Source organism: Lutra lutra, chromosome 16, assembly GCF_902655055.1.
Source record: "Lutra lutra chromosome 16, mLutLut1.2, whole genome shotgun sequence".
Lineage (NCBI taxonomy): Eukaryota > Metazoa > Chordata > Mammalia > Carnivora > Mustelidae > Lutra > Lutra lutra.
Genome location: NC_062293.1, coordinates 17795239 through 17933868, shown reverse-complemented (window position 1 = coordinate 17933868; position 138630 = coordinate 17795239). Strand labels below are relative to the sequence as shown.

The following is a 138630-nucleotide window of genomic DNA, read 5'->3' as shown; positions in this document are numbered from 1 at the left end:
ACCACGACAGAGATAAACAGATGCTTTGCACACACACTGTCTTGACAGAATCCTTTCCACCTCCTAGATAAGTTCTAGAATGCTCTCTGCTGCAGACTGGAGGTTCACCCTTCCTCTCCCTATCGAGGGCCTCTTTCCTGCTGCTTATTTCAAGAACTGATACCAGCTTCCGCTTGGAAAAAATACATTCCATCTTCTTGACCCTAGACCAACAGAAATGAGTGTCTCGTGTCCCAGTGTCTTTTTTTTTTTTTTTTTCTGTCCGGTGTCTTTTGAATCTCCCTCTCTTATGGGCTTTATGTCCTTTAACCTGTTCATCGAGCTCTCACCTTGGGCCATGCAGAAGGACACAGTGGTGGACTGGACAGACAAGACACATTCTTATAGGAAGAAGACAGATGGTAAATGGTATTGTGGTAGAAGCTATGTGGGATGTTAACAGGGTCACACGGCAGTGTCCCTGGGAAGGGGAGATGGGATCTTTAGATAGGGTGGTTGGGGGGGGGGTGTGGCCCTCTGAAGAGGTGACATTGGCACCAAACCCTGAAGAGTCAGCCATGCACATAGCTAGAAGCAAGATCGGCAACGTAATTTGTAGGGCTCAGTGTAAAGCGTTCTTTACTCAAAAACTGTTAAGAAGTTCAAGACAAGAACTTAAAGCAGAGCATAAAGCAAAGACAGGGCCTTTCCAAGCAGAATGGGGGTGAGGGGCCCTGAGGTTGCTTACCCACAAAACCAAGTCCGTTGGAAAGACAGTCTTTCTAGAAAGAGGGCTCATCAAGCAAATGCAGCAGGAGCCACTGCCCATGCTGTCTCCTCCTCTGTCTTCATCCCCACCGTATTTATGGTAAGCCTCCTCTGTGAGGCCGGGGACGGCTACTGTTAGAGGCACTGCCATTCCTGAGTGAGCCACACAGGCAGAAGGCCCGCTCTTTTCATGAGTTCCCTTGAGGAGGGTTGGGTGAGGGGTGGGGGGCAGACAGGAGCCCATAAACCAACAAAGCGTTGCAGAGGGCGAGAGGCTAGAGAGGGACCCCACTTCAACTGTGGGAAGGTCAGTTTTTCAGGCCAGGTGGTTGCAGAAGGCTTCCGGCGCCAGGGACATGTTGTCTGTGATTCGCTCTTCCTTGTCCTCTCTGTTTAGACCCCTGGTGCTCCTGGGAGCCCCCCAACACCCCCTGAGCCTCATGACCCTGGTAGTGCCCTGCCCCTGACACCCCGGATAGAGAGCCACTCAGAGGAGGAAGATCCGAGCGGGGCTGGCAGTGGCCTGGGCTGGATCAGCAGGGGCTCCGGGACCCAGAGCCCCTGGGGCAGCTCGGTGGAAGCCGTGCTGGGCCGGAAGAAGCACCGCCGGAGGCCTTCCAAGCGCAAACGCCACTGGCGGCCCTACCTGGAGCTGAGCTGGGCCGAGAAGCAGCAGCGGGATGAGAGGCAGAGCCAGAGGGCCTCCCGGGTGCGCGAGGAGATGTTTGCCAAAGGCCAGCCCGTGGCGCCCTACAACACCACCCAGTTTCTGATGAACGACCGCGACCCTGAGGAGCCCGACCTCGAGGCGCCCCACGGGGCCTCCCACCCCGGCTCCAGCGGGGAGAGCGAGGCCGGGGAAGGCGACGGCCGGGGCCGCGCTCAGGGCGAGTTCCAGCAGAGGGACTTCTCTGAGGCCTACGAGCGCTACCACGCGGAGAGCCTGCAGGGCCGCAGCAAGGAGGAGCTGGTTCGAGACTACCTCGATCTGGAGAGGCGGCTGTCACAGGCCGAGGAGGAGAGCCGGAGGCTGCAGCAGCTGCAGGGGTACGCCGGGCGGCAGCCCTGCCGCCAGGTGGAGGAGCTGGCTGCCGAGGTCCAGAGGCTCCGGACAGAGAACCGGCGGCTGCGGCAGGAGAACACCAGGTGGAACCGAGAGGGCGGCGGCGGCCGCGGTGGGGAGCCAGGCACCTAGGGGGGGGGGAACCTCCCCCCAACCCCCGCCAGGATCAGGTCCCGTTTCAATACACGCTGGGGCAGCTGGGGCTCCGGGAGGCAGGTGACAGATGAAAACCACTTCCGGCCCCTCTGTGGCCCCTGAGAACAGCGAAAGTAGGTTCAGCCTTCCACCTGGTCATTTCTGTAATTTGGTCTTTGATGTCTTCTTATTTTTCACAAAGAAATTAAAGGATTTTCACGAGCCCAAATGGAAGTGGCTAGGATTGATTTCACTGGGGCTGCTCTGAGAATCAGAGTATACTGTGTCCCAGAGAGGTTTGGGCCTGTGGTCCCAATCCCTGCCTTTCCCCAAGCCTGGGAGGCCTCTGTACTGGGGAACCACCAAGACCTCCAGGATGCCTGAATTCTGCTCTGTGTGTCCGGGAACAATCAGGCTGCTCTGAAGGTATTACAGAGGATGAGGCAAGGGGAGGGGGCGCTCAGGAACCACCGGGTTGGGCCAGAACTTGACTTAAGGTGCCAGATTGCTGTGAGGAGCTGCGGGTGTCCCTGGAGGGGAGAGGGCTGGGACTTAGGAGGGCTTCGGTCAGGCTTTGTTCCCAGGCTCCCTGCATTCTCCCTGTCCTCCCCATAGCGTGGAGGGCCAAAGTGAATGGCTTGTGTCTCCTTTCCTTGGCAGCCCCCTGGCCCCATACCTCGAAGCCAATGGCTGGGCAGGATGTTAACCATCACTTTTGCCCCACTTACCTCCTGGAAGGGCACTTACAAGTATGCCCTCAAGGGACGTTTTTCTACTTTTTTTTTTTTTTTTAAGGTTTTATTGATTTGAGGGGCACCTGGTGGCTCAGTGGGTTAAGCCTCTGCCTTCAGCTCAGGTCATGGTCCCAGGGTCCTGGGATCAAGCCCCGAATCGGGCTCTCTGCTCAGCAGGGAGCCTGCTTCCTCCTCTCTCTCTGCCTGCTTCTCTGCCTACTTGTGATCTCTGTCAAATAAATAAATAAAATCTTTAAAAATATATATTTTATTGATTTGAGAGAGAGAATGCACATGCATGCATAAGTAGGGGGGCAGAGGGAGAGGACTAAGTACACTCCGCTCTGAATGGGGACCTGGATGCAGGGTTGGCTCCCACGACCCTGAGACCGTGACCTGAGCCAAAATCAAGAGTGGGACCCTTAGCCGGCTGAGCCACCCAGGCCCCCCAAGGGAGGTTTTTTCCTAATGGAAAAAAAGCCCTGGGCGGGCTGGGGTGAGGGCGTAAATCAATTCTTAGCAGAGCTGGTGGCCTGGCTTTCCCACTGCTCACTTGCACTCTGTGCCTCCTGCTTCTCTTAGCCTAGTCACCTGTGTGGTCCCTTCCCTCCCTCCCTCGTTCCCTGTGAGGTGAGCCCCTCACCTGTCTTCGATATCTACAGCTGAGTTAGCTGGGACAATGCAGGTCCCAGCCACTGGGCTCTGAATTGAGCTCATCCAGCACCACCACCACTCCCCTGCCCCCGAAGACCACCCTTCCCCAGACACCGGTGTCACTTCATCACTGTGCCTGCGTCCATATTGGTTGCCACGTTCAGGCTGGGGTGGTGAAGAGGGAAGTTAGCCAACTCACCCATGAGCCTGTGTCCCTCGGCCACACACCCCGTGCGCGGGGAGGGGCGGAAACCTGGCCAGCCCAACCTAGCTTCCATTCCAGGAAGGCTCATCTTGACAGACCACATTGGGCAAGAGAAGGGCTCGAGCCTCTGAGCTGCTGGGATGGAAATGTTGACGAACCCTGTGTGTTGTCTGGACAACTTTCATTTCTGCCCTGCCACACCCAGGCCTTGCCAGCGCCTTCAGCAAGGGAAGCCAGGGGAGAACTGATTCTAGGAAGGGACAGTTTTCAAGAAAAGAGCAGACTCTTCTGTCCCTGGTGGGGGTGGGGTGGGGTGGGGGTGGGGTTCTGCGGAAGATTTTAGCCCCCTTTGATCCCCAAGCAGCTCAGGAAAGACCAGAGGAATGGCTGTCCCCACTTTGCAGATGGGAAATCCAAGGCGCAGAGCAGGTGGGAGAGGCTTTCTGAATTCTAGCCTGCCATCCTCCTTGGAGTGCCAGCTGGGGATCCGAAGGCCGACACCCTCCCCCACCCCCCCCACCCCCGCCCCGCAAGGCACTGGCAGCCCCAGGCAGCCTCCCAGCTGCTGCATTCCTCAGCAAGGAGCCTGGGAGCCCAGAGGCAGAGGTTGGGCCTGGTTGGACAAGGTTGTTTACCCGGTGGTGTGCGGTGATTAGGAGGGGTGAGGAGATTGCTGAGGGGGCTGCAGGAGGGTAGGGGGAGGGGTGTGACGTGCTGGGGGTGTGTCCTGGAGGTGGCCTGGGCCAGCGCGTCCCTGAGTAGGCTAGAGCTGCTGGGCGGGGACAGGTGAGGAGATCCGCTCTTGTTGGCTCAGAAGCTGAGGAGCCTGGAGATGGGAAAGCTCCTGCTGGCCAGCCCCACCCCCGAGAGAGAGAAAGAGAGAGAGAGAGAGACAGTCTCTCTCTCTCTCTCTCAACCTGGGTTAATATTACCAAAGGCTGGGGCGCGAAAAGAAGAGTGTGAGCAAGGAAAGTGTCTTTACTGAGAGGGGTCGGTGAAGGAGACTCAGTGTCCCCTCCTCCCCGGATCTGGATCCCTGACCTCAGTGCCCAGGAGCCCCAAGGCTGAGCAGCACTGGGGTTGGGGGGTGGCTCTGCCACAGGTGGTGGCCAAGTGTGGGCCCCACCTCACCTTGCTTCTCTCACCTTTTCCCCTCTCTGGCTGCCTGGTCCTGAGGCCTGGGCTTCTTTCTACCCCACAGCAGTGACAGAAGCTCCAACTTTACAGCAACCCCCACCCCACCCCACCTCTGCCACAATAGACACACCTCCTCAGCTGGGGAAATTGCGGCTTAGACACATTCCCATTCCCTCTCCAGGCCTTTTAGAACAAATGTTCAGTGTCTGCCTCCCTCATGCCCATTTGCTTTCCAGGATCTCCTTGGTCACCTGGGCCAGGAGAGGGAAGCCCACAGAGGCAGATACATTCCACGGAGCGAAGCTTCCCACCACCGCTGCGTACCCTCGCCCACCTCCTCCTCTCTTCCCCATCAGGGACTCCTTCCAGCTCAGGTGGATACTCCTGTGTCCAGAGAGGGGGCAGGAGGCGTCTGCAGGAAGTGAAGAGGGGGGTCTGAGGTGAAGTGATCAGGATGAGGGAAGAGGGGGGCCAGTTCCCATCGCTCCTGCTGGGTATAAGCAAGGATGGCACTGGCCCTTTAAGTGGGGGTGCCAGCCGATGCCCTCCCCCAGCCAACCCAATTCGTGGGCACACTGAGCATGTGCAGGAGCTGTGCAAGCGCAGGGGAGGGAAGTGGGGGGAGAGATTCCGGAGGGAACTCCTCACCCCCTCACTTCCTGTAGCTGCCCCCACTATCCTTCCTGGGTCTGACAAAGGAGCCCATGGTGCTCACCCAATCCTTTCCCCCACCTCAGGCCCGGGTGGGTGCTGCCCCCTTGGGACTCTGGGCAGGTCCTCTGGGCCCTGGGAAGTCGGGCAGCCCCCCTGCCGCCCTGAGTGACACACACACTCAGCCCAGTGCCATCCCCACTTCTCTGGCGTGGGTGGCAGATAATCTTCCTGGTGCTTAATGTGTTTGATATCATTCCCTTGGCACCAGCGTTTTTAAAAGAACCATCTACCTGTGACGAAACTGCTCTGAAAATTAGAAACAGCCAAAAAGATGAGGTCCCTGCCCACACCCACCCTGGAGCTTGCAGTCCACACTCAGAGGAAGCAAATAGCTTGAGTGTTAGTGCCTGTCTGCCTCCCTCCCTGGTTCTTCCCTTTCCCCTACAGGCCGTTGGCTTCCCAAGTCCAAGGCTCTGCTGCTTCAACTGGCCGCATCGTCTAGACCACCTTCCCTCTTACTGTTCTCCCACCTCAAGCCACCCTGTTCCTGCAATGCCCCCCCCATACCTCAGCCCTTCTTCACCTCCCTGCCCCCCTTGGCACTTGTTCTCTTCCTCCTTTAATCTCTTAGCTCCAGATTCCCTTATTTCTTTTTATTTTATTTTTTCAAAGATCTTATTTATTTATTTGAGAGAGAGAGGGAGCACAGCAGGAGAGTGTGAGGGAGAAACAGACTCCCCGTTGAGCAGGGAGCCCGATGCTGGCCTCCATCCCAGGACCCGGGGATCATCACCTGAGCTGATGGCAGATGCTTAACCAACTGAGCCACCCAGGGGCCCCTGGGTATCTTTATTTGTAATCGAGGTAAAATTCACATAATAGAAAACTAACTGTTTTAAAGTGAACGATTCAGTGGCATTTAGTGCGTTCACAACGTGTGCACCTGCTGCCTCTGTCTAGTTCCGACTTTATCACCCTAAAAGGAAACCCCTGTCCCCCATGAAGCGGTTAGTTACTCCCTGTTCCCACCTTTCTCTAGCCTGGGCACCACCAATCTGCCTTATCTTTCTATGGATTTACTTATTCTGGATATGCTGTTGGTAAAGTCAAGAGGGAAAGACTGGTCTCCTGGGGCTTGGATTTGAAATGACCTGAGAGGACCTGAGGGCATGTTGTAGAGGGAGCACTGTACCGGGAGGCTCAGACCTGTGATCCATCCCAGTTCTGCTTTTAACTCAGGGGCCTCCTTTCCTTTGTTCAAGGGCATAGTGGGGATGGGTGGGTGGAATGCTTCAGGCCAGTCAAGGATCCTGGCCCTCCAGGGCCTCTCCATGGCCAGCGGGCTTGTGTCTGGGAGTAGCAGCCTGGCCTGAAAAACAGAATACCTCCTTGATCCTCTTGGCTCCTCCCTGCTGGGTCCAGGCAGGGCGGGTGGGTCTGGGGCACAGTGTGATTCATACTCGGGGGTTTGGGGTCAGATGCATTAGACGAGGCCTCTTTGGCTCAGAGAGGTTTAGAAGCTCACAGCCAGTCCTGCCTGACCGTGTTCGAGCCATTGACTGCTGTGTTCTCCTGTCTTCCTAAAAGATAAAGCAAGTTAAGGTTTAGCAAAGTGCCAATAGTGTGGGAATGCTCTCAGATGGAAGTGGCCGTAAATTACTACTTGCAGGGTATTGTGTAATCAAGAAGGGAATAGCTCCATTCCAAGATGGTTCTTGGGAGTTCCTCTGGCCAGCCCCTTCCCTTATCTTTTGGAGATCATTTCCATCTTGCCTTCTCTTCTGGCTTGCCTACCATGACAGCTTTTGTGGGGGGCCACGAGGGGGCCTGGACCTTGAGCCCTTGAGGGCAGGTGGGAGTGGGAAGCATGGCTTTCCTCTCCCCAAGATAAGATACCATTGCTGCCTTCACCTGGAACTCAGTTCACTCATGTCTCCACGGCTGACCCAAAACAGAAAGGCCTTTGTGGACCCAGGGAAGGGAGTGGACCGCACAGGCCTTGCCTGGCGGTGGGACAGGGCCAGCAGCTGGTTCCCAGTTGGCCGCAGTGTCCTGCCTGCCTGTGGGTGTGGACATTCCAGAGCCCACCTGCCCCAGAGATCCTCTCTGGACCCCATCCAAGATAGGCTGCCCAGATCAGCCCTCATGATGACTGGCATGGGTGCCCTGCCCTGCTTTGTCCTTACTGCAGGGGCTCTGAGAGGAAGGTTCGAGAAAGACTAAGTCGTGAGGGACACATTATGAGCCACGTGGGGGCATCTAGAGCCGGTTTCTGCCACAGCCTGTCATTCCAGAGGAAAGGAAGGGAAAGGGGTCTCCATGGGCCCATAATTCCCCTGGCTTTTACCCCTTCCGCCTTCCTCCCCCATCCCTTGGGCTCACCTTCTGTCCACACACACCCTATCAGCCGCTCAGACTCCTATACCACAACGTGAGGATCTGGTCACAGGTCCTCACCTTTGTGCCTGAAACCGAACCCTGTGGCTGCTGGTCTGGCCTGCTCCCTCTCTTCCCACTGGGTCTTCAGGCCCCACTGTCCTGCCTAGATGCCCCCCTTCCTTTGCTTCTCAATCCCAGCCTCAGTTGTTTCCCCTTGGGCCTTTGAAAAGGAAGATCCTTTTCCTCTGGGCCCCTAGCCCAACTGTCCTCTCTTGTAATTCCCATCAGCTGTATCTGTAGCCACAGGCATCTCCCGGGATGTCTCCTGGGACTCATCCCACTCGCAATCCCCCCTGAGCAACTCTAGCTTCCTGACCTCCCTGGGCAGCACTCCTCAGCTGCCTCTCCTCCCTCCTCCTCTAGGCTCCAGGTGCTGGGGGCCTTTCCCCTTCCCACACAAATGTCTACACAAGTGTGGTCCTAACACCCTCGAAAAATTTTTTTCACCACCATTTGAAATGCCACATTTATCATAAACTACTTTCACATGTCTGTTTGTGAGTTTTCCATTCTACTAGTTCTCCAACTTATTTTCTTTTTTTTAACAATTTAATTTATTTATTTGACAGACAGAGATCACAAGTAGGCAGAGAGGCAGGCAGAGAGAGAGGAAGGGAAGCAGACTCTCTGCTGAGCAGAGAGCCCGATGAGGGGCTCAATCCCAGGAGCCAAAGGCAGAGGCTTTAACCCACTGAGCCACCCAGGTGCCCCTCTAACTCATTTTCTTAAAAGATTTATCTATTTGTTAGCGAGAGAGAGCGAGAGAGCATGAGCATGCGTGCATGTGCGGGCCCTGGGAGGGGAGGGACAGCAGGAGAAGGAGAGAGAGAATCCCGAGTTGACTCCCTGCTAAGCTGGGAGCCCAGTTCAGGCTCCATGCAGGACCCTGAGATTACGAGACCTGATCCAAAATCAGGGGTCCGACTTTGGACCCAGTGAGCCACCCATGTGCCCCTCCATCTCATTTAGTGACAAACTAACCACACTTTAAAAAATTATTATGCGGGGCACTTGGGTGGCTCAGTGGGTTAAGCCTCTGCCTTCAGGGTCCTGGGATCAAGTCCCGCATCAGGCTCTCTGCTCAGTGGGGAGCCTGCTTCCTCCTCTCTCTCTCTGCCTGCCTCTGTGCCTACTTGTGATCTCTCTCATTCTGTCAAATAAATAAATAAAATCTTAAAAAAAAATTATTATGCTGTGGGATGCCTGGGTGGCTCAGTTGGTTAAGCATTTGCTCTCAGCTCAGCTCATGATCTCCGGCTGCAGGGATCGAGGCCATTGGGTTCCCTGCTCAGTGGGGAGTCTGCTGCTTTCTCTCCCTCTGCTCCTCCCCACAGCTCATTCTCTCTCTTAAATAAATAAATAAAATCTTAAAAAACTTATTATGCTGCATAATATACTTTGATAGCTCTATTCTGTCTCATTACACTTTTTTTTTTACTAAAGATCCCTGGATATCCTTAGTTTTTTTTTTTTTTTTTTTTTTTTAATAAAGTACATTTAAGAGCAGCTTGTCCAGGGCGCCTGGGTGGCTCAGAGGGTTAAAGCCTCTGCCTTCGGCTCGGGTCATGATTCCAGGATCCTGGGATCGAGCCCCACATTGGGATCTCTGCTCAGCAGGGAGCCTGCTTCCTCCTCTCTCTCTCTGCCTGCCTCTCTGCCTACTTGTGATCTCAATCTGTCAAATAAATAAATAAAATCTTAAAAAAAAAAAGGCAGCTTGTCCAGATCCCCTCACCAAAGCACATCATTTTTACCCCCCAAAGCGTGTCTCTTATCTATTTACCTATCATCTATCTATCTACAAAGATACAGATAGATAAGCAGATATCGACATAGATGTAGGTATCTTCAAGAGATTTCTAGACATCTCCTAATTCAACATCAATCTTGAGGCTGGGTTTCCTTTCTAAATCCGCAACTCTGTCTCTTGCATTCTGTAACTGTTTGTAAGGGTGTAGTTCAGTGGCATTAAGTACACTCACGTTGTTCCGCATCCATCACCACCATCCGTTTCCAGAACTTTTTTCTTTTCATCTGCCCAAACTGAGACTCTGTATCCACTCAACAATAACTCCCTATCCCACCCGCCCTCAGCCCCTGGCAACCACCATTCTTCTTTTCTAGAAGCCTTTTGAGATGATCGCTTCCCTGCTGCTTTCCATCCAGCTGGAGTACAGCTTCCCTCTCCTTGCCCAGCTCCTTTGTCCAACAAATTATTTCTCTTCAACTTCACTGCCCATCGGAATCACCTGGGAAAACATTTTAAAGCTCCGATGTCTGGGTGCTGCCCTCCCCGGGGAATTCTGATATAATTGGTCTGGTGATGCTGTCCAGGCATCAGGGTTTTTAAGGGGGATTCTCCTGTACAGCCAGGGCTGAGAACCACAGTTCTAAAGAACTCCAAACATTCTCTATGCCCCGCTGTCTGTGGCCATATATCCCATGTGTGGGGTACCTCTCACTTGCCCACATCCCCAGGAGGACTTCTAGGTGTCATGACCTCCAGTTTGCAGATGCCAGACAAGGAGGCGGGATGTTTGGGGAGCCCGGGAAGACATGGGGGTGGGCAGAGTTCAGATTAAAGAGGAAAGAGGTATGAGGGCGCCTGGGTAGCACAGTCTGTTAAATCTCCAGCTCTTGGTTTTGGCTCAGGTCGTGATCTCAGGGTCGTGATCTCAAGGTCAAGGTCATGAGATGAAGCCCTGCCTTGGCTCCATGCTCAGCATGAAGTCTGCTGGAGATTCTCTCTTCCTCTCTTTGTCCCACCCACATGTGCTTTCTCTCTGTCAAATAAATAACTACACCTTGGGGGGGCGGGGAGGGAAAGAGGAAGGATGTATTTCCATCAATCTCTCCCGAGACTCCTGGCCTCCATGGATGTGCCAGGGCTTATGAGGTAAGAGCAGAAAACATGCTGCAGGCCCCTCCAGCAGTCAGATTTTGAAATCTCGCCCGGCAAGGATCTGTTGCCTCACGGCGGAGGCCACAGCAAAGCCGCCCACGGCGTGTGTGCGTGATGATGACTTCTGCCCCATCTGGGCAGGGGGGCCTCCAGACTGGGAGTTTACCCAGGCCTCCTGCTACTGGTGTCCAGCTGTGAACAAGTGAGAGAGAGAGCGAGAGCGAGAGCGTGCGTGTGTGTGCGCGCGCGCGTGCGCGCGCGAGTTCACGCGACTGTGTGTGTGTGTGTGTATGTGTGTGTGTGTTTGCCAGGACTTTCAGAATCAAATGCTATCCTTGCTTCCATTTTTACTGGGAAACTAAACCCCATTTCTTCATGCTCACCCAGAGCAGAGGGAAGACGGAGGAGGCCCCTTGGAAGCTTGGGCCTGGAGGGTTTTCTAGAGCCCCTGGGCTACTCCAGGGTGGAAATGAAGAGCACAGACTCTTCCCCGGTTTTTTTTTTTTTTTTTTTAAAGATTTTATTTATTTATTTGACAGACAGAAATCACAAGTAGGCAGAGAGGCAGGCACAGAGAGAGGGGGAGGCAGGCTCTCTGCAGAGCAGAGAGCCCCATTCGGGGGCTCGATCCCAGGACCCTGGGATCATGACCTGAGCGGAAGGCAGCGGCTTTAACCCACTGAGCCACCCAGGAGCCCCCGGGTTTAAATCCTACTTTATTCTGCCCACAGCGGCTCCCCGCCCACACAGAGCAAGGACAGGCGCCTTCTCCATGGCCTGTCTGGGCACCCACACCCTCCTCTGCGGGTGAAGAGATGGCATGTCTCTCTGGACACACCAGGAGCTATAACGTCCCTCCGACAGATACTCACTGGGTGTTTGGTGTTCTAGGGCCTCCGGAACAAGGCACCATGAACTAGGTGGTTTGGAGCAATGGAAATGTGTTTTCACATGGCTCTGGAGTCTAGAAGTCTGGAACCAAGGCGTGGGGAGGGCTGGGCTCCCTCCAAAACCTGCAGGGCAAGAAGCGATCCTTGCCTCTCCTTAGCTTCTGGTGCTTTGCTGGCCTGGCCATCTGTAGTGTCCCTTGGCTTGTGGATGTATCTCTCCAATCTCTGTGTGTCTGTCTGTGTCCAAATGTCCCCTTTGTATGAGAATACCCTCGTGCTTGCTCTGGCAGCACATATAGTAAAATAGAAGGACACCCCAATTACCTCCTTTCAACCTGATTACCTATGTAGGTTGTATTCTAAGGTATTGGGGATCATGATTTCAACATAGCTTTTTTGTGGGCGGGTGGTGGGGGGACTTAAGTCAGTCCATAACTCCGGGTGTCCATGCGGGGCCCAGCACTGTGCCAGGCACTGGGGATGTCACAGGAAGCCTGATGGACATACTCACTGTCCTCATGGACCTTATCCTGTCTTGTGTTACCTATAGCTTCTTCCTTTTTAAAAGAATTTTTAATTAATTAATTAGTTAATTAATTATTTATTTTTAAAAAAGTAGGCTCCACACCAAATGTGGGGCTTGAACTCACAACCCAGAGATCAATAGTCCTGTTCAGGGGCACCTGGGTGGTTCAGTCAGTTGTGTCTACCTTCAGCTCAGGTCATGATCCCAGAGTCCTGGGATTGAGTCCTGCTTTGGGCAGGGAGCCTGCTTCTCCCTCTGCCTCTGCCTGCCACTCCCCCTGGTTGTGCTCTCTCTCTCTCGCTAGCTCTCTCATTGTGTCAAATAAATAAAATCTTTTTTTTTTGTTTATTTTTTGAACATTTTTTTTTAATTTGAGAGAGAGAGAGCACAAGTGGGGTGAGGGGCAGAGGGAGAAGCGGGCTCGCTGCTGAGCAGAGAGCCCGATGTGGGACTCAATCCCAGGACTCGAGGATCATGACCTGAGCTGAAGACAGATGCCCAACTGACTGAGCCACCCAGGTGCTGCAATAAATAAAATCCTTTAAAGGGGCACCTGGGTGGGTTAAAGCCTCTGCCTTTGGCTCAGGTCATGGTCCCAGGGTCCTGGGATCGAGCCCCGCATCAGGCTCCTTGCTCAGAGGGGAGCCTGCCTCCTCCTAGCTCTCTCTCTGCCTGCCTCTCTGCCTACTTGTGATCTGTCTGTCAAATTAAAAAAAAAAAATCCTTTAAAAAGAAGAAAAAAAGAGTGCTGTGCGTTATGCCAACTGAGTGAGCTGGGTGATCATTCCAGCTATAGCTCTTTATTTAATTCTAACTCTTCAAAAAAAATAATGTATGTATGTATGTATGTATTTATATTTATTTAAGAGAGGGAAAGAGCAGGGTGATGGGCAGAGGGAGAGGGAGAGAGAATGTCCCGCTGACTCCCAGCTGAGCGTGGAGCCCCACACGGGGCTGGCTGGATCCCATGACCCTGAGTTCATGACCAGAGCAGAAATCAAGTTGGACCCTTAACTGACTGAGTCACCCAGGTGCTCCTTAATTCTAACTCTTGCTCACAAATACCCTGAATACCCTGGAGTGTTCAAGCTGCTTTCTTTCACGAGTGTATTTGGGCGATATGATGAGATTCCCATTTCACGGATGGAGAGACCGAGTCTTGGAGGACAGAAGTGACATGTTCAGGGTCACGTGACTAACAAGTAATAACACAAGTTAACCATCATATTCAGCTCTTGCTAGATACCAGCCAGTGTGACCTCACACACTTCATCTCATCTGATTGCCACAGACATTTTTTGGGGTGAGGGAATTGAAGTGAGTTGCCCAGTGCCATGAGGCTAATAGAAGATTGCACTGGGATTTGAACCTAGATGGTCCAATGCCTGCTTCCATGCTCTCTGCCACCACCATATAGTTCTCTACAGTGAGACATGACCTTATACCTTTTTTGCTGCTCTCTGCTCTACGCCAGCAAGTCAAGCCTGATTACTCGTGTACCCTCCATGCCTAGCAGAGAGCCACTCTCTGCTCTTCCTTATCCAAGTTCTCTGAAGCTCCTTCTCTCTTCCTCTTCTTCCCTCCCATTCCTTCTCACTCCAGACAAAGTTGCTTTTTCAAATGTCTTATTTATTATACATAATATTTTATTTTTTAATTTTTTTTTATTTAATTTTTTTTTAATTTATTTACTTGACAGAGATCACAAGTAGGCAGAGAGGCAGGCAGAGAGAGAGGAGGAAGCAGGCTACCTGCCGAGCAGAGAGCCCGATGCGGGGCTCGATCCCAGGACCCTGGGATCATGACCTGAGCTGAAGGCAGAGGCTTTAACCCTCTGAGCCATCCAGGTGCCCCAATATTTTATTTTTTTAAAAAAAGATTTATGTTCATTTGACAGAGAGACACACACAGCATGAGAGGGAACACAAACAGGGGGAGTGGGAGAGGGAGAAGCAAGGTTCCTGTTGAGCAGGGAGCCTGATGCAGGGCTCAATCCTAGGACCCTGGGACCATGACCTGAGCCGAAGGCAGACGATTAATGACCGAGTCATCCAGGCGTCCCTATATACAATATTTTAGACATCAAACAAACACCCATGTACGCACCACCCAGTTTAAGAAATAGCAACATTACTATTACTGTTGAAGCCCTAGCATCTTATCACACCCCACTTGCATTCTGCCCCTTAGGGGGGATGCACCCAGGATCCTAGATTGGTGACAATCATTTCCATGCATCTGTAGAAACACAGAGTTGCTTTTGACTGACAGTAGGAATTTGTGAGCTTGATTCTTGACAAGAAAACATAGCAGGAGGTGGGGAATCAAGGTGAAGGTGTAGCTTGAACTGGATCTCTTTTGCAAATATATTATGCCAAAATACTTCAGACAGAAAGCCTATAGAATGAGAGAAGGAATCTCCCCGCTCAGGAAATGAAATATTAAAAATGATCCCCAGGGTTTTCCTCCCTGATGGAATCCTTCCCGATGAACCACCCACCTAAATTTGGGGCTTATCCTTTGGAGTGAAATTTGGGGGAGAAGCAGGGGGCTAGAGTCATCTGTGGGTGGGAAAGGACATCACTAGCAGAGAGAACAGTAGGGCGGAGACTCAAAGGAATGAGTTCAGGAAGCAGCTGTTGGACAACTTTGGGAGGAGAGGTAGGGAGCTTGGGAAGGTAGATAAACAGCCATCCCTGTCCTCCTTGGGGACTTCCCTTCTGAATTTCCCTCTGTCATTGCCCTAATCACCCGGAATCCTAATCATTTGTTAGCATGACTCTGAGATCCTGAGGGTAGGGACCCTATTAATCATCTTTGCCATCCTAGCATCTGACACAATGGCGGGCACAGATTAATTTTTAAAAATCAAATATTAAATTGATTACATGAGTGAATGAAGAGCTGTTCAGTTGATTTCAACCTGCCCTGCGGGGGTGGGGAGCTGCTGCTGGTGGCAAGAGGACAGTCAGAATGGGAAGTCTGACCGGGAGTGTTTTTGTAGAGAATTATCATTTTCCTACACCAAATGCAGGACCCCACTGTCTCCATCCATGCCAAGCAGAGGCCTTGCTTCTTAACGCAGATCAGTTAAGGGTGAAGATTCGCTGTGTAGACCGATGTTCGATGATGTGGACGACCGCATGGACGGGCTTCCAGCAGCTTCAGCCACACCGGTATCATTTGAAACCCTTTAAACTCTTAGCTCTGGTTGGAGGGAAGCAGATGATCAGCCTCCCACAGGATTGGACCTATTTCTTTTCCTTAAAAACAACCCTCCAAGCCTTCGAGTCCCCGCCCGTGTGTGTGCTCGCTATGCTGTTAAGTCTGCTTACTGGTACCGCGGCAGCCCATCGTTTCCATTCCTAGAAGCCCCTCTCGGGGCTGGGCATGCTTGGGTGGGTTTTGAGTGGTGAGAAGTGCAGTTCTCAGAGGCTGCATTCCACACAGGGCCTAACAAACAGATAGAATGCGTCTGCAATTAATGGCATCTCTTTGTGCGCAAAGAATTCACGAGCTGGGGGCTGGCTGTTTGCTCTCTCTTCCCAGCCGGATGTGTGCACCACCATCCTATCCTGTTTTAACCAAACTTGGCTTAGAAAGCCCCCTTTTCTGTCCCACGGAAGGGACGAGTGGGCTAATATGAAAAAGACGAAAGCATCAAGCTGTCATACAGATAAGTCTTAAAAGGTTTCGGATAAAGAGCAGGTTAGGAAAGGACTTGGGCAGTGTGATCCGTAGAAATTCAGTCGACAGGATTCTGAATTTGCAGAATGCGGATTAGTGAAGTGGTTTTGTGCCTTGCTTCTCTGTTTCCTGTAATTCAGTTTAGATATGCAGAGTGCTGAGTAGGGCTAGGGGCTCCTTTGTTGCAGCCCCTCCACAGGTGCCCCTCAACTTGTGGCAGGGTGGGGGAGGGATGTGGTGGGGCATGCCCTGGACTTAGGATTTGGCGTGGAAAGACTGGACATGAACCCTGGCTCTGAGGCTTTTACTGGCCCAGTGGTCCTCATTCACCAAACATTTATGGACTACCTAGCACTAGGCTGGCGCTGGAAAGACAAAAATGAATCAGACACAATTTCTTCCCTCTCCTGCCCCTCCCCCTTTTTATTTGACACTGAGGAGTATTTTTATGTTTTGTTATTATTTATTTATTTTTAGAGAGAGAGAAAGAGAGAGAGAGATGGGTGAGGAGGGGCAGAGAGAGAGAGAAAATCCAAAGCAGGTCCACGCTCTGCATGGAGCCCAACGTGGGGCTCAATGTCATGACCCTGAGATCATGACCTGAGCTGAAACCAAGATTCGAACGCTTAACTCACTCAGCCATCCAGACGCCCCGAGAAGTATTTTTTTTTTAAAGATTTTATTTATTTGACAGAGATCACAAGTAGGCAGAGAGGCAGGCAGAGAGAGAGGGAGAAACAGGCTCCCTGCTGAGCAGAGAGCCCAATGTGGGGCTCGATCCCAGGACCCTGAGATCATGACCTGAGCTGAAGGCAGAGACCCAACCCACTGAACCACCCAGGCGCCCCCCGAGAAGTATTTTTAACATGAAATATGTTGGGCATTCAGAAAAGTATAAAGTAATAAGAATAATAAAATGAAGAGATATGATAAGAACCACCTGGTTTAAGAAAACTAGAAAAACATGTGAAATCCCTCGTGCCTATCTCAGTCCCCTCTCTCCCACTAAAATGGTACCTCTGTTCTGCATTTGGTATTTATCATCTCCCCCTGTATGTCTACTATTTGTACTCCCTAGGGATGTATGTGTAAATAATATGTAGTGGTTAAGTAGTTTTGTTTGGTAAGTTCATTAAAATTTTTTTTTTTTTTTTTTTTTTAGTAATCTCTACACCCAGTGTGGGGCTCGAACTCACAACCTTGAAATCAAGAGTTGCATGCTCTACAGATTGATCCAGCCAGGAGCCCCTGGAGTGGTAGGCACTTTAAAAATTCCTGTAGGGGCACATAGCTGGCTCAGCTGGTGGAGTGTATGACTCTTGATCTTGGGGTCATGAATTTGAACTCCCCCCCCATGTTGGGTATAAAGTTTACCTAAAAACATTTATTTATTCTTTAAAAAAGATTTTACTTGTTTATTTGCAAGAGAGAGAGAGAGAATGAGAGAGAGCATGAGCAGTAGGGGGAAGGGGCAGAGGGAGAGGGAGAGGCAGAGCCATCACTGAGCAGGGATCCCAGCTCCGGCCTCGATCCCGGGACCCTAAGATCACGACCTGAGCTGAAGGAAGACGCTTAACCGACTGAGGCACCCGGACACCCCCTTAAAAATATTTTAAAAATAACTAAATAAAATTCCCATGAATCATACAACCCAAATACTTTAATCACTTGCTCTTCAGTCAAAAACACTTTAAGATTTATGTGATACAAGTCGCTCAATTTATTTGTCTTTTTTTTTTTTTAAAGATTTTATTTATTTATTTGACAGAGAGAAATCACAAGTAAGCAGAGAGGCAGCAGAGAGAGAGGAGGAAGCAGGCTCTCTGCCGAGCAGAGAGCCCGATGCGGGGCTTGAACCCAGGACCTGGGATCATGACCTGAGCCGAAGGCAGCGGCTTAACCCACTGAGCCACCCAGGCACCCCTTATTTGTCTTTTTTTACATTAGTGTAAAAATAGTATACTTTTATGGAAGCATAACATTTAATACAGGCAAGTGCATAAATCGTAAGTACAAAGTCGATACATCAGTGTAATCATACCCAATAAAGAAACAGAACATTCAGCTTTCAGAACTCCCTAAGCCTCATTTTTAATCACCAAAAGTACCCTGTATCCTGACTTCTAACATATATTAGTTGGTTGTTCGGCACTTTGTCTGAAAAGAAACATGCTATCTGTACCTCGCTTTTGCTTGGTTTCTTTCCCCCAGCATTATGTCTCTAAGATGTATCTGTGTTGTTATAGGTAGGAGTAGCTCATTATTTTTCATTGCTATAGAGTATTCCCTCACATGAGTGTACTAACGTGCCTTAATTCATTCTGCTGCTGCTATTGGACCTTTGGATTGTTTCCAGTTTGGGGTTCTTATGATTAGTGCTGCTATGAAGATTATTTCCCGTGTCTTTCTGTGTGTACATGCATACGTTCCTCTTGGCCCTGTATCTGGGAGCGAAACTGCCAGGTGGTACCGAATGCATTTATTCAGCTGGAAGGGGAACTGCTAAATTTCTCTACCAGTTGACTGTGAGAATTCCTTTGCTCCACATCCATGGTGGGGATGGGCTTATTTATTTATTTATAAAAGATTTATTTATTATTTGACAGGGAGAGAGAGAGTGCAGTGGGGGGCAGAGGGAGGAGGGGAGATAATTGCAAGCGGACTCCCTGCTGAGCACAGAGCCTGATGTGGGGCTCGATCCCATGACCCTGAGATCATGACCTGAGCTGAAATCAAGAGCCAGATGATCTGGGAGCCTGCTCAGCGGGGAGCCTGCTCCCCCCCCCAATTGTGATCTTTCTCTCTCTCTCTCTCTCTGTTAAATAAATAAATAAAATCTTTAAAGAAAAAAAAAAAAAAAAAAAGAGCCAGATGCTCAACCCACTGAGCTGTCCTGGCACCCCAGGGCTTCTCTCTCTCTCTCTCTTTTTTTTTTAAGATTTTATTTATTTATTTGACAGACAGAGATCACAAGTAGGCAGAGAGGCAGGCAGAGAGAGAGAGGGGAGAAGCAGGCTCCCCGCTGAGCAGAGAGCCAGCCGCAGGGCTTGATCCCAGGATGCTGGGATCATGACCTGAGCCGAAGGCAGAGGCTTTAACCCACTGAGCCACCCAGGTGCCCCAGGGCTTCTCTTTTTAAAGTTAAACTCTACTAGGCACTTTACATGGCCTCTTCTTATTTTCCCATCACATCCAACCCATGAGGAGGGTATGGCCGTTATCTCTGTTTTACAGATCAGAAAACTGATCCTGAAGGTCTTAAGAAACTTCCTCAAGGCTGCCCAGTGAGGGCTAGAGCAGGGCCCCCAGGCTTCGTGGTCTCTAGCTGCTGTGGTCTGAAGCCCTGTCTGGTAGAGGTGGGGGACCCACAAAAACACATCCCTGGGAGGTGGTGAGACACATGCTGGAAGTACATTGTTCGAGGTACCGTGGTGACCCCAAAGCTAAAGGAGGTCGGTCCCACTGGGTGAGTCAGAAGGAGCCACAGCAGAGCCCTGCATTGAACTGGATCCTTGGACAAGTCAGCGCAGCCGCACAGCGCCCACCTCCAGGGGTCCTAGTGAGGTTTACTCGCTGGCATCAGGGAAAGCTCCTGGGACTTTGTACAAAGCTGGTGTTCGGTGGAGGGTTGTTGAAGAACCAGTGAACATGGAGGACTGGGAGAGTTTCACAAGGTTATGGTCCTTCCTGGAACCACGGGGATGGACAAAACGACCGCTGTAGGCCCCCTTCATCCTGAATCTGGGAAAGACAGGAGAGAGTGGGAGTAAATGGCCGCACCACCATTGGAGGCAGGAAGGACTCCCACAACCCCACCTCCCCAGCCCAGCCCACTCTACTGTAGGAGGGGCTGTGTGAGAGCAAATCTTTCCTTCCTTCCTCTCCCCTCCTTCCTTCCTTCCTTCCTTCCTTCCTTCCTTCCATTCCTTCTTCCCTCTCCCTCTCCCTCTCCCCTCCCTTCCTTCCTTCGTCCTTCCTTCCTTCCTTCTTCCCTACCCCCCTTACTTGTTTTTCTTAAATTTATGTTAGTAATCTCTATGCCCCATGTGGGGCTCCTACTCAAGACCTGAGATCAAGTGAGCCAGCCAGGCGGTGGGAGAGCAACTCCTTTCTACCCAGGAAGAAAAAACACCACAGGGCCTCTCCCGGCCCTCCTCGGCACCCTGATACCCCCTCCCCAGCTCCATCCGATTCCCAGACCAGCAGAAGGAACTGGAGTCTAGGAGCAACAACTTCTTGCGAAAGGCCCTGGCGGGCTGGGGACGGGTTGAGGAGGGGTGTGTTTGTTTTGAAAGCCTGGTGCGGCTCGAGGAGGAGGGGAAGGGGAGGGAGAGGAGGGAAAAGAGAAGGAGGAGGGAGTGAACGGGGAGGGGTAGGAAGAAGAAAAGATGGGGCAGAGAAAAGAGAGGATTAATTTGCTACTCAGACTCTAGGGCCGAGGACTGAAGCCTCTTCCTGCTTATCCCCTCCCTTCCTCCACCAGGCGTCATCCTAGGGAGTAGTTTTGGGGCAACCACGGTGGGGGAAGGGGTACGGGGAAGCTGAGGGCTTGGGAGTGTGAATTTAGACCCCGGCAAGGATGAGCGAGCCGGTTTACAGACCCCGTGCGCCGAGATTTGGAAGACACTCGGTGGGCTGACCGCCTCCAGGTCCCGGCTGTGCCTCCGCCGGGGTCGGCCAGAGCTGGCTCAACAGCGGCACCTGCTGGCCGGGGCCCTCCCTGCGGGGCGGGGCTCCCCGTCCGCCCAGGGAGCCCCGCGGGTGAGTCACTCCGGCTCAGGTCCTCGGCGGCGTCAGCTGTCAGGTCAGAAAATGTCGGGGGCGAGGAATGTCCCCAGGCGGCGGCCTCGGCCCTTCCAGTCACCACCTGTGCCCCTGATTCTGCCCGATAGACTCAGCACCCCGACCGAGGGTCTGCCACGGGGCCGATCCAGGGACAGTGCTGGGGAAGAGCGGGATAAAAGTCCCTAACTTCAGAGCCTCCGGTTTGGGTAGAAGGGTTTTGTTTTGTTTTGTTTTTTAACTTTTTTTTTTTTTAACTTCTTATCTGGAAAAATTTCAAGCTTACAGGAGAGTTGCAAGAACTATACAAAAATCCTCCACATACCACTTACCCAGTCGCTAAAATATACCATATACCAAAATACCCGTATGCCAATTTTAACAGTTGTTAAAATTTTGTCCTATTTGCTTCAGCTCTCACTGTGTGTGTGTGTGTATTTTCCCCTCCCAAACTGAAAGTGGCCACCATTACTGTCCTTTGCTCGAAAATACTTCAGGGGCTTTTTCCTAAGAACGAGAGCATTCCCTTGCATAACCACAGTAGACTTTTCAGCTTTGCGGAAATTTAACCTTGATCCAATACTTGTAACTAATCGACCGTGCATATTCCAATGTTATCAATCGATGGAGTAAAGGTCCCTTAGAGCATTTCCCGTAGGATCCAGACTAGGATCACACATTACATTTCTTGAAGCCTCTTCAATTGGGAGAAATTCCTTATCTTTTTCCATCTTTCACAATTTTTCAGAGTAGAGCTCCCCCCACCCCTCCCCCGCTTTCTTTTAATTGAGTGCTCCTCAGTTTGGGTTTGTCTGGTCAGGCCCCACACTCTTGTTGGAAATACTGCGTAAGCGATATTATGTTCTTGGGGATGGGGATCTCCACCTTAAGAGGTTTTTGGAACTGCTGAATCCCAAATTTCTTTCTTTCATTTTTATTTAGTTATTTGACAGAGAGAGAGAGAGAGAAATCACAAGTAGGCAGAGAGGCAGGCACAGAGAGGGAGGAAGCAGGCTCCCCGCCCAGCAGAGAGCCCGATGATGATGCGACGATGCAATGATGATGATGCGACGATGCAATGATGCGGGGCTCCATCCCAGGACCCTGAGACCATGACCTGAGCCGAAGGTAATCCACTGAGCCACCCAGGTGCCCCTGAATCCTGAATTTCTAAGGACTAACCCCCGGAGTTATCTGTAAAAACTCCAATCAGATTTTCAACGCAGGTTAAGAATGACACTATTAATTATATGTGTGTTTTCTTTCTGTTGATGATAGGCTTAGGCTCAGGCTCTGCCCCCCTTTTTCTCTCCTTTTCTCCCTTCTGCCTCCAAACTGCCTTTGAAATTCAGCAGCTCCTGTTGAAAGCATTATTCTTTTTGAAGGCCACTACGTACACCCTACTTGTCTTTTTTTTTTTTAAGATATTTTATTTATCTTAAATAAAGGGAGAGAGGGAACACAAGCAGGTGGAGTGGGAGAAGGAGAAACAGGCCTCCTGCTGAGCAGGGAGCCCGATGCTTGGCTCAGTTCCACGACCCTGGGATCATGACCTGACCGGAAGGAAGGCGCTTATCCGGCTGAGCCACCCAGGCGCCCCTGTCCAATGTCTTCATAGTCCTTACCCTCTTGACTGCCTCACAGCGCCTGGGACTCACTCTTCTTCCTCCCTGAAACCTCCCGGAGCTGAACTGCCTCAGCCTCCACCCATCCTCGAATGATACCAGCAAATGACCAGCAAATGACAGAATGCTAGCTTGTGGCTGCTGGGTGCTCTGGGAGTTGGTACTGCGGGAGGCGGTTTATCTGGGGAAATCTGAAGGTCCTGGTTTTTCTTGTGGCCTCCTGAAACCTCAGTGGAGGCGTCCTCCCAGTTTTAATCCACAGCTGGGTCTCGGGGCTTGTTTACCTCCGTGGGAGAGCTCAGCCTTCTTCTTCTTTTTTTTTAAAAGTAGACTCCACACCCAGCATGGAGGGGCTTGAACTCACCACCCTGAGATCAAGACCTGAGCTGAAATCGAGAGTCAGACGCCTAACCCACTAAACCACTCAGGTGCCCCAGAGCTCAGGCTTCTAGTGGCTTCCACATCCCTTTCTTCTTCACCCACTTAGTAGTGCAGCCCTGAATCTCCACTCTCCTGTCTGGACTGGTCCTGTGGATGCCTTTCAGCTTCTAAGAATCCCACGTGAGACTGTTTACTTCTCTTCCAATCCGTAGTGTTGTCCTTGTGCCTGTTGTGACTCACTCGTTCTCTGTCACCTGCTCTTCAAGCACGAGCTTTCACCCTTACATCAAAGCCATTATCTTTCCTCTAAAAGATACCTCCCTTCCCTCCCCTCTGCTTCTCTCCTGGTCTCTTGTTTTAAGTCTGTAACTGGTCTTCAGTTTTACCATTTCTTTCTGATGTGCCCAGCTGGTCCAGTCCCTCCAGCTACGCCTGATCCCACCAATGACGAGGCTTCAGTCTCATCATGTTAGCATGGCTCCCACACCTTGAGAGGCTTGGCAGTGGATCCTTCCAAACTCCCATCCTCCCCCTTCTGGGTCCACACCCTGCATTCCAGTCATACCCAGTCTGTTGTGTTTCTCCCAACCTATCATTGTCACTGGACTTTTGCACAGGGTTTCTCTATTTGAAGGGCCATTCACCACCCTTTTCTACCCCCTCCCACTAATTTGGTCAAATGCTCTACTGTCACTCTCTCTGTGAAGACTTCCTGACTTCCTGACATCCTCTGGTGGTTCTACACTTGTATCTGGGAAAGAGGGGTCCAGCTCTGGCCTCCTCCAGCTCTATCCCTCTGCAGAAGGGGAGGAGCCCACTGGGAGCACTGTCCAATGGCATTTTCTGTGATGATGCAATTGTTCTCTGTCTGCACTGTGCAGTATGGTAGCCACTAGCCACATGTGGCTATTGAGGACTTGGAATGTGGCTCACTGTGACTTAGGAACTGACTTTAAATTTATTTTTATTTTTTTAAATATTTGTTTATTTGCCAGAGAAAAAGGGAGGGAGAGCACAAGCAGGGGGAGCAGTAGGGAGAGGGAGAAGCAGGTTCCCTGCTGAACAGGAAGCCTGACATGGGACTCGATCCCTGGACCCTGGGATTATGACCTGAGCCACAGGCAGACACCCAACTGACTGAGCCACCCGGAGGGCCCGGAACTGACTTTTTATTTATTTATTTTTTAAAAGATTTTATTTATTTGAGAGAGAGAGAGAGAGTGATCACAAGTAGTTAGAGAGGCAGGCAGAAGGAGAGGAGGAAGCAGGCCCATTGAGCAGAGAGCCCGATGTGGATCTTGATCCCAGGACCCTGAGATCATGACGTGAGCCGAAGGCAGAGGCTTAACCCACTGAGCCACCCAGGTGCCTCGGAACTGATTTTTTAAATTTTATTTCATTAAAAATAATTTAAGTCAAAATTTAAGTAGTCATATGTGGCTAGAGGCTACTGTTTTGGGAGAGCATAGAACTTGACCATGCCTTAGGTACCTGGGTTCTTGGGGTTACCTGCCCAGAGGGCCCCTAGCCCTGTTTCCAGGGCTTGCACAGACTATGTCCCAGGTTTATTCTTCTAAGGACAGACTGTACAGTTGGTGTGTATATGTGGGTAAGGGTGCTGTTTATGGGGGTATGGGTGGGGCTTGGATATGTGGCTGTGTATATGTGTGTGTGTGTGTGTGTGTGTGTGTGTGTGTGTATGTGTGTGATTGTGGCTCCTCTTCATGCAGGACAGAGCCTGGGGTGGGAAGGGAACTGTCATGTTCCAGTGCATAGTCCTAGAATGCTTTTTAATTTTAAAAATTAAATTATATTAAATTTTATTATTTTTCTTTTTTAAAGATTTTATTTATTTATTCCTGAGAGACAGAGAGAGAGAGAGAGAGAGAGGCAGAGGGAGAAGCAGGCTCCCCACTGAGCAGGGAGCCCAATGAGGGACTTGATCCTAGGACCCTAGGATCATGATCTGAGCCGAAGGCAGATGCTTAACCACCTGAGCCACCCAGGCACCATAGAATTTTTTTTAAAGTAGGCCCCATGCCCACCATGGGACTTGAGCTCATGACCACCAGATCAGGAGTCACAGGTTCCACCGACTGAAACAGCCAGGTGTCCCAGTCCTAGAATTTTTTATTTGAATTTGGGTTTTCAAGTCCTCGGACATATTCTTCTTACCAGGGTAAGAAGATAAAACTTATTTATTTGTGTTGGCTTGCTTTATAACTTTTAAATATTTAGATGAATTGTAAGTGGGCTTTAGTGGACTTCTGGCCCTTGACCTACAAATTTCAGGAGTGGGTTTTTTTTTGTTTTTGTTTTTTTAAAGATTTATTTATTTATTGGAGTGCCTGGGTGGCCCAGTCCATTAAGTGTCTACCTTCAGCTCAGGTTATGATCCCAGGGTCCTGTGATAGGGCAAGTCTGCTTCTCCCTTTCCCTCTGCTCCTTCCCCCCACTTGTGCTCTCTTTCAAATAAATTATATATATATACGTACATATATATATATATATATATATATATATATATATATTTAGATTTTATTTATTTATTTGACAAACAGAGGTCACAAGTAGGCAGAGAGGCAGGCAGAGAGAGAGGGGGAAGCAGGCTCCCCGCTGAGCAGAGAGCCCAATATGGGGCTTGATCCCAGGACCCTGGGATCATGACCTGAGCCGAAGGCAGAGGCTTTAACCCACTGAGCCCCCAGGCGCCCCAATAAATCTTTTTTTAAAAAAGGTTTATTTATTTTAGAAACGAGTTATTTATTTATTTTAGAGAGAGAAAGCATGTGCGTGGGGGTGGGTGGGAGGGGCAGAGTGAGAGGGACAAGCAGACTCCCTGCTGAACCAGAGGGTGGGTGGGTATGGGGAGGCGGGGAGGGCTCTATCCCATGACCCTGAGATCATGACCAGAACTGAAATCAAGAGTTGGTGGCTTAACCGACTGAGCCACCCAGATGCCCTTCAGAAGTGGGTTTAAGGTTAGTTTTTTTTTTTTTAAAGATTTTATTTGTTTATTTGACAGAGAGAGAGAGAGAGATCACAAGTAGGCAGAGAGGCAGGCAGAGAGAGAGGAGGAAGCAGGCTCCCTGATAAACAGAGAGCCCGATGTAGGGCTCAATCCCAGGACCCTGAGATCATGACCTGAGCCGAAGGCAGAGGCTAAACCCACTGAGCCACCCAGGCGCCCCTAAGGTTTGTTTCTTCTTAAAAAAGATTTTATTTATTGGGTAAAGAGACAGGAAGAGAGGGAACATAAACGGGGAGTGGGAGAGAGAGAAGCAGGCCTGCTGCTGAGCAGGGAGCCTGACTCGGGGCTCAATGTGGGGCTTGATGCGGGACTCGATCCCTGGACCCTGGGATCATGACCTGAGCTGAAGGCAGATGCTTAACGACTGAGCCACCCAGATGCCCCTCAGAAATGGGTTTAAACTTTGTTTCTTCACTAACTAACTGTCTGGCACACAGAACCTCCCCTCATGCACCCTGTTGTAGGCTGTCAGCTCTACCCAGGCAGGCCTGGGTCTAATTCCAATCTAATCAAATTAGAGAATTCTATTCTACTAATTCTGGGGCCTGGTACGCTATGGGCCCAACATAAATCATCACTGGATAATGAGTCTAGAGTCTCAGCTGCTGGCCCAAGGCCTTGGCTTTCATAACAGTGGCCAGAGGGTCAGCTGGCTGGCTGGCAGTGGGGGCTGGGGTGGGGGTCTTCCAGAGCTGGCTATCCCTGCTCCAGCAAGAGCAGCCAGGGGCACTGTGCCCCCAGACCTGTCTTTGTTCTGCCATTTTCTTGACCTTGGACAAGTCAGTCTCTGAGCCCCCGTCTCCCCTTCCATAAAAAAAAAAAAAATAAAAATAAAAAATGGGTCTAATAACACCAATTACAGTGTGTTACCAAGAGGATCAAAATAAATGAGACCCTCTCACAGACCCAATGCCTGGTATTTCATTATGTCCCTCATAAATGCGCCCTTAGTCAGCAATTACTGTATGCCAGGTACAGGCTCCGTTCCCCATTGTAAGTGCCCCCTAGTCCTGATGGGCCTGGGTGCTCCCAGTGGCTCCCTCAGCCCACCCTCCATCTTAGCTCAGCAACTCTGAGCACCCAGGTGCCACCTTTCACGTGGCCTCTGGCTGGCTGGGGCCTCATCTGACTTAGTTTGCGTGGCTTCAAAAACGAAATTTCCCCCAAAACCACATTTTTTACTTTGGGTGGGCTAGCAGACCTGGCTGGGACAGACAGACAGACAGACAGACCAATGAAGGTGACAGCTGTGGTTTGTGGCCTCTCAGATCAGACACACTCCAAAGCTTGACAGGGGACCAAATAGCTTCTTGGCAGACTGTTTGGTATTAGCCAAAAAGCTTGTCCCCACTTCCCTCCCTCAGGGGCAGCAGGGAAAGTGAGCCAGCCAACGTGGGTTTGCATCCTGGCTGTGCCATTTTCTAACTGCGTAGCTTGAGTTGTCGCACTGGTAACAGCCTCAGGAGCCCCATTAGGAAAACAGGACCGGAATAATCTTTTGCTTGCAGGGCTGTTGTTTGTAACTCGTCCTTTGGGTCCCCTCTTCCCAGACTCATTTGTTACCTCCAGACTCAGTCCTTTGGTGTTCATGCCTCCTTTGACCTTAGAACTAACTACTGTCAAGTTTTTCTTACACACACCTCTCCCTCCACAAACTACAGCTGTGCCCTATAATGATGGTAACATCATTCCTTCCATTTTTAGGGCCCTGTGTGCCAAGAACTTTCTACATAATGTTTTTTTTTTTAAGACTTTATTTATTTATTTGACAGGGAGAGAGAAATTACAAGTAGGCAGGGAGGCAGGCAGAGAGAGAGGGGGAAGCAGGATCCCCGCTGAGCAGAGAGCCTGATGTGGGGCTCAATCCCAGGACCCTGAGATCGTGACCTGAGCCAAAGGCAGAGGCTTAACCCACTGAGCCACCGAGGTGCCCTCTATATAATACTTCTGATATTCTATTCCAAATATTTTCTAATTTCTGTTAGGAGTTCTTCAACTCATGAATTATTCGGAAGTACATTTTGACATTTTGAAATGCATGGGGTTGTCTTTTCTTTTTATGCTGTCTTTTGATTATTGAGTTCTTTTTAAGATTTTATTTTTAGGGACACCCGGGTGGCTCAGTCCATTGTCTGCCTTCGGCTCAGGTGATGATCCCAGGGTCCTGGGATGGAGCCCCTCATTGGGCTGCCTGCTCAGCAGGGAGTCTGCCTTTCCCTTTCTCTCTACCTGCCGCTCCCCCTGCTTGTGCTCTCTCTCTCTTGATCACTCTTTCTCAAATAAATAAATAAAATCTTTAAAAATTTTTTTATTTTTAAAAGATTTTATTTATTTATTTATTTGACAGAGAGGAAGAGAGACCACAAGCAGAGGGAGCAGCAGGCCTCAGGCAGAAGGAGAGGGAGAAGCAGGCTCCCTGCTGATCAGGGAGCACTTTGTGGGACTCAATTCCAGGACCCTGGGATCATGACCTGAAAGCAGCCACTTAATTGACTGAGCCACTCAGGCATCCCCAATAGATTTTATTTTTAAGTAATCTCTGCACCCGACATGGGGCTCAAACTCACAACTCTCAAGATTAAGAGTCACATGCTCTTCTGACTGAGCCAGTCAGGCGCCCCTTGATTATTGATTTCTAATTTAATTATATTGCTGTCAGATAATGAGATCTGCTGGATTGTTTTGAATTGGTTGGAACTTGCATTGTGATCTAATATGTGGTCACTTCGGTAAGTGTGTGCCTGAAAGCAAAAGTGTGTTTGCCAGTTGTTGACTGGAGAAATCCAAGTATTCAATCAAATTAAGCCTGTCAGTTATATCGTTCAAATCTTTTACATACTTACTGATTTTTTTTGTTGTTTGTTTGTTTGCCTGCTTAAACTACCAATTCCAGAAGGAAGTGATTTAAATCTTCTTTTATATTGGTGGATTTGTCTGTGTTTCCCATTATTTCTCTTTATGATTTTGAAGCTATGTTATTAGGTGCATATAACTGTAGCATAGTTATACATTCCTGACAAATTGAGGCAAGCAAGTATTTCATTCTCTCTCTCAGCAAGGTGGGTTTTTTTCTTTCATGTTTACCCAAGGATGTTACCTTTTGGGTCCCTTGGCTTTGGAGAGGAGCAGATTTGTGTCTGCTCCTCCTACCTTACCAGGCCCCAGATTTTGTCACGTTCCATTTTGGATTTGTGATTTTGGGGATTTTCTTTTCTTGCAAGCTTGGCCTTGTATTGAAAATATCATGTGCATGCGTGTGCACAGACACAGACACACATGTGCATGCACATGCACGCACACACATGCACACAATTTATCTAGCATTTCTAGTTGTTTTGTACCAGAAGGGTTTCTCTGGACCTATAGTCAACCTTATTGCTGTAAATAAAAGTCTCTGCTAGCTTTTAACTTGAAATTTTATTTACTATTTAAATCAGTTCTATGAGGGGCACCTGAGTGGCTCAGTTGGTGAAGTGTTTGCCCTTGGCTCAGGTCATGATCCCAGGGTCCTGGGATCTAGCCTCCTGTCAGGCTTCCTGCTCCATGTGGAGCCCATTTCTCCCTCTCCCTCTGCCTCCCGCTCCCCCTGCTTGTGTGATCTCTCTCTCTCTCTGTCAATAAATAAATCAAATCTATAAAAAAAATTCTATGCATAAAATCCTATCACCATTTTTTTGTAATGAGAAAACTGAGGCTCAGTGGTTTTTGGATTGGGTTCAGTTCCTAGCTCTGACATTTACCAGCTGGGTGGCCTTGGATATAAATCAGTCATTTCAGAGGACACCGAGCTCAGAGAGTACAGTGGTTGGGCCTGACTGCAGGGTGGCTGTCCAGCTCCGAATGACACGTGGAAAGTCCCCACTATGGTATCGATGCTTGGAAGACATCTGTGACCATTTAACTTGTGATCCCCTGGCTTCTTTCCAGTCTCTAGGCCTGGCTGTCCATAGGGCAAGGACAGGTGTCTGGTACTAGGGGCTTGTCCTCTCTTCACTGGGAGATGTGGACAAGGATAGTTCAGCACCTGCTGGAGAGTTCCCTGGTGGACCAGAGAAGGCACATATGTGGAGATTCTGATTCGGATGCACTCCTGGGTGTGGGCACATGTGTCCCATGGGTTATGGCTCACGAGGGCTTGCCCCCTCCTTCCCCTGGGCTGTTCTCTGGTAGGTCACACAGATAGGACAGTGGGCTTACTTCCCTTAGCCGCCACAAGTTGCCAGCAAGAGGGACAGACAGCCCTCCTTGGTTAGCAAGCAACTTGCCTTTATGTTACCTTCATTTTCTGAATAGTGAATAAATACATATGGTTCAAAATCTGAACAGTTTAGAAAGAAATGCATGGAGAAGACTTGCTCCCACTTCTGCCTTGTCTACCCTGTTTCCCTGCTCCTTATAGGTGACTACTTTTGTTACTTTGCTGACATATATTTATGCATATATATTTTTAAAGATTTTATTTATTTATTTGACAGAGATCACAAACAGGCAGAGAGTAAGGCGGTGGCAGGGAGGGAAGCAGGCTCCCCGCTGAGCAGAGAGCCCGGTGAGGGGCTCGATCTCAGGACCCTGGGATCATGCCCTGAGCCGGAGGCAGAGGCTTTGACCCACTGAGACACCCAGGTGCCCCTGCTGACATATATTTAAGCAAATACATTTATTCTTATATCCACCTCCCTTTCTTACACAAAAGATAACATAGCATATATACTGTTTTGTGCGGCATTTTTGCTTCCAAATATATCCTGGAGATCTTTCCATATCAATACTGACAGGTTCATTTTTTTTTTCAGCTGCCTATTTTTTCATTGTGGAGACGGACTATAGTTTATTTAGCCCTTCATTGTCCAGTATAGTAGCCACATGTGGCTATTTACATTAAACTTATTTTCAACTAAGTCAAATTTGAAATTCATTTCCTCGGCGACCCTAGCAACATCTCAAGAGCTCAGTATAAGCTACCTGTGGCTAGCGGCTGTCATGTTGCACAGCACAGACAGAATGGAGCATACCCATTGTTGCAGAAAGTTCTAGTGGATTGCTGCTTTCACGGATCCCCCGTAGCAGGACACCTGGCTCATTCCGTCTTCAGGCGGTTCAGTGGTGTTCAGTGGTGATGCCGGCCATCCCTGGGATGCAGGAGAGCTGAGTGAGAGCTGCTTTGGGAGTGCTGGGAACTTCAACCTCAGATTTCAAAATCTGAGAGGCTTCTGCAAGAGAGGGGCTATGTAGGGGGGTGCGGCGCATGGGTGGCTCAGTTGGTTAAGCGTCTGCCTTTGGCTCAGTTCATGATCCCAGGTTCCTGGGTCGTGCCCTGCATTGGGCTCCTTGCTCAGTAGGGGGTCTGCTTCTCCTTCTGCCTCTGCCAGAGCCTAGCTGCTCTGCCTGCTTGTGCTCTCTATTTCTCTCTCTTTCTCTGTAAATAAATAAATAAATAAAATCTTAGAAAAAAACAAAAGAAGGGCTTTTAGGTTTGAGACAGGGTCTTGACCAGGGCCTGGAAAAGAGAGTAGCCCTAAGGACAGGCTTCCTGCTTAGCTCTAACCCTCCCCCTCCTCCCTCCATCCCGGCCAAAAGGCAAGCCTGTTTCCTTTCATTCACAGTTTAAGTCCTGCACTGCAGATACAGGAAGAGAAGAGACACAGCTTCTTCCCTGGAGAAAGAGACAGACACACCTGCCTTGTGACTTTTTTAAAAAAATATTTTATTTATTTGTTTGACAGAAAGAGAGAGAGATCACAAGTAGGCAGAGAGGCAGGCAGGAAGAAGGCTCCCTGCTGAGCAGAGAGACCAATGCAGGGCTCAATCCCAGGACCCTGGGATCATGACCTGAGCTGAAGGCAGAGGCTTTAACCCACCGAGCCACCCAGGCGCCCCCCTTGTGACACTTTCAACTAGGCCTCACCAAACATCAGGAGGCTTTGTAATACCTATAATATAGCAGAGTGAGGGTTTGGGGTTGCAAATTGGTGCAAACTTTTTTTTTTTTAAAGATTTTATTTATTTATTTGACAGAGAGATCACAAGTGGGCAAAGAGGCAGGCAGAGGGGGAGGGGGAAACAGGCCCCCTGCTGAACAGAGAGCCTGATATGGGGCTCGATCCCAGGACCCCGAGATCATGACCTGAGCGGAAGGCAGAGGCTTAACCCACTGAACCACCCAGGTGCCCCGTGGTGGAAACTTTTTGAGGGCAATTCCAAATCTACCCAGATTACCAAAAAATCTACCCCAAAGTGCATAACCTTTGACGCAGCACTGTCATCTTTATAAATTTGTCCTATGGATACACAAATAAGTACCGACAAGGATATGTATCGAGATATTTCCTGCAGGCACCGTTGTCTGTTGCAAGAAAAGACAGACACAACCTGAATACCCACTAGGAGGGGAATAGTAAAATAGGTTGTGGCAGAGGACTATGCAGATTTTGTAGAGGCAGATATGTTACTAAGTGAAAATAGCAAGGTGATAAATTGTGGAGCGTATGCTACCATTTGTGTTAAACTCCCCGCTCCCCGCCACTGCTTCTATATGCCTGAAACATCTCTGGAAAGATGCATTAAAACTGTTGTTCTTTTAAACTGAGGACATGGGGGCACCTGGGTGGCTCAGTGGGTTAAAGCCTCTGCCTTCAGCTCAGGTCATGATCCCAGGGTCCTGGGATCGAGCCCCGAATTGGGCTCTCTGCTCAGCAGGGAGCCTGCTTCCCCCTTCTCTCCGCCTGCCTCTCTGCCTACTTGTGATCTCTGTCTGTCAAATAAATAAATAAAATCTTTAAAAAAAATAAATAAACTGAGGACATGTATGTGTTACCTTAAAAAAATTTTTTTTTAAATTTTAAGAGGTACCCGCTGAGTAATGGTGAGCAGGCAGAGGGAGGGAAATTCCTGGGGAGACCTGATCAGTCACCTGAGCTTTGAGTGTCCCCAGTGACTGCACAATTCCTCCATACGAGGTGACAAGGGCACGACGTCCAGAAATGTCACCCATGCTGTGACTCCATCTCCATCACCTCCCAAGGCCTCACCCTGTCTTGGCTGTCATACTTCCTGCGCCCAGCAGGGGGAAGCACAGACCCACCAAAGCATTGGTTCCAAACTTCACCAAGCATCCCTTCTAGGATTTCCTCCTCTGTGGACCCTGATTGGAAAGATATTTCCTGCCAAACCAACCAAAGTTATTAGGCAATAACTGATTAAATTCCCCGTTTTTGGCCCCCACATTTCTGGCCAGGGTGCACACAACAGAGTGTAGCCTTGGTGAGCTCATCATTTTCCCTGTAAGAGGTTCTACTTAGCCCAGCCTTGTTCCCACCAGGCCTTGGGTGGTTGGTGGTTAGCCAGAGCATCCCCAGGGATTGGGGACTCAGGCTGGCAACTGCTTCATTAGAGGCTTCCCACCCTGCTCGGATCTTCAGCTGTGGGGCCCAACTCCCACCCTTCTCCTACCCATTCAAAGAAGTAGCTCTTTGACAAGAAGACTCATGAACACCGGGCGCCTAGTCTGACTGGTGGCAGTCACTTCCCCAGATGTGTCTGGAGTCTGTCCCTTGCTAGGGGTGAGCAATGGGGACTCTTTTCATCTGCCCCAGATTCTCCAGGGGTGAGTACAGTGCTGGGCATACAGCTGGTGTAAATTAAAAGTTTGTTGCTGTTAAATGGAAAGAGACAACCATCGAGGGGACCAGAGACTATATTCTTAAAAAAAAAAAAAAAAAAAAAAAAGGAGGTCCTAGTTAATCTCAAGGGCAAGAAGCCAATGACAAGACTGGACCATCCTTGGCTGAAGATAAGGGTCGTAGGCACAGCATGGGTCACCTTCTTGGCATGCCCAAGGAAAATCCTGCTTTGTCTTACCTTCTGGGTCCCTGGCTGGGACATGAAATCAGAAACCACATCTCCCTCACCCACTAGAGGTGCCGGTGACCTTGGCAGAAGAAGTGCTTAAGGGGCGCCGGGGTGGCTCAGTGGGTTGGGCCGCTGCCTTCGGCTCAGGTCATGGTCTCGGAGTCCTGGGATCGAGTCCCGCATCGGGCTCTCTGCTCAGCGGGGAGCCTGCTTCCTCCTCTCTCTCTGCCTGCCTCTCTGCCTGCTTGTGATCTCTCTGTCAAATAAATAAATAAAATCTTAAAAAAAAATAAGAAGCGCTTAAATCAGGTCGGTCTGGTAGAAGGGGCTGTTTCATCTCAGGGCCTTCCTTAAAATTAGATAAATTTCCTAGCTCCTGCTTAACTCCTGTCAGTGGTTCTGGATGGGTTGGGGGGTGGGGGGGAGGGAAGAGGAAGCTCTAAAGGGAAGGGACACTTATGGCCTCTGGTGTGGCCTGGAGGAAATCCAGGGCTCCTTTAGTGGGCCCTCCCTCCTTAATGTCTTGAAAGTGCAGGGAGGGGCAACTGGGGATAATGGGGAACAAAAGGAGCAACTGAGAGAGAAGGACCTCAAATAGAGCTTGGAGATTATGTCTGAGACCTGGGGTTCTACAGCCCCCCCAGTACTCCCTCACCTTTCTGGTCCACCCTGGATGAGAGAGGCAGTGGGGGCTAGGACAGCAGCCCCAAGGCAGTGTGGATTTTGAAGATGGGCAGAGAGAGTCCTCCTCTCTTAGTACTTGTGTGCCTTTGGGCAAGTCACTTAACCACAACAAGCCTCAGTCTTCCCATCTCTAAATGAAGATATCAACACCTACCTTCCCTGGTCATTGTCGGGATGAATGAAAGGAGGCCTCTGGAAGCATTTCTGTAATTGCTAGAATTCAGGGATTATTATTCTCCAAGGTGAGAGGCCACCTTAGGTCCCTGGAGGTGACAGCGTCAGGAGATTTTTTTTTTTTTTCCCTCTCCTCTGCGGTGCCTGCTCCTTTCTCAGCCAGGATGCTGCCTTTAATCCTCTGTTCCCCAGCCCCCGCGCTTCTCCTTGAGACCGCCTTGGTGGTCTCCAGATTCTCTCGCACCTCGCCTTTTTCCATAGGCGCCCCCATTCTACGATCCTGGGGGTGTGGGCATGCGCGCAGAGTTGGTCCAGGGTGAGACAGGTTGTGGGGGTCTCCGCTGGCCTGAATCCGCGCCCCCGCCCTGCCTTGGGGTTCTCATTTGCAGATGGTTCCCTCCGGTCACCAGCTCCTCTCCGGACTAAACAGAGGAGGACAGAAACAAGGGGTGGGGGGCCCGAAAGGGGGTTCCCACCTTCTCAGTCGGGAACCGAGAGGGGGATCCATCCCTTGCGCCCCAACGCCGCACCATCATGGGTCTCCAAGCCGCGCTCGCAGCTGCTGGCAATCCTCGACCAGGAGGTCTGCCCCGCCTGACCCCCAGGCCGTGACCCCCCCTCCTCCCCTCACCCAGACCCCGCCGATCCCCGGCTCCGAGCGAGCGGGAGCATGCGGTTCTAGGACCCGGAGGCGCCGCCGCGCGCGCCGCCGCCTCTGCCTGGCCTCCGCCGCCTCCCGCTCCAGCAGGTGAAGCGGCGCCCGCCGCCCCCTCTGCGGCAGGTGAAGCGGGTCGGCCGCCCCCTCCCCGCCGCGCCATGGCTGCGGCGGACCCCCGGCCCGCGCCCCGCGCCCGCCCCCTCCCTCCAGCCCGCCCCCCGGGGGCCGGGTGCGTAGCGGCGGCGGCGGCGAAATGCGGTTTGCGCGCTCGGGGAGCGACAGCAGAAGTTAGAAAATCGCCGAGGGGGGAGCCCGCGCCGCAGCTTCCTGCCCCCGGCCCAGCCCTCTGGCCCCCGCGGCCTGCAGCCCGACTTCCTCCCCCCACCCGGCAGCTCGCCGCCCGGCTTCTCGGACGGGGCCGCCCCGATGGGACGCCGCGCCCCGGCCCTCGCGCGCCGCTGAGCCGAGCGCCGCCGAGCCGAGCCCGCGCCGCAGCCGCCCGCCGCTGCCCTGCTCACACCCCGCTCACCCCTAGGCCCTCAGCCGCGTCCCCGGTCCCCCGGAAAGCTGGATTTCCGAGGCTGGAGGCGCCTGGCCGACTGGGTGGGGACCACCATGGGCAACGCGGCAGGCAGCGCGGAGCAGCCAGCGGGCCCCGCCGCGCCGTCCCCCAAGCAGCCCGCGGCGCCCAAGCAGCCGATGCCCGCGGCGCGAGAGCTGGAGGAGAGGTTTAACCGGGTTCTGGTGAGTGTGACCCGCCGCGCGCTGGGCGCGGGCGGGGGGCAACGGGGGCTCGGCACGCGTCCCCGCCGCGGGGGGCTCAGGTACCGCTTGGAGATCCCTGGCCCAGTGGCTGCCCCTACAGGGGGTGGGAGTGACCGTTGGTGCTTTCAGAGTGACTTAGCACTCTCCCCCCCCAAAACTTTCTTCTGCAGTCGCCCAGTCTGCCTCCCCAAGACACCCCCTTCCCTGCCACTCCTGGGTCTAAAGGTCTAAACAAAAATGTCCTGCGAGGAAGTTGGGAGCCCAGCACGCAAGGGGGTCCCCGGGGGATCCCCTTCCGCACTGCACGCAGGCGGGGCCACCGGGCGCAGGTCTGGAGCATCTGCTGGTGTCTCAGGGCTAAAGATGGACAGGTCACATCTTAACGTGCTGGGAGCTGGAGACCGAGTTCAGGTGTTCGGTCCTGATTCGTTCGTGCCTGGGCAGCTGGGAGCTGGGTCCTCAGATCACACAGAGGGAGCGTCTGTGTTTCTCACCCTCGACCTGTGCAGGAGAGATTGCCTGTGGGTCCTTATCTTGGGCATTTCCTCCAGCCCACTGAAGGGATTAAGGTCAGGAGGGGTGGGGTCAGGATGGGTTGGCCACTCTGGTTTGGGGTGGTGCAGAATTCTGGAAACCCCTGTCGACTCACCTTCCCCACTATCGCCTGCTGGAGGAATTGGGGGGCTCGGAGACTAAGCCCCTGGGGAGAGAGCCATCAGCTGGGGCTGAGCCTGGAAGCAGTCAGGATGTGTTTGGGGAGGGGCTTCAGAGCAAAATCAGGGCTCCCTAAGACCGGGTGGGAGGCAGAAGTAGGGAGGGGGAAGGGCCACTCATTCTCACTTCCCTCTCCCTACCTCAGCCCTGGCCCAGGCTCCCTTCTCTAACTAATTGCCTGGTGGCCTGTCTGCTGTCAGCTCCCTTGCTGGACTCTGGGTGACAGGCGAATGAGGCCGTGCTTTTTCCCAGGGGCACTTCGCAGCCTAAGCAGGCTGGCATTGCAGGTCTGAGCATGGGAGCCCAAGGGAGACTTAGGTAGTTGAGCAAAGCTGGTGTGTGGCAGTGCTCAGTCCTTTGTCCCTTCCACCTCCTTGACATCATTTCCCCTCCCTTGGCCAGTCACTGGGCAGTGCTCGCCAGATTCTCCACGTGGCCCCTCATCAGAGTTTCTAGAAATCTTGGCTGCCCCTCTCCCAGAAGGAAGGCTAGGAGGGGTTTGGAGGAGCTATAGGGTACAGTGGGATTTGGTTAATCCTTGTGAAGGCACCTTGCTTGCTTGGGGAGAGGGAGGGACCCGGAGGGACACCTCACACTGGGTCAGGCCCTGATTACCCCATCTCTCCACCTGCTTTCCTTTCCCCAAACCCATGGCCTGGCAAAGCTGAGCTGAGCTGAGCAGATGGGGGAGGGGGGAGAATGAGGAGAGACAGTCTCTGGGGGACCATCTGGGGAGCCTGAGTTGGTGGTGGATCCCTGGACCCCTGCCAGCCTGACGGTGGGGGGTGTTATAGGTCTGTCCTTCCCCCTTAAGTGTGTGTCTGTGGACAGGGGTGGGCCAGGCTGTCAGAGGGAGGTTCCGGCCCCCGTCCACTCTCTGTTAGGTACACACTAGTGGGCAGGAGTGGTGTGAATAATTCAGACCAGTGGGAAATCCAAAAGTCAAATGGTGAGTTTCTGATGCATGTGTAGTTCTTGATTGCCCTGCTCTTGTTTTGGCCTTAGCTCTGATTGGCTGGGTCTGATGCTAACTGCCTTTGGGAGTCCCTGAGTACCAGGGCGTGGAGGGCGGAGGCCCAGGGCCGGGTCTGAGAGGGTGTCTTGGCGGAGAAAGCAGCGGTGGCTGGGTAGAAATCTAGAGCAGCAGCACCCATTGGGGCTCAGCTTTCCACCCCAGCCCGCAGGAACCCCAGTGTGTTTACACTTGGCCTTCTTTCTGGGGAGGGATCAGTCTGTCCCTTGTGTGAGCAGAACACACCCCACCCAAGGTCGCTTGGCTAAGAACCTGGCTCCCCTCACTCCCCACCAACAGGGGCATGAGCCCCGCCCTGGGGTGACGGCCTTGGCTCCTGCCTGCAGCTGCCTGGGCTAAGTATTTGGCTAAAACCACGAGCCTGGCAAGCAGTATTGCAGGGCGCGTCTCCATCAGAGCTCTGCCTCCGTGGCCAGAGAGGAGTCCTGTCCTTACTGACTGTCTGAGAGGAGGAGGAGAGCCTCAGACAGCCAAGTGATGGGCCCACTGCCCACCAGGAACCCCTGAGTCTTGACAGCAAAAGCATAGCCCCTTTGTATATTGTCACATGGCCCCAGGGGAGCTCTTCCTTTAGCTTAATGGCAGCCCTTTGGTTCCTGGTGGGGAGTAGGATCCTGAGACCCCAAACCATGCCTTGGCTCCTGGCTGTGGGTGAAGGGTGCTCCCACCAAGGCCTACGCCAGACAGGAGATGGAGCTCTCTCTCCCTTTCCCTGCCATGGCCTTTCTCCCATGCGGGGGGGGGGGGGGGGCGGGCTAATTTTCTAAGGAGGCTGTGAGAGAGAGGGGTGCCCCTGCTTAAAAAGGGGGTGGGGAGGAAGAACAGGTTGAGCCAGGGTTTTCCGGCTGCTGCCTTAGCAACAGTGGAGGAGCGATGGCTGCCCAGAGACATGGGCCTGCTGGTGGGAAAACCAGCCCGCCAGACGCCAGGCTCTTGCCTCTCCTACACTGTGCCCAAGGCTCTTGTCTTCCTTGCACACCTTCCCCTGTAAGGGTCGGGGTTTGGGATGACAAGGCACTCTTTCCAGGCCTTCCGGAAGTTCATGCTTCTGGCCAGGCATAGGATACCCCTGATCTGTCTGGTCAAGGAGGAGCCTGTGTCCTTGGGGCCAAGGGACCAAGGGAAGGTGCCCCAGATGTTGGGCTGGAGGTCGAGGGTGATGCTGACCGACATGGAGGCCGAACCATTCAGAGATGAGTTTTCCTGCTGGGGATTAGCCCCCTGGCATGCCCTTAGCATGTGCCCAGGGGTATAGACATTTGGGGAGGTTGTGTGGGGAGGTCAGGATGGCCCCACTCAGGGTGTGGATCCTGGAAGTCTTGCTTTCAGTGGGACCCCTTCCCTGAACTCCCTGGCCTACATTGTGTTGGCTGGTGTACTTCTCTGGCGCGAGGCAGATGAAGTTTGGGGACATGTAGCTGTAGATAGGGGTGATCAGGCCCTGGACCTCTCATCTCTGGGGTGTCTTACACGGAGAACCCCAGTGGGGCTGTGGGCAAGTGGGCACATGCTGGGCTGGGCAGGCGCTCGTGGGTGACATTCTTAGCGGGCCAGGCTGGCACACGCTGACCCTGGAAACCCAGGGATGTGGTAGGCATGATTCATGGGGACATCTGGGTCCAGTTGGCAAAGAGCTGGGTGAGATGGGCAGGAGCAGGTGGGGCTCTGGGGGCTACCTCTGCATTTTTCCCAGGCGCATGGGGCCCTGGAAGGTGGCTCAGGCCTTCCCGCCCCTGAGAAGGCCAAGGGTCACTAGAGGGAAAGGCAGAGTAACTTCCTGAGCTTTGAGTTATTACACTGGGGCGTTGGGTTTTCTCTTTGCCACTTACTACCTGGGTGACCTTGAGCAAGTTACTTGACCTCTCTGAGCTTCAGTTATCCCCATGGGTAGAAAGAGGCTGGCCTTTGCGGACTGTTGAAAGATTAAGTGGAGTTTGCCTGACACAGAGCAGGTGCTCCAGAAACTCTCCCTGACGGTGAGGAAGGGGATGACATGGGAGAGGGTAGGGCCCTCTCCAAACTGGAGGCCTTCTAGGCCCTTCTAGACTGTGCCTTTCCCCTCTTCCCACCTCCATGACCGACACCCACCAAGGCTGCCAACTTCAGCCACCACAGGCCAGGCTGCCCTCGCTGCCATCATGCAGGTCCGCAACAGTGGGGCCTAGACCGAAAACTGCCTGGCGGCCGGAAACCACGAGAGGGAGGGCCCACCTCTCCTGAAGGGTGGGGCAGTGGTGGTGCTAACGGTAGCTGTGTGCACATGGGGAGGGGGTGGGGAGGCCTCCACTTCCCTCTGAGAGACGGTGTGCTTGTGTGTGGGGGGGTTCCCCAGTGAGTAAGAGCTCAGTGTGGGCAACAACAGGAAGCGTAGGGTGCTGGGTGGCAGGAAGTGGGGCTGGCTGTTCTTGGTTCCTCAGACTGGGGGGACCGGGGCCAGGCTGGCTGCAGGAGACCCTGGGGGCTTGGGACTGAACATTTCTTGCTGTCCTCAGTGAGAAGGAAACTGAGTCTTCTTGAACCAGCTTGCCAAGCAGGTCAGCTTGGGCAAGCGACTTAATCGCTCTGTGCCTCAGTTTCCCCTTTGTGAAATGGGGATCATCAGAGTATTTGCTGTGTAAGCTTCTTTTTGAGGTTTAAGTGATAGGTAGATAGAAAGCACTTGGAATGGCACTTAGCCCAGCGTGGACGTTTGGGGAATATTTACTGTCGTTGCTGTAATTCTCCCCCCAGGGCCTGGATCGTCTGGGCAGTGCCTGCCATCCTGGTTCCCACCTGGCTTGCCCTTGTCCCCGCCATGGGGACCCTTCAGCCCTGATGGGAGAAGCTGTGAATATTTTTGGGTTCTTGGCACCTAATCCTGAGGCCAGTCGGCCCAGAGCCCTCCTCTAAGTCTGGGATTGCCTCTAACTGCCCCAGAAAATCTATATACTGGAATTTAAAAACTTGGACAAAATGGATTGTTTTTGGAGATGCACTGAGAGCTCTAAAAACCAAGATCGAGGCCATGGAGAGGTGGGCCGAGGGGAGATGCATGGGGAAGTGGGGGCTCCGGGGCACTTCCTGGCTTCTGGGCCCATCAGGCTATGGAGGCCCTGGAGGGCTGGTCTGAGACTGGGCCTGGTAGCCAAGTTCAAGGGCATTCTGGGACTCAAAGGGCCAGACGTCATGAGGAGAGGGTGGGCAGGTGGGCCGGGACGGAGTCTGAGCCCAAGCTGAAAGTGAAACCGGAGGGTGTGGCTGTGTCCTGAGGCAGACAGAGCCGCTCAGTCTCCAGGGAGACCCTTCCAGATGTCAGCACTTGGGGGGCAGTGGGTCGAGGCAGAGCTTGCCAGGGGCTGGTCTTGGAGTAGTGAGGCTGGAGGCCCCTCTTGGCCCTCAGGACGGAGGGGCGGGGAGGGAGGACGGGCCCCACACATTCTAACAGAAAGGTTGGGGAATCAGCTCCTTTTCTTGGCCACGCCCTCAGAGATGGGTCTTTTCTGCCTCTTCCTCTGACCCAAAGCCTCAAGGGCAGCAGGGAAAGGGGGGCTGAAGGGTCAGTTCAAGCCAAGCCTTGGAGGCAGGTCTGTTGGGTCTGGACGTGTTCACAGACTTCTGCTTATCACACTGGCCCTCCCTCGGGGTCTTCAGTGGCACCCACCCCATCCCCCAGTCTGGGAGATGCCTCTTCATAGTGTGCGTCACTGGAAAGTATTATTACATCAAAACACAGCTTCTCCCTGAGTATTTCCAGGAGCTCTGGGCGCCGTGAGGCAGAAGGGAAGTGTGCCTATTTTACAGAGGGGGAAGCTGAGGCTCAAGGAGAAAGAGAAGTCGGCAGGCTAGGTGGGCCCAGAAACTGGATCTTCGGAATCTGGCCCAGGTTCTTCTTCCACTCCCTGTCCCCTCACAGGAGGCAAGTGTCCCCCCACCACACCTGGCCTTCCCTGTCCTTTCCTGTCCCATGTGAGCGCGTCAGCCAACCCTCGGCTTCTCTCCCAGCCCCCCACCCCATGGGACTGCCTCCTTGCAGAGGGCCCTGAGTCTGGGGTCTAGGGCCTGATTTTCCAGGAGGGTTTTGCTCCCCCCTGAGCGAGTGGCACCCTCTGGTTCCTGTCACGCTCCTCAGGGTCCCCGTCTCTTCGGTGGGCTCAGTGAGGAACAGCTGCTCATTAGTGCTCCGTGCTGTCATGGCTATTTCTGATTTCCGAGCCTAAATTTAGCCTGTCTGGCAGGCGGGCAAGTAGCCTCGGGGGCTTGAGCATGCCCAGGTGGGGAAGGGGCAAAGGAGTGGCCTGCCTGCCACCATGGTCAGAGACAGGTGGACCCTGCCGCAGAGGCCTCCCCCTCCCCAGTAATAACCCCGGGGCAGACCCCAGGGAAGAGAGCCAGGGCACTGGTTCAGTCAGCTCTGGGCTCAAAGCTGGCCTGGCTGCCCGCTTCCTGGCTTTGTAACCTTGGGCAGTTCATTAAACTAATCCGTCCTTGTACTTGTGAGATGGGACCGATGGTGCCGATGGTGGCGAGGGTGTCCCCTGTGTAGGGGAGCTCAGAGCAGTGCCAGGCATGGTAAGCGTCCAGGCAGAGCTGGCTACCACATTTATTGGGGACATTATTAGCATTAGTTGTGGTCTCTAGAAGGGCCACTGGAGCCATTGCAGGAACCAGACAGGTCCCTGGGGTGGGTGATGGCTTGGAAAGACCCCTGTTGGGAAGCAGCTGTCCCTGTAAGGCTCTGTTGCTGGAGCTTATCCACCCCTCTCACTCCTGCTCACTCCCCTTCCCTGCCACCCGCCTCTCCAAGTCGGCCACCGTTCCATTTTCCCTGACATTGGTGGCCCCCCGGCTGCCTCCTTCCCCCTGAGCCTTGCCCTGCTCTGCCCTGCCCCACCGTGGATCTCCGTGGGGTGGGGATGGATCAGGAGAGACCAAGGAGAGAGAGAGACGGGGATGGAGAGTGGTCCAAGGGAGGCCTTCCCCCAGCTCCAAGGGCCCTTCGTGGGCAGTGGGTGCTGTGGTGGCAGGAGCCGTTCTGGCCCCTGGCGCCTTGGGGGAAGGCAGCAGATGAGACAGCAGCGGTTTCCCTAATCCAGGGGCTCACTTTCGCAATCGGGAGAAGAATGACGTATCCTCATCCCCAGCTGGCCTGGGGGGCCCGGTGGGTAGGCAGTTTCACCTCTCAAGTGGGGCCCCAGCCGGAAAGCTTGGGCAATGAGGGCTGAGAGCACCCAGCTTCCTGTTGTCTGGGACTGACCCGAGGCAGTGATTGTTTTGGGGGGTGAGGTCTGGCCAGAGCCCCAGAACTGGGCCCGGCCCCCCAGAGAGGAAGCTGGCTAAGGAGCCTCGGGTGGGTGTGGCCCCCTCTGTGCTCCAGCTGGGCCTCCTCTCAGGCCCACGTGACTGAGGATGTGTCGTGAGCCACCAGAGCTGGTGACAGGGGCCCCTTGACTCTGGGCTGGGGATTCCTGGGGACTCCCACAGCCCCAGTGGGACAGAACTCCTTGAGGGCAAGAACGGCCTTTAGGGCCTGACTCGCGGGAGACTGTCTTTTAGCCTGGGGTTTACGGAATTGGGTGATCGGCGCCATCTTCTGTGTCTATTGGGAAGACACACGGAGTTCAAGGGGGCCAGGGACCCCCTGGAGCTGGTGGCATGGGACAGGACCCTGTGTCTGCCCTAGGAGGGAGAAGCTGGCCAGGCACATCTGTGGCTGGGGGAGGAGGACCAGGCAGAGCAAGGCTGACCTTTCGTAGCTCCTGAGGGGAGTCCCAGCCTGGGCCACCAGCCGCACAGACCCAGTGTGTCGGCTGCTGGCCCCACTTCCTGTGGCCGGGTGACCTTCCCCAGGAATCCCCCTGCCCGTCCAGCTGAGATGGGCCTGCTTGGAATTCCCTGCCTGTCTGACTAGCTCCCTTGGCTCATGTCAGTCTCCTGCTTCCAGAAGTGATGAGGACGGAGGGGGCTGGAGAGGAGGGTTGAGGAGGAGACGTCCAATGCCATCCTGGCAAGAGATTTCCCAGTGTGTGTGAGACACTGGTGCCCTGGGCCGGGACCGCACGCAGTCCCCATGGTTTCTGGTGGCACGCAGGAGTGGGCCACAGCTCCTGTGGCTGGAGACGGAGCCTGCCCAAGTGGGAGAAGAGATGGTACCCCCTTATGGCACATGAGGAAGTGAGTCCGGGGCTGCCGGAAGTCCCAGAAGTTAGGCTGAGAATCCACGCTCCGAGTGTCACGGCAGACGCTCCGGAGAGGTGGCGTATGGATGACAGAGCCCAGGCTCTGGGGTCAGGCAGACTCAGGGCCAAATCCCAGTGTCACTTTCTAGCTTTGGGCCAAGGGGAGGGTGCTCTGCCTTTGGGCCTCGGTTTTCTCATTGACTAATGCTGTTTATGTCCCAGGGAGAGAGGGTGACGGGGATTCACGTGGATGACAGATGTCCTAGGGACCTGACCCCTCATGGCTCCTCTGAAAATGCCCATACCTTGTCCCTCCCACTGGGGGCCCAGGCTCAAGATCATTCCCTTGTCTCTCCCCCCACCCCAGAACTGCATGAACTTGCCGCCGGACAAGGTGCAGCTGCTGAGCCAGTATGACAACGAGAAGAAGTGGGAGCTCATTTGTGACCAGGTGGGTCCCAGGCCCCTTCTGGCAGCGGGGTACACTGCCCTGGCCAGGCTGGGGCTGGCAGGAGAGGGGGGCACTGCCACATTGCCCATGGGGCCAAGACCCTGCCCAGAGGCCTGCATAGCGTTTCCAGAGTGTACTGGGGGTGTCTTCAAGACTCTAGGGTCTCCTTCCCTCGGACATGGGTCTCTCCAGGGACCTTATGAGTCCCTAGCAGGGCTGGGTCCGCCCTCTGAAGGGCTGGCAGGGGTAGTGTGGGCTGTCAGTCCGTCCAGCCCGGCCATGTCACCATCCTCCTTGCGGAGCTTCTTGGAGCAGCCTCTGTTGACCCTCCAGCTCAGGGCTGGGGAGGAGAGGGGGCAACCCCAGGGCTGGGCCTCTTTGACCCCATGGGAGGTGAGGAGGAAGGGGCAGGATCCCTGTCCTCCTTTCCTGGGGGCCAGAGGAGCTACTGGCAACCAAGCAACAAGCCAAAGGTAACCGTTCCCAAGTGGCAGAGTGAGTCTAGACGCTCGGCCTCCTGGTGCTTGGGTAGGCACCTGGCTTTACCACCTCCGTGGCTCCCTGGCTGCCCTTGCCTCTCTGGCTTCTAGGGCTGCTGTCCGTGGTAGCAGGGAAGGCCCCTCTCCCTTGGCTGGGCCTGGTGGGGCCTGGATGCTACAGTCCTTTGGCGAGGGAGGGAGGCTGGGGGTGGGGAGCTGGGGAGCAAGAAGCCTCCCCTGGGAGCGAGGGCTGGGCCTTCGGCTCCTGCTAATGGACCGGAATGGGATGAGCAGGCCATGATGGAGTCTGGGGGGTAAGGGCTGGGCCACGGAGGGAGGGCAGGGAGCTGCTTCAGAGGGGGCTGTGTTTGGGGTCCCTGCCACTTGGCCTGGCATCTCAGGCTGGGGACTCAGAGGCCTGGGAGAAGTGGGAGGCTGAGGGGGGTGGCTGGGTGTTATCTGGGGGATCTGGGTGGGGAAGGATGGGAGCTCCTCCGCTGGGGGGCCCTCTGCTGTGGCCCCTGCTTCTTAGTGTGAGTGGCTCTTAGAACCCTGGGTGGGGCAGGGAAGTTAGGAGCTGCTTTTTTGAGCATGGAAGGTGGGCACACGCAGGTTCCCACCAGCACAGGTGAACGGGACAGCTGGGAAGGGGCCCTTAGTGTGTTCTTCCTCCCTGGACTCCCAGCTCTGGACCGGTATGTGGCCCGGGGAGGGCAGGGGGCTGGGAAGGTACCACCTACTGGCCGGTCCGTGTCCCCTCCCTGCCCCCACCCTGGTCACCAGGGTGGGGTGTATGGCACTAGGGACACCTCCAAACCCTGCCCCCGCCCCGGACTGCACTAGGGCTGCAGCTTGTGACGCCATTGTGGGGAGCGAAGGTTCAGGACTGGGGTCTTCTAACGTGCCCTGGTGGGTGGTTTGGTTAGACCTTTGGTATTTCAGAGCCTGGAGAGCCTGGGGCCTGGGGTCAGAGCTGAGGATGGGATTCTGGGGCAAGGGCTGGGGTAGCTGTGGCTGGTTTCCTGTTCACCCCACTCCATCTCTCCAGGAGCGGTTTCAAGTCAAGAACCCTCCCACCGCCTATATCCAGAAGCTGAAGAGCTACCTGGAAACTGGTGGGGTTGGCCGCAAGGTAGCAACGGACTGGATGTCTAACCTGGGGGTATATGTCTCCCCCTTTTTCTCTGTCCCTTTCCCCTTGCACCTGCCAAGCTCTGGGCAGCTGGAGTAACTGTGTCAATCAGCTTTTTGGTGGGCTTTGTGGGTATGTGTGTGAGTGTGGGTGTTTATTTTTAGGGGCTGGAGGGGGCCCGGGGCAGTCTGCTCGGCCCAGCTGCGGATGCTTACGTGGGTCCACTCGTGTGTGCACTCCAGCGTGTGTGAGCACCATGTGGCCGTGCGTGGGTGTGTGTGTGTACTATGTGCATGTTTTTGTGTCCACATATGGTTGTGAGTGTGTACCCTTGGGTCCATATATAGAGGTGTGTGCACCCCATGTGTCCATGTGCGGATGCACTGGTGTCATATCTGTACCCACGGTGCTTGTGTATGGATGTGCGTGTGCGCGTGTGTGTGCGTGTGCCACATGTCTGTGTGTGTACCGTGTTCATCCGTGTACGGGGCCATGTGTAGCCCGAGATGCTTGATCTGCCAGGCAGGTGTGTGGAGGTGGTGGGAGAGGCTGAGCGTGAAAGGCCAGTGGTGGGGGGTGGGCAGGGGCTGCTGGCTGCTGCCTCCGCGCTCAATGGGCCTGTGGGAGGCCCTGGGCTTCACCCACCAGACTCTCTTGTTCTTGGTCCCCAGTTTAAGAGGCGAGTTCAGGAGTCCACACAGGTTCTGCGGGAGCTGGAGATCTCCCTGAGGACAAACCATATTGGGTAAGCAAGGGCTCAGATTTCCCTCTTCGGGGCCTGGGAGAGCGCTGCCCCCAGGTGGGCTTCTGGGGCTTCTCGTTGCTGCTCGCCTTGCTACCGGGGATGGGCCCTGGCCGCGCCTGTTCCATGCCCAGCCTGGGCAGGACCTCTCTCCTGGCTGGAGCTCAGGGAGCCCTGTGCCCTGCAGGTGGGTGGAAGAGTTCCTCAACGAGGAGAACCGCGGCCTGGATGTGCTCCTCGAGTACCTGGCCTTTGCCCAGTGCTCCGTCACGTAAGCCCCCCGCACCCACCCTCATACGACTCCTCAGAGCCCGGGTCTGTGCCTTCCTGTCCCTCGTCCATGCCTCTGGCTGTGTCCAAGCAGTGCTGCCCTCGAGCCTACCCTGGGCTCATGCGCACCACACCCACATGGTGGGTGATGCCACTTCCTCAGGGCCTGCGTGGATAGGGAGGGACATGGCCTGGGGTGGCCAGCTGGGACCTGGGACTTCCTCGGCCCCCTCCTCTGCCCAGCACAGCGCTGAGAACAGCCCCTGATCTCCCCTGCATGTCCGTCCATCTCTCCCCTTAGCATCCCTCGCCCTGCTCTCAAGGGCCTCTGAGCTGCAGGCTGCCCAACCCCATCCAACCCCTGCAGGTATGACATGGAGAGCGCAGACAATGGGGTCCCCGCCTCAGAGAGGAGCAAGCCCCTGGAGCAGTCTGTGGAAGATCTCAGCAAGGGGCCACCCTCAGCCTTGCCTCCCCAGTCCAAGAGCCGCCACCTGACCATCAAGTATGTGGGGCCTCTTGCAGGATGGTGGGGGGAAGAGAGGATTCACCCCTAGACTGCTGCACCCTGCCAGCCCCACCCCAGGCTCTTGGGGGTGGTGGGAGCAGCAGCCTGGCATTGGGGGTCCCAGTAAGGGCCTCAAGCAGGGCTTGAGAGATGGGCATGTTATGAAGCCTTCCAGGGGTGGGCACCTAGAAACTGGAATCTGGGTGGGTCTGGGATAAGAAAGGTGTTTCTGGGTTGGTGAGACCTGTCTTGTACCCTTCTAACCCCCTCTTCTTTCCTGTGCGGCCTCCAGGTGCCCCCCCTCTCCCCGGTACGTAGCCACCTGGGGGCAGGTGCATGCCTGGTTGGCTCCCTGGGTGGGGGTGGGGTAGGGTGTTCAGCGGACACCCCTGGGTTCACCTGCTCTGGCTAGCCTCCCCACCCTAATGCAGGACATCCTGCTGGGAGGCAGGGAGAAGGAAGGAGACAGCCCAGGAGCCTCATGTGGGCCCCCAGCTTCTATCCTTCCAAAATTGGTCTATGGGCCCAACTTCACATTAAGCCCCAAACCCTCACAATATGTTTCTTTGTTTGCTCATTCATTCAACAAATATTTTTTAGCCTTTCCTATGTATTAGGCATGGTGGCAGGTGCTCAGGAAACAGATCACCCTGCCCTTGGGAGCCCCTGGTCTAGAAGGGGACAGTGTTTGACAGGCTATCATGGAGGTGTGAGCAGGAGTTCTGAGAGGGGAGGTAGCTACTGGGAGAGATAGCTCTGGCATAATGTCTTGCAGATGGATACGGGCTCTACGGGCAGTGGTGGGGACAGGGAGGGGCATTCCAGGTGGAAGGAACAGCATAAGCAAAGACAGGCCTATCGGAGTAATGACAGGAGAAGGACAATGTGGCAGTTGGAGGAAGGAGGTGGGGCTTCCTGGTGTTGTTGGAAACGTGATAGAATTGTCAAGACGCACTGATGTGGAAGTCATGATTGGCAGTTCTGCAACAATGAAGAAGAATCACATATTTCTTAGTGAAGAATAATCGAGGACACGCATAGCACTTACTATGTATCAGGCACTGTTCCAGGCTCATTTCATATCCAAAAACCCCATCAGGAAGGTACTATTATTACCATTCCTATTGTAGAAATGAGGAAACAGAGGCACAGGGTGATCAAGTAAGCTCACCTAGTGTAAGTGGTGACCTGCAATTGGAACCCAGACCATCTGAATTCAGAGTTGGCCTTTCCAGATGGCAGATAAGCCCAGGACACTGGGAGCGCCACCTTGTGGAGAGCACTTCCATGGTGGTTTCCAAGCATTGGCTGTCTTCCCTCTCTAGGCTGTCTACCCCCACAGCACAGCAACACTTTTTGTACTTTCTTTCTTTTCTTTTCTTTCTTTTTTTTTTTTTTAAAGATTTTATCTATTTATTTGATAGACAGAGATCACAAGTAGGCAGAGAGGGGGGAAGCAGGTTCCCCGCTGAGCAGAGAGCCCGATGTGGGGCTTGATCCTAGGACCCTGGGATCATGACCTGAGCCAAAGGCAGAGGCTTAACCCACTGAGCCACCCAGGCACCCCATAGCAACCCTTATTGATGCCAAGTTGCGGTTAAGGGTCTTTGCCTTCCTCACTCCCTCTGCCCCCCTTGCAGCATGCCAGGCCCTAGTCCTAGGGACCGAGTGGTGCCCTCCAGTGGCCTCTTTAGTTGGGTGGATGGGAATCAGTTGCCTAATGTTCCAGATGTGCCTGGGGCGGGCCGGCGGTTGGAAGCCTAGTGTAGGACTCAACCCCTGCTGCCTCCCCCCTACCCCACCCAGGCTAACCTCTGCCCACAGCAGGAAGGCCCTGCGGAATTCTCGCATCGTTAGTCAGAAGGATGACGTCCACGTGTGTATCATGTGTTTGCGCGCCATCATGAACTACCAGGTTGGTCAGTGGGCATGAGGCACTGGGGTACCTGGGAGCTGGGTCTGTCCTCACCTGGGGCTGCCTCAGCCGCCGAAGTTCAGGGACCCACTGTCCCACCCCCCCGACCCTGTTCCCCACTGGAGAGCCCTGGGGATGGGGGCTGTTGAGTGTCTTGAGGCTTAAGGGGAAGCCCAGATTTCTGCCCCCTCCTAGTTGGGCCCTTTGGACTGCCCTGGACATGACTGGGGTCATGGACATGCCTCTGGCAGGGACCTAGGCACAGCCACCAAAGGAAGGCTGAGCATAGCGAACTCAGGGACAGCCGCTCTGGGTGATTTTGTCTGAGGAGTGGCTGGTGCAGCCTGCCCTCCTTCATTTAGCAGGCCTTTGAGGGCTCCCTGTTTCTGGGGTGCTGAATCCTGACACTGGCTTTTGAACAAAGTTATTTAAAAAGAGGGACCAGGCTTTGGCAGCCACAGAAAAGGCTATAAAGAACTTCCCAGGCCTGAGGCAGTGAGACCAGAAGGCAGGAGCCCTGCCAGTGCCTGAGGTGCTGGGTGCAACAGTGCTGGCAGTCCTGGGGGTCTGCCTGGAGGAGCTGACCTTTCCTCTCTCCCCAGTCTGGCTTCAGCCTCGTCATGACCCACCCGGCCTGTGTCAATGAGATTGCTCTGAGCCTCAACAACAAGAACCCCAGGTGAGGCCTGGGCCCCTCACCTTTCTCCACATCTAGAGTCTCCTGCCACTTGACCCCTTGCCTACTCTGCTCCCCAGTTCTCAGGACTACTGGCCAGGCTCATTCCAGCCCTACTCCCCATCAGCTGCCCTCACTGTCCTCCCCCAGTCAGGCCCACTCCCTCTCCTTGCTGTGGGGCTGACTTTCAAGGGATAAACTGGCCCCCCTGTCCCCAGGACCAAGGCTCTGGTGTTGGAGCTGCTGGCGGCCGTGTGCCTGGTGCGAGGAGGGCATGACATCATCCTGGCGGCCTTTGACAACTTCAAGGAGGTACTGAGGCCCCCCACCCGCAAAGGGTGCTTGCTCTCTGGGGCCCCTCGGAGTCCTGTGGCTGGCAGTTGTGGCCTCTGCTGGGGGCAGCTGGGAGTGCTGGGTGGGCATTTGGGGAGCGCAGGGTGGGGATAAGCTGGAAGGGGGAGGCTTTCAAGGGCAGGTACCAGGTGATGTAGGGGCACTGCCTGGGGTGACAGGGACAACTATGGGGATCTGCTGAACCTCTGACCCTCAGCCTGGCCGGATCCAGACTGGACTTGGCCCATGCATCTCAGAGTTCTTTGAATACACCTCTGCTGACACTGGTTAAGTAGATGCATGAGAATATGATGCATAAGGTGGGATATGGTCATTCATTCCCTTAATAATATTTGTTGAGTGCCTACTGTGTGTCAGGCACAGAGTGGGCCCTTGGGTTGCATCAGTGAGCAAAAGAAACAAGGCAGGGGAGGACAGATAATGAACAATACACTAAATGAACAGATCACATAATGTATCTGAGAATGGTGCATGCTCTGAGGAATAAGTCCAGGTTGCTGGAAGGGCAGGAAGAACGGGTCACAGGGTGGGCAGGGAGGCCTCGTGGAGATGGTGAAGTTTGAGCAAAGCTGTGAGGGAAGTGAGAGGCTTGGTGTGGTAGGGATCTCAAGTAAGAGCACACCAGGCAGACGGAACAGCAGGTGCAAAGGCCCTGAGGTGGGAAGGTGCCAGGACAGCAGTATGGCCAATGCAGTATGTGAAGGGAGGGTTGCGGGGGGGATGGAGAGGGAGGGGAGGTTTTGAGCAGAAGAGCGATGTGGCCTGACTTTGATTTAGTGGGGAGGTGCCTGTAGAAGCATGAGGTGGTGGCTGGAAATGGTTTGGGAGGTGTGTTGCTGGGGCCCTCGTGACAGCCATTCTCCCCATGCAGGTGTGTGGAGAGCAGCACCGCTTTGAAAAGCTGATGGAATATTTCCAGAAAGAGGACAGCAACATCGACTTCATGGTGAGCTCAGGAGGGTCTGGCTATCCTCCATGTAAGGAGGAGCAGGGGGCCCAGGTCTCCAGCTTCTGGGCTCTGCTCCTGAGTGACTGGTGGGAGAGGGAAGCTGGAGGGAGAGGACCTGGAAAAGAAATGTGGGTAGGGGCAAAGCTGGGTTAGTGGTATGAGAAATGGGGAAAAGGAGAGACTTGGGAGTAAATGGGGAACAGAAGGCTCGGAGCACCCCCATCCGGAGGGTCACAGAACTGCTTGTGGGCCTGCTCCCCAGGTGGCCTGTATGCAGTTCATCAACATCGTGGTACACTCAGTGGAGAACATGAACTTCCGTGTCTTTCTGCAATATGAGTTCACCCACCTGGGCCTGGACTTGTACTTGGAGGTGAGCCCTGCATCCCCCCCACTGGGACTTAACCACTAGGCAGCTGTGGAGTGTGGCTCTGGGCTCAGCGGCATGGGTGCTGAGGTTGGCAGATCTGGTTCAAATCCCGAGTCTGCCACTTCCAAGCCCATGTGACTTGGGACGGGTCTCTTCTCTCGGAGTCTCACTTTTTCCGTCTGTACAAGGAGAGAATCATAAAGGTAACGATGACTCTAAATAGAATGAGGTAGAACATTTTCTGCCACCTTCCAGCCACGTGGTCCGTGGAGCTGTTATCTCAGGCACCAGAACAGGCTCCGGGTGGCCCTGGGCATGTCTGGCTTTGGGAGGATCAGCCTCAGACAGGTTCAGCCTCAAGAGCATAATGGGGAGCACGGAGATACTGGGCAGAAGTGGGAGCAGGCTCATGTCAGACGGGCCCAGGGCCTAGAGGAGTTCCTTGCCCTGGAGAAGGTGGGCAGAGGGCCTTGGTGCTTCCTGGTCCAGCCTGTGCAGAGAAGCTGCAGGTACCCTGATTCCTTCGGGAGGCCTTTGGGATTGGATTGGGACTTGGATTTTTCTAAAAGCCAAAAGGCGAAAAGCTGGAGGGGATGATCTAACCATACAAGGGAATATTACTCAGCCGTGTAAGGGGATGAAGTTCTGATACACGCCACTGCATGGATGAACCTTGAAAGCATTATGCTAAGTGAAAACAGCCAGACACAAAAGCCCAAGTACTGGATTCCTTTATGTGAATGTCCGGAAGAGGCAGAAGGTCTGCTGGCAGTCGCCAATGGTTGGGGGAGGGGAGAGTAAGGACTGACTGCTAACAGCAGGGTTTCTTCTGGGGGGATGAAAATGTTCTGGAATAAGACAGTGGTGATGGGGGCACCTGGGTGGCTCAGTGGGTTAAGCCGCTGCCTTTGGCTCAGGTCATGATCTCAGGGTCCTGGGATCGAGCCCCGCATCGGGCTCTCTGCTCAGCGGGGAGCCTGCTTCCCCCTCTCTCTCTGCCTGCCTCTCCGCCTGCTTGTGAGCTCTCTCTCTCTGTCAAATAAATAAATAAATTCTTAAAAAAAAAAAAGACAGTGGTGATGATGGCACAACCCTGTGAATATACGAAAAACCACTGAATTGCATGCTTTAAAATACCGAATTTTATGGAATGTGAATTATATCTCAATAAGAAATTAAAAAGAAAAAAAAAAGCTGGCTGGGGCTCAGGCCCTTTCCTCCAGGCTCCCGGGCTGATGGGGGTAAGACCTCTCACCTCGGGCCTCACCCTGCTCTTTCCGTCTCGGGGACAGAGGCTGCGGCTCACGGAGAGCGACAAGCTCCAGGTGCAGATCCAAGCGTACTTGGACAATGTTTTTGATGTGGGTGCGCTGCTGGAGGACACGGAGACCAAGAATGCTGTGCTGGAACACATGGAGGAGCTGCAGGAGCAGGTGGCCCTGGTGAGAGCTGCTCCTGAACTTGGCCTTGGTTTTAGGTGTGAGTAGGGGGTGGCTGGCTGCCTGGCCCCCAACTTTGACCCGAATCCAAATCTTGAATCCTGTGGTGTCTTTCTCAATGAGCCTTCGCTGGGTTCCTACCCTGCGGGACCTCTGAAGTAGGCAGGTCTCCCCTCTCCCTGCGCTCAGAGCCCGCACCCTGGCTTGGGTGGAACTAGGGGCCTGTCTGTGGTCCTAGCCCAGTTTCCTCTCCACCCACCTCCCTCCTCAGTGGTGCCTGGGTTCCTCCTCCTGAGAGAACGTCAGTGCCCTCAGGATCTTACCTACTTGGGTTCAAGTGCCAGGCTCTGCCCACCCGCCAGGCACCGGGTGCTAAGCACATCCGGAAGCCTCCCCCAGCCCTGCAGGCAGGCATGCCTGCTGCCGCCCCCTCACCGGCGGTGCCAATGCCCAGCGGCGGGTGGGAGCTCACCATGTGCTGTGCCACAGCTGACAGAGAAGCTTCGGGACGCGGAGAACGAATCCATGGCCAAGATTGCCGAGCTGGAAAAGCAGCTAAGCCAGGCTCGAAAGGAGTTGGAGACCCTGCGGGTGAGGCTGGGGGCAGAGGGGGCCGGGCCAGGCGCGGGCCGGGCTCCCAAGAACTCACCGGTTGGGGCTTCTAGGTTTGACACTTCCTCTCCCGGGGCAAGAGGGTGGGGGCTGTGTGCCAGGCTTGCTCGGAGGCACTCACCTCTTCTCTCCCGGGGCTCACAGGAGCGCTTCAGCCAGGCGACCTCCATGGGCGCCTCCAGGCGTCCCCCTGAGCCTGAGAAAGTGCCTACCTCCGTCCCAGCGCGGCCCTCCGCCCTAGAGCTGAAGGTGGAGGAGCTGGAGGAGAAGGGGTTAATCCGTATCGTGCGGGGGCCCGGGGATGCTGTCTCCATCGAGATCCTTCCGGTCGCTGTGGCAACTCCCAGCGGCAGTGATGGCCCGACTCCTCCAGGAGTGCCCACCCTCTCGCCCAGCCCAGGTAAGCAGGAGCTTCCGGCAGGGTGGGGTCGGCATGGGGGGAAGCAGGGACTGGAGGGGGAGCCTGGGGACATCTCCCGCCGGGAGAGTAGGAGAGGTAGGTTCAGGGTTGTGGGCGTGGCTCAGGTGGATGCGGGGACAGTAGACCTGGACCCAGTGCGCCTGCGTAGGCAGGGGAGGTGGAGGCGAGACCACCTAGGTTCAGAATGTGATTCCGGTTCCCCCGTACCCCACCCCCCATTTTGGGTTCTCGGTTCTCTCCAGGCTCAGATCTCCCACTTGCCGCAGAGCCGGTTCCGGGAGGAGCACCCCCACCGCCACCTCCACCGCCACCTCCCCCACTTCCCAGCCTCCCCCACCAGCAGGAAGTCCCGCCTTCGGCACCCCCACTGGTCTCACCCCTCCCTGGCGGCTCCGAGCCCCCACCCCCGCCACCGCTGCCCGGAGACTTGCCACCCCCACCCCCGCCGCCACCGCTGCCTCCCGGCACAGATGGACCAGTGCCTCCGCCACCTCCCCCGCCTCCAGGAGGTCCCTCTGGAGAGTCCGGTCCTGAGATGGCCTCAGGTGAGTGGACCACCAAGGGCCGGGGTTTGATATGGAGGTGCCTAGACCTCAGTGTCCTCCTGGACCTGCTGTATGTGGGCGGGGGGGGGGGGGGGGGGGGGGGGGGGGGGGGCTCCTATTGCCTTCTGCCTGTCCTGTCAGGTCATTCTGGACCCTCTGTCCCACCAGCCACCCCACCTCACCTCCCCAGTGCTCAACCACTCTCTCCCCATCCCAGGAGTGAAGACCAAGAAACCCATACAGACCAAGTTCAGAATGCCACTCTTGAACTGGGTGGCACTGAAACCCAACCAGATCACGGGCACTGTGTTCACTGAGCTCAATGATGAGAAGGTGCTACAGGTAAGTGTGACCCTGCCTCGCTTCCAGTGTGGGCACTGGGGGAGGAGGGGACTCGGCCTGGACTGTGCTCCGTCATCTCCAGCACCCCATTGTATAGATGAGGGTGTGGAGGCCCAGGGATGGGGGTTAAGCTAAACAGGGTTAGTGCATCTGATAGGCAGTGTGTCCTGACTCCCTTGGGGGCTTTCCCCTCCTTCACTACAGAGGGCACATCTGGCTTCTACAGTCTGGCCTCTTTCTTCCTTTTTTAATTTTATTTTTTAAAGATTTTACTTATTTATTTGACAGAGAGAGATACAGTGAGAGAGGGAACACAAGCGGAGGGAGTGGGAAGAGGGAGAAGCAGGCTTCCCCACAAGCATGAAACCTGACTTGGGGCTTAATCCTAGGACCCTGGGACCCTGAGATGAAGGCAGATGCTTAATGACTGAGGTGTCCCTCTCGCTTCTCCTTTTAAGCTTCTTTCCCACCACCCCCACAGGCAACCAGGGTTTCAACATTTTTTTTTTTTTTTTTTTAAGAGAGAGAGCAGGGTGAAGTGCAGGAGTGGGGCAGAGGGGGAGAGGGAGAGAGTTCCAAGCAGGCTCCAGGCTCAGTGAGGAGCTCAACATGGGCCTCACTCTCATAGCCCTGAGATCATGACCTGAGCCAAAATCAAGAGTCAGATGCTTAACCAACGGAGCCACCCAGGCACCTCTAGCCCTTCTAATTCTACTTTTAGTTTTCCAGAAGGGTTGTGTTCTCTTGCTTCCAGGCCATTGCTCATGCTGTTCCTTCTGCCTGCAATGCCCTTCCCTTTCCCCTTTTTACCCCTGGCCAGTTCAGCTCTTCCTTCAGCTCTAAGGGCTTGGAGTGCAGGTCCCCAGGGTTGGGTGCTGTTCTTCCTCCTCGATGCTGTTTGTTCTCCCCCTGTCTCCCCCATCAAGGTCGAGCTGGGTTACTGGTTTGTTTCTCTGCTGGTGGTGTGGTCAGGGCTGGATGGCTGGTTCAGCTAGGAATGTAGCAGACCCCAGCTGGCCCAGCCTCACCTCCTCTCCCTGTATCCTCAGGAGCTAGACATGAGTGACTTTGAGGAGCAGTTCAAGACTAAGTCCCAAGGTCCCAGCCTAGACCTCAGTGCTCTCACCTCCTCTCCCTGTGTCCTCAGGAGCTAGACATGAGTGACTTTGAGGAGCAGTTCAAGACTAAGTCCCAAGGTCCTAGCCTAGACCTCAGTGCTCTCAAGGGTAAGGCAGCCCAGAAGGCCCCCAGCAAGGCCACCCTCATTGAGGCCAACCGGGCCAAGAACCTGGCGATCACCTTGCGCAAGGGCAACCTGGGGGCTGACCGCATCTGCCAGGCCATCGAGACGTGAGTACCTCTGCCCTGTGCTTGTGAGTAAACCCATCCCCTCTACTAGGCAGGGGCCATCAGGCTATCAGTAAAAGAGTCCCCAGCCGTGGGGCAGAGCCCATCAAGCTTCATGCTAACCCTGGTCAGAAAGTAGGGCTGGGAACCTTGTTCCTATTTTCAGGTAGAGAAAATTGAGTCCACTGGGCAGGGCAGACAGTTTGGTAGACAGTCCATAATGCGAGTCCACACCCAGACGGAGACATTCCCGTTTCCTCCCTGCCTCCTTACCCAGCTGTGGGCACTCAGGCCCTGGCATTTACAGCTGGGCATCTGTCCCTACTGTATGATAGGGACCTGTGGCTTCCCAACTCCCAACTAACCTGACTGCTACCTCTTGGTCCTTGAAGTTATTGGTAAATCGCAAATACTGAAGTTCATTTATTCAGTCGAGAAAGTGGGGGGGTGGTTAGTCCTGTCCTCAAGAACTGGTGGGTATAGAGCGATAACTACCCCATCTTCCACCAGGTACGACCTACAGGCCCTTGGCCTGGACTTCCTGGAGCTACTGACCCGCTTTCTGCCCACGGAGTACGAGCGGAGCCTGATCGCCCGCTTTGAGCAGGAGCAGCGACCCATGGAGGAGCTGTCAGAGGAGGACCGCTTCATGCTACGCTTCAGCCGCATCCCGCGCCTGCCGGAGCGCATGGCCACGCTCACCTTTCTGGGCAACTTTCCGGACACTGTCCAGCTGCTCATGCCGGTGTGGGCGGGGCAGGCAGAGCGGTGTGGGCCGGGCAGGGTGGTGTGGGCGGGGCAGGCAGAGCGGTGTGGGCAGGGCTGGCAGGGCATGTGTTCTGGGTGGATGGTGTGTTCTGGGTGGATGCGAGGCAGCTGGCAGCCTCCACTCCCCCAGGGGGCGTTTAGGAGTACTTGAACTTCCCATGGCCTTGCCCCCGACCCTGCCCCAACTTATCTCGACTCTCCCATTGCACCCCTAGCAACTGAATGCCATAATCGCAGCCTCAATGTCCATCAAGTCCTCTGACAAGCTCCGCCAGATCCTGGAGGTGAGTGCCCAGCGAGAGGGCCTGGGAAGTGGGGCCCACCCATGACTCCTTGCCTGTTCCGGGTGCTGCGAGAGGGAGACCCCGGCCTTGCCCTGCACTCCTAGCATGCAACAGTTATGTTCCCAATTCTCATGTAGAAAGAACTAAGGCAGGGGTGGCAGTCATGTCTACAGCAGCGTACCTTAGACTCCTCCTGAGGGCCAAGTCCCCTCTGGGGATCACTGTGTGATTAGCAGAGCACCCACACCGGCTCAGTGGATTCTAGCAGAGTCTCTGGGAGCCAGTAGAAATGGCTGTTAGATGGTGACACACTGAGGGAATGTGAGCAGCGCAGTTCCGGGTAGGAATAGCAGAGGACAAAATTGGGTACGCTGAGGGGCACCTGGCTGGCTCAGTCGGTTGAGTATTATGCGACATTTTTTTTAAAGTTTATTTATAATTATTTATTGAAGAAATTTCTACACTGAATGTGGGGCTTGAACTCATGTCCCCAAGGTCAAGAGGGACATACTCCTCCAACCGAGCCAGCCAGGCGCCCCAAGCATGTGACTCTTGATGTTGAGTTGTGGGTTTGAGCCCCACGTTGGGTGTAGAGATTACTTAAAAATCAGATCTTAAAAAACATTGGGTATGCCGGGCACATAGGACAGACAGGTGCACAGGCTTATATGTGGGTCATGAGCCTGAGGGGTGCATGCGCGAGTGCAGTGTGGGCTGTGTGTGTGGGGCTGGCTTTTTTTTTTTTAAATTTTATTTTTAATAAACATATATTTTTATCCCCATGGGTACAGGTGTGTGAATCACCAGGTTTACACACTTCACAGCACTCACCATTGGGGCTGGCTTTTTGGCACGTCGTCTTGTGCAGTGTATACATGAGGGGGTTTCCTCAGCCCCAAGTGCCCTGCTGAACATCTCCCTTTCCACCCCCTCTCCAGATTGTCCTGGCCTTTGGCAACTATATGAACAGCAGCAAGCGTGGGGCAGCCTATGGCTTCCGGCTCCAAAGTCTGGATGTGGTGAGGGGCACGAGGAGGGGTTCCCTGGCCTGGGGGTGGGGATGGGGAACAGCTGGTGGCCCGTGGCTGATGACAGGCCTGCACGCAGCTGCTGGAGATGAAGTCGACTGACCGCAAGCAGACGCTGCTGCACTACCTGGTGAAGGTCATTGCCGAGAAGTACCCACAGCTCACGGGCTTCCACAGCGACCTGCACTTCTTGGACAAGGCAGGCTCAGGTATGGGTGCCGGTCCCCCGTCCTTGGGTGGGGGGAGGGGCTCAGCCCCGGGGACTGATAGGGGTTTGAGGAGAAGTGAGGGGCCCACAGGGTGTCATTGGACAAGAATGCCACCTCTCTGATTCTCTACTTCTGTGCTGCCCCATCCCCCACCCAGTGTCCTTGGACAGCGTCCTGGGGGATGTGCGCTCCCTGCAGAGAGGTCTGGAGTTGACCCAGCGAGAGTTTGTGCGTCAGGATGACTGCACGGTGCTCAAGGAATTCCTGAGGGCCAACTCGCCCACCATGGACAAGCTGCTGGCAGACAGCAAGACCGCTCAGGTGGGCCAGGGCTGGCTGGGTCCTGGAGGTGGGGAGGCGGGGGATGAAGGCCTGGGTCAGGGACACAGTGGGGGGAGGTAGCAGGGGGCCCACCTGCCTCGGGGAGCAGAGATGAAGCAGCCAGTGTCTTAAAGGCGCCCGGAGCTCCTAGGGGTCGGTGCTGGCAGGCCTGACGGGCTGTGCCCACAGGAGGCCTACGAGTCCGTGGTGGAGTACTTCGGAGAGAACCCCAAGACCACGTCCCCCTCCATGTTCTTCTCCCTCTTTAGCCGGTTCATCAAGGCCTACAAGGTATGTGTGTCTGGTGGGCAGGCTGGGACCCCTGTGGGGCCTTCCAGCCTCTCCACCTGGCCAGCGTGAAGGGTGAGGGATGCTTCTGTCCAGGGGCGGGATAAGACTCCCCTCACGGAGACCTACCTCTGCCCCTCAGAAAGCCGAGCAGGAGGTGGAACAGTGGAAGAAGGAAGCAGTAGCCCAGGAGGCAGGCGCTGATGCCCCCAGCAAAGAGGAAGCCCCAGCACCGAAGGTAGGCGGCTGCGCCTGAGCTTGGTGCTTTGCAGGGATACCCATCCTGAAGACCCAGGCCTCTTCCGTACCCTCATGTCTGGGAACAGACCCTGCCCCAGCAGCCTGGGACGGGAATGGCTTCCTTCTGCTCCAGCCTGCTGTGGGGCACCAGGCCGGCAGGTGTTCTGGGGTTTGGTGGCCTGGGGAGAGGGGATCCTGGAGCTGCAGCTGTACACCTTGCGTGACCACCCCCACTCCCTCATCACCACCCAAGGCCCGGCGGCCGCAGATGGACCTCATCTCTGAGCTGAAGCGGAAGCAGCAGAAGGAGCCACTCATCTACGAGAGTGACCGCGACGGGGCCATTGAAGATATCATCACAGGTGAGGCTTTGGCTGGGCCTGTTCTATCCTCTGTCCTTCTAATGCTGTTCTCCCCCACCCCAACCCTAGGGGTCTGGCTGCCTCACTGCTTCTTGCTACTTTTCCTCTCTTTTTTCCTTTCTCTCCTCCCTCCTCCCTCCCAACCCTCAGTGCTCAAGACGGTGCCCTTCACGGCCCGCTCCGGCAAGCGGACGTCCAGGCTCCTCTGTGAGGCCAGCCTGGGAGAAGAGATCCCTCTCTAGCCCCCAGGTACCTGGGTAGCCTGGCCTCTGAGTCCAGAAGCTGCCCACAGCCCTGGGGGCCCTCGGGGGACTGGGTCATGCTGCCCTCCCTGGGGCCACACGTGGCTGGGGTGTGCTTGAGCAGGGTCTGGTAAACATGAACAGGTCCCTTCCCACATGCACACAACCGGGGTCCCTACAAGGGTGAGGCCTGTGGCCTGGAGTTAGGGTCCTAACCCCGGGGCAGACTTCGGAAGGGTGAGTGTCTCTCTTCTTGGCTGCCAGATCTGCGGAACCAGCCCTACATCCGCTCAGACACAGGCCGCAGAAGCGCTCGCCGGCGCCCCCCAGGACCCCCCCTGCAGGTCACCTCCGACCTCTCGCTGTAACTGCTGTTTCTGCACAAGGACTCAGTGGGGAATGGGGGATGGCAAGCAGGGGGGTCCAAGGAAGGTGGTCCTCAGCTCGGCTGGGCCGGGCAGCCCCCTCTGCCGCTGCTGCGATGGTCCCACCTCAAGTGTTCGGGTGCAGGGGCATGGGGGGGACAGCATCGCCAGCCCCTCCCCCAAATGCTGCTTGCAGCACCCTCTCTCCCTAATAGCCATACTTAGCCTCAGCCGGAGCCTGGCCCGTAACTTATAAAGTGCAACCTCGCGCTCTATCCCCAGCTCCGGAAACTCTCCACGGACCTTATTTTTATACAAGATTAATAAAGATGTTTGCAAAAGATCCGCGTCCGCTCTGTGCCCGCCCCACCACGCGCAGGCTGTTCTGCTCCGCAAATGCTTTACTTTTTCATAGCAGGTTTCTGCAAACAGGCTGGCGAAGGGGAGTAGGGCTGCTTCTGCACTAGAGTTGGGGGGGAGGGAATCATCTTCGAGGGGCGCAGATAGTCTAGTGGCTGGCCCACGAACTCTGTGGGAGGGCAGAGGGGTTGTGGGGAGGATCAAGCCGGCAGCTCCCCTTCTGAGACTCCGGATTAGCCCCACCTCAGTCCTCCTGTCGACGCGCCCCGCCCCGTCTCCGCCTCCTGAGACTCGGCCCCAGCCTTGGTCCTGTCCCTGCGTGATCCCAGGTTACTATGCGGCCTCCTCTCGGTTTCCTGGAGTCGGCTCGCACGCAGTGCCTGCCCCTCCCCTGTCTGCCCCGCCCCGCCCCCTCACTCTGCTCTCACCCGGGCTAAGCAACCTCTGGGTGGGCACGAGCTTGTGGCGGCTGGAATGGCAGGACTTGGGAAGTCGGACATTGGGGCGCGGGACTCGGTGCCACATCCCGTCTTCTGGGGGTGTCCACACGGCCAAGTTAGGTATCTGAGAGTAGGGGCTGTGCGCACCTGGCCCGGGGAAGCCGGTGGGAGGAAAAGGAGAGGCTTATTCCTGACAGCAGGTCCCTGAGGGAGGGTCCCCCCTTTGCCGGGTCCCCGCCTGGGCCCAGGGCGCACCCGCTTTGTGTAGTCTGTGCAGGGAGCGCTCCAGCTCGGTGCTGGAAAGGCCGCTGAGACGCGCGGCCTGGCAGAAGAAGGTGAGGCCCACGTGAGGGCGCCCCGCGCTGCTGCGCCCTCGGGACCCACCCTTCCAGCCGGGGTTCAGCCGCAGAGCCCGCTGCTTCTTGGTGTAGTAGCTTGAGGGGACAAGTGGGGGGCAGCCTCGTCAGACACCGCCTCCCCCAGTCTTCTCCATCTCACAGGGGGGGAAACCAGCTCAGGACAGGAGGCCACAGGAAACTGACCCGGCATTCAGGGCTCCCGTCTCCCTCAGGGGACCCCTGCAGGGGGCAGCAAGTGCTCCCCCATCCTGGGTCCTGAAGCTGGGGACATGGGCCTACCTCATCACTTCCTGTACCACCCTGTGAGGCAGGAAGCCCTGGTTCATCAGCTTGAACAGCATCTCTAAGAACAGGGTTTGCAGGCCCTGGGGGTCCCAGAACTGGCTGTTCCTCACCTGGCCTGGGGGCAGAGATCGGGGTTGGGGGGGTCGTGTGAGGAGGAGCTTCCCCTGGTCCAGACCCTTCCCACCCCCACCAGCCTAGCCCCTCACCCAAGCACTGAGCCAGGCGATAGCTGTCAGTGAGGACACCCAGGAAGTCTTTGAAGCTTACGGTTCCATCACCTGGGGAGAGAGAGAGAGAAAGGGGCACTGGCGGTGCCTTCCCACCCCCCCGCAGAAGGCTCACTCTGCATGTGCTTTAGGGGTGTGTCTGCAGCTCCTTCCAGACACTAGAGAATCCAGTCCCACCTCCAGGCAAATGTCAACCCAGGTGGAATGGGGGAGAAATAGCCCTTGCCTTGGGGGATTCCCCCAGTCACAAGGATTAACACAGCAGAAAGGTTTAGGGCTATGGGATAGGTGTGTTGATCAGAGCAGGCTTCCTGGAAGAGGGAACTCTAAAACAGGACTGGGCTGGGGATTCTGTGGGCAAAGGAGACCTTGTCCAGGGCTAGAAGTGAGGGAGGACAAAAGGCCAGGGATGGGGGGCGCCCACCATCCAAATCTGCCTGCTGTAAGGCCTCGCACATCTCCTGTGGGCTCAGCTGGATGCCCACATTGCGCAGGGTGGCTTTCATGCTGCGCATGTCCACAGAGCCTGTCGGGCCGGAGCTGAACAGTTTGAAGATCTCCTGGAACGCTGCGGGCGGGGAGGGAGGCAGGCAGCAAGGGGTACGGCATGCAGGGGCCGGGACGTCCGCCCACTCCAGCTCATAACGGGACTAAGGACTTGGGTCATTCCCACCGCGGGGGCATGAGAACATTTAAGAACAGCAGTGGCTGCTGTGTTGGCCCTTGTCAAGTCCCCATTAAAGTCTCAGATCCAAGACTCATGTCTGGACATTCAACATTTATGTCAAGGTCACACCACCAGTAGACTGGGCAGTGCTGGGCTTCGGACTCCGGCTCTGGGGCTCAGTGCTCAGAGGCTCACGGAGCCCGGCCGGCATCTGGCAGGGAGCAGGAGCTGAAGATCACTGGTGGTGGGTGAAATGACTGCTTCCAGGGGCCCCCGCCAGCGGTACCGTGGCTTTGGGGCCCCCAAACATAGACCCCACAGCTCTAGACTCTGGGGGGGAGCAGGGAACTCACATTATTTTTCCCCACCCTCTCTCCCAATTTCCTTCCTCCCTCTTTCATCTTTCATTTGTGCAGTCCATCCACCCATCACACACACACACACACACATCAGTGAGCCCTGGAATTGTAAAGATTAGCTAGTTAGACTGGCATTGAGGGACAGTTACATGATCACCAACTTCTCACAACAACCCCAGTCTCTGGGGAGGACACCCCTTGCCGTTCTGCCGGGAGCACCCCCCTATTCTCCTCCGCTCCCGGTCCCCAGGCCTCACCTGCCAGCAGCCGGGCTGTCAGGGGCAGCAGGCTCTCCTCTGCAGAGCTGATTCAGGAGGAAGAGGGTGGAAAGGACTTTGCACCTGCTGCAGAAAGATGCCGGGGACTGGCAGGCCTTACCCCAAACCCCGCACCTTGGACCTGGTCTCTGTTCCCTGCCCTTACCGCTGAGACCAGGAGCCTGACCGCACTGAGCTGGCAGCTGCAAGGCGCTTGAATTCCCTGGGCCTTTGGGAGCACTGCTCGGCCCCTACGCCTTTGATGGATGCTGGCTCCCTTGGGCTCAGTGGGGGAGCCGGCTGCTGAGGCCTCCCCTTCTGTGTCCTGCAGCCCTGCTCCCCTCCTGGGTCCTGTGTGGGCAGTCTTCGAGGCTGCTGTGGGGACCTTGGAGGCAGAAGACGACAGGGGTGAGGGGCCGGCCTGCCTGAGTGCTCAGACTAGGAGGGGAGGAGGAGGGCCCTGGGACCAGGCGTGTGGGGGCTCAGGCTCAGCTCTACCTTCTCCCAGGACCCCCACACCAGCCTGTACCCACAGGGGGATTCTGCGGACAGTAGTTTGTCCCAGCAGACCCTTTGCCAGCCCGGTTACCTGTACGTTCCCTGTGCCAGCGTCGGGGATCTCTTGGTCTTCTGCCTTCGGCTGCCTGAAAGGCGGAGTCGCAGACTTGAGGCTGGTCCAGTGCCCCCGGCCCCGCAGCCCCTAGGTTTGTTTTAGCAGCTCTTGGCAGCGGGGCACTCTGTCCCTCGCCACAGGCCCGATTCTTCTGGTAGGGGGTGGGGACCTGCTGCTTTACACTTCAGTTTCTGCTCCCCTTAAGGCATCTGAATTTGCGACTGCACTCCAGACGCTAACATAGGCTGGCAGAGGCCCAGGGAGAAGAAGGCCTTAGAGTCCGGAAGTGAGGGCATGGGAAGGAGGGGTACAGCCGGCTGGGGCCCACTCCCACCTTACCCCAGGTCTCCTGGCGGGGAAGGGTCTCCTCTTCCAAACCATGCAAATTTACAAACCACAGTTCACAAAATACTCCAAGAAGATGCTTCCAACAGCCCAGCCGCTCCCCAGATACTCACCTCCATATCTCCTCCTCCTTCCTCTTTTCAGTCTCCGCACCTCCCCCCCCCCCATTGGCCCTGGCCCATTCCCAGCTGTTCATCCCTTCCTAATCCCACCCTCCTAGGGCCTGGGTGGGCAGGCTTCTAAGGATCAGCAAGGCTGGGTCTTCACCTGGAGCCTTAGTGTTGGTGGGTCCGGAGGCTGACGGGGCCCAAGCGAGGCTCTCCCTTCCCCTTCTTCCCTTTTCACACCCACGTCCCTTCCCACATTCTGAATTCCCTTCCCCCCCTTTGCTGCCAGCTCTCCCACATTGCCTGTCCTCCCTCAACGTGGGAAGGCTTGTGCATTCGTGTGCATGTTTAGTACACGTGTCTGGTGCACAGGCAAGTGTGTTGATATGTGCTTGTGCACACGGCCAGTGTGGAACTGTCTTGTGAGTGAATGTGTGTCTGTGTGTGCCCGCGTGGTGCGTGAGTCAGCAGAGGGTAGGTGTGTACGTGTGTAAGTGTGTCTGGGTTGCACAGGGAAGTACACCATTACATTCAGGCTCACCCCTACATTTTGAGATACTTGTAGCTCAAGGCTGTGTGGCCCCTGGAGGGGCAGTCCTTTGGCTTATCTCTTCCCCTCCTTTAAGGCCCTGGGCACTGTCCATTCCCCATACCAGGCCCTCGCTGTGGACAGAAGTGGGAAGAATTCCTTTCAGACTTGCCTCCTCACCTGGCCAGACCACCCCCCAGAGGCCCTCTCCAAAGATGATCCCAAAATGTCCCTGGCTTCAGGCCAAGAGGAAGACCCACTTCATGACCTAAGACACCGGAAGACTTGGGGCGCCTAAGGGCCTCAGTGAGTTAAGCCTCTGCCTTCAGTTCATGGTCTCAGGGTTCTGGGATTGAGCCCAGCATTGGGCTCTCTGCTCAGCAAGGAACCTGCTCCCACCCCTCCCTCACCTGCCTCTCTGACTACTTGTGATCTCTGTCTGTCAAATAAATAAAGAAAATCTTAAAAAAAAAAAAAAAAAAGAAAAGACGGAGCGCCTGGGTGGTTCAGTGGGTTAAAGCCTCTGCTTTCAGCTCAGGTCATGATCCCAGGATCCTGGGATCAAGCCCCGCATTGGGCTCTCTGCTCAGCAGGGAGCCTGCGTCCCCCTTTCTCTCTGCCTGCTTCTCTGCCTACTTGTGATCTCTGTCTGTCAAATAAATAAAAAAAATCTTAAAAAAAAAAAAAAAAGAAAAGAAAAGACACCTGAAGCCTCAGACAGGGTCATGAGTCTCTGCCACTGGCTGAGAGTTCTGGAAGGGAGTGAGGAGGGGCCAAATAGGGCTGGCAGAGCCCTCAGGGACAGGGTGGGCAGGTGGGCTGGGGCAGCTAAAAAAATAGGGGTGGGTTGAAACGAGTACTACAGGACGGGTTAACTAACTAGAATTGAAATAAAGTCTTGAAAGAAAAAAACCCATGGAGGGCGGCATCCCTAAGAAATCGAGATCAGGACGCCGCAGCCACGTGAGCTCACTAGTCCGGGAGCATTTGCACAAAAAGTCTGAGCCGGGGGGGGGGGGCCAGCACTGGAGGCTTTTACTGGTTTTGTCTAGTCATTTCATTGGGGAAGTGGGGGACGACATCTTAAAATGGATTTTCAGCAATAATGGACTCCCTTTCCTGGTTCCTGGCACCGAGCTGCAACGCAAAAGAGAGAGTGTCACTTGGGCCCCAGTGGCAGGGTCGGGGAGGGGGCTGAACCCAGACGCCTCTGCGAGGAGGGCCCCGGGGTGGGGGGGTAAGAGAGCCTCTTCCTGCGGCACGCGGTTGGGCAGGCTGGCTCTCGGTTATGTCCATTCATCACCAGGAAGCCAGGGGTGCTGGAGAGCACTGTTCCCCTCACATTCTGCTCCAAGGAGGCATCCTGGGCCCTGGGCCATCGAGTCCTCAGCGGGACAGAGGCTAGCCGGAGCATGGCCCATGAAGGTGAGGCCACCTGCCTTCTCGGGGACTGAGCTTCCTAATGCTAGAATGGCCCTTCCCAGGGCCGAACCCAGGTCCTTGCCTGGGCCCAGAAGTGCTCACCCTCCATGGTCCCCGGGCCTCCTCCAGCCCTGGCCTTGGCTCTGCCCCTCAGTCCACCGGAACCTTGTTTCCAGCAGCCTTTATGAGGTCACTGAGTTTGAGACATCACAGCCCACCCCGGCCCCGTCCCCTCCCCATCCCCTCATTCCATTTCCCCACCCCTACCCAGCTGCGTGAGGAGTGGGCCCACCCACACATCCCAGCACACCCCCTTTGCGGGAAGCTGGGGGCCAGACTCACTTACCCCTTCACGGCTCCTTTAGGAGGAGGGGACCTGGCCGGCTGCTGGAGAAGCTGCACTTCTCCTTTTATGGTGGCCCTCTTGATCCCCGGCTTGCTGAAATCCAGGTAAGGGTGGAAGAAGTTCTTGTCTTCCTGCTTCCAAGCTTTCTGTGACTCCTCAGTTTCCAGAGATTTCTCCAGCAAGTCCTTAGTGAGCTTTTCCTTCTCTGGCTGGCCCGTCGCCAGCTGGGGGGCGGGATCTGTAGAAGGTGCCTCGGCCTTCTGAGGCAGAACTTTGATCATGTGCTCCAAGTTGGGCAAGTCCATCTTGCTGGAGGAGGCCACGGCCAAGGAGGAGGCAAAGTTGACCAGATTGGCCAGGTCAATGCCCAGTGAGGGACTGGAGGAGGGCGGTGGGGGGTTTGATGGCTGCTGGGAGTCGGCGGCGGGCGGTGCTGGCTGGGCACTGGGGTTTTCGATTTGCTTTGTGCTGCACACACAGGCGTCCTCGAGGTCAGACTCCTGGTCCTGACAGCCAGTGGTCTCACCTGTGTTATTGCTGATCGCCCGCCGCAGGCTGTGTTCTGAGGCCTGGATGTGTTTGTCTGCCCAGAAGAGATGGTTAGAGGTCTGCACGCGGATAGAGCGATGGTTGGTGGACGCCTGGTCCTCCTCTGGCAAACTCACGTAGCTAGAATGCGACCTCAAACTCCAGAGGCTGGTGTGCTGCGGTGTGTGGGGCTGGAGGGACTCTGTCCTAGACTCCGGCTGCTCTGGGTCCCTGGGCTCGGGCTCCGGCTCCGGCCCCGGCTCCGGCTCCGGCTCTGACTCTGGTTCTAGCTCCGGCTCCGGCTCCAGCTCCGGCTTGAGCTCCGTCTCCAGCTCTAGTTCCCGCTCTAGTTCCCGCTCTAGTTCGTGCTCTATGTCCAGGTCCACTTGGTGAGTGTGCTCCAGTTCCAGCAATTCTTTTTCCAGCTGAAAAGTTTCAACTGAAGCTGAAGAGGCCCCTGGTCCTGAGGTCCTTCTGGGACCAAGTCTCTGTCCCCCTCTCCTGAGCCTTCCTCCCCTCCTGGTCCCTTTGGCAGAGACCCGCCTGGGGCAGGGAGACAGTGTGGGGCGCTGGTGAGGGTAGGTGGGAACGAGGGCACCAGCATGGCCCGGTGTAGGCTCCCACGATTGGCAAGGATTTCGAGAAGACGGGCCCTAAGGAGTCCAGCCCCACACCTCCCACCTCCCCCTAAGAGGCGCTCCTGCCCACGGTTACCTCGATCTCCTCTTCCTCTTCGAACGGCTGCTGTTGGTTTAGGTCACTGCTACGACAGAAGGGGACAGAATGGATGACAGGCTTCCGGGGGGTGGGTGGGTTGGTTTTAGGGGGGAATGGAGGTCTCTGGGGCCCTCAAGATTCCCTCTCCTGTACAGAGGCTGGCGAGAACCCCCGCAGCTCATCCACTCCCCTCACAGTCCCGGCACCCACCAAGAATTCTGGAGCAACATTCTCTATCTTTAGTGAGTTTGGGAGGTGCCTGGAGAGCCCCTACCCCAAAGAGGGATCCAGTCAGCTGGAGGTGAGGCCCAGGATTCTTCCTTCTGATCAAGTATTCCCATGAGCCAGTGAGCTCCCCTGGGAGGACTGGTGCCCAGAAGGCGGCTCCCAACAGAGGGAGAAGCCCAGGGTGACGCCCTCCTCCTGAGCTGCCCAACCCCAGCCTGGCAGATCTCAAAGGCAGGGGTGTGTGTGGAGGCTCCCTTCAGCTCTTGTTGGCCATGTGCTGCTAGCGCGGTCCTTCCCCTCAGTGCTCAGCCCCTGTGACTCCCTCTCCTTCCTCAGGCTTCGGGTCCCCCCTCACCTCAGGCCACTCTACTCAGAGCAAGGCAACCAGAAGGGCTCAGTTCCCATCCATGTCCCCGAGTGTACCCCACCACCCCTCAGTCCTTCATTAATGTCAGAGGCTGGACACAGTAGCAGAAGAGGGGGTGGTAGGACTCCCCTCCCCCCAACACTGTCCTTGAGGAGATATTGGAAAGAAGCAAGATGGAGGGAGATCTTGGGTTGGGGGGGTGGTATATGGAAGCTTGGCAGCGGGGTAAGGGTTGGTAGTCCTGGAGGGTGAGGGACTGGTTCTCACTGCGTCTCCACAATGTCCACTGACTCCTTGCCACAGCAGGGGAATCCATTGGCACCTGGCAGGGAGAAGGAGGTGAGGGCCGGGGAGCTGCAGGGGGAGATGTCTCTGGGGCATTCTGGAACCCTGGGCAGGTGGTACTGCTCTAGTTACCCCCTCCCTCCCTCCCTGTCCTGCATCTCAGCCCATTCACCACCACCTCTCCCATCCTGCCCCTTGCTCCCTCCTCTCTCCAGCGCCACCAGCCCTGCCCTCCACATCTGCTCCCCTCCGTGCTAGAATTTGCCTTTCCTTTCACTCTCCCCAATCCATCACCCTTCTCCCCGAGGACAGATGCTAACAGGTTTCACTGCTGTTTCTTGAGGGCTGCTAGCCCAGGCAACAGGTTGGGCACATTCTGTGCTTTATCTCATCAATTCAACACAAAAAATGACAAGAAGTTCATTTGCCCAAGGTCCCTCAGCCGAGGGTTGCCAACACCAGGAGCTGGATGCAGATTTGAAAACTCTTCACTCCCCTGCCCCACGTGCTACCCTATGAGGCATCTGTAACTGGGTGGGGACCCCTAAGAACCCATCCATTCCTGGTCCTTGGCCCCCTTTCCTCTCTCTTCTCTGGCCAAGCTTCAGATCTGGCACTCCCCCTAATCCTGGCCCCTTCTGCCCTGAAGTCCTTCCTCTCCTCCAGGCTTCTCATCCTGGGGTCACCCACCTGGGGAATTTTCGCCCCCGGCATTTGATCTGTGGGGATGCTGACTGCAGTGTTCCCATCACTCTCTGAAGAAGAGGTTGAACATAGCCTTGGGGAAAGTTTCTGCACCCCAGTCGCCTCCCTGGAGCTTGTATCTTTTACTGAAGATGCTTCTTTTTCATTATCTGGGGGTGGGGGGTGGGGCACCAGGCCGTCCCATTCTCCCATGCTCCCCAGGGTGGTAGATGGGGGTCGATGGTGGATTGGTCATGGCAGTGGGAAAGCCGGATCTCCCTGAGCCTGGAGTGTGGCAGGAAATGATGGCCTTGGCTCTGGTTGAGAAGAATCACTCCCAGGATTATATCCAAAGGATCAGTGTGCCCTGGCCTCCTTCTAGAGATGTAGAGGCTGTTTCTGTGTCTGGGATTTGCGACATCTACGTTCCTCCTGGGCCTGGGCCTCTTGGATCAGCTGCATGGCCGGGCTAGGAGCGTACTACCACGGTCAGGCTCCTAAGAGCTGGCTCAGTGGTCTCTGGACCCTTCCACCAACTTGAGTGCCATGTTCCATTGGCTTCCTCCACGTCTATCTTCATTTCTAGCTCCATCTGCCCCCAGTGCTGCTTTTCTCCAGGCCTCTCGCCTCAGTGCCTTCCTTTGCTCGCTTGCAAATTTTCCCTCAACAATCTAATCGACACCCATTGCCTAAACCCTTCCATGAACAGAATGGGGTGTGGATAGGAAGAGAAAATATTAGGTGTGAGCCTCATCGTGGCACTGGAGGGGTGGAAGCAAAAGTCTGAGGTTGACTCAGCTTGGGATTTCTGTGCCCAACTTGGGAATGTTCTGTCAGGGACTCAGGTGACATTCTATAGCATGTGAAATGATTTGTTTCCAACCGCTGGATGCGTATATAGAAATGTATATCCTGTAACCATCCTAAAATCCTATCGGTGCTAGTTTTTTGTTTTGGTTTAGTTTTGTAGATCCCATAAGGTTCTCTACAAAAACAATAATGTGTGTGACTCAGGGCGCCTGGCTCAATCAGTTGCTAGAGCACGTGACTGTTGTCACTGTTGTAGTGACTGTTGATCTCAGGGTTGTGAGTCCAAGCCCCGGGTTGGGTGTAGAGATTACTTAAACAACTTAAAAATAAAGTATGTGTGTGACTCAAGAGACAGTTTTACTTCTTCCTTTCCAAATTGGATGTCTCTTATTTCCTTATTCTGCTTTAGTGTACTGAGAACAGTGTTCAGTACAATGCTGAATCTAATTGAGAGTGGACGTGTTGTTTTGTTCCTAATCTTAGGGAAGAAGCATTCAGTATTTCACCATTAAATATGATGTTAGCTGTAGTTTTCCCTCAAAGATGCCCTTTATTACTTTGAGGATAGTTCTCTTCTATTCCTAGTTCACTTAGTTTTTACAGATTTCTTTTTTGGAGAGAAAGAGAGAGCGCGTGTATGCAAACAAGGCAGGGGAGGGATAGAGGAAGGAGAGAATCCTAAGCAGACTCCACGTTCAGCGTGGAACCCAACATGGTGCTCGATCCCAAGACCCTGAGATCATGACATGACCTGAAATCGAGTTGGACACTTAATCAACTGAGCCACCTGGTGCCCCTTAGGTCACTTAGTTTTTAGTTAGGAAGAGTTGTTAGGTTTTGTCTGATGCTTTTTCTGTATTTATTGAGATGACTATATGTTTTTTCTTTATATTATTTTATTTTTCTTTTGTTTTTTAGTATCTCTTCACCCACTGTGGGGCTCGAACTCATGACCTTCAGAGTAAGAGTCGTATGCTCTCCCAACTCAGCCAGGCAGGTGCCCCTGTTTTTCTTTTATGTTCTGTTAATATATGATATGATATATATAATATGCTATAACACAAACAATGTTATATATTACTCTGTTAACAATTCTCTTATATTCTGTTTATGGTGAAATAAATTATTTTTTTAATGTTAAAATCAATCTTACATCCCTGAGATAAATTTCATCTGGTCATAATGTATTATCATTTTATACATTGTTGAATTTGATTTGCTAACTATTTTTTTTAAAGACTTTATTTATTTGGGGTGCCTGGGTGACTCAGTTGGTTAAATGACTGCCCTTGGCTCAGGCCATGATCCTGGAGTCCCAGGATCGAGTCCCATATCGGGGTCCCTGCTCAGTGGAGAGCCTGCTTCTCCCTCTGACCTTTCTCCTCTCATGCTCTCTCTCTCTCAAATAAGTAAATAAAAATAAAATCTTTAAAAAGATTTTATTTATTTGACAGAGGGAGAGATAGCAAGAGCTGGAACACAAGCAGAGGGAATGGGAGAGGAAGAAGCAGGCTTCCCACAGAGCAGGGAGCCTGATGTGGGGCTCGATCCCAGGAACCTGGGATCATGACCTGGGCCTAAGGCAGACGCTTAACAACTGAGCCACCCGGGTGCCCCTGATTTGTTAACTTTTTTGAAAGAAATCTCACACGAGGTTCATGAAGTATATCGGTGCATAATTTTCTTACATTGTCTTCATCAGGTTTTGATACCAGAATAATGTTGGTTTCATAGAATGAGTTGGGAAGTATTCTCTCTTCAGTTTTCTGAAAGAGTTTGCATAAAATTGGTATAATTTCTTCCTTATGTTTGGCAGAATTCACAGGTGAAGCTTGTGAACCTGGGCCTGGAGTTTCCTTATCCATGTCATCTAAGTTGGCGAATTTATTGGCATAAGGTGTTTATAGTATTCTGTTATCCTTTTCATATCTGTAGATTCTGTAATGATGCCTCCTTTTTCATTTCTCATGTTGGTAATTTCTGTCTTCTTTCTTTTTGTCCTGTTCAGTTTGGCTAGAGATTTGTCAATTTTGTTGATCTTCTTGAACCAGACAGAGATATGTCTGTTTCTTGCCTGATCATCATAAAGTGACATCTGCCAGGGAATCAGTCCTGTAGTTACAGGTTCCAAATCAGCTTTTTTTAAAAGATTTTATTTATTTGACAGAAATCACAAGTAGGCAGATAGGTAGGCAGAAGGTGGGGGAGAAGCAGGCTCCCGGCTGAGCAGAGAGCCCGATGCGGGGCTCGATCCCAGGACTCTGAGATCATGACCTGAGCCGAAGGCAGAGGCCTAACCCACTGAGCCACCCGGGCGCCCTCCAAATCAGCTTTTTATGATTTCACTCTTAAATATGAACAGCTAAGCATGACGACACATTTGAGGAAACTGCCCACATGCAATTGACAGACCAAGAGAAAAGATGACTATAATACCAGAGGTTATTTGGGAAACAGAAAGGAGCTTTAAATATACTCTAAAATCTTGAGATTCCGAGATGTAGATATTTAGCAATAGGTATTACATCCAAAAAGCAAGAATAGGATGCTCTTAAAAAAATTAAGAAAAGAAAGAACTTTTGGCAAAAAGACTTGGAAAATATAGCAGAAAATTTTCTCAGGAAGTAGAACCAAAATATCAAGACAATGTGAGAGAAAATGATCAAGAGGCAGTCAGTTCTGAGTTATAGAAAGGGGATCTAGAAAGAATAGAGAACATGGAAAAGGAAAGAGAAAAATTTTCATGAGCTGAATGATGATGTCATTGGCTTAAGAGGGTTCACCAAAAGCCCTGCACGATAGATGTCAAAAGATCCTTCTGTCAAAGTTCATTGCACCAGGAACAAAGAATTCTTAAATGTTTCTAAAGTGAAAAAACCAGTCATCTACGAGGGGAGGGGGGGTCAATTATACTGGCAGCAATGTTAGCACCAAGGGCTGTCTTTAAAATTCTGAGGAAAATGTTTTTAACTTAGAGGTTTATATCCAGCCAAACTATCATTTCAGACATGGATGGACTCAGGAAATTTACTTCCTCTTTTTTAAAGGAAGTTATTTGAGGATGTGCTAAAACAAAATAAAGGTATAAAACAAGAGAGCCAGGAAGGAAATAGGGGTCCACCCCAGGAAATCAACTAAGTTCCGGGATTTTAACTGTATAGAGGCAAAAAGATGAAGGGTTCTGGACAGTAGATTTCTGAAACAAAACCTGACAGAATAGTTGATTAGCTGTAGAGGGTGGTGAAAACTAAGACTATGATAAAACCAAAGAACATAAGGAAAAGGCAACTAGAAACTCCAGGAAAAACAAAAAGCTGTAGAGAAAGAAAAGGTAACTGTGATACCTTTCCTGGTTCTGCCGTGAACAGTAGTTCGGAGTCACAATAATGTAAGTCCAGTTTTCAACTTTCAGAATCAACATATAAATATCAATTGGAAAATATATTTGTGGCTTTAGGACAATGTAAATGTTACCAACCTTGATATTTAAAAAAATAAAAATACAGGTTAGCATAATTGGGAGGTGGGAGGGAGGAAGCTGAAGGGAAGAGTCAAGGGCACTAAAAACTTCATATTACTATGTGTGGTATGAAAAGATACTATCTAAAGTGATGAAAAATAAAGACGTAAGTATATTAAACTTACAAAGGCACCAGCAGATCTAAAAATGATGTTGGGAGAATGGGGGAGGGTGGCTCCATTAGAGCAAGAAGGTAATAATATCTAAAACTGATAAACCAAGAAAGAGTCCATGAGCTTGCAGAAAGATAAGAAGGTAATTAGGCAGAAAATGGTTCTAATGAAACAATCGTGGCTGCTCTGAGGAGTGAGATTGGTGGTGTGTTATAGGGGATACTTGCTTTTCATCACTGAATATCAAGCTCTTCAGGCTCTTTAATCATATGCATCTATTTCTTTGATAAAATTAAATATTGAGGGCGCCTGAGTGGCTCAGTTGGTTGAGCAACTGCCTTCGGCTCAGGTCATGGTCCCAGAGTGCTGGGATTGAGTCCCACATCGGGCTCCCAGCTCCATGGGGAGTCTGCTTCTCCCTCTGACCTCCCCTCTCATGCTCTCTCTCACTCTGTCTCTCTCTCTCTCTCAAAATAAATAAATAAAAATCTTTAAAAAAATTAAATATTGGGGCACCTGGGTGGCTCAGTGTGTTAAGCCTCTGCCTTCTGCTCAGGTCATGATCTCAGGGTCATGGGATCGAGTCCCACATTGGGCTCTCTGCTCGGCAGGGAGCCTGCTTCCTCCTCCTCTCTCTCTCTACCTACTTGTGATCTGTCTCTGTCAAGTAAATAAATAAAATCTTAAAAAAAAATTAAATATTGAACCCCTGACTAAGAGCCAGACACTGTGCTAGGGGACACGGTGATGAACACACACAGTTTGTGCCCTCTTGGGACTTCCAAGCCTATGGCTGGGACCATAGAAGATCCTCCAATCTCTATTTCTTATTCTTTTTAAGATTTTTAAAAAAGATTTTATTTTTTTATTTGACACAGAGAAAGAGAGAGATCACAAGTAGGCAGAGAGGCAGGCAGAGAGAGAGGAGGAAGCAGGCTCCCCGCTGAGTAGAGAGCCCAATGCGGAGCTGGATCCCAGGACCCCGAGATCATGATCTGAGACGAAGGCAGAGGTTTAACCCACTGAGCCACCCAGGCGCCCCCTTCCAATCTCGATTTCTTATTCCTACTTCTCCGGAGCTCTAGCTCCAGTCATTGATAGCACATTTCTCCCTAAGGGGGAGGATCTCTCCCTTGTCAGAAACTTGGATGTCTCCTATTCCTGAAATGTCCCTTGTTTTCTATTGGGAAGATGCTCAGTGCTCACTTTTTCCTGAAGACCTTCAGGACTCTACCCCATGGCATCTCCTCCAGTTACCCCCGCCCAGACCTGGTCCCTGCAGACCTTTGAGCACAGGACTCTTGTTGATTCCTTAATCAGAGGGGGGGCAGACTGTGTGGGCTGCCCACTTTTTTTTTTTTTTTTAAGATTTTATTTATTTGTCAGAGAGGGAGAGAGAGCACAAGCAGGCAGAGTGGCAGGCAGAGGCAGAGAGAGAAGCAGGTTCCCCCACTGAGCAAGGAGCCCGATTCGGGACTCGATCCCAGGACCCTGGGATCATGACCTGAGCTGAAGGCAGCGGCTTAACTGACTGAGCCACCCAGGCGTCCCCAATGGGCTGCCACTTTGAATCTCTGATCCCCTGCAAATAAGAGTCTGCAAGGTGGATTCTCAGCAAAAGCCTGTGCAAAGAGATGAACTCTTCATCCCTCTCACCCTGCCAAGCCACGTGGCTTGTTCTCCATTTTTAACCTCAAGTTCATACCCTGCGTGTCTAGACTCGAGTGTGGCCAACTCACCTGCATGCCCGATCCATCTTCCTTCCTAATCACTAGCGTCATGATTACCCCCTCCCCTCTGGTAATCGCCCCCTCCCCGATAATCCTTCATTCTATCACCAAATTAGAAACCTGGTTATTTGTGAACCCTCTCACTTCCCCAGCTTCTGACCTCCTTACCTCTGATGTTGACCTTGCATAGGTCCCTTTCTCCACTCCCACTCCTACTCATCTCCTAACACCAAACTCAACACAAACCTAGCACTGATCACCTGCCAGCACTCCATGCTGAGTGGTTCCCATACATCCTATCCTCTTCACCACTTTATGCCCAAACAGTCACGACTCTGCTCTCACAGAAGGGGAAACTGCCCAGGATACACATGGGCTAAGAGCAGTGCCATGACTGGCTCTGAACCCCATGATGCTAACCACTGTGTTGTTTGAAATCTCTTTAGGCTTCTAGCTGGACCACTGCAACCATATTTCCCTCCAACTTGGGCTGCTTAATGACCCCCGAGTGACCTGCCTTTGGTCACATCCAGACTGTGGAGTGGCTTCAGAGAGCCTGTATGGTCTGACCTCTGCCCTCTTGTTGCAGTTCTTGGTATCCAGCTCCCTCCTTGCTCCAAGCCCAAGCTCCCCCAGAGCACAGCAGATCCTTTTGTGCCTCAGTGCCTTTGCACCTGCTACACTTCAGTTACTTAGGAAGTCTTTCCTCTGGCAAAACCCTACTCATCCCTGACAGGCCAACCCACCTCTCCAATGTCATCATCTGTGTAACACAGCTAGCTGTCCTAGCCATATTTTAATTTTTTGTTAACTCCTCAAACTCAGGGCCCAGCACAAGAGTAAAAGCTGAAAGAGATGCACCAAATTTCACAGGGGTGATTTAAAGCATCTGCATCAGTGGGTCACCCAATGGGTTTGGGAAAGGGAAAAGCTGCTCTCCAGTTGTTGGTTCTTGGCACAATTTAAATGCTGGCCCACGTCCTCCTGGGTGAGAAGGTCCCGAGAAGAAAACCCCCACTTCAGTGGAAATCTAAGGGGCAAACAGCTTTGCTCATTGTTACAGAGCAGAGTGCAAGGGACGAAGGAGGCGCTCAGTATTTGTGGAAGCCAACTGCTTCCTTCTGCAAAGGCTCCAATCAACCAGAAACAACTGAACATGACTTTGGGGTTATCAGCCGTTTGGGACAATTTATGAGTCGTTTCCTGGGCATAAGGTCACGATTCTTTCCGTGTGCCCAGAATCCCTGCAAGAGTGGGCTGAATCTGCAGCCTTTACTCCAAAGCATACTCCGTGTGCAGGGCACAAGCCTGTGCACCGCGCAGGGCCGAGGCTGGGCGCGGGTCTGGGGACGAGGGCATGGACGTTTGGGGTCGACCTACCTTCCCCGCGCCCCGGGCTTTGGGAGCAGGGGGAGGGGCCCCGGGCCGATTCCCCACCCCGCCCCCGACGTTCACTATCCCCGCCCCGCCCGCCCCCCGGGGCACGCGCCAGCCCGCTCCCACCTGTCACCCCCATGCTGATCGAGGCTCTGTCGGGGAGGCGGGGAGCGGGCTGGTGGCTGCTGCCCCTCCGCCTCCAGTGCGCTCTTTGGTTGGGGGCTGTGGGGGGCGCTGGAGATGCTGCGGGCGCCTGCGCCTGTGATGTTGCCGCCTCTGTGACGTCCCTGCCCCCGACCCCAAGGACGGAGAGGTTTAAAAAAAAAAAACCAACAAAAACCAAACCCGCTCAGGATTCGGGGCCTGTGGGCGGGGCAGCCGCTGTGGGGTGTCCTGAGCAGGCTGAGACACCCAGAGCGCACTCTGCAGACGTTGGGCTGCTCTGCTCTTCTGCCCCTCAGGCCCAGAGGGAGCCGCCACCGGTAAGCTTGGATGGCCTTAGCACCTGCCCCTTCCTGGGGGGAAGCCGCTGAACCTCGAACTTGCAGCCTGCACCCCAAGGTCTGCATGTGCCCTCGTGCACACAGCTACCTGAGCAAGGCTTCAGGGGGTGTGGAGCCAGACGTGAACCGCCCCCCCCAAGTAGCTTCCATCCTCAGAAGGGCGCCTGTCCTGGAAAGTCATCTCTGCTAGCTCAGGGGTGGGAGTCTCAGCTGGCTCCCAGTTCCGCTCCTTGGAAGCCAGGCCTCAGGGACAGGAGAGGATGGGGCCGTATTCATTCCAGGCTCCTGGTACACCCCCCACCTCTCCACGGCCAACCATCGCCCAGGTCTTGGCGCCCTTTCCTCCTCAGCCTGGCAGTGTTTGGCCAGGGACTTCCCTACTGCCACCGGGTGGGATATCTTGGCTAACTGGTCTGAATTGATAGGCCAAAAGTGGGATTGGAAGCGCCCACTGGGAGGGGTGGTGGGAAGAGGGACCTCATTCAAGGGTTGTAAACAGTTCTTCCCCAAAATAAATGGCAGAAGTGAGAAGGTGCCACCAAGAAAGCAAAGGGAGGCAGCTGTTAGGATCTGAGGTTCCGAAAGCAGGAAGGCGAGAGTGGGGACAGCCACGGCCTAACACATTTGTCATCACCCCAAACTTTATTGCTTACAAAGAGTACCACCCAAACTCTGCAGTACGGAAAGGCTGCAGCTCTTCACGTGCTGGGGGCTGGTGGTGGGGGGGTGTCTCTCCCTGGGGAGCAGAATGGCTTCATGTGGATAGCTGGACAGAGGCCACTTTGGCAAGAAACCGGGATGAGCTTCTCCCCGAGGAGAACTCCCAGGGGACACCCCTCACCTCCAGGAGCAGAGGCTAGCCAGCCCCCACACAAGGATTCACAGTTGATTAATGCTACATGAGTCCTGATCAGCCCCCCCCATCGAAGAAGAGACTGGGCTGGGGTAATGGGGTATGGCGTGGGGGGGCTCATCTTAAAGAAATCCGGAGGTTTGAGGGGTCATGTGCATGGAGACAGGTCAAGATTCGAATCCCTTCACCCCATCTCCCAGCCTGCTGATGTGCGTGCAGAGCCACCGACCTGCCCTCCTGGAGGGCAGCCGTGAAAGTGCTTTGAGGTCATCAGAGTGCAAAGTGCGGTTGGCAATGCCCCCCCGAAGAGAGGGGCACGGCAGGGCCAGGGTGAGTGTGAGGCCCAGGCTGTGTCTCAGGAAACTGGGGTGCATGATGTCTAAAGCCACTGCCGGGAGGGGACAGGAGCGCCAGCGCCTGCCACTTTCTTGCACACGGATCACAGCCCGCTTGTAGGCCCGTCTGTAGGCCCAGCTCCTAGTGGGCTGGGCTCCTGCCACCCTTCACTCGGACAGACCGAGAGGGCAGAGGGCAGAGGGCCAGTGAGCCATGGGCCATGCCGGGTCTGTAGCCACGGCTCAAGGCCTGCTGCTCTGGGAGAGACTGGTGGCTAGCAGCGACGGGACACGTGCTTGGGGACTGAGAACCATTTCACTTAGACACCTGTGGTCCTGGCGGAAGCTGAGTCCGGCTCCGGACCTATGTTGCTATGCCCTGATGCTGTGCCGTGGTCTCCTAGGAAGACTTCCCAGCGTCAGGAGTCCCTGACCCTGTCGGCAAAGTTCCTAGATCAAAAAGAGGCTTCGATGGCAACACAAGGGGGTCAGAGGGCTCCGCGTTCACCCCACGGTAGGTACAGATGCTGGTCCGCTCCTGTACCAGACCTGGGTGTGGGTCCTCAGACACTCGACAGCCTCCCATCTGCTCGGAGGCTGAGGGACTTGCCCACTCCTTCCCGACCCAGGCCGGAAGCTACGCTCCCCTGACAGCCAGCAAGGGGCCACTGATCCAAATAGGTCAGGCCAGCTCACGGGGACCAGAGCAGAACAGACCCTTTTCACTCCCCACTTACGGGAAGTGGTCTCCTGCTGCCCTCCTCCTCCCCATGTGGGCACAGGGTGCTCTCCTGGTGGGGTCAGGCAGGGCACGGGACAACCTTGTCCCCCTACTGAGCCAGGGGGTGGCAGGTCCCTGGGAGCAGGCTGAGCCCGGGTGCCAGGGGCAGAGCCAAGCACCGATGAGGCGGCTGCCTCCCTCGGAGTGGAGTCAGCGGTGGGAGGCTAGCTCAGGGCCTGTTCTCCAGCTGGCCGTGCTTGACCCTCCAGCTCCAGGCAAAGCTGCCGTCAGGGGCCAGGGTGCAGTGCAGGTCAATGCCCGAATCCGGCACCTCCATGTCATAGCGCACGGGCTGCCCGTCCTTGGTCACCAAGCTGAAGGCTGCGGCCGGGATCTGGGGGCAGAGCAGACCAGTGAGTCTGAGACTGTGGCACGGGGCTCAGAGGCTGCCTAGAGGTGCCTGCTGAGGTCTCCCGCCAGCTAAGCCTGAAGGCCTAGAGGATTCCGAGAGGTTCATCCGGCCCAAGTGTAGGTCCTGAGGACCTTCCATTGCCACTGCCCAGCCTGCCCTGGGACCTCGGGGGAGATCTGAAGCCAGCCACTCCCTACATGCCAGTTCTCCTTATTCCTCCCAAAGGGCTCGGCCAGGTACACAGGCTCTAAGTCAGCATGTACCTGCCCCCTTACCTGGCTGCTGATGCCAGTTGCGATGTCCCCCACCTTGACCCGGTGAAACTCCCGGATGTGCAGGTGTTCGCCATTGAGAGACTGTATCTGGATTTTCACACCTAGAAGGCAGGCAAGGTGACGGTCAGCGGAGTGGCCGGTGGCTCCCTATGAAGCCCCAGGCAGAGGGACACAGGACAGCCATGAGGAAGCTGACGTAACATTTAGGCTGGAGTGGCCCTAATGTCACACACCTGCTGGCTCCTCCTGGTAATTTTCTGTCAACCCTAGAACTGGGCTTACACAACACAAAGAGCTAAGGTTGGCTCTTTTGGGGAACTAGTATTCCAACATGCACACAAAGCAGAACGGAAGTGGAAACGCAGACTCTTAAATTAGCTTGCGGTCAACTCAGGCTGTAACGTTCTGTGAGTTGGAGAGGCCATCGGCAAGGCCATGGGGGCCTGAGGCTACATGTCACACCGGTGCTAGGAAGAGCCGGGGAACAGGGAGCTGCTGAAACCCTCATTCTATCCAAATCACAGCGTAACCTACGCAGACACGCTGGGAAATATCTCGTCTTAGGACTTGAAATTCCAGAGGAGATGCTGATTCTTATCTTGTTCCTTGTTTCCCTTCGGAAGACATTATTTCTTGACTCCAGGCCAGGAGAGACTGCTTTGTGCCCCCAGCGAGGGGCCTTCTGGAACTCCATCAGCAGCCCATGGAGGCAATGGGCCTTCGCTGCCTGACCAGGAAAGGTTGTTGGCCAATCAGAGAGGGCCTTTGCTCTAAACCAACCTAATGGCCACTCCAGTCTGGGCACCAGGAGCCTTCCTCCCCCATAGCCTGCCAGGGGAAGGGAGACCTAAACTCCCTTGGACTCCCCAGCCCCAGGTGGCTCAGGTCTCGTGGAGCGGCTGAGTAGGCGAGAGCTGGGCTGTACCGTTGAAATAGCTCGGAGTGTCAGTGGGCCGCCCCCGGGCCAGCACCATGTTCCAGCTGGAGCTGCGAGCCTCGGCCTGGCTGTTCCACGAGTGCACGCCAGAACTCAGGGTGTCCCGCGAGCTCTGGGAGGCCTTTGATGGGTTCTGAAATGACAGCGGGTGCGACTCTGGTGGGGAGCCCCTCCGAAAGGAAGGGGTGATTCCCTTCAGCCTCCCTTTACCACTGCTCGCATGTAGCCCACTCACCAGTGGGACACAAAGGGTCCGCGGCCAGCTTACCTTCTCACTGTCGTCGGACAGAGAGAGGCTGTCAATGCTGAGGCACGAGAGAATTTGCTCCTGCTCCTCCAGCGAAAAGGGCTGGGACAGGCTGTTCAGAAATAGTTCTGCAGAGAGACGTAGAGGATGGCTGTCAACCGGGAGCGGATGGCTTGTCTGTGTGTCTGGCCGCTTGGACTGCAGGAGCGGACCTCCGGGGGCAGATGCACAGGCCCTGGCGGAGGTCCGGGCCTGTGCCCGGGGACCCGGGGGCCGCGGCCATGGCTGCCCGTACCCATTTCCAGCTGCTGCAGCTCCTGTTCAGGGAGCGTTGCCTTCCTCTCCATTGAGCTGGGGTTTTTCACAGGGGCCGGGTCCAGGGAGGACAGAGGCAATGGCTCCCAGGTCCCAAACTCCTCCTTGCCCCAGTTCAGGCTCGGAGACTTGTTCCGCTCCGGAGGCTCTGGGGGTAGTGGAGGTTGGAGCTGAGGGGCCCCGCCTGTCGTGTCCTCAGTTGGCTGGGGCCCCGGAGTCCCAGGCGAGAGCTCCCTCAGCTGGGCATGCGGGGTCTCCGGGGTCCGGGGAGAGTGGCCTTGGCTGGGCAGTGCCTGGGCTGGGTGTGGCGGCGGATGTCTTGGCTCTTTGCACTCTCCCCTCCAAGGGCTCCTCAGACCTCCCACTGCAAAACAGAGCATGCTTGGTGAGGTGGAAAACAGGCCAGCCCAGACTCTGGGCCGGACCAGGTGGCCCTTCCTGAGCAGAGGGCTGGGAGCAAGCAGCGAGGGAGAACTCTGGTCCCACTAAGGGACACAATTTAGGAGGGCGCTGTGTGGCCTTGGAGGAGGCCCCTTCCATAGAATGGCCTTCCACAATGGGAATACGACAATATTTCTATCTATTCCATCTTCCTTCTAGGTAACAATCATAAATTTAAAATGACAGCAATGGCTGCAGGAAAGGACTCTGTCACTAGTAAAGAGAAGATTTAAGAAAAAGCCCTAGGGCACCTGGATGGCTCAGTGGGTTAAAGCCTCTGCCTTCGGCTCAGGTCATGATCCCAGGGTCCTGGGATTGAGCCCCGCATCGGGCTCTCTGCTCAGCAGGGAGAATGTTTCCCCCTCTCTCTCTACCTGCCTCTCTGCCTACTTGTGATCTCTCTCTGTGAAATAAATAAGATCTTTAAAAAATAAAATAAAACAAAATAAAAAACAGCCCTGAGGTCACAGCGACTTCAAGTTCCCATGTAAACTGGCCTCCTTGACCTCCTCCTGCCCCCTTCATCTCTCTTAACCACCCACCCCCTGCAACAGTCAGTCTTTCCCGAAGGACTATTGCTCTAAAGTGCGGGGGGCGGGGGGGCAGCTCATCTGTGTTTGGGGTGTGTGTGTGAGGTCTCTCTCCTGTTTTGTTTATTCCCGTGATCCCCATAACCACTGCCTTTCCCTTGCCAGCCTCCCAGTGACATTCTATTATGTTTGATGTGTCCCTTAGGGTCTAATTATGTTTCTGCAAAGTGTATGTTGTTTTTATTAATATTTAGTTTACAAAAAAGGGATTGTGTTCTAGGCCTCGCTCTGTCCATTTTTCCAGCACCACAGTTTGAAAATCCCGCCAGGCTACTCTGAGAACACTTTCTTTCACTGCCCTGCGGAGTTCCATGGGACACACCCCGTGCGCCACCCCTTGCCCTTGGCCCCTCTGAGCTCCCGGGAAGGGATGTGCCCCTGCACCCTCCTCCTCTCCCATAAACGACTCACAGGTCACGTGTGCAGATGTTGGCCTGCATGCTGCGAGGTGTCCTCCAGCAGAGCTAAGGGCCCCTGCCGCACACCCTCCCCGCCACTGGGTGCTACTGACTTTCTGCCTTTTCTCACTGACTGGCTGGGAAGTGCCACCTGGCTTTATCTCACAGTCACTGATTCCTCATCAGATCAATCCCCCCTCTCCATGTTGTAGTCTCTGGCCCCCATTGGCTGAGCATCGAGGCACAGCACAGAGCACTTCTCTTCACCACTGGTCTTCCAACAAGCCCATGGTGGGTGTCATTCCCATGCTTTAGATGGAGACATCCAGGCCACCAAGGTGCTCAGAGGTCAAGTACCTTGCCCTGACCACAACACCACACTGTCACCTCTCCCCCAGCTGCAGCCAGTGGCAGACTCTTACCGTGGTGCAGCGCCTGGCTGACCTTTCCCCCCAGCTCCACCGCAGAGGCCCGGCGGCCAGGCTCTTTCCTCAGTCCCTCCTGGATGACCTGGGCAGTGAGCGGGGTGCAGGAGGGCGGGATCTCCCTCACAGGCGGGGGCTCGCTGGCGATCTGTGGGTCAGAAGGCGACATGTGCGGCCTGTCTCCCCTTACTCCCAGCACCCAGCTTCCTGTTCTGGCTCTTCTCCACTCTCCCCTAACCTGTGGTGCTGGAGTTGGTCATAAAGACTGGAGAAGGCTGGGACTTTGCCAAGGAAAGGGAAGAAGGGGGTCGGGCAGACCGGGACAGGGTCAGGCGGCAAGGCCCAACCTGCCATGAACTTGAGGGGATCCCTCCCTTAGGCTCTCCCCTGGAGCCCACAGACTTGGGTGGCAAGTATTTGAGTCAGGACCCCACATTTAGGATGAGGCTTCTTCCTGTTCCCATCTGCCGCCAAAGAGCAGCCCAGACCGAGGCCACCGCAAGCCCGAGGCTGGGTCTCCGTCTTCACCCTCCCAGGCGCTGGCACTGACCTTGAGGCAGAGCGGCCCCCTGAAGTACTGGGTCCACGGATGGTAGCCGTTGAGCATGTGCAGCATCATGCAACAGCTGCTCCAGACGTCCACCTTGGCGTCACAGGGCTGGCCCATCACCACCTCTGGGGCCATGTGGGTCTCCGTGCCCGGGATGTAGTCCCCTGGGAAGACAGTGGGAGACCAGAAAGCCAACTGTGAACTCGGACGGGCAACAGCCTTGGCAGTGACCCCCACCCCCAGCCCATTCCTGAAATACCTGGAATTTGTCTCTGTTCAAGTACCTTGAATAGAGAGGAAGCTTCTAGACCAAACTTGCCAGGGGGTAAGCTAAGTCAGGGGCCCCGCTGGGAACTGGTACAAAGGCTGTATCACTCAAAACAGGGACTCGACCCTATGGACCCCATCCTTAGAATACTTTTTTTTTAAAAAAGGGGAGGGCCGGGGCGCCTGGGTGGCTCAGTAGGTTAAGCCTCTGCCTTGGGCTCAGGTCATGATCCCAGGGCCCTGGGATCGAGCCCCGCATCGGGCTCTCTGCTCTGCGGGGAGCCTGCTTCCTCCTCTCGCTCTGCTTGCCTCTCTGCCTACTTGTGATCTCTGTCTGTCAAATAAATAAAATATTTTTAAAAAAAATAAAAAAAAAATAAAAAAGGGGAGGGCCCTGGGCATTGAAAATTAGGTTGTAGGAGACTAATTAATGGTTTGATGTTTCTGAAGTTTTAGTGAGTGAAGAGAAAAAAAAAAGAAAACTTTAATGCATAGAAAACTAGAAGGATCAATACCAAATGTGAAGATTTTCTTTCCCCCTCTGGTGATTTGTATTTTTTATTTTTGCTTTGTTCTACTTTCTGCAAAAGATTTTAGAATAGAAATTATTCTTGTAATAATTTCTAAAATAGAAATATAAAATTTAAAAACCCCACTAGTTATTTTAAAGTGACAGGCAGGGATCCGTCTTCAGTCTGTTTCTTCAGAATTACCAACACAGTCCTTTAATAACTGAATCACTTCTAAAAGACTTTTTCTTTTGGTCAGGAAGAAATAATTTTTTTTTTTAAAGATTTTATTTATTTATTAGAGATCACAAGTAGGCAGAGAGGCAGGCAGAGTGAGAGAGAGGAGGAAGCAGGCTCCCCGTTGAGCAGAGTCCGGTGCGGGGCTTGATCCCAGAACCCTGAGATCATGACTTGAGCCGAAGGCAGAGGCTTTAACCCACTGAGCCACCCAGGCGCCCAGGAAGAAATAATTTTATGCTTAATGCTATAAATGAAAAAAGCAGGGCACAAAACTGGGTTATATCGGCCTTAACTACGTACAGGGTTAAAAAAGAAAAACGTTGACCTGGAAGGAATTACTTAAAATGTTCATGATTGTCTCTCTGGGCAAGAGGAGTGTGGAGGCTCCTTTTCTCCTCCTCTTCTATAGCATGTAACTCTATAATTGCCAAAAATTTTACAGTGGATGTGGATTATTTTAATAATCAGAAAACTGGGGGTGCCTGGGTGGTTCAGTGGGTTAAAGCCTCTGCCTTCGGCTCAGGTCATGATCCCAGGGTCCTGGGATCGAGCCCCGCATCGGGCTCTCTGCTCAGCGGGGAGACTGCTTCCTCCTCTCTCTCTGCCTGCCTCTCTGCCTACTTGTGATCTGTCAAATAAATAAATAAAAATTAAAAAAAAATCAGAAAACTGTGAGTTAAAAACAAGCATTTCTCCAGCTACAGAGCCTAGGCCCCTGGGTCAGCCATCCTGTTGTGCTTCCAGAAACTCTGCTCAGAGGCCCAGGAGGGCTGAGGCCACAGGCTGGGAGCACAGCTCCCCAAATAGGCGGTACAAGTGGGTTGGAGCCATGGGGGCTCCACGGAGAAGACCTATTGTTGAGGGGCTGAAATATAATGGAGGACAAAATGGGCTCCCGTCTCTGACTGCTCTTAGAGAAAGCACGGGAGAAGATATGGGGCCAATGCTGAGTCAAGGATGGGGAGGGTGGTGGGGGGCGGGGCTTACCGGTGACCAGTGACTTCCCCAGGCCATCAGGTTGAAGGCATACAGCATGGCCGAAGTCGCAGAGGGCGGCACGGCTCCCGTCGCTAGACAGGAGCACATTGTCAGCTGCCAGGCCACCCCAGAGAAGAAGAGGAACAGGTGAGTCACTTCCGGCCCCAGCCCAATCAGGACCTCCAGTGAGGCTGCTGCTGGCTGACCCCAAGTGGCAGCTGCTGCTTCTGCTGAGTGTCCTTCCTCATGAGGAAGGCAAGAGTGTTATCGGTTCCGGCTAGAGGCAGGCAGCAGGCAGTGTCTGGGGTACAGGGATAGAGTTTACTCCTGGGATGCTGCCACTCAACTCTGCTGTCCCCACCCTCCCCCAGTGGTCACCAAGACAGAGGAGCTGTGTGGGCAGCGGTGCCCACTGGCGACTACGGTGTCCGGCTGAGGGCTTGGGAAACATACTTGCCCTTCCCAGCCTGACTCAGGCCCTGCCACGGGGGATGGCCAGGCAGGCCCAGAAGGATTGGGAAGGGTGAGGTAAGGAAGGAGCCCACTGGGGACCAGAGTGGTTGGGGGGTGAGCCTCACCTTTGATATCTCCGTGCAGAATTCTTCGGGTGTGGAGGTATTCCAGCCCTTCCAGAGCCTGGCCCAGGTAGTAAAGGGCCCGGTCCTCCGGCAGACAGCCCTTCTGCTTTATGAGCTGGCCCAGCGAGCCACCTAGGAGACCAACAGCCAGTCTCTACATGGGGCATTTCCAGGCCTGTAGGCAGGCCAAGGACAAAGGACTTCCCAGGGCAGGTGGTGGGAAAGTAGGCCTTTTCTGCCCACGTCACAGGGTCAAGAGGTTAAAAATGGAGTAAGTGGGGACCAAGGTCAACCTGGTCAAGACCCGGGAAAACCCCAAGTCTTGGCTCTGAGCTGCGAGGGGGAAAGAGTGGCGCCTGGCTCCCTACCTTCCAGCAGTTCCATGAAGATGTTGACCCAAGGACCTTCCTTCACAGCTCCATACAAAGGGACGATTCTGGGGGAAGTCAATCCTGCACATGCCACCAACTCCTCTGCCCGAAACACTTCGATGCGCACCTGGCGGGGCCCAGAGGTAGCTGTGAGTCAGGGTGGGTGCCCAGGCTGTTTCCCTAGCATCCTGGCAGGACCCTCCCTGCAGGGAGACTCCCAATCCCCCCCGTTCCCGTGTCGATTCTGAGGCCAGGCAGGGCCCTGGTGGGCCCACTGGACCCTCAGAGACTAAACTGTGCACCCTGGGGGTCATGTTCAATTTCTAGTAGTTGGTTAAAGTTCTGCACTGCGGATGTGTGTGGAAACACTTAGAATCACACAAAAAATTACAACCCTTATCCAGGCCCCTGGCATGCTGCCCACGCTCAAATCTGCCAAACACAGAACTTCCCCCCCCCCCAGCCCAAATGGCTGGGCCATTTCTAGGACGTGGGACCTTTTGTTTATCAACATCCACATCTATTTTCCCCAGAGGCCGGGTTTCCATCGTATCTGTAGCCAGAGCCGATGTAGCCAAGATCCTGGCTCTTGTCAGCACCCTTCTCAGCACTTTTCTCAGCTCGGAATTATTTGTCTTTTCCCCTGAGGACGAAAATGTCCATGTAGACGGAGCAATGCTTGTTTATTCTGTTTGCAGCTGTTTCCCCAGGATCTGGGCCTAAGATGAGGCTTCTCAGGGGGAGGGGCTTGGTCAAGGCCCCTCCTGCAGGGACCACAAACTCCTCTGTGTAGGGGCCAGCATAGTATGGCAGGAAAAAATAGGCCTGGGACACAAACATCCTAGACGAGAGACTCTGGCTTGGCCGTTTCCAAAGGTAGATCACTTCCCTTAAACTCTCTTTGCATAGGCAAACGGTGGTGACAGTGGTATCTGCTCCCGCGTAGAGTGAGGATTTGGAAGGATGATATTCAGCACCAGGCCTGACAACCCATAGGTGCTCAGAAAATGTAGGCACCCCCTTCCTCCAGCTCAGATAAGAGCAGCTTATTAAACACTTAGTATTCCTAACAGAGCCGTGTCCTCCTTTCTGGCGGGCGCTGGTTCTCCGTGTTAGCCTTCAGAGGCACCACCAGGGGGCGCCCACGGCAACCAAACGAGCCTGGAAGAAATCACTCAGGACCTGGCGGGGCTTGGCTGGGAGACCTGCTGACTCGGCAGGAGATCTGCCGAGGTGGGGCTTTTGCGCTTTTGGACTTTCGCCTATCAGTGGAAAATGTCTTCTGGTTACAGAGTATCTGGTTTGGTTCATCAACTCGCATAAACTTTGACTCTTTGTCAGTGTTTCCAGCTCTGAACCTGAGCTGGAAAGAATTCGCCCTTCAGGACTTGGGTTAGGCACTGTCTTTAACTCTCTGGCTCCTGCAGGGCGAGTGGGGACAGTCTGGGGCACCCCAGAGGACTCCGCCCGGCACTGCAGTGTTTGGCAGTGGAGGGAAACAGTGTGATGGCTGGCTGTGAGGCATCATGCAAACTACTAGTTCCAGACGGTTCGGTTTCGGCATCAGCTTGTGCTCCAGTCTTTAGGGAGCTGGGTTTCTGGAGGCTGCTGTGATCTAAGTACTTCAGGGGGGATAACGTGGAGCAGGAAAGGAAGGCGAGGGTGTCTAGTCAGATTTCAAAATTTGAGAATTGTGCAGTGCCCACCGAGGCATACATCCCATAAGTAAATAAGGTTTTGAACAGAAGAAAAATTTTTCTTTTCACTTATGTACATCGTTATTCAAATGACCACCAAGTTGTCAGGCTAAACACTACTGTGTGACCTAATTACTCAGTACACGGAACTTTCAGGGACTTGTTTTGACCTGGGATGCCATGAAAAATGACTGACACTAAGGGTTGCGAAGAACATTTGAGAACCTCTGCTTTAACTAGGAAGACATCCCTAAGTCCTTGGGAGTGCCCCAGTAATGTTAAAACAATGTTAAAAACATTCTCTTCGGTGGGTAGTGTGAGGCCCTTAATCTCAGGGTTGTAAGTTCAAGTCCCAATGTGGGGCATAGAGATTACTTAAAAATAGAAATCTTTGAAAAAAAACAAACAAACCCAGATACAAGGGGGTCAGAGGGGACACTTCAAAATATAATGTGCATTAGGGAGAGCAAGCAGAAAGGACAGCCCTGAGGGGGTGGGGAGAATGCACCTGGCCTTCCTGCTCATCCCTGGACTTCAGTGCCCTCACTGGGGTCCTGGGATGGAGCCTGCACTCAGGGGGAAGTCTGCTTGGGATTCTCTCTCCCTCTCCTTCTGCCCCCCCCCACCCCTGCGTGGTGTGTGTGTGTGCGCATGCGTCTGAACGCACGCACACATGTGCTCTCCCTAAAATAAATCAATAAATACCCCTCCCCCCAAACTAGTATTTACTGCCCTCTTCACACACACCGGGTCCGGTTCTAAGCGCTTTGTAAGCATCAGTGTTTGCATCTTACAACAGCCTGTGGGGCAAGGAAACTGAAGTCCAGACAAGTGACTTGCCCAAGGTCACTGGCAGTCTCAGAGGTGGGATTTTTGGTTAGGGAAGCCTGACTCCAGACCTGCCAGCTACCCTGCTCCACTGAAGCCCTTTCCAGGAGTCAAAGCTTTTATATCCAGACTGTTTTTTGTTTTGTTTTGTTTTGTTTTTTTCCTCCCCCACATCTATTCAGGAGCGAGCATACCCCGGGGGGGAAGTGTGGTCGGCCATTACCTAGCTGCCAAATCCACAAGCCACCTCCCTTAGCTTAGCGGCCTGCATGCTGACCCTGGGCATTGATTTCTCCTTCTTGAGAGTCTCCCCTCTTTAGTATTTGTATCCATTTTATTTCATCCATAATCACGATTCTGTATATTCTTTTAAAGATCTCAGGAACATAAAATAGGTGAAAACACAGTACGGGGCCCATAGGAGTCCAATGAACAGAGGGCTCCCCCCTTATTCCTCACCATGGAGCTATTCTCCCCTTAGTCCTGGGTCTACTTCCTCAACATGTGTCCGGGCTACCCTCACTCATGTACCTTGCTGATGGCGGCTTCTACCACCTTTAGGCCACTGAAATGTCCCTCCCCCATTATACCCGCAGCTCGTTTGGGGCAGGTGCATGGATTCTGCCCTTCCGTGTCCAGCCCCTGGCACGGTGGGCTTGGTAACAGCTGGCTGGATCTGGCCAAGGCCACACTAACCCAGATCAGTGGCAGAGCCAAAAGGAAGCTTCCAGAACTCCGCGCTTGAGCCAGATGTGTGTGTACACACACACCACATACAAGTATGCCACAGAACAGAGTTCCAGGAGCTCATGCGTTCTGTAACTTCACCCACTGACTTCTGCACTGGCTGAGGAAAAGCACTAGAGAGCTGTCTTTGTACCAAAAAAGGAAATGTGACCATGATCTACTATTACATGAAAAACATGGCACGGCCTCTAGAGTACAATCTCATTTTACTAAAAGAAACTACATGTTTATGGGGCGCCTGGGTGGCTCAGTCGGTTGGGCGTCTGCCTTCAGTTGAGGTCATGGTCTCAGGGTCCTGAGATCGAGCCCTGCACTGTGCTCCCTGCTCAGCGGGAAGTCAGCTTCTCTCTCTCCATCTGTGTCTCCCCCTCCCCCTGCTCTCTCTCAAATAAAATCTTTTAAAAATAAATTATATGTTCATATAAATATAAATATATATACATATATAAAATCAAGTCTAAAAAGTCAAAGGGCAGGTACCTCTGCGAATGGATTGGGGAACAGGGAGACTTTTGTGTTTTGGGATATCCTCTGGATTATTTTATAATGGGCCTATGTTTATTTGTGATTAAAAGATCAAACAAAACCTTAAAAAACAAAACCCCCTACATTAAACTCTGGACTCAGGGCCAACTGGCATCCGACCTGAGGCCACTGATGTTCTAGAAGGAGGACCAAGGAAGTGCTGTTGTACCACGTGCTGGGTCCTCCTCAGGGAACACTGGAGGAGGGTGCACAGACTTGTTCTGACCCCCTGTGCCCCCTGACCTCTGATCCCTGTCCCCTCCCCCAACCCTACCCTCTTAGCCGGGAACTGTTTTTCAAATCTTCCAGCTGAAAATGCTAAAATGCTAAAGGACGCCTGTGCCTGCCCCACAGCTCCCCGCAAGCCCCCGCTGACCGCCTTGTTGGCAGCTGTGCGGGCCATCCAAGAGCCATCCCACTTGAGGTGGTGGGGCAGGGTAGGGGACAGGGGGCGGTGGGCAGATTCTGAGAGCGGCCGGCTCGAGCGGGCCTGGGCAGCAGTCCGGCATTGGGATCCCACTTGGTGTGGCTGGAGCTTTTCCGCCTGCCTTGGGGAGGTGAGAAACGGAGTATCTGTCCTCTCCTACTATATCAGGGTTGTTTACCTTGTTGCCTGGACTCTGAGAACCTCAGCAGGGCAACAGCTGAGCAGCCCAGTGACTAAGCTCTCCCCAGCACTGGGCCAGGGTTTCCAGGACGCTTCATACTCTCACTGTCCTGCCACCCGCCCCTCAGGAGGGACAGCTGAGCCTTCTCCGGTGGCCTGTGTGTGGGGTGGGCCTACGGCTGAGGAGGTCAGGCACGGAGCCCTGGCTTCCAGGGGAGGAGGCTGACCCGCGCACTACCAGACTGTGCTCTGGCCCAGGGTGGAGCCTGCTGGTTTGACAGGGTATGTCTGAAGTTTGGGGTAATACCTACGGATAGTCCCCTCCCGGCCTGTTACCCGGCGACCCAAACCCCCAGACTTGAACATCGTGGCCCACACACAAGCCAAGGAAGGCAGGTGATTCATGTCCCCACGTGTGTCCTCAGCGCCGAGAGCCACAGCAGTGGTGTCCCCTGTGCACGGGGCCTGAGTGGGCGGGCCCAGCCTGGTCTGGCTACTTGGTGTTCTTTCCTCTTGGAGAGCAGAGTGTCCCTGACAAAACCCACTTGAAAACAAGATCCATCACTGCACTAGCTTATGTCCCTTTATTGTGAGCCAAGAACGTGTCCCAGGGAAAGGTTTCTCATTTCTGCCTCCTGCGGCCCTCGGCACTAGCTCTGAGGCTGAGTTTGGGCCGGGGACAAGGTCAAAGGAGCTGAGAGCCAGGGTAGGAGAAAAGACATCTGAAGGAGAGTAGGCCCGACAGCAAGGTCTGCATTCTGCTGCGGGGCCCGGACAGGGCCCCCTGACCAAAGGAGGCCTCAGTGCCAGGCCTTGCTGTGTGGCTTGAAGCGAGGCACACGACCCTCTCTGGTCTCTAGGTCTATCACTGGGGAAATGAGGGAGCTGGAGCTGGAGGGAGCTGGAGCTGCTTACATTGAATCCTAGAACCATGAGCCTTCTCCCCCAGCCCCTTCCTAAAGTTCACAGCTGAACTCTGGAGACAGACAAGCCTGGGTCTCTCGATGTAAGTCGCATTTCCTCATAATGTCCACCTCCCAAGATCTCTTATTCCTGCCAATGGGAGGCAGAGCCCGGAACCAAATCAAATCTGACTCCCCAGTGCTCACCTCACGCAAGAGGCACCTGTTAGGTACAGGCTACTGCTCTGGTCATTACCTTCTGGCTCAGGTGCGAGCGCCCCACTGTGCAGTTTAGGGGTTTTAGCTCAACATGAATCCCACGACGCCAACTGCCTTCCAGGTTTGGACTTGTCCCTGAAGGCCCTGGCAACAGGAGCGGCCCAGGACATGGACGCACTTGCAGACTCCGACACGCACGCATACCAAATGCAGCTCCCAGGCCGGGACATGTGGCTGACACTGCTCCCTTCTGGGGCCAGCTGACCCCAGGGTGCCCAGCGACAGCCAGCCTCCGTTAACAAGTCAGACCACGGCTGCCCCAGGATTGCCCTCGCAAGAAAGGCTGCAGCTCCCAGAGCCCGGCCATAGCTTTTTTTTTTCCGCGTACCTTTTTGACGGCGCACTGGAAGCCGGTCTGCTTGTCCTCCATCCTGTGCACTTCTCCAAAGGAGCCTCTGCCCAGGCAGGGCTGGCGCGTGGCCCAGTGGACCTCCTCTCGGTACTCATAATCCACCGGCTTGAGTTTCTGGGGTTGGCAGGAGAGAGAGACCCGTGTCACTTGCCAGGGCAGCAGAGGGACGAAGGGTTACAGTGAGGAAGGCTCTCTGGGTGGCAGTCCTCTTGCCAGGCTGCAGGGGTGGGGCCCTCATAACCAAAAAAATCACCAGGTCTGAGGCAGGGCTCTGGAGGGGCAGGACCAGCGGGGGTCACAGGCATAAGGTGAAGGCAAAGGAGAGCTTTGTGGGTGGCCCAAGTCTAGCTGATCCTTGTGACGAAAGATCCTTCTCCCCAGGCTTTGTGGTTGTGGAACAGAAACGAACTGTCAACAACCTTGACATTGAAAAAATATAGCTCAGGAGCTATAAGGTAAAGGAGGGAGAAGGACTGCGAAGAGGGCTAGGGGGCAAATGATCATGTCACAGATGGATGGAAGAAGGCCCCCAAATTTAAGTCTGCTGAAATGACTTAAGATTAACAAAGCTCTCCAGCAGAGAACTGGGGTGGGGGGAGAAGGCAGGTTTCAGGGTTAGTGCGGATGCGCAAAATCCTTGTCTTTCATAGCGGGGGTGGGGAGTGAACGTCTGAGGTTGACAGAGCTAATTCCTTTTTCTCAGAATACGCATCACTGATACAACACACACACGCACACGTGTGTTCATGGACACATACACGAGAGCGATAGCAACAATGAGCTAACCAACCAGAAGAACTCAAGATAGAAACATCTAGAAGGCCTGAGAGCAACCTGGAGGTGGCGTGGGGGATACTGCCTCTTGCCAAAGCCTTGCACTTTCCTACTGTCGGACATGTTGTCACGCGCACAAGTGACTTCCATCGAGAGTGAAGACCCTCCCCCCACCAAGGTGAGTGGATCTGGGAGGTTTCCAGGGAGGCTCCTTCCCCCAGGCGGGTCCCACCTGACTGCCAGCCGCTGCTCTTGGCCCCAGAGTGGGTGGTCCCCGGGGGCAGGTGTGTGGGGGCTCCCTTACCTCTGTCAGCAGAACCCCCTCGCTGTCTTCTGTCTCAGGGCTAGGCTTCCGGGGCTTGGAACCCCCTGCCGACCAGGTCTTGGCCAGGCTGGCCAGGCTGTGGGCCCGGCCGGAGCTCACGCTGCCCTGCAGAGCGTGCACAAGGTACTCTTCCACGGAAAACTTCTCCCGCGGGGTGTGGGCTGGGCAGCTGGGCTCCAGGTGGGGGCCAGGCACCGGCTTCTGACTGTCTGCACGGGCCAGTTTGCCCAGGTGATGGCCAGACAGGGGCTGCTGGTTATCTACACAGGTCAGTTTGTCTAGGAAGGACTCTAAGGGGTGAGGTTTCCAGGGCTGGAGAGGGTGGAACGGGAAGGGATGGGGCAGTCTGCTGTAGGGGAAGGGGTGAGCGGGCTGGGGCAAGGGGCCGAGATCCTGGGGGTGGTGGAGTTTCCACACATGATTCAGACATTGCAAGGGGCTGATGAGTTTGTGGAGTTCTGAGCGAGGCAGGGCTGGCCGTAGGCCCTCCTCGAGTTTCTTAAAGCATAGTTGGCCGAGGCCTGGCTCCTTCAGAGGCTTGGTGAACTGGAGGGTGTTTCTAACATACAGAGGGCCTAGTGGGGATTCATCCTCCTGTGGGGAAAACACAGGTGTTAGGACACAGGGCCAGAGCTGAGGCCCGGGCACCAAGCCGAAGGCCCCGTGAGCCTGGCATCTGGGCTGTGGCGGTGGCTCTCACCTGTACGGGGACTGTGCAGCTCTCTTGCTCCGGGGTTCTGGGGAGCGGTTTGGCCAAGGCCACTCCGGCCTGAGCCAGGGACTTGGAGCTCTTCTTTCTGCGTTTCTTCTGGGCTTTGCTGCGGCGCTTCCCCTTCCAACACACACGAGCCATTTTGCCCTCCGTCGCATGGGCCACATTGTTGGGGATCTGATCAAGGCTCTCCGACTGGCTGTCAGAAGGGACAGGTACGCATGTTGAGAGCGTGAGGAGGCAGGGGGGGTGGAACGGCTCAGGTAACTGCAGTTAGAGTCCTTGAGACCCAGAGGTCAGATCCCTGCTTGGCAAGTGCTTGTGTGAATGTGGGAAGGTGCCTAAAGCCCAAGGAACCTCAGTTTTCTCATTTGTAAAATGGGCATAGGATTTCCTGCCATGCAGACGAAGCTGGGGTTTAAAGGAAAGTGCTGACTTAAAAAGCCTACCTCAGCACCTAATCCCCAAGCAAGCTTCCAACACACAACAGTTATTACCAACGTAATGGGGCGCATGGCTGTGATGGGGTGCACACTGCTCTTCGGTGGGAATGGGTGGATACAAGGTTCCCTCACTGCTCTCCAGGGTGGGCTGTCCCTGGAGAGGTCCTGGGGGACTGTGGGGGTGCACATAGGACTTGGAGGGCCGCACTCCACAGCGGGCATTCTCAGCTCTGACAAGGGCTTGTTTCCATAGCCTCTGGGTGGGGGACAGGGAGTTTGGGCACCTCCACCCCCATTGGTTCCTGGAGACACCTGGTTTCTGGGAATGTAAGTTGCTGCATAAACACAGACACTATGGGGGCACCTGGGTGGCTCAGTCGGTTAAGCGTCTGCCTTCGGCTCAGGTCAGGATCCCAGGGTCCCTGCTCAGTGGGGAGGCTGCTTCTCTCTCTGCCCTCATGCCCCCCTCATGCTTGTGCCCCCTCTTTCTCCCTCTCTCTGAAATAAATAAATCTTAAAAAAAAAGAACAACTCAAAAAACAAGTCTGGGCTGATGGCTGGTACCAGGGAGCCTTCCCTCCTCGGATGGCTAGAGACTGCCTACCACCATGGACACAAGCTGGCTCTTGGTATTAAGGCACCAGCCACAGATGAGTGTCTGAAAAGGCCGCTGCTGAACGGCCGTGCAGCAAACCACAGCCTCAGCTGCCCTCCTGTGGCCTCACTGCTGCCCCCCACAAAGGAGGCAGAGTCACACCAGTCCTAAGGGGCTGCCAAAGGCCTAGGGGCTCTCAGGCAGCTGGTCTTTTGGCTCCGGCCCCTCAGAAACCCCCGACCCTGGGCCAAAAGGCACTGGGGACAGTGCAAGGCTTCTCATCAAACACTGAGCAATTCTTGGTTCAAGGGCAGCAGCCTTCCCCACAACCTTTTTCTATCACTAGCACTTTCCAAATCCCAATGATAAAAAAGTCTGCCTGTTGGTAGAGGCAGGAACGGTCTCGAGTTCAACCTGCAGCTGGCCAAAAAAATCATCTTTGGGGATGGGGAGCCTGGGAACAGACTGAGCCTCACTCTGGCTTCCTTTCCGTGGGTCACCCAGCTGCGAATCTGTTGGTCCCCACTCCTGTTTCCAAACCCTCATCCCTCCTTGGAGGTGTCTCGCAGGAGAAAAGACCCCAGCAGGTTTCTCCCACAGTTGAAGCGGGCCCCTAGGCGCCTGCATTCGCGGTCACGCACCAGCGGGAAAGTCACTCCTGTTCCCAGCACCCTCCCTGCTGATGGGAAACAAGGGGGAGCAGCAAGGACTCTGAGGAAAATAAAAATAAATTGTCAAGCTGATAGGACCCAGAGGCAGTCATCCACACGCCGTGAAAAGCTTTTGAAAAGCTCCTTTGGCTGACAGAGCAGTTCAGCCAGGAAAACCTGGGCAGGTTCCAAGAGCCCAACCACAGGTGCTGGAGGAGGGAGCCAGAGGTCACTGGGGAGCGGCCCGGGTGAGCAGCCGGGGAGGGAGGACGTGGTTTCGGTTCCCTGGGTCCCACGCGGGCTGGCCTCCTCACCTGTACTGTTTTGACCCAGCGATGAAGATCCGCTCTGAAAAGGTGGGGCTGAACTCTTGGCTGTTCTCACCTTGCGAGTGAAGGACAAGAGGTTAGATGAGCAGGAAGGAGAGGAAGAACAGGAACTGGGCGCTGAGGAAAGATGAGTCTCACGGATACCTTCTCAGACCATCTGCGGGCCGGCCCGCCCCCTGCCAGCGCCAGCTTCTCTCATCCCACCTTCCCACTGAACAGGAGCAGAGAGGGTGCTGAGGGGTGCCCTCCTTGCTTCACTATCTGTGCTGCTTAAGTGAGATCCACGGAACACACCCAACGCGGCGGCCGGCACATAGTAACGGCTCAACAAACGTCAGCGGTCATGTCCATCTACGTATGCGTATGTGTGTACTAGGGCCATCACGTCCCCCATGGTTTTAATTTGTATTCTCTCATCTCTCCTCAAAAGCCAGCCAGACAGGAGTGGAAGACAGGGGAAGGATGTGGATATGTGGGAAAAGCCCACCGTCTCCCCAGGCTGTACCCCAAGAAAGCTCCTTGGAGGGCAGGGGGTAGCGAGGAGCACTTCTGGCCTCAGCCAGGCACCCGGGAGTCTCAGGCGCTGGTGGCAGCCGCCATGTCGAGTCATGCAGAAGTACTGGGAGTGGAAGCAGAGACGACCCGACAGGCCCCACCCCCCATTGGCCTATGTCCCTGTGCCAGGCCCCGCAGGCGGAAGAGCAGGTGTTCATTCTCTGGGGCGGGGCCACCTCAACGTGGAAGGTGGTGAAGGGCCTAGAGGCCCCAGAGGGGCTTTCCAGGAGACCTGGCCTTTCCTGTCTGGGGCTTCTCCAGAGATGCTCAGGCTATCCAAGGTCACAGCACAAGGCCAATGGCCTGCTTGACGATCCTGCCAAGAGCCCCGGGACTGGTGAAGTCTCCCGGCTCTCCTTCCCTGCTATGGTCATGATGGACAAAGGCCTCCACGCACCACCCCTCCCTTCTGTGTTCCAGTCCCCAGCATGGTGACAGTTCCCACTTCGACTCATTCTTAGCTTACCCCCCACCCCAGCTGTGTCTTGTGAAAATCTCTGATAGCGGTCACCCTGACTTCCTGCCCCTGTGCCCTGCCACCTTGGCACAAGGACTGCCCCCCCCCACTACCCCCGCAGGCCTGCCTGCCCTCTGTCACCAGCCCTGGCCCTTACATTCGGCCTGGGCAATGATGGAGATGGCGGCCAGTCCTCCCTCAGAGCCTTCCTTGGCGGTGCCTTTGGTAATCACGTCGTTCAGGATGTCCCACTTCCCGCAGAACACGGGGCTCTTTTCTACAGCCTCGAGCTTGGTGACGGCGCCTTGCTTCTTCCCCATTGCCTGTGTCTTCTCCTTGGCTTTGGCGAGCTCCTTCTGCTGCCCGGCAGCCGAACCAGGGGCGCCCGGGCAGGCCATTTCCATCACTGCCATCTCCCAGGCTCACGCTCACCCTGAGGGACCAGAACAGACTGGGTTGGAGGAGAAAAGCAGGGGAGAGGCTTTCGGCCTCTTTCTGCCTCATATACTGATCTTCCAAACACCCCAAGTGGCCAAGGAATCAACCCCTGGCATGATCCTGCACCCTGGCTCCTCTTCCTACTAGCCACATTGCCACAAGCAGACTCCTCCACTCCACCCAGTGAAGCGGGTTCCAGCCCACTTCCTCCAGGACGGCCACGGAGCGGATATCTGGGTTTGTTCTTTCTTGTTTTTATAAATAATGGCCGAATCTCTTTCTGCTGTTTTTTAATGCTGTGTTTTGCTCCCCTGGAACGCGGTGGTAGAGGCCATACTCCAAGACTGCCAGTGACCTCAGGGACTCTGCACAGACCTTGCCTTCCTAGAGGACATGTCTACACCGGCCACGGTGGCTTTTCTCCAAATGGGGAAAATCAAGTTTTTGTTGCGTAGCAGGAGGTAGATACACGTATGTGTGTGTGTATAGAGATTTACGTGTGGATATATACATTTTATACATTTCATATATATGACATATTAAGAGGTCTACAAATCATCATGCAAATGGCAGTGCCTGCACTTGGCTCCTCTCCCAGGGCACATCTGTCTGTGGCCTTCCAGAAGGAACTGACAGGCTTCCTTCTGTAACGTCCGCACTCATTTGCTGAAAACCCCTCCCAGGTATCATATTGGTAGTGGAGCTTAATAATTAATTAGCACACCCAATGCCAACCTACACCTCTAGGACTCTGAAGACAAAGCATAGGGCTTCCTGTCTCCCTGGGTTCTATCTCCAGTAGTCCTGTGCGTTCCCCGGAAGTCCTGGGGGAGAGTGAGCCCAGGGCTGAGACAACCTTGTGCAAACAGCACGCAGACTCGAGCTGTCATGAAAGAGATCTGCACCAATCTGGGATCGCTACCACGTGGGAACCTTTTGAAACGCTGGGCTTGTGTGCTCCCGAAGTGCAGGTCCCTCCAGGTCGGGACTTGCTTTCCGCCAAGCCTGAGAAGGCACCACATTCGGAGAGGTTTTTAATAAGTGCTCTCTGCTGGCAGGCTGGTCTAAAGCTGTGGCTAACAGATGGAGTGTCCCCTGCTGGCCGGGCACTCAGCCCAGAACACAGCTCTATTCGCTCTCGGGGCAGAAAGGCAGGCCGCGTGAAGGCAAACCATCTACTGCTGGCCCTTTGCGCTGGGAGGCGAGGAGCTGACCTGGGATGGTGGGGGGCTGGGCATCGCTAGGCTGAAGCCCTCTTCCTACGGAGTCCACGGCCCTGCAACAGCCACGAGGCACTGAACCAGCCGGACTGGGGGGTGGTGGGTAGGGGGGTAGGAGAGGGTGGGATGGGCTGGTTGGTCACTACTAATTTGGTCCTTCCAGCTCTGCCTTCAAGGGTCTGCCGACTCGGAACTCAGAGCAGCACCAGCTTTCAGCACAGATGTCCAGGCTCCGCCCTGAATGCTGGATGCTGGGGAGGGGCATGGGCAGCCTCATCGTCACCTGATGACCTTGAGAAGTCTAAGGGGTGCTCTGGCTTCCAAGTGCCCAGCTGTCTCCAGCCTCTTATTTTTCTTCCTCTTAAATATTTATTTATTTATTTAAGAGCGAGAAAGAGAGAGGTGGTGGGGCAGAGGGAGAGAGAATCCTCAAGCAGACTCCTGGCTGGGTGTGGAACCAGACATGGGGCTCAATCCCAGCACCCTGAGATCGGGACCTGACTGAAATCAACACTCGGCCGCATAACCAACCGTGCCACCCGGGCGCCCTGCCTCAGCCTCTTTGCCGGGGGAAGATGCGTCTTAAGAAAAAACCCCAAGCCCTCAGAACCTAACACTATTAAAGATGGGCCGAAAAGGACCTCAGGAGTGCTTTAATCTCATTTTCACTCCAACAAACTAAAGCTAATTAGGCGGAAACTTGCCCAAGGTCAGCCAGCGTTGTGTGGCACTGCAGGCCCAGGACGTAGAACAGGCCCAGGACCCAGAAGCCCTAGCTCCAGGCTGTGGCGCTCCCTCCCAGAGTCTCCTGGGCTCCAGGCAAACCCCAGGGGGGAACTCATGGCCTTGTTTGGTCAGAAGGCTCCTGAGGGCGGGGGTGGTGCCCTCCTAGCAGGGCACGTATGAGATGATCAATGTTGGCTGGATGCGGGTATCCGAGGACGACCTTCAGGGACAGGATGACCCTGAGCACCAGGGATGAAGAGAAAGGCCCAAGTGAGGAGTGAGAAAAATGAGGCCAAGCCGTCAGGGCTTTGCTGCGGGGGCACCCAGCTGTCTGAGATCCAGCTGTTGTGCGGTTCACACGGCCTGTCTCGGTTGGACAGGGCTCATCCTGAGCTAAGGCCCTCTGGAGAGGCTGCGGGGCTGCCCCTCACCCCCCAGGAGCCATCACGTTGCCTCGGCAGTGAGCTGGGCTGCTGGCCAGGGGCCCTGATCCTTGTCTCCAAGAGCATGCCGGGCTCCCCCGGCCCCCTCTGCAGTGCCCGGATGACTCACCCAAGAGGCTGGCAGGCAGACAGGGGAACAGGCAGGCCGCTGAGAGGCTAACCCAGCAGCTGGCAGCTGAACCTGTGAAGGGCACGGGAAAACAGGCTGATCCTCACCTCCCAGGGGCACAAAATCACAGCCTGGGAGCTGTACAGCTTCTCCAGTGCCACATGACCATGACTCAGACCCTCCCTGATAGCCTCCAAGTTCAAGAAGCTATTCTAAGGATACTCTGGCCTGACAGCAGCTCTTCTACACATACACACATGTTTGCTCCCTCCCTCCTTCCCCACTTCTATAAGGGTGCTGGCCTACAAAAAATAGGGTTCTGCATTGAGCCTGGGACTGCTGGCCAGGCGGCCTTCCTAGGCCTGGTCTTTGCCCCTGGCTTGTTTTCTGGGGCTCATTGCCCCAGACCACTTCCCTGCAGCTCTGCCCCTTCGTTCTCCTATAGCCTGTGGGGCGTGAAGACTGAGCCAGTTGTGTGTCTGCCTTTGAAGGCGAGTCCAAATCCCAATCCATTACTCAGTCTGGACGCTCGCCCCGGCTCCACTCCGGCCTCAAATGCATCCTGCTCCTTTGCTCACTGTCCGAGCTGAGGATGTGGGCACTGGTAATAGCCAAGCCCACTGAGTTCACTTACAAGGCCATGGAAACCAAAGGGGAAAGGAAAGGCGTGTTACTGGTTCAGTATTCTTTTAGGGCATGTGCACTGTTCGTCTGTCTTCTCTGGGGCCTCAATGATCCCCTGGAGAAATCTGGGCATATCTGTGATTTTTGGGCATATCTGTATGACATGCCTGCTGTGGGCAAGGCTCCTGGGTCCTGAGACAAACCTGGCTCCCTCACCAGCTAGTAAAGCTCTGTTGTCTGTGTTGGGACTTTTTTTTTTTTTTTTTTAAAGATTTTATTTATTTTTTTGACAGAAAGATCACAAGTAGGCAGAGAGGCAGGCGGTGGGGGGGGGGTAGCAGGCTCCCTGCTGAGCAGAGAGCGTGATGCGGGGCTCGATCCCAGGACCCTGAGATCATGACCTGAGCCGAAGGCAGAGGCATAACCCACTGAGCCACCCAGGCCCCCCTCCCTTTTTTTTAAAGCAGGCTCCATGCCCAGCGTGGAGCCCAGTGTGGGGCTTGAATTCACAACCCTGAGATCAAGACCTGAGCTGAGATCAAGAGTCAGATGCTTAACCAACTGAGCCATCTGGGCACCACCAAGTTGGGGAGTTCTTCATGTGGGTTCAAGGACAGCTTCAGGATGGTCTGTGACTCGCAGAAACTATATACGGTTTGTATTTTTACAGGGAAGAGGTCCACAGCTTCCATCACATTTTCCAAGGGTCCGACATTCCCCGGAAAGTTGCTACAGTCTCTTTAGAAGATCAAGGCCATGATTTTGGCACTGCTCTTCCATGACAAAGAAGAGCTCAATAATGTAGCAGTTTCCCACCTGACTGCAAGTCAAAATAACCAGATGATTCTAAAATGCACTTGCCCTAGACCTCCTGAAACAGTTGCTGGGCAGTAGGCCCAGAATCTGTACTTTTGACAGGTTCTCTGGGTGATTCTGTGCCAAGGGGTCAGAGACTACCATCTGATCCCTGGTCTATACTGTAAGGCCGTGCTGTCCAATATGGCAGCCATTAGCCACATGTGACTATTTGCACTTAAATTGATTAAAATTAGGGGCACCTGGGTGGCTCAGTGGGTTGAGCCTCTGCCTTTGGCTCAGGTCATGATCCCAGGGTTCTGGGATCGAGCCCTGCATTGGGCTGTCGGCTCAGCAGGGAGCCTGCTTCCTCCTCTCTCTCTGCCTGTCTCTCTGCCTACTTGTGATCTCTGTCAGATAAATAAATAAAATCTTTTAAAAAAATCGATTAAAATTAAATAAAACTTAAAAATCGGTTCCTTCATTACACTAGTTACCATGTTAGTGCAGATAGAGAACGTTTCCATCACTGCGAGAAGTTCGATGAGACAGTTCTTGTTTAAGACTATGATAGTAATGTTTTCTCTGACAGCGAAATTTCTGTTCCTAGGATTCTGTGACAAGACTGGAATTTAGGCTAAATGAATTGCCGATTAACTGGAAGCTACAAAAATATGTTTTATTTTGATCTTCAGTGATGATAACCTTCATATTTCAGTTCCCTTTTTTAGTAAGTGCAGCAAAAACACCAGACTAGGAACCAGAAGATCTGGGTTCTAGCCTTGGCAACTTAAAAAAAAAAAAAAAAAGCAAGTGGGACCATTTCTGTCAAATGAAATCATAGCTCAACGCCCAATATATAAATAAAAGAACTAGAAGCACGCAAATGACATGTAACTCACATGAGAACCAGCTGCTCTGCCAGAGAAGGTGGGCAGGAGCCTCACATCCTCAGCTTCCCTTCATCCACCAAGGATTTCTGTGGAACGCTAGGTCCTCTTCCGAGGAAGAGAGTTTGAAAACCAGTGGCCTAGAAAACCTTCTGAGGTCTCTTCTAGTTCCCCAAATATAACCGATTTGTCAGGATCATTTGAGGGCAGGATGACCAATTCAGAACGATCACTCTTGATATTCACTAAGCCCCTACCATTATTGACCTCATTTTCAGATGTGAAGACTGAGGCTCGGAGAAGGCCAGGGGCCTGCCAGACCAGCCATACGGTTACAAGTTGCAGAGGTGGGGCTGGACTTTTGCGGCTGTCTCCAAGCCCGCACACTCAACCTTGAGCAGGCCGCTGAGAATTCCTCTCTCAGCTGCTTCCGACTTGTTCTGAGGACTGGAAGAGGTAGATTATGTGAAATGCCAGTCGGTCTGCCTGGCCCACAGAAGATGTCGAATGAAAGTTTACTTTCTTGCCCTTCATCTGCCTCATAAATGCCATTATTGAGACAATGGGACTTCGCAGTGTGAGCGCGACAGAGTCAAGGTGTTCAGCTATAGCTAAAGCATTCAACACACTCAGCCTCGGGTCTCTGTATGTAAAAGGCAAATAAAAATCTCTGTTTTACAGGCTCATCTTGGAAATGTCCACCGAGGGACTAGGGCGGACCAGGGCAAATCCCTCTCATGACTATTTCATCTGGAAGTAAAAACTTGTCCTCCTCTGAATGCCCAGAGGGGACAAATAGCAGAAGTAGAATGATTCAACTTCCTTAATAAGATATTAGTTGAAAACCAATCTTATTCTGATGCTTCCTCTTTTAAGCCGTCAGCTTGCCTGGCCACTAGGCCACACTGGGCTGGCTTCTGCCTATCAAGAATGAGGGGCTGTGCAGGAGGGGAACCAAGGTCAAGTGCAGGCAGAGTGAGCTGGCCTGGCAAACACAGCCATCCGGCCCGGCAGACCCAGAGATCCTCGTACACGCTCAGTGCTGGCTCCCCTTTCTGCCCTGCCTACTCTCCCCAGATTCCCCCACCCCCGGCCTCTATTCTGGCCAGTCTGCTCCTCTCACTTGCCTGAGCACAGCAGCAACGGGTAAGCCTCGGATTCTTTTCCTTTGGTCACCTTCTTGCTCTGGTAGAGAATGCCTTCTTCCTTTGTTAATATCCATCCTTGGGGCACCTGGGTGGCTCAGCGGGTTAAAGCCTCTGCCTTCGGCTCAGGTCATGATCCCAGAGTCCTGGGATCGAGCCCCGCATCAGGCTCTCTGCTCAGAGGGGAGCCTGCTTCCTCCTCTCTCTCTCTGCCTGCCTCTCTGCCTACTTGGGGATCTCTGTCTGTCAAATAAATAAAAATAAAATCTTTAAAAAAAAAATATCCATCCTTTATCACCTAGCCCCTCAACGAAGCTCTTGCATTAACTGCACAAGTGTTCAGGGAGGGTCCCTAAGTACCAGAGCCTGTACTAACCGGGATCATTCGTTCGATGTCATCTGTGTGTTGGGTATGCGCAATTTGCTTTATCCATTTCGATAACTCACAGAAACCTTGCAGGGTGGGTGATATTATTCCCATTTTACAGATGAAGAAATTAAGGCTCTAGGAGATGAACTTCCTGCAGAAAAAAATGAGTGCCAATTTATACAACTAAAGCAATTACCATGGGATTAGAGCTAAAGCTTCCTGGCCCTTTCCTTGGGGACCCAAGGATTCCCAGCTCCATTCTAGAAGAAAAGCTTGTTGGCAGAGGCCCCTGGAACGTCAAGGGCCTGAGCAGTATTACTACCATGTGGCTATTACTGCTTCCATTTTGCCCACAGGATCTGCCTACTGTTCGTATTTAATTGCTTGGCCTGTGTAGGCAGGAAACACAAGAACTGAAAATGAGGGGTCTCCTGTAAAAGCCGAATCAGTGATAAACTGGTCAGACTTCTAGGTGGGTTACACCACCACATGTTCCTGAGATGTTAGAATGTTTGACTTGATTAGTTTTAACAGTTTAACATTTCATTTTCTTAAAACAACAACAAACCTCCCCCCCACCCATAGAAGGCACTCATGTAGGGTTTCTAAACCAGAGGGCAAAAAAAGAAAAACAGAAACTTTGATCACTCTAACAAAAGGCAAGGAAAGAAGGAAAAAAGTAGCAAAGGAAAAGGACACTAAGTATAAAATGAAAACAGAAATGAAGGTGGCAAAAGTAAGTTGAAGTATTAAGGCAGGATTAATCACAAATAGATTAAGCCCAGCTATTAAAAGACAGACAATCAGATAAGATTTTAAAAGATCCAGCTAGATGCTTACTAAAAAAGACAAAATAAAATTATATAGAAAGACTGAAAATAAAGGATGAAAAGAGATATGCCAGACCAATACTAACCAAAGACATGTAATATTCATATCAGACAAAATATTTAAGATGAAAGGCTATAACTTATATGCAACCAATAAAGAGCCTCAAAATCCAAAGGCTGGAGGCAAGTTGAGGCTTTATGGATGAGTGAGGTCTCTGCTTTGAGTGTCCTGTCAAACAGAGCTGCAGGATCTTTTTTTTTTTTTTTTAAACTTTATTTATTTATTTGAGAGAGAGACAGTGAGAGAGAGCATGAGTGAGGAGAAGGTCAGAGGGAGAAGCAGACTCCCCGTGGAGCTGGAAGCCCGATGCGGGACTCGATCCCGGGACCTGAGCTGAAGGCAGTCGCTTAACCAACTGAGCCACCCAGGTGCCCGGAGCTGCAGGATCTTAATAACACAGCCTTCTTCGAGCATGGGTTGGGTCTGCTGGAGACTGGGCTCTGTGCTGAGTACTGGGTGTATATTGAGGAAGAAGACCCAGTCCCTTAAGGAGCTCATAGTCTACCAAGGGAGAGACATGGAGTTAGAAAATTACAATACAGTATGGTCACACAGCAGCAGACACAGACACGCAGCAGACGCAATGGGAACACTTGGAGGGACATCTAGCTCAGCCTGGTGGGTGTCAGGAAAGGCTTCCTAAAGTCCTCAGACTAAGTCTCAAGGGGTGAGCAAAAACTACCCAAGAAAAAGGAGAAGGTATTCTAGGTGGAAGGAATGGCAAAAGTTAAGGCACAGAGGTGAGTCTAGAAGAGTCGCAAACAGCTCCAAGTTGCTGGTGGGCAAAGCTCAGGTCATTCGGGGGTTAAATTCTTAGGAAGAGGGGTAGAATTCGGAGGCAGAGTTCCAGAGGGAGGAACCTATAGGGTAGGGGCAGATGGTAGATGTGGGTACTGACATGTAAACTATGTCCTTGGGACAGAACTCTCACCCCACATCTCCAGCCTGCGCTAACAATACTCCAAGCTCTGGGAGCCTTGCTGAATTTTTCCCCCCAGGTGGAGAGGCCGAGTGCGGCTGGAGGCATCTCCAAACCAGCCTGGCACGCCAGCTTGAAGCCTGCATCCCAGGAGAGCAATTTCTGGCTTAGTGTTTCGCATTAAGGATCATTAAAGCTAGGAAACGCGAATGCACCTCAATCATTAAAATCTTGCTGATCAATTTTAAAATAAAGACCTGTCATGCCCACAGAAACTCAGTCTTGCCAATTCCACAGGTCAAACTGCTAGGTGAATGAAATGTACAGAACAAAATTTCTGACTGTCCTCCAGCTGCCACCACACGCCCGTCCATGCTGGCTAGCCCCACATGCGCGCAGAGACCCTGGTGTCTACAGGCGCCTTCAAATGTTGTAGGCAATCACTTCTGTCTATTCTATTAGCACAGGCCTCACCCACTTCCAGCTTCTCCCTGACCCCCTCCCATCGCAAGCTAATCTGAAAATATCCTGTCTTTAAGATAACCTCAAGTTCAAAGACATCTGGTAGCTCTGCACTACTTATGGACCCAGTATCAACTCTGTGGTCCATAATCTGACCACTATTTCCCTAAAAATACAGGGTTTGGCTGTGGCCAGTGCGATCTCCACACCCGATTCGCTCGCTGCTCAAATCTATAGGTCTCTATGTGTCCCATGTCTTGTGGGGGCCGCCCTACACATCCAGCCTGTCCTTCACCCCCAAGCTGGACTTAGGTCTCCAGGAAGTCCCCCCCCAATAGCTTCACAGAACTGTCACCTCCTTTTCTGACTGCCTATGGCACTGGCTCTCCTCACTCTCCTTAGCTTCACCCAGGCCCCCACACCATCACCCTCCCTTACTCCTCAAATGAAATAACGCAGATGAAAGAACTCTGGAAACAAGATGTCTTACACCAAGAGGAGATAGCCATTTCTTGTGTGCACAGCTCAGAGAATTGTGTCTAGATAAGGGAGCAAACAGAATTATGGAAAAAGATGCATCATGAGAGATGCTTAGTATATTTTATAATAGTAAAAGCTGGAATAAAAATGTCTGATTACTGGGGGAGGATAATTATTAATTAAGTCATGGTACATCCATTAATGATGTTTACAAATAATTTTTAACTATATGGAAAAATGCTGATGGGACACAGTATTAATAGAGAAAAGATTCAGAAGTATATCTAGAGTATGATCCCACCTAGCCTGTGTCTGTATACTACATCAACCTTTATAAAAATGTACCCAGGGCACCTGGGTGGCTCAGTCTGTTGAGCTTCTGACTCTTGGTTTTGGGTGGGGTCATGATCTCAGGGTCCTGGGAGTGAGCCCACGTCAGGCTCAGCAATTAGCAAGAGTCTGCTTGTCCCTCTCCTTCCTCCTCTGTCCACCCCCACCCAGTGTGCATGCTCTCTATCCAAAATTAATAAATAAATGAAATATTTTAAAAGGGGCTCTAGCATGGCTGAGCTGGTTAAGCATCTGTCTTCAGCTCAGGTCATGATCTTAGGGTTATGGGATTGAGCCCCACGTTGGGCTCCCTGCTTAGTGGGGAGTCTGTCTCTCTCCCCCTCTGTCCCTCCCCTCTCCCTGCTCATTCTCTCTCTCTCGCTCAAATAAATAAAATCTCAAAATATTAAAAAAAATAAAAATAAATAAAAATGCAGACACCTAGCACAGACACGCAATGGCTAACTCTTGGGTGTTTTAATTTTTTTTATACTTTTCTAATTTTTCCATGTTTTTTCCAGACAGCATGTATTATTTTCCCCAGTTTTCATTTTGTAACAGATAATGTTTCCGAGTGTTTAAAAAAATACAGAAAGGCTATACAGTGAAAAGTGTATGTCCTTCTCATCCTTGCCCCATCCCTCTGAGGGGATCTCAGTTACCGGTTTCTTGTGTGTCCCCCCAGAGATGTCTTCGGGGGAGTATTACTTCTATAACAAAAACAAGCGATCACTCAAAAAAGGGTCTCGTGGTGTGGGAATTGAAGAGGCATCTGGTTCACTGTGTGAGTGGGTCTTAATAAATACGAGATAATAAATACTCTCCCAACCCACAGCCCCCACGGAGGCCTCATCAGAATCGCTACGGCTGGTCAGCGAGTTCGGGAGGCAGCGCTACCGAAACAGAGGACTGGAGATGGGCAAGCCCATCCCTCCTGGTTTTGGTTTTCATTTCTGTCTCTTTCTTGTTTCCCACTGGGGGCTGTTATGACTCAAGAGGTAGGAAGGTGCTCAAAGATGGCCCTGTCAGCCGTCCTCAACTCTGAAGGCCATGGCTTCCTTGCTTTTATGTATAGTCACCGAGGCCAAGTGTGTACAGCGGTGAAGGCCCGCTGGTGCTAAATATAAGAAACGCCCGTGGGCACAAGAGGCTCCATAAAGAGCTGGACACACAGCAGAACTGGCCCCGAGACAAAGCCCCCAGCCCCTCCTTCCCTGCTGATGTCAAGGGTGGGACCCGAGGGTTGGTCTGAATCTGGAAAACCCGAAGAAGGCAAGCTGTGCTGGCGAATCTCTCCTACCTTCTTTATATAATATCTGACCCTGTTTCTTTTTTCCTTTAAATGAGAGAATTAAAAAAAAAAAGATTTTGCTTATTTATTTGACACAGAGAGAGAGAGAGAGAGGCAGCGAGAGAAGGAATACAAGCAGGGGGAGTGGGAGAGGGAGAAGCAGGGCTCCCGCTGAGCAGGGAGCCCGATGCGGGGCTCGATCCCAGAACCCTGGGATCATGACCTGAGTTGAAGGCAGATGCTTAATGACTGAGCCACCCTGGAACCCCGTTTCTTTCTTTTTTTTTTTTTAATTTTTATTTATTTATTTGACAGAGAGAGAGAGATCACGAGTAGGCAGAGAGGCAGGCAGAGAGAGAAGGAAGCAGGCTCCCATCAGAGCAGAGAGCCCGATGCGGGGCTCTATCCCAGGACCCTGAGATCATGACCTGAGCCGAAGGCAGAGGCTTAACCCACTGAGCCACCCAGGCGGCCCCCGTTTCTTTTTTTGATTTGTATTTTGTTTTCAACTACAAAAGTAGTATTTGTTCACTGTAAAAATTTCAACCATACAAAGTACTTAGAGGGACAAAAAAAAAAAAGAGAACTTGGCCTCATTCCCTCCTCCCTACAATGTAAATTTGGTGTAAATCCTTCTAGTTCCATTACTACATATATATATATATATATATATATATATATATATATATACACACACACACACACAGATTTGGGACTATCTTTAAAAGAAACATGGGTTTATAGATAGCTACAAGTTATATCTTTGACTTAACAATAGATTACGGAGAGCATCTGGGTGGCTCAGTCAGTTAAGTATCCAGCCGTTGATTTCAGTTCAGGTGGTCATTTCATGGTTGTGAGATCGAGCCCCGACTCGGCCTCCATGCTGGGCATTGGAGTCTGCTAAGGATTCTCTCTTTCCCTCTCCTTCTGCCCCACCCCTCCATTCCCTCTCTAGAAACAAAATTTAAAAAACCTAAAAAACGGGGCGCCTGGGTGGCTCAGTGGGTTAAAGCCTCTGCCTTCGGCTCACTCATGATCCCAGTGGTCCTTGGATCGAGCCCCGCATTGGGCTCTCTGCTCAGCAGGGAGCCTGCTTCCACCTCTCTCTCTCTCTGCCTGCCTCTCTGACTACTTGTGATCTTTGTCTGTCAAATAAATAAATAAAATCTTTAAAACAAACAAACAAACAAACAAACAAAACCTAAAAAACAACAAAAAACCCACAGTAGATTATGGACACTTTCCTACTTCAATGTATGGAGATCTCTTTCATTTTTTTTTAATGACTCCATAAGATTCCATGGTAGAGGGGCGCCTGGGTGGCTCAGTCAGTTAAGCATCTGCCTTTGGCTCGGGTCATGACCTCAGGATCCTGGGATCAAGCCCTGTGTGGAGTCTGCTTGTCTTTCTCTACCCCTCCCCCGACTTGCTCTTTCTCTCTTTTTTTCTCTCTCTCTCAAATAAATAAACAAATCTTAAAAAAAAAAAAAAAAAAAGGATTCCATGGTATAAATGTCCAATCATTTCTCCTCCTATTCTCCTACAGATGTTCTTGCAAATTGTTCCCAATTTTTCAGTCTTACAAGTATTAATGCAAAAACAAAACAAAACCCAAAAGCTCTTTATTCACTTTTTTGTGTACTTTTATAGGTAAATTCTAGGTGGTAAACACCTAGAACCAGAATTTCTGGGTGACCCTTTGCATGGTCACTCTTTTCTCATTTCTAGGTGTTAGGAAAGTGGGAAGCATTGATCAGTCCAGGAAAGGTGGTTCCCAAACATTATACATCATTTGCTAGAAAGATGCTATCCTTGCCTTCAAGATGCCTATAATCTAGTAGGGGAGAGTGGCTGGCTGGCTGAATAAAGGAATCACAAAATGATCTTGGGATCAGAAGGGCCTTTGGAAGTCATTTATTCCAACATATCACTTAATAATCCCAAGGATGGCCACCCAGCTACATAGCAGGATGGCCTTGGAGTCCAAAGGTCTGATCTGGAGCTATAGTCTCTCACACTCTGGGAGGTGACAGGTAAAGATGACTTACTCTGGAGACACAGCTGTCTCATTTGTAAAACAGGGATGCTCAAACGGAAACAATAGGATTTTACAGGACAGCTGAATGCAAGAAGCAATCTTTAAATGCGGAGTACTGTGTCTGGAACACAGTTGGTGCTCTGGTAAACGTTAGCAAAACCTCCAACGAGAAGGAAGCTGATACAAGACGAGCAGTCCTTTCTGGGACTGGAAGTACCAGTTGCTTGAAAGTCCTTGCTTCTGCAGAGCTGAAATCTGCCTTGCAAAGCCTCTAGCCAGCAGCCCTAGCGTCAGGAGGAAGGTCTGGAATAGATGCCATCAAAGGAGAAAGGGAGAGTCCCAAAATCAGAAGGGTAGAAGCAGTCAGCAAGGCAAGGTCAGCCTACGAGGGGGATGTTCTTTGAAGTGCATTCTGTGCGTGCTGTCCAGCTTCTCCCTCTGTTGGCAGTGCCCAGCTCCCAATGGACTGAGGAACGAGCTGCCGGTGCATGAGGAACCAGGACCCAGAATTCCTTGACAGCTCAAGTTGAAATTAGCTGTCCCGTGGACATCTTTGTCCTGTGGACAGCAAGAGTCTGCTACTATGTGTATACATGCTAATTACGTGCCAGTGTCAATAATAATAGAAATAACAGTAGCTATTACTGTTTGCTACATATTATGTAACGCATGCACTGTCTCTTGGACCCTCTCAAGAACTCCATGAGCAGGGCACTAATATTGTTCCCTTTATACGGAGGAAGAAACTGAGGCTCAGGAGCTCAAGTAAATTAGTCTGATGCTAACAAAAAATTAGTCTGATGCTACTCTGCAAGGAATTGGCAGAAGCCAGATTTGTGCCCAGGGGCTCGTTTGTCAAAGTACGGATTCTTAACATTAACATTCTGTTTTCACATGATCTAAAGCTTTAAAAAATTGAGACCCAAACACAGAAGCTGCTACAAGTCAAAGGTTTGTTAGTGAGAAACCCAGGGACTGACCCAAGAGGGAGCATCTCCATTAGTGAGTATAAACGCAGCCAGCCTATGTTCTGCAGCAAAGCAACTTGAAAATGGCAATGGGAAGCAAAGACTTCAAGCCGGACACGGGGCAGCCCCATATTCCTTAGTCTCCCCATGCCTGGCGTGGGTTATCAGGTCAGGCACACTCAGGCCCGTTGCAAGGACCAACTCTACAACAAAGTTCAAATGTGCCTGGCATTTTAGAAGGCCTGGCCCCAGGCCTTCTGTGATTTTTGTTGCTGTTTGTTTGTTTAATAGCAAAGCCTTGAGCATCAGCTAGTATCTCCTCAAATATGGTCGGTACTTTGTCTCTAGGGCCCTGATAAAGGGCATGGCATAAGTTCTAAAAGAAAAGTGTTACAAAAGCATTTTCAATTCAACTTTTGAATCCTTTGCAATTTAACTTTTGAATCCAACAGCATACAGAACAAGCCATGGGGGCATCCCTGATCCACAAAGGCGATTATGGAATTGGTATGCAGGATAATGGGGTGAGGGTAGGAGTAGTAGTGAGGAAAAGAAAACAAAACAAAAAACCAAAACAATCATATGCGTGTCTCATTTTATACAATAAGCAGCAGGGAATTTTTAATGTATGTTAAGTCAAAAAAAATTGCAAGTGTGTTCTGTGGGGTATTTTGTGTCATTACACATCTTGATTAAGCGGGGCTGCAGTATATACCATTTGGTAATGATCAATTTCCAAAGATTACAGCGCCATGAACTGCCCCAGACACTAAAATCATGCCAAACCCAATCAGCTTTCTTTTGATGAGTCAAAATGTACTTCTGGATCTTGTCAAGCCTTGAGGTCATCATTACAAGCATCATTTGGTTGTGAAAAACAGTTCTTCTTATTTAACCTTCTGAACTGGATTCTGAGCAAGGAGCAGTTCCCTGGGCTAAGGTGAATCTCACTGAAATACAACCACTACCTTCCTCTCTCGCTTGGTAAGGAACTCTGTTTTCCCAGGTGGAACTGGCTTCAAGCAGGGTCTACCTGCACTCAGAGCAGACGGAGAAAGACAGGTTCAGCCTCCCTGTGAGGGAGGAGGCTTCAAGTTCATTGTAGTCACTGGTGACTGGTTTTGAAATTGAGGAACTAGTTTGAGGAACTTCAGAATAAACAAGAAACCCAAACAACTCGGTTTTCCACAGAAGACTTCCAACGCACAGGGGTAATTGGAAGGAAGCACACGGTCCAGCTCTGCTTTTTGGCAGTGGAACCCTGACCATGGCCTCATTTCAGATGCTGCCCTACACAACCTTTGACAGAATTGGCCTGAGTGACAACTCGAGGACGTGAGCAACAAAGGTGACTTTGACATGTCCCTTTATAATACAGGGTCATACTCTTGTCCTCCTTTAGGAAGGGAAGAAAGGCCTGGGGCCTGTGGTATAACAGGGAGCATTCAGAAGCTCTCAGCGTATTCCTTGGTCAAGGAGGGGAAACCATGAACAGCCTGTGGCTCCTTCAGCCTCTTTTGGGCCAGGAGAGCCCAGCAGGAGGAATGTGGATGCTAGTCTTGTACTTTCCCTGGACCACAAATCCTTGGCCAGTGGATCCCACGCTCCAGGTGCCGTGCTGGCCAGCAGATGCCAGATGCCACGGTGACCGAGACAGACAAAGTCCTTGCCCTCACGAGGCTGTCACCATCATAACCCTGGAAAGGCTTTTTTGGAACGCTGAACTTAGTTACGAAGAAGCATAGTCATGGGTCAGGCTTTGAATCATTTGCCTGCAAACCTGTGTCAGAGCGGTGCCAAGCACATGGGATCGTGTCACCGCCTTCTCTACTGCAGCTGGGAAGGGTGGGCTAAGTCAGCCCTATCTTCAACAGCTGGCAATCTGTTGTCTGCTTCTGCTCTGAACTATGTGAGCACACATTTCTCCTGACAGTGGCTTCACCTCTACAAATATATTCCGTTCCTCCCAGACTGCCGAAGTTTCCTGATTGTTCTCAAGCTCCTTTTCTAAGCTGACAGATCCCACCCAGGTCCCCGCAGAATGGGAGGTGGGGCTCCTGCCCTCCAAGGAACTCTGTGTGTGACAGTGCTGGGTCAAGCTGGACCAGGAGGACCACCGGGCCGCGATGCCTTCCTGGCTCCTCTCCAGCCCCCAGTCATGGTTCATGATTTAGCACCTTCAATGTCTATCCCCTCCCCCGCGCCCTGGTGCCACAGCAAGCTCCCTGAGAGAAGCATCTCCGTTATTCTTGTTTTCATATTCTAGCACCTGCCAGAGCCTGCCATATGTGACATTCCTGGCAAAGGCTCACTGAAAGGATGACTGATACACGCCTAAAGAACACACTAGTGTTCCGGCTCTAAGAGCCTGTCTGGTCTGGCATCCGAGTGTCCAGACTGTCCCATTCGCCTGGCGAGCAGAAGCAGGCAGAGCCTGGTGACCAGGGGTGGCTGTATTTTGACTGCACCCCAGCAAGAAGGTGTCACTCAAGCTGGCTACTGAGCCGCCCTCATCCCCTTTCCTAAATGCTGACCTTGAGACCCAATTACTTCCAATTCTTTGAGAAGATGACCTTCCTGTGCCAGACAACATCCATCTGGGCTCCAATGTGCACCTATATCCTCGACAGGAGGTGGTACGCAAATCTCCAGCTTTTACATTTATCTATTTATCTCTAGAAAGCTATTCCTGCCTCTCAAAGTACATCTGCCAACAGTACAGTCCCAACAGTAGGCTGGGACTATCGGGCACAGGCTCAAGGAGCCCAGTTCATCCAACTAACTTCTTGGGCCAAAGTATTTCTAATCTTAACTTTTAAGAGCATCTTCATCTGAGTTTGGCTAAGGCCCCCTTTCCTCCTTAACCTCCCAGTCATCCCTAGTATTGACCAGGAGACCAGTATTGACTAATTCTTGCCCAGTGAAAGGAAATGTCAATGACAGCAGACAGTGGGTGGTGAATCTCAGATACAACAGCTCTTTGCATGTACAGGAGCCATCATCCAGACGGGACATCATGCTTTGCCCACAGGGAAGAGCTTCTTCACTGAGAGTTGCTGGCTGAATCCAGTTGGAATGACCCCTGACTACTCTGGCTTTTCTGGTCACCTACATCCCATGGGCAACATGTCCCTTCTTCACAGTGGAAAGATGCAGAAGAGCTTCTTGGTGCCCGGTGGGTTTGCACCATCACGGTCAATCATTAATAGGGTCTGAATGCCCACTCTGGGTAAGACACTGCTTGGGGAGGTAGGATGGTGCCCTAAAGGTGCAGGCAACCTTTGAGACTTCCGGGTAACCCTGCCCAGAATTGTTTTTTCTTATCAACCTTGACCTCCTTTTGGTTACACAAACTCATGGTATAAGAGAGTGTCAAGTGAATAGCTTTCTGTTGACTTTTTCTTAGGCTTAGAGCAGCTGCTCTGGTTCCACCCTTCCCAGGTCTGGCAGAGCTTGCAGCAAGACTGACAGTGATGGGGTCAAGGGAGGGGAATAAAGGAGGAACTAGTTAAAAAAATCCAATTCCTACTCCACGAGTAGTTCCTTTGTTCAGTGGTGGCAGAGCATGGTGAAAAGAGCCTGGACTTTAGTTCAGATTCTGCCATGAACTAGCCATGTGACCTTGGGCAACCCACTTAGCTTCTTGGGCCATCATTTTCTCTTCTGTAAAGTAGTGGAGGATGTGAATGGTAATGGTCATTTCCAGGCTGTAATTCTAACAGCTTTTTCTTGACAGAGTGGTTAGAGCCTAAAGGTCGCTTAGCCATGCTTGCCTGGAAATGATGGCTGGCTAGTTCGGATTGACAGGCTGTGGCTCTGGGGCCGAGGGGGGGGGGTGGAGTCTAGTAATACTAGTTCTTTTCCTGAGGCTTCAATAAAGTCAAGCCCACTTTGTGGGTAACCCTGGACATTGCCTACAGATGTCCCTGACCGTTAGCTGTCAAGTTCAACACCAATTACACGGGTCCAGAAGAGGGAGTTTTGAACAGACTCTTTGTCTTGGTGGATGCCTGGTCATGGCCTTAGTGGGAAGAGGGTGAGCAGAAGCCATAGCAACCAGAAACTCGGGGGGGAGGGATGGCTCAGGACTTTCCTCTGCTGCTTCTTTCTGAGTCCAAACACCAGCGCTGGATGCGTAGACAACTGAAGTGGTGGCAGGCTTGGAATGACAGTAAAATGACAGTTTCTTGAAGTCCAGGGTTTCATCTAGCCTTTTCAATCATTGGAGCTCGTCAGAGCCTTCCAACTCAGGTGGCAAAAAGAAAGGCAGCAGGTAGAAAAGGGCTCCCTAAAAGGTCTTTCACACCAAAGCATGGTTTGCACTCTCTGCTCTTTGCCAAGGGGTTTCCCAGCTCCCCGGAGCCAAAGCTCCCCTCCTGTTTCTTTGCTGACTGTCACTGGAATGGGGCCATTTTCCACCCTCAAGGTGGCTGGACTCAGGAGCGCAGTGACACCGCTGATCTGGGCTCTGTGCCTCGTCCACATGACCCCCTCCCCCAGCCAAGGGATCCATCTCTCTGTTGGTTGGCAAGCCTTGGGAGCCTCCCATTTGTTTCCTTATCCCTGCCTCCAAAGCCCTTCCGCTGAAATGAAAGTGATCTTTGGTAGAGGGCTTTTTTTTTTTTTTAAAGTTTATTTATTATTTTGTCAGTAATTTTTTTTTTTTTAAGATTTTATTTATTTTGTCAGAGAGAGAGGGAGAGAGAGCGAGCACAGGCAGACAGAATGGCAGGCAGAGGCAGAGGGAGAAGCAGGCTCCCCGCCAAGCAAGGAGCCCGATGTGGGACTCGATCCCAGGACGCCGGGACCATGACCTGAGCCGAAGGCAGCTGCTTAACCAACTGAGCCACCCAGGCGTCCCATATTATGTCAGTAATTTCTAATCCTACCACGGGGCTCGAACTCACGCCCCCCAGCTCTAGAGTTGCATGCTCTTCCAACTGAGCCAGCCAGGCGCCCTGTGGCAGAGGGCTTCTTGACAAGGTCTGGTTAAGACTTCCTCTGCAGTTGTACTGGGGAATAAGTCGCCTGTCACCTACACCCCTGCATGGGTGACTCACCTTCTAGAGAAAGTGCTCTGCTCACCTAAGCAAAGCTGCCTGGAAAATGACTAAGGCACCTATCAAATGCACTCCGTGAGGCCAAGCAGTTAGTGAGCCGGGCCCAGACGCTCTGCCTCTCACCTCCAGCCTGAAGTCAAGTGTGGGGCTGCCACTCCAGGCCTGCTGGTTTCATTTTCATCTGAACCGAGCTCCACATGAGGCTTGACATCCGGTGATCTATTTTTTCTAAAAACTAGGTTCACTTTAGAAATGACTCTCTGGCCATGAAGACAGCTTCCCCAAGAGAAAACAAAATGTTATTTAAAGGGAACGTCAGCCTGGTGGGAGCCGGTATTTTTGTTTTGTATTAAGAAGAGGAAAAAGGAATTTAAAATGTAGTGCGAGACTTTTTTTCCCCCTTGGGAAAAAAAAGAGTCACCAATTCCTTAGGTGATTTAAAGGAAGATCTGCAAGCCCCTGACTACAGATCCAGGACCCCCAGATACAGGAGTAGCAATAGGCTGACAATGCTGTATATATAAGGGGGAATGGGCGGTGAGCTGGGGGGTGCCACGCAGTGGCGAGAACCTCGCCCCATGGAACCAAAATCTTCCTCTGAGTCCCTCATACAAAGAATAAGTCCTTGTTGACTTATATTCTACACAGTATTTTCCCATTTTTCATCTCCAGAGCTTTAGCTGTGGGACCTGCTTCCCTGTATGAGGGTGGGAGGTGGGCAGAAGGGAGTCCTAGGAAGGCCCAGCCCAGCTTCTGGCTCAGAGTCCTGGGAACACCTAGGGTGCTCTGGGTGTAGGTTCACCAGCTCTGATTGGGCACAGCCCGGGCCTCTGTTGGCTCCTTTGGAGGGTGGTGAGGGCAGCGTTTAGTACACGACAGGGAGAATGTGACAGCGAAACCCCGGCCCCTAAGAAACGTCCTCTGGAGGTCCTCCTGAGAGAATGACTCTCCCCTGTCAGGCGGTCTGACCCTTCCTGACATCGTCTTACAGAGGAAAGGCAACGAGGACTACTGCTATTACCACCACGACCACCACCACCAGCACCATTTGTAGGCGTCACGTTCTGGGGCTTATTAGGTGCCAGGCACTGAGCTCAGCAGTTGACATCTATTCTGTCATTTTCTACTCAAAACAATCCCATGAAGTATTTCTGATCCCATTTACAGATGCGGCACCTGGTGCCGAGGGAAGTGAAGTGATTTGCCTGAGTCACACAGGCAGACAGTGGCAGACCTGGACCTGACCCAGGTCTGTCTGACTTGACAGCCGAAACCCCCGCATCTGAAATTGGAGACACTGTGGACTTGCTCTATCAATTCGGCCTGATCACCTGACCCCTCCGCGTTAATTTCTGCATCTGTCAAACGAAAAGAAGCAGACTTGTCGGGGGATGTGTTCTTCACCTTTTAGCCTTTTATTCATAAGTAATTATGAGTAACCGATGGCCCTTAAAAATCATCAGCAATACTTATGAATATTAATACTTGTTAGCATAAATAGATAAATAAGGCGGCCACCCTGGTTTAGTTACATTCACATTGACCTATTTTGGGGGAAACAAAACAAAACAAAACAATTTATCCTTTCATGAGTGGGTTAGTAGACAAAGCAGTGAACTAGAGGTCCAGAAATGTGGGCTTAGATTCTGGGCATTATAGTGCTGTCCTGAATAATCTCATCCACTTTATTCCTCCTAATGAGGGTTCCCTCTCCTGATCTTTGGTCCTGCCTTCCTTTATACCAGTACCTCCCAAAAATGGCTACAGAGTACCATGACTCTTGATGCCATGTAATCTTAAGGGATTTCTATCAGGATGATAAGGGGTTAAAGGACGTAAACCAGCAAGCCAGGAAGAGGATCTTTTAAGACTAAGAAGGGCACACCGGCCACTGAGGAAAAATGACTTTTCTCTGTAGTGTCACTCAGGTGAATAAGACAAGCCCAGAACTAAAGGCTCCATACCCAACATACTGGAACGTCTCACTCAGCTCAACTGAAATGCTCTACTAACCAAATTGCCCTAAGTTTAGCCTTCTATTTCTAATCTACTGCTTTCAACATTTCAGTCAGCATCACCAAGTGCATGCAAAGCCTTCACACGTGCATCACTTCAAAGGCTCACTTCAAATGCTCAGCCCCCACTCCTTTCCCTTCCTCCCGTTGTGCACAGAGGCCAGAGGGCCTGGCTTATCCATATGGTTCCCCAAATCCACTGACATGGAATGGTCTCCCTTCCCGCCAATTTCACACCGGTGCCATCAAAAGTGCCCATAAGGCTCAGATGTTTCCAGTTTAACTGAAATACTAAAATGGGGCAAACAGGAAGCATCAGACACAACTGCGGTAGTGACTTATTAATCACGAAAGCAGAATTTTAGTTGCATTTTAACCTTTTGCCAGGAAAAAAAAAAAAACAGCTTTGAGGTGATGGAAGCCATCGGTACAAATACGCTGCCTAAACGAGTATCAGGCTGACTTATACTTTAATTTAGGGCTGAGTTTGGCTCTATCATTTTCTTAACTATTCTCCCAGAAAGAGCATCTGTCAGGCCAACCAATATGAATCTGTCAGCTCTTCATCAAGGCAGGCAGACCTGCTAGAAAAGCTCATGTACTGTCCACTGAGACAGGAAAAAAAATAGGAAATTCAAAGTGATTTCACGGGCCAAAGTGATAGAGGGCTCTTAAGAGGGTGCCAACAACGAAGAAAACAGCCCTGGATGAGGCTTTGCCTTTCCCATCTCTACAGATCTCTCACCAGGCCTTGGCTGTGATGAACTGTTACCATAAACCAAAAAAAAAAAAAAAAAAAAAAAAAAAAATCACAACAGTTGCCTAGAGTTGGGCAACCAATCAGGGCAGGCCTGCTTCTCAACATTAAATGATATACAAACACTCCAAGCAGATCACAAAGGAGTCAGTGTTCAACAGGAGAACCAAAATGAGGAACCAAACCTCCATCTGTTGAGGCGAAACGGCCAACCAGACATTTTTGTTTAATAGATAAAGGCTCATTTGGCAGGGTCTCCGTCTTGTGGTGCCGCTCCCACAAACCCTAACAGACAATACCAGGGGCCAGAAAAAACCCCCTTCAGAACTGCTCCTTATAATCTGGAAACAGGCAGAAGGTGACCTAAAGCTTAGCAGCTGATTGCTGTCTGATTTTACAAAAGTGTTGGAACACACACCTGGGTACGTATCTCTAAAATTAAAGTCTGAGACTCTAACTTTTATTTTGAGACCTTCTGAGAAGTTCACCACACCCTTCAAAATAAATGAGGATGTCTTCAAGGTGTCAGAGGTCTGGCATCACTGCACCCCAGGAACCGATTTTGACATCACTTTAAAAACACCAAGAGTAAATTCAAACACATCGTGACATGACAAGCAGCTGTCCTCTCATGGTGAGGGCAAAAACACCACACCAAACGTCTCCCTTCTTCTTGCAACTAAGTCCCATCACGTGGTCCTGGTCCAGGGGAAGGAATCTGGGTAAGACTCTAGTGGCACAGGCTCTTCACCCTGAGTCCTAACTATGATGTATACCAAGCACCCCCCCCATCTGCTTCAGGTACCTCACCTATAAAACAGGACAATACTGTCTATGTTTTCACCCAGACGTCTCAAGGAAAAAGGAGGTTACAGGTAGGAAGATACAGAGTAAAAAAAAACACATCACTAACACATCACTAATGTTAAGATATTATCTCCCTCTAATCTTTCAGACAGACCATGTTTCTAGTCAAGGGGTTTTCAACATTTTTCCTGGAATGAACTACAGACTGCTATTTTGTACTGGGCCCCACTTCTCATCATTTAATTTGACTTGCTTTTAGATTCCTTAATCAAGTCACTGGTGTTCACTGTCTCCAGTGGACAAAAATAATTCTGCCATTTACACCACGGATTTCTGCACATTTTCTCCATTCATCCTCTTCTCCCCACAGTACTTCCCCCATCCACCTTTTAAGACCGGACGCAACATTTAAAACTCCAATTAGGAAGGAAGCTCCTTTTTCCAAGTTACCCAGTACCAGGGAGGCTTCTGGGCAGGTGGGACTCTGCACTGGACAAGAGGCCTCTTTCTGCCTGGTGCCCCACGGGCTTCCAAGATGGGAATATTATACCGGAGCCCACGGATGAAGTCCTGAGTGGAGCGGAGAGGATTACAGAGGGTCAGGGTAAGAAAGAGGATGCTGAGAGTGGCCAGCACCGGCCCGCTGGTGCCAAGGGCAGGCTCTGCTCCTTCTCCCCGCCTCGAGGTGTGACCAGAGAACTTCCCAAGGGAAGGCCGAGGGTTTCACTGCCAGGGCAGGTGTGAGGGCGCACGACAGGAGCGCTTGTGCATCGGCCACCTTCCGTCCCCGACCGAGGCGAGTTCCCACCCTGGAGGCACCAAGGGAGAGGAGCAGGAGGGGCGGGCTTCGCGACGGGGCAGGAGAGCGCGGGGCTAAAGAGGGTGCTGGGGAAGGGGAAGCAGGGCGCCCCTTGACGCGCTCTGGGCGCGTGTGCGGCCTGCGGGGGTGCGAGGCGAGCACGGCGTGCGACCTTGGCCCTGGCAGCGTGGTGTCAAGCGAGCGCTCGCGGCCCGCCGCCGAGGGCCCCCGCGCCAGTGGATCTGACCGGCCGCGCCGCCGACCCCCACCACTCCGGGCGGCGGGCCAGGCCGCGGCCTGGCCCCAAGCTGAGGGGCGACTCATCCCAGCCGCTCCCTCGACGCCCCGCTCCGGACCCCGGGGTCCCGCCCAGTCACCTACCGGCTGAGCGCCGATCTCCCCAACCAGCGAGTGTCTCGCGCTCCCCTCGCGCCTTCTCCCGCCGCCGGCCGCCGACCGCTGGGCTCCGGGACTACGGTCGCCCCGCCCCGGTCTCGAGCCCCGCCCCCTCACCGCCTTCCCGGCCGCCCTCGGGGCCACGCCTCCCCCGGCGGCTGCAGATTTGCCACTCTTCGCGCCTCCTTGCTCTGGCCTCACCTCGACCCTTGGCCCCGCCCACTCCTCCAGTCTGACCAATGAGCCGGCGCGTCCCGTCGTACGGCCCCTAGCAAAGATTGGCTAGGAAGGCCTCGTTTCCAGAAATGGGCATTATTTCCGGACAGTGTTTATAGAGCAGAGAGATTGCTAGGCGGACGGATTGACAGAGGCGGAGGCGGCCGGGGTGTTGGTGGAACCACACATGCGCATTGGGCTTCTGGCAGTCTTTTTACGGGTTGCGTGCTTCTGGAGGTTACGGGAAGGAAGGGCGAGTGTGCGCATGCGTGGGCACCCCAAGCTAGGGACTCAGGTTACCTTGGAGATGGCGAGGCGCTCTCTCCTGGGTCCGGTTTTGCTTCCTCTCTGCACTTAGCTTGGGCTGCTGAGGAAGGTGTGGCGTTGCGGGAGGGGGGTGGGTGGTGGTGGGTGGGTAGCGGGGGGGCGGGGGTTAGAAGGTTAGAAACACTTTTATTGAGCACTTACTGTGTGCCTGGCTCTGTAGAATTCCCGAGGACGAGTAAGACAGGTTCAAGTGCTTTTCCCTGAGAAGCTTGGGGGAGCCTAGGGCCTGATGGGTCAGATTTGTATGTTGAAACCCAGATCTGATGAGAGAGCTTGCGGATGGCTTGGTGCAACCTCTTGCTACAGCTGGAGGAGCAACGTGGTGGGAGCGCAGCACGAAGCATCTGCCAGCTGGGTTTAATTGTCACAGGGCCAGAGAGTAGACTGGAACTTAATCTATGCGAGAAAAGGGGCTTGGAGTTCGAGTATGTTCCAGGGTGTCACCAGGGGTTCCTTCTGACTGGGGCGGGTGGGGGGTGGGTAGTGTAGGGGAGTGGTTAGCGAGCTGTGGGTAGTTTTTCTTTTCTAACTTTTGTGTCTCTGTACCACAGTGAGCTTCTGTTTTATTTGTAATAAACAATTACAAACTTTTAAAAAACAGTTAGTAGGGACCTGGGCACCCCGTCCCCTTCGGTGGTCCATGGCAGGTAGGTCTGGTAACTGGCTCCAGGGGTAGGGGTAGGCAGGCCCCATTCCCAGGTGGTCTTGGGAAGTAAGGATCATCCCATTCCTGGAAGTTTTAAAGCGAAGACCTGTTTAGGAGTTCTCATTTTCAGACAGTCGGTGGTAGCTCAAAGCTTATTTTTGGAGATCTAAGTTATTGGGGGGTAGGGAAGACCATTTATTTAGTCAGGGGTCGAAAACTCACAACCTAAGGGCCTCACCCACACACTCAGGCCACAGATATGTTTTGTTTGGCTGGCTGAATGTTGGTTTTTGTGTTTTTTTTTTCTGTGTGTGTGTGTTTAATTTGAATGCCTTAGAGCACAGCCTGCAATTCCTCCCAGCCTCTGCCTGTGTTATCTTATACCCAACCACTTAGCTTATGTCATCCTTCTGGCCCCTGAAGCATTTGAGGTTGTGGTCCTTAAAATGCCCGGGCTTTGGAGCTGGATAGTGTCTGGTGCCTGACCGGCTCTGTCTCGACCTGGAGCAGGTGGGCAAGAAGGAAGCTGGGGGGTCCCTAAAACTCCTTCCAGCCCCAGGGTTGTTGATATCAGTCACTCCGGGAGAGGTGGAACTTGGGCAGATGGTGGTTTACAGGTCGGTATCAGTAAGCCTCGATCCTCAGCTCGCCTCTCCCACCACCTGTTTGCCTCTGGGCACAACACTTCTCAGGAAAGACGTGGGCACAAGCCAGTCTGCAGACGCTCCCTGGCTTGCCATCATTCCTTTAAGACACCCCACGCCCACGTACTTTACCCAGATTCCCCTGACACTTCTTTGGGTCCGGGTTTCCTGCATGTATCCAGTACCCCATCCAGATGATCTGACCTTATATTTTTAAATTTTTAAATTTTTTAAACTAACATGTAATGTATTATTAGCCCCAAGGGTACAGGTAGATGATCTGACTTTAAATCTTTAAATACACTCATGTGTATTAGTGGGAGAGAGTTACTTGTTGGCCCAGAACTGCAACTCCCAAGAAGGAATTTCGAATCAGGTTGCAGCAAAGGGACAAATCCCTACGGGTGAGGAAGGCATTTGGGACAAGGGGGTGTTTCGTGGTTTCGGCTACCTTTCTCAGGCCTTTCCGAGCCCCAATGTGTGTGGGATGAGGTAATAACACAATTCCCACTCCCCGGTGAGCACTGCGGAATCTCTGAGCCTTGAGATGGCTGCACTCCTGGAAGGAGAGCTCCAGGGCAAAATTACTTCCTCCCAGTCTAGCTAGTTAAGTCACGATAACCTGGAAAGGCTTCTAGCCTTGAGTCACTTGTGCAGCCCCGGCTCTGCTTTAAATAAAAGAAATTGACATTTGTGGAGTGACTCACACCTGGAGCAGTGAGCCAGGTTCTCAGCGTTCAAGGATTTCCACATCCTGCCCCAATCGTTCAGGTTTAGAAAAGGGGTAACCTGTGCTCTTCCTCAAACGAACAGCAGCGTCTGTTTTTTGAGACCTTGCAAAAGTGTTAGCAGACCCTTCTGAGTGCTTCATGTGTGTGTGACCTCCCTGAATATTCACTCTAGCATGGGCCTCCTCAGCCTGGCACTATGGACGTTTGGGGCTAGGTAATTGTTTGTTGTGGAGGGCTGTCATCTGCGTTGTAGGATGTTAAAGAACACCTCTGCTCACTAGCCTCCAGTTACACCACCCTCTACACCCAGTTGAGACAACAAAAGATGTCTCCAGATATTGCCAAGTGTCACCAAGGAAGCAAAATTGCCCCCTTCCCAGTTGAGAACACTTAGAGTCAAACCCCACAGAGTAAGTACTATTATCACCCCCATTTCATAGATGAGCAAACTGAGGCTCAGAAAGTTGTGACTTTCATAAGGTCACTTTGCTGTAACAGATGAGCTGGGGGGCGCCTGGGTGCCTCAGTTGGTTAAGGATCCAACTCTTGGTTTTCGGCTCAGTTTGTGATCTCAGGGTTGGGAGATGGAGCCCTGTTTTGGGGCTCTGTACTCAGCAAGGAGTTTGCTTGAGATTTTTTTCCCTCTGCTCCTCTCCCATCCTCCCTGCTGATGTGCATGCTCTCTCTCTCCCTAAAATAAATAAATACATCTTTAAAAAAAAAAAAAAAGAGAGAGAGAGAGTGAGCTGGGATTCAAACCTGTGCAGCCCCAGAGCCCTGACCCTCTGTGTTCAGGACTCAGCAAGGAGACTTTGGGCTTCAAGCAGCCATTTGCCCACGAGTTCTGTAGAAGACTGCCTTTCGTGCCTCAAAGAGACAATGCTTGGAATTCCTTTGATCATTTCTCCTCTTCTGTTTGCTTTGGAAAAAAGGAAATTATATTATGGGTTTCATTGCCTTAGTCAGCACGGTTCATGGTGTCCAGCCATGTCTGGTGAGAAAGTGGCTAATGAATCATCTGAGTATCTGTGGGTCTCAGGCCCCAAATTCCTGTGAGATCCTAGAGCTATACTTGAGAAGAACTCAGATGTGAGGCTGAGATCAGAGATGATTGGGGGCCAGGGGTGGATGTTTCCGGAGGAGGGGCAGTTCTATCTTCCTGATCGGAGCCTGCCCAGGGCCACAAGCGTGGTGCCATCGCAGCCCTCCCTTGCTTGGACATACCATCGTGGACACCTGGTCTAGAGGTGTATGGGGGGCTAGGGAAGCAGGAGAGGGAATGGATGCAGGCAGGGGTGTGCTAGAGCTCTGTTCCTACTCTGCCTTCAGTGACCTCATGTTGGTAGCTGAACACTGGATGAGAAGAGAGTATTTACACTGTGGGAATTGGCAAACGGTTTAAGCCAGTGTTACCCACCCCCAAGCCGGTTGTTAAATACTTATCCGCACACCATTGCATACAAATCCTGGACCCTGGCTGCCTCCCACCAATTCTGCCACACACAGGAGCTGGAAAGGGGCACGGCGAACCATGGAGTTATTGGGGAAGAGGAGGAGCCATGGTGATGTGGGTAAGAAGACGTGCCCATCTCCGCAAAGTTTGGAAGGAAGGTTGGGGGGCTCTCTGTGGGGCACTGGGCAAAAATGACCTTACCAAGAGTAGGTCCCAGGCATCCCTTCTGATACCCCTCCCAACTTAGGAGCCCTCTTAGGGAGCCCTGGGTTAAGGCTTGACACAAATTCTTCTTACTTCCTAATTGGTTATCCCTTCTTAACTCCCATCTCTGCCTCCAGTCTCCCCTCTGTACCACCCTCAACCCTTCTGGTGGCTTTAATCCTCCTAAGAGACCACTGTGGTCATGTGTTCCGTCCCACTGTGTCCCAGCTTCTCCTGCCCTCGACCTCCCTGCCTTTAGCTTCTTCCTCTCAAACTCCAAATGCGATCAAGTCTCCCCAGCCAAAAACCAGACAAATTATAACCGAAAAACCTTTCTGTCCTGGCTTTCCCCTACACTGTTGGCCCAGTCTTCTTCCCCCTCCCAACTCCCAAACTTCTTGGCACTCTGGGTGTCTGCTTCAGCTCCCACTTGCATGTACCCCTTGCTATCTGGTTTCTGGCCCACCACCCCTTATCTCCATGGACCCCCACTAGTTGCCCCCCTGGTCAGATGACCTCGTCCCAGCTCCCACCTGCAGACACCACAAATGTGGTGCTCTGTGTACCTGCTGTGTCAGGTTCTGGGGAGTGCAAAACCTCCAGACCCGTCCCTGCCCTTCGGGAGCTTCCCAGTCTAGTAGGTCGACTGACTTTGACCAAGTGACTCCAGATGAGGACTTGAGTCATTCCAGGTGATGAAGGCAACTAGAGGGAGGACAGAATGTAGTGTATCTGGCAGGGCCCAACTAAGAGGCAGAAGTCACTCTGAGTTTTTAAACATGCGAGGAATTAATGCAAGGGGTTGGTTACAAAAAGGATGGAATTGCTGAGAAGCCCAGAGGAGATGGCAAGGTAATCAGGAATCCACTGCTATTCCTGGGCTGGAGGTTCTTGAGGGGGAAGCAGCATAATCAGTGGCTGGGGACCAGGGTCTCTTGGAAGAAGCCGGAACCAGTGAGGAGACACAGCTCCTTCTGTAGACATTACTCAAGACCAAGAGGGACGAAGAGTCTCCTTTCCTTCCACATTCTACCCAATGGCCTTCTACCAGGGCCTCTCATTAACCTGGGAGGTTGCAGGGATCAGTCATCAGTGCAGAGAAGAGAAGGTGAGGACCAGATGGGAGGGCACATAGCCCAGGACCAGAACAGGTATGGGATGAGAGAGGATAATTGGGGGGGGGGGGGGATACTGACAGAGCAGAGAGGGTCAGAGAGGGCTTCTTTGAGGAACCAAGCTAGGACCTGAAATGTGACAAGGGAAACTATTTCCAGACATCACTGGAATTTTTTTTAAAAGACAATGTTTAAAAAAAATATTTTATTTATTTATTTGAGAGAGAGGAAGAGAGAGAGGATACATGCATATGAACGGGGGTGGGAGGGTGGTGTTGGGGGGGTAGGGCAGAAGGAGAAGCAGACTCTGCTGAGCAGGGAGCCCGATGTGGGACTCAATCCCAGGACCCCAAGACCATGACATGAGCTGAAGGCAGACACTTAACCCATTAAGTCACCAAGGTACCCCAAAAAGACTTAACCTTTTTTTTTTTTTTAAAGATTTATTTATTTGACATAGAGCAAGAAAGTGGCAGAGAGAGAGGGAGAAGCGGCCTCCCGACACCGGGACCCCGAGACCATGACCTGAGCCAAAGGCAGACACTTAACCCATGGAGCCACCCAGATACCCCCAAGACTTAACATTTTTAAGAGCTGTTTTAGATTCACAGCAAGATTAAGCAGAAGGTGCTGAGATGTCCCCCATATACAGCCTCCCACAGTATCAACATCCCCCACCCGAGGGGAATTTTTTAAACAACCAATGAACCTACATTGACCTGTAATCACCCAAAGTAAGTCGTTTACATGAGAGTTCACTCCTGTAGCTGTATAGTCTATGGATTTGAAAAATGTGCAATGACAAGTATCTATCACTATGGTATAATACCAAGTATTTTCACTGCCCTAAAAATCCACTGCATTCTGTCTATTCCTTCCTTCCTTCTGCCTCAGCCCCTGGTAACCACTGATCTTTGTACCGTCTCCATAGTAATAAATAAATAAATCGTGATCTATCCAGACAATGAAATATTATTCAGCACTAAAAAGAAATGAGCTATGAAGCCATGAGAAGACATGCAGGGAACTTAAATGCTTCTTACTAAGTGAGGGAAGCCAATCTGAAAAGGCTACAGACTTTGGGATTTCAACTGCATATTGTTCTGGAAAAGGCAAGATAAGATGATGGCAACCGTTGAAGAGATAACGGGCATTTGGGGCCAATTCTCTTGCCAGACTTTGGAGATGCTGTTCGTGCTCCTTTTCCTTCCCCCACTACACCCGCCCCACTTTTTTTTTTTTTTTTTTTAAGACGGGAGAGACAGAGGGTGGGGAGGGGCAGAGGGAGAAGGAGAGAGAGAATCCCAAGCAGGCTCCATGGTGTGGAGGGGAGGGGGCTCCATCTCACGACCCTGAGATCATCACCTGAGCTGAAATCAAGAGTTGGACACTCGACTGACCGAGCCACCCAGGCATCCCTCTTTCTCCTACTCTTCTTCTCCTTCTTCTTTAAAAAAAAAAAGATGTTATTTATTTATTTGAGAGAGAGTGAGAAAGAGAGAGAAAGCATGAGTGCGGAGGGGGAGAGGGAGAGGGAGAAGCAGGCTCCCTGCTGAGCGAGCACAGAGCCAGATGTGGGGCTCAGGGCTCCATCCCGGGCCTCTAGGATCATGACCTGAGCTGAGGGCAGCAGATGCTTAACCAACCGAGCCACCCAGGCACCCCTCCTTCTCCCACTCTTTTTTTTTTTTTTTTAAGATTTTATTTATTTATTGGACAGAGAGAGATCACAAGTAGGCAGAGAGGCAGGCAGAGAGAGAGGAGGAAGCAGGCTCCCCACCAAGGAAAGAGCCCGATGTGGGGCTCGATCCCAGGACCCTGGGATCATGACCTGAGCCGAAGGCAGAGGCTTTAACACTCTGAGCCACCCAGGCGCCCCTCCTTCTCCCACTCTTAAAGACTGAGGCACTCCCCAGGTTTTAGTCCTAAGCACCCCAGTTCTCTAAACTTTCTCCCTGGGAGTTCTCTTCCACTCCTGACTTCATTTAATCATTCAACAAACATTAATTGAGTATCTATTAAGGCCCTTGATTAGGCCCTGGCGACAGAGAGAGTTGAATAAGTCATGAAGCCTACACTAGAGGAGAGAGAAGGTTGCCATACAATGTAGAGGGTGGAAGGAAGCCCTGGTAAGACAAGAACACAGAAGAGATCAAAGAAGGCTTCCTGGAGGAGGTGATACTTGAACCTATTGCTACCAAGTATAGGAGCAGTAAGCCAGGTGACGGAGGTGGAAAGAGCATTCTGGCAAAAGGAATAAAGCATGAAGACAAGGAACATGTCAAGAGACAATGAGGGATTGGGTGTGGGATGCAAGGATGAGGAGAGCAAGCTTCTCAGGCTGGTCCTGCTGGCTACAATCTGGATTGCAGAGGGCCTTGTAGGCCAGATTTAGTAGTCTGGGCCAGAGTAGAGACAAAGAACATTTCCAGGACAAAACTGTAGAGACATTTCTCTGCCTGCAGTGTGAAAGGTTTGGGGGTGGGGTGGGGGATAGGCTATAGATTCAAGGCCAGTTGGAGGGCCTTGTGGTAGACCAGGTGAGAGATGAGAGGGGTGGACTAGGGCAATGCAAGGGGATGGAGAACCAGGAGAGATTAGCAAAATACAGAGAGACTCAGAACTGAGAAAATAAATCAGATGATTGGGCGTGCCTGGAGGCTGGGAGGGCCAAGTCTGGGATACCACCGTTGCTCAGGAGCCATAGGAGAGAGGTTCTGGGAAGAAGAGGTGTGCCAGCTTTGGACATAATATATCTGACTTCCCAATTAACACCTTCATCTCTGACCTTGATCTTGAGCTCCTAACTGGAATTTCCAGGGTCCCGTGAAATATTTCAACTTCTAGCCACCTGGCAACTCCGGCTCCATCCAGACGTGCCTCAAACCTGCCCCTGCCCATCTCTCTCTGTTAATGACCTCCCCTTGTACCTCAGGATCCTCCGTTGCCTCCTCTTGGTGGCTCCCCCCAAGCCAGGGTGACTTGGTCTCCATAATGCCCTTTGTTTCTGTGGCCTTCCTCTGTCCCCTCCTTTCTGCCAGTGCCCTGGTGAGGTCTCACTGCTTCCTGTCATTTCCATTCCAATCCTTCCTCCTCTGTCCTGTGTCTCCCCTGCTCAAAACTCTCTCAGTGCCTCCCCATTGCTTACTGATCAAGGACAAGCTCACTGTCTGGCTCTCAAGGTCCCCAGAGTCCAGCCCCCCTTACTTTTTTGGCTCTTCCTTTTCACAAGTTCCCTGCAGAGCCCCTTCTGTACTGCTTACAGTTGTCCCAAACCACCGCATGGGTGGTGCAGGCGTACCTGTCTGTTTCTGTCTGTCTGTCTGTCGAATCACACCCATCCCTCAAGGCCCCCATGAAATGCTTCCTCTCTAAGTATGGCATTTCCCAGTTGATTGCCTGCCTCACCTCCTTCACAGACAACGAGTGCCTTGAGGCATCTGGTCATGTCATCACCACCTGGTGAGTTGGTATTCAGTAAATGTGCTTTCTTCCCCCCATGATTACATCTGTTCAGTTTATTTCTTTTTAAATTAATTTTTAAATTAACATAGAATGTATTATTTGCCCCAGGGGTACAGGTCTGTGAATCGTCAGGCTTACACACTTCACAGCACTCACCATAGCACGTACCCTCCCCAATGTCCATAAGTAAATGTATTTTGAACCGAATTGGCTCACAACCTTTCCTCAGATCTAGAACCTTCTGTGGCTCCTTATTGCCAACCCCTTCAGAAGCCTGTTTCTCCTAGTGACTTCCCAGGTTCCATTTTAGGGATCTAACCTCGCTCCGCCACCCCCGCTCCCCAAAAATATGTCCCACATTCAATTTCCATTCTCTGCTCAAAGTGTGAAAAATTAAAACACAAAAATGACGAAAAGACATCCTCTCTGCCTTCCCTAATCTACCAGGGGTGGCTAAGCTGTGCATACTTTGTTACTATAATTGTAGTTTTAAATGGTATCTTTTGCTTGCAGGTTATCTTGCCTCTCTTTTTTTTAAAGATTGGAATTCTGGGGCACCTGGGTGGCTCTATTAAACCTCAGACTCTTGATTTCGGCTCAGGTCATGATCTTGGGGCTGTGGGATCGAGCCCCATGTCCAGCTGCGTGCTCAGCTCGGAAGTCAGCTTGAGGATGCTCTCTCTTCCCTCTCTCCCTGTCCCTCCCCTTGCTTGTGTGCTCTCTCTAAATAAATAAATAAACAAATAAAATCATTAAAAAAAAAAAAGATTGGAATTCTAATTTTGCTCATGGGGTAACCTGTTTTTAAAGGCTCCCTTGCAGCTAGGGGGCCGTGTGACACAACTCTGGCGGGCAAGATGTACCTTTGAGTCTCTGGGTGGGGCTTCTGGGGAAACCTGATAAAAATGGCCAATCCAGTGGGCACATGCCGTTTTTTGTCTTTTGGCTCATTATCCTTCTTCAGTGTGGAATGTGGCCCCTCTGCCAGGAGTTGGAGCAGCCGGTGTTTGCCCATAAGAACGAAAACCTCATTCTCAGATGGCAGAGCAAAGAGGGGGACGGGTTGAGTCCCCGATGGCCTCCGGGAACCAGGGTGCAACCCAGGACTGCCCACCTCCTCGGGACTGCTGTCGCCTAGCTCCTGCTCCCTGGTAAAGCCCCTGCGGTGGAGTTTCCGTTACATGCAATACTGACTCGCAGGCTGAGATTCATAAAATGCAGCCGTCTTGAGAACTCCCAACCATGAAAGATGGTCCGAGAATGAGATCACAGCATCAAAAACCCTCCTATGAGATAAGCTTGTGCTCACGAGGGATCATGCACCACGGGGACGGGGTACAGAAGACGGGTCTGTAACCCAGGTCAGTTGAGAGGGCCACTCCCATTTTCCGAGAAAGTGAACCTCTCCTGGCAAAAGCTGTGCAAGGAGATAAGTAACTTGATGGGCTAAGAGGGAGAGAATGCCAGAAATTTCAGTCGAGGACTATGTGATTCTGCTGCTAATGGGCCAGTCAGGACCAAGATGTGTTTTACTTAATTAAGATCAAAGATGCTCAGATAAGGTGGAGGGAAAACCCAGACGTTGAGATTCAGAGATTAGAGCAGATGTCAGCCTGTGGAGATGAGACCATTTTCTCAGATCTCTGCCATCCAGATGGAGCTTTCCTATAAACCACAGCTTCCCAAAGTGGGGTACCCGGTCCCCCAGTGGCGCACGGGACCCTGTATAGTGGCTCAGAGCCCTAAGTAACATTGATGTCATGCTGAGAAAGTTTTCTTCCAATTCTTTTTTTTTTTTAAGATTTTAATTATTTATTTGTCAGAGAGAGAGAGCGAGAGAGCGAGGAGAGCACAAGCAGAGGGAGAAGCAGGCTCCCCGCTGAGCAAGGAGCCTGATGCGGAACTCGATCCCAGGACTCTGGGATCATGACCTGGGCCAAAGGCAGACACTTGACCAGCTGAGCCACCCAGCCACCCCCGTATAGCCTCTTTTAAAAAAATTAATGGAATACATGACTGCTCTGTTCTTTGCTTATTTCACTGTACATATCAGTGAGTTCCACGAAGGACATAAAGAGTCTCCTATTCTTTTTTTAGATATGTGCTGCCGAAGCGAGCACTCCTATTCTTTTTTTAAAGACTACATCCTATACCATTGTGTAGCATGTAATTTACTTGGTCCCCTAGTGATGGACTTACCTGTTTCCAACTATCGCCTATGATAAGAATTGTTGCCTTATACCTATTTCATTTTGCGTATTAATTAATCCATGCATTCAATGAATGTTTACTGACCACATACTTTATACCAGGCCAGCTCTAGACACTGGGGGTAGAGCAGTGAACACAAAGACCCCTGTGCTTGCCTCAGGGAGCTGCCATTCCATATCGGAGAAGAGACATAGGATGAAATCCCCAGGAGCAGGTCACACTTTTTGTCAATCCTTCTAATTAAATCAGGAAGAAAGTCTCACTTTGATGCCAATATATCTTTAACGCCTTTTTCTAACACTTGCTAGTCTTTTTAGACAGAGTAGTGGTCCAAGGATTAGAGTTTTTGGCAGACCACAGAGCCTAGCTAGAGTTTAATAACCGTGTTTGGTTTTCATTGGATTTATTTTTCATCACAGAAGATACTGGTTTTCCGTCTACAGTCAAAAGATGAAGGTTCCTTTCAAAGTAGTCAAGTACCTTTCGAAAGAACCTAAGTTAAAAAAAAAAAAAGACGAGTCAACTTTGAGAAGAGTATTAAGTAAATAATAACACAGGTGGAATTCAGGGGTAACCCCATGAAGGTGATATTCAAATGACAGGCGTGAGGACATCACTGATGTAAACAGAACACAGAGAGAAGGTGAGGCTCTTCAGGCTGTATTAGATGTTTATGTTTGTGTCCTCATTCATTTTTGGTGTTGAAAGGGTCTTGCCTCTGTCTCTTTCTTCCCAGGCAGTTTATTTATTTGTCATTTATCATTTGCTTCGATTTCACTGAGTTTCCGGTCACAAAGGTCTGTGTGTGTGTTTGCGCATGCACACGTGGTTTAATGAACTGTGAGCAATTTGCCTTCCTTCAGAAAATCTCTTCCATTTGGATTCCCCAGATGCCCAGGGCCTCTTTTCCTTGCTGGCTCTGGAGGTATTTGGAGACGCCCCTGCTGGGGATGCTCATGCCCTACACTTCCTCAGATATTCCTAATCTGGCTGAGACTTGCTCAGTCTCTTAAAATACACTGCGATGAAATAACCCAACCCAAGTAGGCCTTTGAGGAGATTTCCAAGCCAGAGCCTTCTGAACACGTCCCCAGCCATGACTGGGTCTGTCATCTCCCACTAGCTTGTTAGCTCAAGATGCAATTAGCTTGGTGGTTGTGAAGGTAAACAAAAGTGCATTTCTTAAATGTGTCCTTTATGCCAAGTAGGTGGTAGTGAGTCTCTACCAGTGGTTGTCAGCTGTGGTCAGAGGGTGGGCGGTACCTCAAGGTCCTGTGGCCGGGAACCCCTGTGGTGGGAGATAAGAAGGGCCAGGGTTAATGGAGGGTAAATGGGTGGGGAGGAGGGAAGGGGCACCTGGGACCTTGAAAAATAGGAAACAATGAAAAGTAAGACCATCTGTTAATGGTTAAATCCTAGAGATTTGGAATCTGGTGGAGCTTGACTGCTAATAATTGATTACTGAGGACCCACCACAGAGGAGGTGACTCCTGACTGAAACATTTTCTAAGTGCTAACTCAGCGGTTCCCAAACTTTATGTCTCACTCTTAAAAATTTTTGAGGACCCCCAATGAGCTTTTGTTTCTGTGGATTATAGCCGGTGGTGTGATGTTGAACAACTGGTTCTCTGCGGGGGAAAAACCCTGATTGGTAGCACTTGCCAATTCCCATGGTGTAAAGACTTCCGCTGAGGCCAACTTCGAGATTCCAGCCTAACATCACGGAACATGAAATGCGAAGACGTGTGCACAGTAACTCTCAAGTCAGAATAACTGACTCTAGTTGACTAGAACGTTTATCACTACTTAAGGTGTTAGAAATGAAAACTGAGGAAATTTTGAAATATGCAATTCGCTAAAAATAAGAATAACAAACTCATTACATGCAAATAGAAATAATATTCTTTGTGAAAAAACTGGATTTTCCCAAATAAGAAAAATCTTTATTTAGAAAAGTGACCTTGCTTTTTTATATTTTTGCAACTCCCTTTAATGTCTAGTTTAATCAAAGGCAGCTGGAGTCATACATTTTCTGTATTCAGTCTGTTGTGATGTCAGACATCGTATGGTCTCTGGAAAACACTGCAGAGCAATAAAGGTTAATAATGTCTCACTATTGCTCTGAAAATAGTTTTGGTCTGTTGGACCCCACCCCCACCCCAGAAAGAGTCTCGGGGTCTTCCAGGGGTCCTGGGACCACACTTTGAGAATTGCTTTCCTAATGCATTTAAGTTTTCCAAACATCCCAATGAGGCAGGTTTCTTATTATTCTGATTTTACAGATCAGGAAACTGAGGCACAGAGACGTGACGTGACTTACCAGAGGGCACTTAGTAAGAAAATGGCAAAGTTGGGATTCAAACAAAGTCAGTTTCTAGAGAAGGGATTGAGTTGGTGACTGTCAGTTACTAAATGAATGTGTGATCTTGGGGAAAATGAACCTCTCTGAGCCTGAGGTGTTTCCATTAACACCCATAACCCATTGTCATCCCCAGTTTGGGTTAGACTTGACTTTCCCTCACTCTCAGCTCTTACTCATGGGTCCCTCGTCTATGCTTCCTTAGCACTTTTTTTTCTGTCCACATAACCTTTATCCCACATAATTGTGGCATTGTGTAGTGGTCCCCATTGGATTGTACACTCCGCGAGGGCAGACACCAGGTCTACCTTGTCTCATCAGGATCTGAAATAGGTGCTTAAAAATCTGCTAAAGGAAGAAGTGAGTAAATAAATGCATTGAGACTTCACATGAAGGCAGGCTACAGTCCATCTTACCCAGAGATCTGCCCTGTGGCTCCAGGGAGAAAGGGAAGGAGGAGTGGGGAAGGGAGTAGTCTGCTTATGCACTCAAGCTTCTGGCATCGTCATAATCACAGGTCAGACCACAGGCTAAGAAAAGCCACCTCCTGAATTCTCCAAAGCAGTTCAGATCACCCACTTTCTGCCTGGAGTCAATTCTTACTCAATCTTCCTATCACTCGGCACTCAGACACTCAGCTGAGCAGTCCCTCCAGATGGTCTTCATTCTTCTAGAAAATTTAGCATCTCTGCCCCATGCTGCTGGGGGTGGGATGGGGAACTCTCTGCCTTTTCCCTTCATAGCCTGGGTTTTGCATGTCATCAGCAACCCCCCTACCTGTCTCTAGAACAATTAAACCTTTTTATGTCATCACCTCCGGGAAGGGTCAGTCACGCAAGAGTGAAGTTGTCTTGTTCCAGTGCCCCATGCCCCTGGCGCCTGATTAATGGCCGCACTTCCCGAAGCTGGGGACCCTGAGGAGATGCAGCCTGGCAGGTGGGGCCAGTTAGATGGAGGCCATCTTCCTGGGCTGGAGCCGTTCAGCTTCCTCTTTCACTATCTATAACGGTCCTTTCCAGCGGTGACCTTCTAGGATTCTCAGAAGCCGCTGAGAAGTGTAATTGTGGGGGGAGGGGGCAGGCAGCACAGAGACAATCAACCAGGATTTGGGCTGGAAGGTCATGGGACTAAGCTCCGGCCCTGGAGACCTTTAAGAAGCAAAAAGGAACTGAGAAAACAGCCAGGAGATCGCCCAGCCTGGTGTTCCTGGAATTCTGCTTTGTGTGTGAGCTTCCCGCGGCTGCCAAGGCCCCTCTGACTAACAGGAGATGGGACTGGGAAGCAAGAGGGTGGGTGGAGAAGCGGCTTGGCCTGAAAGCTCGCTCGGGCACTGCCGTCTGTGCCGACGGGCTCCAGGTTTCCTCCAGGGGCCAACGTGGGTCTCTGGAGAACCTCACCCATGAAGGTGGGTGGCTGGCTGCCTGCTGTGCAAGAGATGGGGCAAGTCTACGGGTTGGGTTCTCTTTCCACCCAGGACAAGCTCTCTGCCCACCTGGTCTGGAGCAGGCAATCAAACAGGCTGTTATCTCTAGAAGGCCTGCTTTAAAACCCGACCCTTATCCAGGAAGGAACAGCTGACCCTACCACCACTTTTATGATTCAGTGGTTGTCATCTTAAAAGGCACTGTGAGCTCGACTGATGGATTTCGGTTGGAGGGGGAGGACGAGGGAGGGGGAGGAGCAGTGAGGTTGGGATGTGGGTGTGGGTTCTTAGGAAAAGGTACAGATGGGATCGGAGCCAACCCTGAGGATGCGTACAAACCCAGGGATCCATTTCCTCCCTCCACCCAACATTCGTGCAGGGGAAGTCTCGCTAGAATAAAAACCAAGGGCAGCCTTGGTGTGTACCATTGTATCCTCACACTGCCTCACAATCGTTCATACATCTGTTCCTTGCTCTAACTTGGGTGCTTCTGGAGGATGGAGGGCAGGGTTGTACTCACCTCTATACCCCATAGTCCCACCCTGCACCTGACACGCAGGGACGGCTCAGTAGGCATTTAGGTATTACATGAATGAATGAAGGAGGGAGTGAATGAATGAGTGAGTGAAACCACAAATACGGAAGCCCATAGTGAGGGTGCAACGTCACTGGGAGGAGCTAAATGCAAAAGCAGTTGATTGGGGTGCATATGGGGTGGGGTACATGTGTCCTGCTGTTACTTTTCCTTTGGAGATTGGGAGAATCTTCCCCTCCCAACCCTCAACTCCCTAGCTGCTTTGCTCTCTAAATGCTCAGATAATGTGGTTCATTCATCCATTGGACTAATATTTACTGAACACCTGCCATGACAAGCCCTGGGCTGCATGACTGGGAATGAATGAGCCCCACACATGGCCTGCTTCAGGAAGCCTGCCCAATGTCACTAAATATGTAATTACAATGAGCTGTGACAAGGGCTGGGACCTGGGAAGTTGCACAGAGCGAGAGTGACTGTGTAATTTAATATCCCTCCTGGAACACTATCTACAGTACAGGTGAGTGTCGTGGGTGGCATCCTTTGGGAGGCAGGTTCTGAGATAGGGATTTGAGTGCAGGAAGCTTATTGGAGGTGCTGTGGGGTCAATGCCTGTGGAAAGGAAGGGCCAAAGCCAGACGGGGCAGAAGGAGAAGCTGCGATGTGCGACAGTCTCGGCGAAGGCTTCAGCCAACCCTGTAGGGAGTTCAGAGCTCAGATGACCCTTTGGCATCAGATCCAGTTGAGGTGTGTGGCCTGGCTTTTATACCATCACGTTGATCTGTCATTAGATACTTGTTGCCTCTGGAAGGAGGTGTGACCTTGGGTGAGGCCGTCCCCAAAGAGGGCTGACAGCTGAAGGCATCTCTTGGCAACTTTCCCAACAACTCAGGATTGGGTTTGAGCCTGCAGCAGGCACACAGATGACAGCCAGGCCCAGGCAATAGGCTGTCTCAGGGGGCCCATGGTAGGAGCACCTGCTGGGGGTTTCAGCTGGAACCCTGTATCAATGCAGGGAGGCATGAAGCTCAGGCCTTATTCAGTCTGTAACCTCTTTATTGCCAGCTCTCTTCCCTTGCCTCACCTGTTTCCTCTGCTCTAGGGGAGAGTTGGTAGCTTTTGCATGCGTTATATCATTTCACATGCATTCTGTCGCTCGCTGCAGAAGCATCGTTATCATTTAATTTGCGGTGAGGTAATTTGTAATTATTTTTCTCACCCCCACATCCAAACTATCAGAAAGCTTTTTCATCATTACCTCCAAAACAGAGCCCCAAACCGTTCACTTTCTCCATCCTCAGCACCTCTACCCTAGCGCAAACAACCCCTTCTCTCTCCTGACGGCTGCTCTTATTTTGATTTTGAACCAAGATGGCCGACAGCATGGAGCTGCTGGAGGAACCGTGATAATTTGAAGAAAAGAATCAGAAGACCCCTGAGGGAGTCTCCAGCAGAGCACATGAACTCAAGAAGCCCAAGAGAAGCCCTCTTCAGAATAACCTGAGAGGCGGAGAGGCAGTGGTTAGGTCATGGCCCCTGAGGCCCAAGTGCCTGGGTTTACATAACCTCAGGCCAGTATCTTGATTTCTCTATGCTTCAGTTCCCTTGTCTGTAGGATGATGGTCATAATAACAGAACTATTGGGG

The 138630-nt window shown here is 52.7% G+C and overlaps 4 protein-coding genes across 24 annotated transcripts in view; 2 read left to right on the top strand and 2 right to left on the bottom strand.

The window, feature by feature from the left end:
* The window catches only part of HEXIM2 (HEXIM P-TEFb complex subunit 2), a 5273-nt gene extending 2506 nt beyond the window's left edge, over nucleotides 1-2767 (top strand). For 4 of the 13 annotated variants that reach the window (XM_047708229.1, XM_047708232.1, XM_047708230.1 and 1 more), the window contains 2 exons: nucleotides 323-401; nucleotides 1145-2765. In XM_047708229.1, coding sequence (XP_047564185.1) covers nucleotides 399-401; nucleotides 1145-1942 — 801 coding nt within the window. In that variant the 5' untranslated portion in view covers nucleotides 323-398 and the 3' untranslated portion in view covers nucleotides 1943-2765. Of the gene's footprint in view, nucleotides 1-322; nucleotides 409-1144 lie in introns of all 13 variants that reach the window. The other 9 variants (XR_007123486.1, XR_007123485.1, XR_007123484.1 and 6 more) reach the window with 5 other exon arrangements.
* A 32466-nt stretch (nucleotides 2768-35233) lies between these two features.
* FMNL1 (formin like 1) lies at nucleotides 35234-60625 on the top strand. 7 transcript variants are annotated; one of them, XM_047706358.1, is made up of 28 exons: nucleotides 35234-35700; nucleotides 43991-44074; nucleotides 45602-45685; nucleotides 46357-46430; nucleotides 46615-46698; nucleotides 47065-47202; nucleotides 47498-47515; nucleotides 49012-49120; nucleotides 49723-49799; nucleotides 50015-50108; nucleotides 51022-51096; nucleotides 51362-51472; nucleotides 52762-52911; nucleotides 53398-53499; nucleotides 53665-53920; nucleotides 54184-54486; nucleotides 54704-54828; nucleotides 55976-56178; nucleotides 56686-56920; nucleotides 57159-57227; nucleotides 58166-58246; nucleotides 58335-58464; nucleotides 58622-58785; nucleotides 58975-59076; nucleotides 59216-59311; nucleotides 59567-59675; nucleotides 59826-59924; nucleotides 60182-60625. In XM_047706358.1, the coding sequence occupies exons 1-27, from the start codon at nucleotides 35572-35574 to the stop codon at nucleotides 59915-59917; spliced, it is 3294 nt and encodes a 1097-aa protein (XP_047562314.1). In that variant the 5' UTR covers nucleotides 35234-35571; the 3' UTR covers nucleotides 59918-59924; nucleotides 60182-60625. The 7 variants fall into 7 exon arrangements, with proteins under 7 accessions (XP_047562314.1, XP_047562309.1, XP_047562311.1 ...); XM_047706353.1 differs by having other exon boundaries at nucleotides 35235-35700; nucleotides 45602-45715; XM_047706355.1 differs by lacking the exon at nucleotides 59826-59924 and having other exon boundaries at nucleotides 35236-35700.
* Nucleotides 60618-77440, bottom strand: LOC125086839 (spermatogenesis-associated protein 32-like). 2 transcript variants are annotated; one of them, XM_047706362.1, is made up of 10 exons: nucleotides 66355-66562; nucleotides 63826-63880; nucleotides 63403-63621; nucleotides 63237-63283; nucleotides 62378-62521; nucleotides 61933-62004; nucleotides 61721-61841; nucleotides 61338-61516; nucleotides 61071-61229; nucleotides 60618-60811 (listed from the first exon to the last, which is right to left on the bottom strand). In XM_047706362.1, exons 1-10 carry the CDS (start codon nucleotides 66359-66361, stop codon nucleotides 60684-60686), a joined length of 1131 nt encoding a protein of 376 aa, XP_047562318.1. In that variant the 5' UTR covers nucleotides 66362-66562; the 3' UTR covers nucleotides 60618-60683. The 2 variants fall into 2 exon arrangements, with proteins under 2 accessions (XP_047562318.1, XP_047562317.1); XM_047706361.1 differs by lacking the exons at nucleotides 60618-60811; nucleotides 61071-61229; nucleotides 61338-61516; ... (3 more) ...; nucleotides 63237-63283; nucleotides 66355-66562 and adding exons at nucleotides 65913-65967; nucleotides 66599-67551; nucleotides 67841-67886; nucleotides 68706-68760; nucleotides 77084-77440 and having other exon boundaries at nucleotides 63426-63621.
* A 643-nt stretch (nucleotides 77441-78083) lies between these two features.
* Nucleotides 78084-121766, bottom strand: MAP3K14 (mitogen-activated protein kinase kinase kinase 14). Of its 2 annotated transcripts, none has more exons than XM_047706359.1 (16): nucleotides 121641-121766; nucleotides 97837-98112; nucleotides 96653-96722; nucleotides 94639-94849; nucleotides 93918-94532; nucleotides 92816-92953; nucleotides 86900-87029; nucleotides 86532-86663; nucleotides 85963-86067; nucleotides 83960-84123; nucleotides 83407-83557; nucleotides 81536-81919; nucleotides 81262-81368; nucleotides 80982-81126; nucleotides 80057-80157; nucleotides 78084-79763 (listed from the first exon to the last, which is right to left on the bottom strand). In XM_047706359.1, the coding sequence occupies exons 2-16, from the start codon at nucleotides 98090-98092 to the stop codon at nucleotides 79599-79601; spliced, it is 2874 nt and encodes a 957-aa protein (XP_047562315.1). In that variant the 5' UTR covers nucleotides 98093-98112; nucleotides 121641-121766; the 3' UTR covers nucleotides 78084-79598. The 2 variants fall into 2 exon arrangements, with proteins under 2 accessions (XP_047562315.1, XP_047562316.1); XM_047706360.1 differs by lacking the exon at nucleotides 121641-121766 and adding an exon at nucleotides 100616-100702.
* Nucleotides 121767-138630: the final 16864 nt, after the last annotated feature.

Excerpts from the sequence above, each read along its gene's own strand:
- LOC125086839 (XM_047706361.1), bottom strand. Across the intron at positions 65,968-66,598 it reads CCTAAAGGAGCCGTGAAGGG|CTCGGTGCCAGGAACCAGGA; the intron begins GTAAGTGAGTCT and ends TTTGCGTTGCAG. Across the intron at positions 63,881-65,912 it reads TGCTGAAAATCCATTTTAAG|GCAGCCGAAGGCAGAAGACC; the intron begins ATGTCGTCCCCC and ends TCCGCCTTTCAG.
- FMNL1 (XM_047706351.1), top strand. The coding sequence starts at position 35,572 with ATGGGCAACGCGGCAGGCAGCGCGGAGCAGCCAGCGGGCCCCGCCGCG. Across the intron at positions 56,921-57,158 it reads CTGTCCAGCTGCTCATGCCG|CAACTGAATGCCATAATCGC; the intron begins GTGTGGGCGGGG and ends TTGCACCCCTAG. Across the intron at positions 57,228-58,165 it reads AGCTCCGCCAGATCCTGGAG|ATTGTCCTGGCCTTTGGCAA; the intron begins GTGAGTGCCCAG and ends CCCCCTCTCCAG.
- MAP3K14 (XM_047706359.1), bottom strand. The coding sequence starts at position 98,092 with ATGGCAGTGATGGAAATGGCCTGCCCGGGCGCCCCTGGTTCGGCTGCC. Across the intron at positions 94,850-96,652 it reads GCTGGGTCAAAACAGTACAG|CCAGTCGGAGAGCCTTGATC; the intron begins GTGAGGAGGCCA and ends CCCTTCTGACAG. Across the intron at positions 92,954-93,917 it reads AGGGGGTTCTGCTGACAGAG|AAACTCAAGCCGGTGGATTA; the intron begins GTAAGGGAGCCC and ends TGCCAACCCCAG.